The following is a 127,782-nucleotide window of genomic DNA, read 5'->3' as shown; positions in this document are numbered from 1 at the left end:
TTGTAGGCTAGCTCCTCTGAACAAGTCTCCTGACGAGTGAGCACATGTTCTATTTTAGGCGAAATTGCGCCTCATTAGCTCATTGTTATGGAAGTCACAATAATTGTCACTAGAAAACAGCATAAAAATGCAAATACAACTACAGTTGTTATTCTGGCTGCACTGTTTGAAGTAACTGTAAATTAGCCGTAGTTGGCTAGCTAGCAAGCAATGGATAAGACCCTTTGCCAGCCAGAATGACAATAGAACATTTAGAGCGAACGACTGGGTCGAGTCCATAGGTACCGAATAAAAAGACTGAACGACTGGGTCGAGTCCATAGGTACCGAATAAAAAGACTGAACGACTGGGTCGAGTCCATAGGTACCGAATAAAAAGACTGAACGACTGGGTCGAGTCCATAGGTACCGAATAAAAATACTGAACGACTGGGTCGAGTCCATAGGTACCGAATAAAAAGACTGAACGACTGGGTCGCGTCTCTGGCAACCGAACCAATAGAATGAACCTCCAGACGGCTTGGGTAGCAACCCCAGATTTGTGTCGGGACTATATCTTGTGGAAGGATGAAATACTATGAATTAATGAATCAAAATAACGTTTTTAATGAAATATGTCAATCATTATTTGAATATGTTGGTAACCCGTTGTATAAAAGTGATAATGCCCGAGAAGCCGGTGTTTGGAGGATATATAGGCAAGGTTTGCTGGCCCGAGATGAAACAACACCCGTGTCAATATATCCTCCAAACACTGGCTTCTCGGGCATTATCACTTAATTATTCTCCTAGTGACCTATTGCATATTTATAACAACTACGTGTCATGGGTTTTGGTTTATGTACACTGCATTTTCAATTTATATGCACATTTTGTGCTTTATGGGATGCCATGAAATAAAACTAGGTTGCCAATTTAGTGACGAGAGGTCACCTCGCACTGATTTTCCAAGTGTATGTATGTACAATAAACTGAAAAACGATATATGGGGCAAAACATTTCTGTTACTGGAACAGGTAATAAAAATATATAAAATTGGGGCATGGGAGTCCAAGCCCAATAGTCCTAATGCAGACTTGCTACAGACTGACAATGATGTGAAACCAGACTGAGGTCCCTGTGAGAGCAACCAGATCAGTTGAAAGAGATTGTAACACCCATTATGGGAAATGTGGTTGGCTGATCTAATAGGGGATGAATGGACATCTTGGTTTCCTAATTGGAGGCACAATTTTACAAGTTGAAGTCATGTGCATGGAGGCTGAAGTTATTTATGACTGTCCTGGCAGACTAAAACGAGATCAGCCGCTAATAGGAAGTGGATTATGCTCCCATGATGTATAACTGTCCTGTAAGACTGTAACAATGAAAATAGACATTACTTTATTCATATAGCACTTTTCCTTCCAGAGTTAAAAAGAAATATGAAAAGAGGACCTATCTGATCAGGTCTATGTGAGGAAGAATAAGTAGAGAGGAGAAGAAGCGTATTGTTTGCCTGGACACCAATCTCTTACAACAGTAGGGTAAATCCATATGAATTCAATCACTATTTGACATCATCCCTTTTGATTTAAACAAAGCCTTCCATACATGTTTGCCCATGGAAGAAATGGTCAGAAAGTGACTTTTTGGACCTTTTATGCCAAAACAATGGCACTCAGGGATAGGCCCATTCTACAACATATGTGAATATGGAGAAAGAAAATCTGAGTTTACTTGTTTTTAGATTATTGACATTTAAGGTTAAAACAAAATTACAATATTTATATTTTAAAATAATAATTTTTTTTACAAGAAATTATAAAACAGTTTGAAACCCCTGTTTGTAAGCTTTTAAATTATATCCAACACAAACATTTATATTTCCCAGTGATGAAGACATGGATGTCTTATGTATGGAATGGTATGCAAAATAGGTCCACTTTGAGCACCTTTATCTCTTTAATGTTTTGGCATTCAGGTTCCAAAAGTTACTTTCTGAGCGCTTCTACAATTGGCAAATGTGTATGGAAGGTTTTGTTTTTTCTTTGCAACTCTGCCTAGAAAGCTAGTATCCCAGAGTCGCCTCTTCACTGTTTACGTTGAGACTGGTGTTTTGCGGGTACTATTTAATAAAGCTGCCAGTTGAGGACTTGTGAGGCGTCTGTTTCTCAAACTAGACTCTCTAATGTACTTGTCCTCTTGCTCAGTTGTGCACCGGGGCCTCCCACTCCTCTTCATATTCTGGTTAGAGACAGTTTGCACTGTTCTGTGAAGGGAGTAGTACACAGCGTTGTATGAGATCTTCAGTTTCTTGGCAATTTCTCTCATGGAATAGCCTTCATTTCTCAGAACAAGAATAGACTGACGAGTTTCAGAAGAAAGTTCTTTGGTTCTGGCCATTTTGAGCCTGTAATCGAACCCACAAATGCTGATGCTCCAGATTTTATTTTACCTTTATTTAACTAGGCAAGTCAGTTACGAACAAATTCTTATTTTCAATGACGGCCAAGGAACAGTGGGTTTACTGCCTTGTTATTATTTATTCTGCTACCAGCCACTTTCTCCTAATCCCTACCGACATGTACATACTGCATCTACCTCAACTACTCCAGTATCCCTGCACATTGTACATTTGGTACTGGCACCAACCCTGTATACAGCTTACATTCTCTAGTTTTTATCTTCTTCTTCTTCCCCTCTTATTGCTTATTTTTCCTGTTGTTTTTGTTCTAATATTTTGATATTGAATACTACACTGTTGGGAAGGGCTTGCAAGTTAAGCGTTTCACTATACTTGTGCATGTGGCAAATGCAACTTGAAACTTGTTATGCAACCATTCTTTCCACAATTTAGTGTGGAAACACGAGAACGTGTGTGTAAGTATCAGCTAACCACATCATACACTAGCAATCTGTCAGACGATGACACAGTCGATGAGGTGGATACGCAACCATTGGTTGATGCATGCAACGTCTGAGCAGGGGAACGTGATCATTGTCACTGGGTCATGTTTACTTTTGATTCATGTAGCTGACAACAACTTAGAATTCATAGCTGAACAAATTCCATTCAAATGGCAGACTGACCCCAGACATTTTGATGGAGAACCAATCGTTCATGGGAACATTATGACACAGTGAAACATTAATAACCCAATCATAATGCAATTACTTTGAAGGTAATTTAAATGGGCAATCTGCAGTTAATACATCCATTTTGGAACTTATAAATGTAATTATATTTACCCATTGATTCTTGAAGAATATGCACTACATGAGCAAAAGTATGAGTACACCTGCTCGTCGAACATCTCATTCCAAAATCATGGACATCAATATGGAGTTGGTCCCCCTTTTGCTGCTATAACAGCCTCCACTCTTCTGGGAAGGCTTTCCACTAGATGTTGGAACATTTGCTGTGGGGACTTGCTTCTATTCAGCAACAAGAGCATTAGTGAAGTCGGGCACTAAATGTTGGGCTATTAGGCCTGGCTCGCAGTCAGCATTCCAATTCATCCCAAAGGTGTTTGATGGGGTTGCGGTCAGTGCTCTGTGCAGGCCAGTCAAGTTCTTCCACACCGATCTCGACAAACCATTTCTGTAAGGACCTCGCTTTGTGAACAGGGGGCATTGTCATGCTGAAACAGGAAAGGGCTTTCCCCAAGCTGTTGCCACAAAGATGGAAGCACAGAATCGTCTACAATGTCATTGTATGCTGTAGCGTTAAGATTTTCCTTCACTTGAAATAAGGAGCCTAGCCCGAACCATGAAAACAGCCCCAGACATTTATTTCTCCTCCACCAAACTTTTCAGTTGGCTCTGTACATTTGGGCAGGTAGCGCTCTCCTGGCATCCCCCAAACCCAGATTTGTCTGTCAGACTGCCAGATGGTGAAGCGTGATTCGTCACTCTAGAAAACGCGTTTCTAAAGCTCCAGACTCCAATGGCAGCGAGCTTTACACCACTCCAGGTAACGCTTGGCATTGCACATGGTGATCTTAGACTTATGTGCGGCTGGTCGGCCATGGAAACCCATTTCATGACACTCCCGACGAACAGTTCTTGTGCTGACGTTGCTTCCAGAGGCAGTTTGGAACTCAGTAGTGAGTGTTGCAATGAGGACAGGCGATTTTTATGCACTTCAGCACTCAGTCATCCCATTCTGTGAGCTTGTGTGGCCTACCACTTCACAGCTGAGCTGTTGTTGCTCCTAGACATTTCCACTTCACAATAACAGCACTTACAGTTGACCGAGCAGCTCTAGCAGGGCAGAAATTGGATGAACTGACTAGTTGGATAGGTGGAATCCTATAACGGTGCCACATTGAAAGTCACTGAACTCTTCAGTAAGGCCATTCTACTGCCAATGTTTGTCTATGGAGATTGCATGGCTGTGTGCTTGATCTTATACCCCTGTGGCTGAAATAGCCAAAGCCACTAATTTGAAGGGGTGTCCACATTATTTTGTTTATATAGTGTAACTTATAAATGCCTCATGAGCTTAATTCAACTGCCGTACCCCATCAGAACCCAAAACACAAGATTGTATTACTCCAATGTTTGTAAACAAAGTAAATGTAAGCAAACACTAAATAGCCTCTAAACATGGTTAAAACTATCCATTTGATATCAGTCCTTGCATCCATAGGGGTAACATTTCTCCAGCCCCATCCCAAAGCTTTTCCCCAAAACAGGGACTGTCAGTAAGAAAATGTACTGTAGGTTAATAAAGTGCATTACACATTAGAGAAAGTGAGATGGATGTGTTACACTCTGCTAAGTGCTAACACACATCCCATGATATCCCACCAACACACATTGAGACTTTGTGCTCCAATCTCATGACTCCCACTGGACTCTGATCGAGGAGACACCATCTAATGGGAAGCACGCTTCAGAGTGTGTTTATAGATTTAGATTTAGCCAATGGGTGGATAGAATACTGTGCCATCAATATTAGTGACCTTTGGGGCTTCTGTGTAACATTGGAGTAATTCATACTGTTATATCCTCTGCTACAACCAACTTATTGAATGTGTGATTGAACACATGATCATAGTATATTATGGACAGCCTTTGAAATGTTAAAGGAAAAGCTAATATTATCCATCATCTCCAGCGCTACCCAAACATCAACATATGTAAAATTTGTGCACTTCTATGCACTTCTATGATTTTGACCAATTTCGAGAAGGCATTGCCTACTAATTGGTTGATGATGTCTTTGGAAAAATGTAGAAACTTAGAGAAAGATAATGCCTACGCACAATTGGTCAAAATCACACGATGCACACCAGTGTCCTTGGAAACACTTATCTTTTTTTACTACAGAACATAGAAATGCACAATTTTTACATACAGTGGCAAGAAAAAGTATGTGAACCCTTTGGAATTACCTGGATTTCTGCATAAATTGGTCATCAAATTTGATCTGATCTTCATCTAAGTCACAACAATAGACAAACATAGTGTGCTTAAACGAATAACACACACATTATTGTATTTCTCTTGTCTATATTGAATACATAATTTAAACATTCACAGTGTAGGTTGGAAAAGGTATGTGAACTCCTAGGTTAATGACTTCTCCAAAAGCTAATTGGAGTCAGGAGTCAGCTAACCTGGAGTCCAATCAATGAGACGAGATTGGAGATGTTGGTGACAGCTGCCGTCGCCCTATAAAAAACACTCACAAAATTTGAGTTTGCTATTCACAAGAAGCATTGCCTGATGTGGGGCGGCAGGTAGCCTAGTGGTTAGAGCATTGTGCCAGTAACTGAAATGTTGCTGGATTGAATCCCAGAGCTGACAAGGTAAAAAATATGTCGTTCTGCCCCTGAACATTGCAGTTAACCCGCTGTTCCCCGGTAGGCCGTCATTGTAAACAAGAATTTGTTCTTAACTGACTTGCCTTGTTAAATAAATCAAATGAGAACCATGCCTCGAACAAAAGAGATCTCAGAAGACCTAAGATTAAGAATTGTTGACTTGCATAAAGCTGGAAAGGGTTACAAAAGTATCTCTAAAAGACTTGATGTTCATCAGTCCATGGTAAAACAAATGGTCTATAAATGGAGAAAGTTCAGCACTGTTGCTACTCTCACTAAGAGTAGCCGTCCTGCAAAGATGACTGCAAGAGCACAGCGCAGAATCCTCAATGAGGTTAAGAAGAATCCTACAGTGTCAGCTAAAGACTTACAGAAATCTTTGGAATATGCTAATGTTGATGAGTCTACGATATGTAAAACACGAAACAAGAATGGTGCTCATGGGAGGACACCACGGAAGAAGCCACTGCTGTCCAAAAAAACATTCTGCACGTCTGAAGTTCGCAAAAGAGCACCTGGATGTTCCTCAGCGCTTCTGGCAAAATATTCTGTGGACAGATGAAACTAATGTTGAGTTGTTTGGAAGGAACACACAACACTATGTGTGGAGAAAAAAAGGCACAGCACACCAACATCAAAACCTCATCCCAACTGTAAAGTATGGTGGAGGGAGCATCATGGTTTGGGGCTGCTTTGCTGCCTCAGGGCCTGGACAGCTTGCTATCATTGACGGAAAAATGAATTCCCAAGTTTATCAAGAATTTTGCAGGAGAATGTTAGGCTATCTGTCCGCCAATGGAAGCTCAAAAGAAGTTGGGTGATGCAACAGGACAACAACCCAAAACACAGAAGTAAATCAACAACAGAATGGCTCAACAGAAGAAAATACGCCTTCTGGAGTGGCCCAGTCAGAGCCCTGACCTCAACTCGATTGAGATACTGTGGCATGACCTCAAGAGAGCAGTTCACACCAGACATCCCAAGAATATTGCTGAACTGAAACAGTTTTGTAAAGAGGAATGGTCCAACATTCCTCCTGACCGTTGCGCAGGTCTGATCCGCAGCTACAGAAAACATTTTGTTGAGGTTGTTGCTGCCAAAGGAGGGTCAACCAGTTATTAAACAGTGTGTTCAATAAAGACATGAAAACGTATGATTGTTTGTGTTATTAGTTTAAGCAGACTGTGTTTGTCTATTGTTGTGACTTAGATGAAGATCAGATTTAAATGTTATGACCAATTTATGCAGAAATCCAGGTATTTCCAAAGGGTTCACATACTTTTTCTTGCCATTGTATGCTGGGGTGGCGCTGAAGATGATAAATATGAAGTTGAAACATTTAGAAATCTCCCTTTATTAACAAACAATGTTGACTAATGTCCTATTTATTAGAGATGGTCAGCTTGCCTCATGCTTTGCAGTGGTGTACTCATATTCATTGCCAATATTTTTGTCAGACCACTCGTGTCACACATTAACCTGATTACTAGGGACTTTATTAATAATGAGTCCAAAGGGGAGAATAGACTACAATAGGATTTACAGCCTTGGCAACAAGGTCTACAGTCTGTCTGGAACTCAACCACTGAAGTGAGACTCATAGAATGCCATGAAGGATTTCTTTGAACTTAGAATGCCCAATAATTTTCTTGTTTGTTCATCTCATTAGTCTACTTTTAGTTTTTTTTATAGAATTTTCACTTAAGGACTCATGAATGGGGAAATTACAGTTTATTGAAGGAAGTGAAAGGACGCTTCATGGGCCTCTCCTTCCTCATTGGTGATCAGGAGGCAAGTTCTTCTTCTGGTGATGGTGAAGTGGTGTAGGATACTGAACAAAATAAAGTAGATAAATAGATAATAGCAAATATAGATAATACTGATCATGCATAGCACTACCTGTATGTTGTATGTCTCACCCTGGATGGCCTGAAGGTCACCCGGGGGATCCTTATTGGTCTCACCCTGGATGGTCTGAAGAGGAACGAGATCTACTTACCTTTTTGTTGAGACAGATCTTTGGAAGCTTCGTGGAGGAAATTAATATGTGAAAGGAGAGTATTGAGGTGTCCGTTTTAAAAGAGTTGAAAAGACTGGTTGATAAAAAAAACGATTATTGCCAAATCAGTGACAGCAGCAAATGTCAGTAGGACTGAGTTGAAATGATTGATGATTATGACAGTGAAAAAAGGAACTCATCTTGAGCCTCTCCTTCCTCTTTGTGGATTAGGAGGTAAGATGGTCCTCTTGTCTTGGTGTGTTCTCTGGTGTTGGAGTAGTGCAGAATGCTGTGATCAAAGAATGTGGTGTTAGAAAATAGATGATAGCAAATATACGCCTCATGATCATGCACAGCACTAACTGTATGCTTTTGAAAGCAAAGTAAGTAGTCTCCCACTGGGCACAAACTGGTTGAATCAATGTTGTTTCAACGTACTTTGACAACTTATTGTGACGTGTAATCTACGTGGAAAATGCATTGGATTTGAAAGAACGTCCTCAACGTAAACTGTTGTTTTGAGGGTGAAATTTCAACCACAGGATTATGTCATCATGGTAACCAAATTTCAACATAGACAAACCTTGTATAAAATATGTTGAATTTGTAACTTTTAAACAACATCAGGTCTTTGACGGTATATCCACTATCAGAAAAAAAACAATAGGCTGGGCAGCACCTCCTGCAGAATATATCTATCAACAGCTATCCTTAGGTCTCCCATTCAGGGTTTTAATCAAGCCCAGCTTTGCTATTATATTTGTCACTGACTACTATCAATGTGCTATCGTGAGAATGATTGTTGAAAGATCTCCACTTAAAAACGAAATAGATTAACTGTTGCTATCGAAGTCATTCCAAAGGGTAGGTTTAACAGAGCAAATGAAATGTGACTATACTTTATATCATTAATGATGCTGTTTAGGCCTATATATCATTTGCAACGTCATCAACAGCTATGGTTTCAATTCAACCCAGAATTCAACAAAAAATAGACAATACAATAGGCTTAGGGTTTCAAGTTATGGTTGATTTTAAATGTAATGATATTTACTGATATTGAATTGTGTTTGGTTGTCAACGCAACAAAATATCAATGTTTCAAGGAGATGCATCTTCTGATTTGATAGGATTAGAGCTCCCATTCAAATGTTGTGAATGACACACACTGAACAAAAATATAAACGCAACATGTAAAGTGTTGGTCCCATGTTTCATGAGCTCCACTAAAAGATACCAGAAATGTTCCATAATATGCACACAAAGCTTATTTCTCTCAAATATTGTGCACAAATTTGTTTACATACCTGTTAGTGAGCATTTATCCTTTGCGAAGATCATCCATCCACCTGACAGGTGTGCAATATCAAGAAGCTGATTAAACAGCATGATTATTACACAGGTGCACCTTGTCCTTGGGAAAATAAAATGCCACTCTAAAATGTGAAGTTTTGTCACACAACACAATGCAACAGATGTCTAAAGTTTTGAGGGAGCATGCAATTGGCATGCTGACTGCAGGAATGTCCACCAGAGCTGTCGGCAGAGAATTTAATGTTAAATTCTCTATCATAAGCCGCCTCCAACGTCATTTTAAAGAATTTTGCAGTACGTCCAACCGTCCTCAAAACCGCAGACCACATGTAACCATGCCAGCCCAGGACCTCCACATCCTGCTTCTTCACCTGCGGGATCATCTGAGACGAGCCACCCAGACAGTTGATGAAACTGTGGGTTTGCACAACTGAAGACTTTCTGCACAAACTGTTAGAAACCGTCTCAGGGAAGCTCATCTGCATGCTCGTCGTCCTCACCAGGGTCTTGACCTGGCTGCAGTTCGGCGTCGTAACCGACTTCAATGGGCAAATGTTCACCTCCGATGGCCACTGGCACGCTGGAGAAGTGTGGTCTTCACTGATGAATCCCGGTTTCAATTGTACTGGGCAGATGGCAGACATAGTGTATGGAGTCGTCTGGGCGAGCAGTTTGCTGATAATGCCCCATGGTGGCGGTAGGGTTATGGTATAAGGCAGGCATAAGCTACAGACAATGAACACAATTTGTATTTTGTCAATGGCAATTTGAATGCACAGAGATACCGTGACAAGATCCTGAGGCCCATTGTTATGCCATTCATCCACCGCCATCACCTCATGTTTCAGCATGATAATTGACCGTTGTCACGTGTAACCATGCTGTCTAAATGCATATGATGTATTTGTAAAGCAATGAACTTACCATTTTTCCACTAAACACATTTAATAAAGCAAAAATCTATTAATAAAAAATCTGAGCAAAGCAATATTTTGCATACACATGAAGGTACTCATAAGCATTTATTAATGAAAAAACACAAATGTAAAAACATTGTGGATAATGCGCTGTGACTGTCATATACCTGTTTATGACCTGTTTTCAACTCTTGCAAGAATGAGAATGAAATTGACCTTTATTTAACTAGGAAAGTCAGTTAAGAACAAATTCTTATTTACAATGACAACCTACCCCTGCCAAACCCAAGCCCAGACGACGCTGGGCCAATTGTGCGCCACCCTATGGGACTCCCAATCACGGCCGGTTGTGATACAGCCTGGAATCGAACCAGGGTCTGTAGTGACGCCTCTAGCACTGAGATGCAGTGCCTTAGATCGCTGCATCACTCGGGAGCATAACATAGGCTGTCACAGAATCAGTCAAACAAAATGAACTTATAATTTTGACTGACAGGTGGTGAGCGACCATACACTATTGCAATACTCCTCTTCGGAATGGGGCTGATTTCCACCCGGAATGGGGCAGATTTCACATGGTCCATGTCCAATACTCTATCCTTCTCCTCCTGATGAGTACTGGGGAAGGATATCCTGTCTAAGGTGAATGAAGTGAAGTCAATATCGAGTACGATGCCCTTAGCTACTGGCACCTTGACCTCTTCCTTGTTTCCCTGGCCATCATCAGCCCCATGTGTGTCAACAGAACAGTAATGGATCCACAATAGACAATGTACAAAAACATTGGGTTTATACAGATAACTTTCATAAATCTAGGACTTGTTTTCAACTATAACATTTAAAAATGTCAGGAATCCCGCTTCCTGAGTCTGTTTCTGCCTGAGATTACTGTTTTTGTTTGAGTGTTGTCTAAGGTTCCTGAACGCACCTGTCTGGTTGCCAGGCAACGAGGTTAGGCGGGAGATCTATTTATTACCCGCACCTGCATCTCATCAACCTTCTGCACACCTGGTCCTGATCTTCACCTCTTCTTAAACCCTGAGCTGACATCCATTCCCTGCTGGATCGTTAGCAACGAACAGTATGTTGTGCCAGCGTATCAGCCTCATGTTTCCTGAGCTAGTTCTGTTGTTTTGTGCTTGTTACTGGTTACTCACTCCCGTTTACTCTGTCTACAGTCATTCTCCCGGAACATTCAACTCCCTTGCCTGGCCGTCGGTGGATACAGTGACTTCATTGGATCAACCCATTTACTCTCATCAACTCACCTCCGCTGCCGTTCCGTCTCCTGGATTACTCAATATACACATCAAGACTACCAATAAATACTCACCTTCACTTTACTCACCTTGTCCTGGTCTGCTTCTGGGTTCTGTCTTAGAGAATCGTGACAAAAAAGCCACTGAACACACCGTTTGGCACATTTGTTTGTCTGTTGCTCATTAGAAAAACAAGATTTCAGTCTTGGAGGTGTGTTTCCTGACCAATTCCACATTTGGTTGGTGATGTTTGTCCCCCATGACACAAAGCAGACGCGGAAGTCTATTTCACTTCCTCAAAATCCCCAGAACTCAAGAAATCTGTAATGAATTTGGATATTTTTGCTGAGGATGTTTTAGTTGCGCAATTTTACACCATTGGTGGCCCAACGCCCTATTAAGACACTATGTTGGTGTTTCCTTTATTTTGTCAGTTACCTGTAGATAGCCTATTGTAGATTATAGGTTGGTATCCTATCTTATGCTTTTAACTAGACCCAGAAGATTAGAAGAATCTTGCTCTAACTTTCTTTGACAATTTCAATAGTAATTTATCACTGTCTCTTCCATTGCTCCAACATAGGACAGATCTGTCACCGGCAGGACAACAGTTGGGTTTTGGTTTTTCAGTGTCAGTTTCTAGATCTGTCTATCTACAGCCATGCAATCCCCATAGACAAACATTGGCAATAGAATGGCCTTACTGAAGAGCTCAGTGACTTTCAACATGGCACCGTCATAGAAAGCCACCTTTCCAACAAGTCAGTTCCTCAAATTTCTGGCCTGCTAGAGCTGCCCCGGTCAACTGTAAGTGATGTTATTGTGACATAGAAACGACTCGGAGCAGCAACGGCTCAGCCGCGAAGTGGTAGGTCTCACAAGCTCACAGAACGGGACCGCTGAGTGCTGAAGTGTGTAAAAATTGTCTGACCTCGGTTGCAAAGCAACCTACTGAGTTCCAAACTGCCTCTGGAAGCAACGTCAACACAAGAACTGTTCGTCGGGAAATTCATGAAATGGGCTTCCATGACTGACCAGCCGCACACAAGCCTAAGATCACCATGTGCAATGCCAAGCATTGCCTGGAGTGGTGTAAAGCTCGCCGCCATTGGAACCTGGAGCAGTAGAAACGCATTATCTGGACTGGCAGTCCGATGCCAGGAGAACGCTACCTGCCCAAACGCATAGTACCAACTGTAAAGTTTGGTGGAGGAGGAATAATGGTCTGGGGCTGTTTTTCATGGTTCGGGGTTGGCCCCTTAGTTCCAGTGAAGCAAAATCTTAATGCTACAGCATACAATGACATTCTAGACGATTCTGTGCTTCCAACTTTGTGGCAACAGTTTGGGGAAGGCCCTTTCCTGTTTCAGCATGACAATGCCCCATGTACAAAGCGAGGTCCATACAGAAATGGGTTGTCGAGATATGTGTGGAAGAACTTGACTGGCCTGCACAGAACCCTAACCTCAACCCCATCGAACACCTTTGGGATGAATTGGAATGCCGACTGTGAGCCAGGCCTAATCGCCCAACATCAGTGCCCAACCTCACGAATGCTCTTGTGGCTGAATGGAAGCAAGTCCCTGCAACAATGTTCCAACATCTAGTGAAAAGCCTTCCCAGAGGAGTGGAGGATGTTATAACAGCAACGAAGGGACCAACTCCATATTATTGCCCATGATTATGGAATGAGATGTTCAACGATCAGGTGTCCACATATTTTAGGCTCCTTGGGACCATCTCCCTCGATCTTCACAATGTAGTCAGACATTTTCAGAATGAAATAATCTGAAGATAAACAGATATCTTATTTCCACAATTAAATATGAATGCATTTTCAGGTTTTAACAGAAATGTTTTAAAGAACGTAGCCTATAGTCCCAGTCCCACCACACGGTGGCGGACTTATCATTCGGCAACAGACAATTCCCTGGGGCTTCACATCATCAGGGGCCTTGTGAAGTTGGCATCATTTGGTTTAATAATACATGATAATAATACATAGTGTGCGCTATTTAGTGGCTATGACCATCTCTGGTTGTGACAAATGGAGCGGTTTCTGATTTCTTCCCCCAAATGTTGCTCTAGCTTTTGAACTGTTGGGGGACGATTAGCTATTATGACCCCATCCCTGCAAGCTAAGACTCTCAGGAACACGTATCTCCCTATTCCCCTTTACGATGCTCACAAGCTTCACAGGACACATTTGAAGGGACCATGACAAAACGACAATTGAAAAGTGTGCAGATCTTTTTTTTCTCACCGACTTTCCAATACCTTTCTGATGCAATTTACTCACTTTTGAATAGAAAAAAAGATTGTTGCACCTTTTCTATGTTCAACTCATTTGGCATATTTTCTTATTAGCCTTATGAACATAGACATTTGGTTGCTGTTTGTATCTGCGCTAAAATGGTTAAAAATGACCTAAAATGAAAACAATGATCAATTGGTCGATATTGCAAATAAAATATCAGATATAGGTATTATCCCAGAATCAGTCCAGCCCTAACTAAAACCAAATAGAAAGTGTGTAGAAATGATAATGGACTGTACTAGCCTAGATTTTTAAATAACAAGCCTTTTTCTTGCCCAAAAAATAGCTTTTGACAAACAAATCGATCTGGAAAAAAACTGTGCGTTGAAATCCCGAAGTGGCCCTCAAGCCAAAATGATTGCCCACCCCTTTTCTATGAGGTGATGCCAAGACCTACTAGTGAAGGGCATTTCAACTCTCTTCAGTTTGCCTTTTCATTCTGTTTTGTTCACCTAAAAGCTGGCTCCGATAGACATAGACATCGGTGGGGCTCAGACTGGTCTCTGCCTGGGACCTCCAAATCACTAAGTGGGCCCCTGCCACCACTAATATCATGCATTTTCTTTAACATCCTTGTAGGGGTTCATCTTCAAAGTGCCCAGTTAGCAGAACGTTAACAGGGAACAGCAAACAGTTTATCAAAAATCTAGAAAACTCCGGTGGCAACAGTTTGCAAGGGGGCAAAGTTAAAACTGGAGAGCGTTTTCTTTGCCTAGCCTCTGCCAGTCTTTTTACTTGCGAGGGAACACATTGATTGGCAATGCCGCTGGTGAAGTCGCAGGGGCCTTCATAAACTTACCTCATTCATTGATAAGCTAGCATCTGTTACTGTCTGACTTGACCACACGAAGTCTGTGCTGGTGTTCTTTCCTGGCTGAAGTGGCAGACTGACTGAGTCCGTAATGAACTACCGACATCTGAAGTGCTGTCACATATTAGTGGTGGAGAGTCCACTCCAAAAATCCTGGAGTCGTTCACCCTTAGTAACATTCACCTTCAAATGATGTATTTGTTGACCAGATTACATCATATGCGTCATATGTGTAAACTAATGCCACGTTCAAGTGCTAGTCGGAACTAGGAAACTCCGAAATTTCCGACTTGGAAATTGGTTGAACGCGGCACGTGTATAACTACAACCAGTTAGCAAATCTGACATTTCCGAGTTTCCTAGTTCCGACTAGCACTTGAACGCGGCCTAACAAATGCATGATGCAATGAGGGGATGTGCATGACAGCAACAAAGCGGTTGACAAAGGTTTTCTAACTTTGCTAGATGACGCGTTCAAAACAACTGGAACTTGGAAATTTCTGACTTCCAACTTCAGTGTGTTCAAGACGACTGGAAAAATAATTTTGAATGGTCATCCATGTCTTTAACTCCTGAAGATCACTGATGTCATGAATTGTCCTTCTTTATTTCAGAATTCCCAGGTGTCTTGAAAGCACCAAGAAATCTTGTTCATTTTCTTTGTCATGGACCACTTAAAAATGGTTTCCTCTCTCTAGTGGACTTTCTTTAAATAGCAGCTCGTGGCTGCACTTCCTGTGCTTGTGATGGGAGCAGAAGACGAATCCAGAAAGCAGTTTTGTTGTTGTTAGCTATAAGTTCGGAATAACTCTATGTCAGGGAGGGGCAACTGGCGGCCCGCGGGCCGCATACCCTCTTTTGAAGAACCTTGGATCAATTCCCCACGAGGGGTTTCAGCATACTGTTGCGAGTTAGAATAGTAAAATACACAAAGTGCAATTTTGGTTGTGCATCACCAGTTTTTCTCTTATGTCAGTCACTGATAGTCAGTCAATTATCCCATGTCAGCTAACCTTTTTTTTATTGATATGTTAGTTTAGCGGCCAGTTATCTAAATTTGTTATCATGGTGTCACGTCCTGACTAGCAGAGGGAGGTATTGTATCAGCTGTGGTCAGGATGTGGCAGGTTGTTTGTATGTTAAGGGATTGTGTTGGGGATGGGACTCCCAATTGAAGGCAGGTGTGTTGAGTTGCCTTTGATTGGGAGTCCTATATAGTAGGGTGTGTTTTTCTTTGGAATTGTGGGTAGTTGTTTGTGTGCACTGCGTTTGTTTTAGCCTGCCACACTGTTGCCGTTGTGAGTATTGTTTTTTTGGTTTTCCAGTGGATACTTTACTTGTTTTTATCAATAAACATGAGTATCCACATTCCCGCTGTGCCTTGGTCCATTCCTAACGACGGTTGTGACACATGGTCGAATTGGCGAACAGTGATTTTGTTAGTCAGCCTTTCTCAGATATCATATTAAAAACTGCAAACATTTCTCTACACCCTATGGCAAAAAAAGTTGTGTGTGTCAAATGTAGAGGTGCCCATTTTGCTGGGGATCGAAAAAGTCCAGTGCAAGAGGCAGGTTGAGGTGACCAGGGTCAGAGTAGTGCAGAAGGTGTCTTATGCTGAGGCAGTGAAGAAAGTAGAGGAGGATGGGTCAAGGGCGAGGGATCCTGAGAGGATCCCTGTGAGTAGTAAATCTGTGCTAACAGAGAGGGATAGGCCATTCATAGCAATGGTTATTAACTGTACTGCAGAAATGGAATGTAAATCACAGAAAATATATGTTGTGGCAGATGTAAAGAAGTACTTGGGTGTATTAGATTTGACTTCAGGCCGTTGGCACGATGTAGGAGGAGACAGGGTCAAAGTAGTGGAATGGGGTAGTGGGTTTTGAATGTTGGTCGAAAGTGTTTTTATTTGTATCTATTTTTTACGTGTAATGAATTTACAATCCTGTCCAGTTGATGGCGGTAATGCACCTCAGGCCAACCGCCATTTAAAGACCAAAGAAGAATAACAAAAAAATTAAGATGAAGAAGGGACGCAGATAGAGCAACAAGCCAGATATTTCACCGGATGTATAAATGTGAAGCATCTGGTTGGCGTTTCCATTCACTTTCAAATATGGTGATGAGAAGAAGTCCAGTTGCCGGAAGGGGAGAAGATGTAGCGAGATGGATTTTGGCCAACTTTTTGCTCATTTCGAATCGATTAACATTTGATCCAATAATCTAATCCATACAGTTTTCTGTTTCCAAAACTACGATCTGTAACAAACATAGTGGACTAAGTTTTGTAGACTTTACCCTTTGCCAAACTTGTAAAAAAAATATTTAAAAAATGTTGTTTAAAAGGAATGCAAGGGCGACGCGCACTTCACAGGTAAGGCGTTCCCTAACGGAAATATGCAAATAAATGCTTAGCACGCGCCAATAGGATCTCACTAGCTCGTGCTTGGCTCTGCCCACCTCCTTGTTTGTTATGTACATTAGGATTTAATTTGCTCACGTTGGAAACGTCAGGCGATGGTCTATCTTGGGTTAGCGAGTTATACCAATCTTTGATAGATAGGGACGTCCCAAGGATCCCGGATAGCTTGGACCATAATGATACAGCAGTGCACAGCTGATAGATGTTAGCCAGCCAGGCAGTGTAAAAATGTTAACAAGCTAGCTGTCACAAATCCGGGGAAGATACACAATTTTTCTGAGGAGACTGCTTCAAACAAGTAAATGATCCGGCCAACAATGGAGCAGATACACGGCTTGTCGTCGTCTTTTGTATTCTTCCCGAACCATCGTTTTGGCTAAATGTCAATGTCATCTCATACAGCTAGCTAGCTAAATAGCTAACTAAGGCCAGTGAGAGCTTGCTGGTGACTACGGTAAGTTATCACTTGTTGTTTAGGCTGTTTAAAAATATATATATTTAGCTAAGCTAAATGCTCACCTTAATATATTTTCACTGTAGTGTATTTATTTATCTACCTAGTTTGGTTGCTAACTTTAGTGGAAATGTCGATCACTGAACAGTTAGCTAGCTAACGTTAGCTAGCTTTCTAGCGTTTAGAGGATGTAAAAACATGAATGTTTTAACTAGCTAACGTTATCTTTTCCCCTACCTGGCTGTGTCTGTTGGTTATTTATTGATTCATTGGAACCAAGCTTTGTGTCTAACTGACAGCCTGTTAAAATTGTATGTTGATGGTACAATGTAACATTGTTACAAGCTCATTCGTAAATAGTACGGCTGTGACGTGAGATGCATGACATAGTAAACATGCTGTCTAGTTTACTATAGTAAACATGCCATCGATTCCCCACCACATACAGTACCAGTCAAAAGTTTGGACACATACTCATTCAAGGATTTTTATTTATTTTTACTATATTCTACATATGAAATAACACACATGGAATCATGTAGTAAGCAAAAAAGTGTTTAAAACATTTTAGATAATTCAAAGTAGCCACCCTTTCCTTGATGACGGCTTTGCACTTGGCATTCTCTCAACCAGCTTCATGAGGAATGCTTTTCCAACAGTCTTGAAGGAGTTCCCACATATGCTGAGTACTTGCTGGCTGCTCTTCCATCACTCCACGGTCCAACTCATCCCAAACCATCACAATTGGGTTGATTTTGGTGATTGTGGAGGCCAGGTCATCTGATGCAGTACTCCATCACTCTCCTTCTTGGTCAAATACCCCATACACAACCTGGAGATGTGTTTTGGGTCATTGTCTTGTTGAGAAACAAATGATAGTTCCACTAAGAGCAAACCAGATGGGATGGCGTATCGCTGCAGAATGCTGTAGTAGCCATGCTGGTTCACGTAAGTGTGTCTTGAATTCTAAATAAATCAGACGGTGTCGCCAGCAAAGCACCCCCACCATCACACCTCCTCCATGCTTCACAGTGGGAACTACACATGCAGAGATCATCCATTCACCTACTCTGCGTCTCACAAAAACACGGCTGTTGGAACCAAAAATCTCACATTTGGACTCATCAGACCAAAGGACAGATTTCCACCGGTCTAATGTCCATTGGTAATATTTCGTGGCCCAAGCAAGTCTCTTATTGGTGTCCTTGTTTAGTGGTTTCTTTGAAGCAGTTTGACCATGAAGGCCTGATTCATGCGGTCTCCTCTGAACAGTTGATGTTGAGATGTCTGTTACTTGAACTTTGTGAAGCATTTATTTGGGCTGCAATTTCTGTGGTGCAGTTAACTCTATTGAACTTAACCTCTGCAGCAGAGGTACCTGTGGCTTATGTACCTGTGGCTCTTCCTTCCTGTGGCGCTCCTCATGAGAGCCAGCTTCATCATAGTGCTTGATGTTTTTTTACGACTGCACTTAAAATTTTCCGGATTGACTGACATTCATGTCTTAAAGGAATGATGGACTGTCATTTCTCTTTGCATATTTGAGCTGTTCTTGCCATGATATGGACTTGGTCTTTCACCAAATGGGACTATCTTCTATATACCACCCCTACCTTGTCACAACACAACTGATTGGCTCAAACGGATTAAGAAGGAAAGAAACTCCACAAATTAACTTTTAACAAGGCACACCTGTTAATTGAAATGCATTCCAGGTGACTACCTCATGAAGCTGGTTGAGAATGCCAAGAGTGTGCAAAGCTGTCATCATGGCAAAGGGTGAGTACTTTGAAGAATATAAAACATATGTTGATTTGTTTAACACTTTGTTTTGGTTGCTACATGAGTCCATGTATGTAATTTCCTAGTGAAGACACCAAAACTATTCTACAATGTAGAAAATAATCAAAATAAAGCCTTGAATGAGTAGGTGTCAACTTTTGACTGGTACGGTACTTGTCAAAATGGTCTATGATTTAAAGAATGTCCCCGTTAATAGATTAAAATTATCTTTGTTACATGAAGTTATCTATGTCAATTCTGGTTTTGACACTGCAAGAGTTGTTGTAACAATGCTACGTTATAACATTGTCACGCAGTCCAAACAGTTGCCCAACAGTGGGAGGAGAGGTGTGTGTGACTGACTTCTTGACTGCTGGCTCCTCTGGCATTTCACCACCACCAACAGAACCATGACTACATCAGGTTGCTGCCACCTGCCTGGCTCCCTGTGTGACTACTCAGGCAGCGCCGACCTGCCCAAGGTGGTAGAGGAGCCAGATGCTGGCCAGGCCCAGTACGTCGCCAAGGTTACGGCCAAAGACGGTCGCTCACTCTCCACTGTTGTCAAAGCTGTGGGCTCACAGAGGTAAGGTGGTTCCTCGAGAGGGTTCTACTCAGACACATTTCAGTTGAATGCCGTCAGTTGTACAACTGACTAGGTATCCCCTTTTCTGTGAATGTATGGCTTCCTGAGACAGTCCCTTTGCTTCTGACATTAACCTAACATAGCAGGCATAAAATAGTAGCATTTCTTTCTTTCTTGTCCTGACAAGAAAAAAATTAACTGTTGGAGGTTCTCTTCTGCACTGTTGAACCAATCCAGTTAATGTGGAGGAGGAAGTTAAGATGGAGTGTCGCCAAAAGCGGAAGTCACGTCACAGGCTCTCATTCCATTTCCTCGAAATACCGGATGAATTTGGTTGTTACCGACCACGCAGAGGGTGATCTGATATGTACACAATTTCTTCGTTGGAGATTAACAATGGACAAATACACAGTTGAAGTCGGAAGTTTACATGCACCTTAGTCAAATACATTTAAACTCAGTTTTTCACAATTCCTGACATTTAATCCTAGTAATAATTCCCTGTCTTAGGTCAGTTAGGATCACCGCTTTATTTTAAGAATGTGAAATGTCAGAATAATAGTAGAGAGCACGATTTATTTCAGCTTTTATTTCTTTCATCACATTTCCAGTGGGTCAGAAGTTTACATACACTCAATTGGTATTTGGTAGCATTGCCTTTAAATTGTTTACCTTGGGTCAAACGTTTTGGGTAGCCTTCCACAAGCTTCCCACAATAAGTTGGGTGAATTTTGGCCCATTCCTCCTGACAGAGCTGGTGTAACTGAGTCAGGTTTGTAGGCCTCCTTGCTCGCACACACTTTTTCAGTTCTGCACACACATTTTCTATAGGTTTGAGGTCAGGGCTTTGTGATGGCCACTCCAATACCTTGACTTTGTTGTCCTTAAGCCATTTTGCCACAACTTTGGAAGTATGCTTGGAACCATTGTCCATTTGGAAGACCCATTTGCGACCAAGCTTTAACTTCCTGACTGATGTCTTGAGATGTTGCTTCAATATATCCACATAATTTTCCTGCCTCTATTTTGCCATCTATTTTTTGTGTGTTCTCCGGCTTGCAAGCCTCCCCCTTTTTCCTCCAAACATAACGATGGTCATTATGGCCAAACAGTTCTATTTTTGTTTCATCAGACCAGAGGACATTTCTCAAAAGTATGATCTTTGTCTCCATGTGCAGTTGCAAATCGTAGTCTGTTTTTTTTATGGCGGTTTTGGAGCAGTGGCTTCTTCCTTGTTGAGCGGCCTTTCAGGTTATGTCGATATAGGACTCGTTTTTACTGTGGATATAGATACTTTTTACCTGTTTCCTCCAGCAACTTCACAAGGTCCGTTGCTGTTGTTCTGGCATTGATTTGCGCTTCTCGCACAAAAGTACGTTAATCTCTAGGAGTCAGAACGCGTCTCCTTCCTGAGCAGTATGACAGCTGCGTGGTCCCATGGTGTTTATACTTGCGTACTATTGTTTGTACAGATGAATGTTGTACCTTCAGGCGCTTGGGAATTGCTCCCAAGGATGAACCAGATTTGTGGAGGTCTCCAATTTTTTTATCTGAGGTCTTGGCTGATTTTCTTTTGATTTTCCCATGATGTCAAGCAAAGAGGCACTAAGTTTGAAGGTCGGCCTTGAAATACATACACAGGTACACCTCCAATTGACTTAAATTATGTGAATTAGCCTATCAGGGGTTTCTAAAGCCATGACATAATTTTCTGTAATTTTCCAAGCTGTTTAAAGGCACAGTCAACTTAGTGTATGTAAACTTCTGACCCACTGGAATTGTTATACAGTGAATTATAAGTGAAATAATCTGTCTGTAAACAATTGTTGGAAAAATGACTTGTCATGCACAAAGTAGATGTCCTAACCAACTTGCCAAAACTAAAGTTTGTTAACAAGAAATTTGTGGAGTGGTTGAAAAACAAGTTTTAATGACGCCAACCTAAGTGTATGTAAACTTCCGGCTTCAACAAATGTATACACTGCTCAAAAAAATCAAGGGAACACTTAAACAACACATCCTAGAACTGAATGAAAGAAATAATCTTATTAAATACTTTTTTCTTTACATAGTTGAATGTGTTGACAACAAAATCACACAAAAAGAATCAATGGAAATCCAATTTATCAACCCATGGAGGTCTGGATTTGGAGTCACACTCAAAATTAAAGTGGAAAACCACACTACAGGCTGATCCAACTTTGATGTAATGTCCTTAAAACAAGTCAAAATGAGGCTCAGTAGTGTGTGTGGCCTCCACGTGCCTGTATGACCTCCCTACAACGCCTGGGCATGCTCCTGATGAGGTGGCGGATGGTCTCCTGAGGGATCTCCTCCCAGACCTGGAGTAAAGCATCCGCCAACTCCTGGACAGTCTGTGGTGCAACGTGGCGTTGGTGGATGGAGCGAGACACGATGTCCCAGATGTGCTCAATTGGATTCAGGTCTGGGGAACGGGCGGGCCAGTCCATAGCATCAATGCCTTCCTCTTGCAGGAACTGCTGACACACTCCAGCCACATGAGACCTAGCATTGTCTTGCATTAGGAGGAACCCAGGGCCAACCGCACCAACATATGGTCTCACAAGGGGTCTGAGGATCTCATCTCGGTACCTAATGGCAGTCAGGCTACCTCTGGCGAGCACAGATGTAGCCTGTGTGGTCCCCCAAAGAAATGCCACCCCACACCATGACTGACCCACCGCCAAACCGGTCATGCTGGAGGATGTTGCAGGCAGCAGAACATTCTCCACGGCGTCTCCAGACTCTGTCACGTCTGTCACGTGCTCAGTGTGAACCTGCTTTCATCTGTGAAGAGCACAGGGCGCCAGTGGCGAATTTGCCAATCTTGGTGTTCTCTGGCAAATGCCAAACGTCCTGCACGGTGTTGGGCTGTAAGCACAACCCCCACCTGTGGACGTCGGGCCCTCATACCACCCTCATGGAGTCTGTTTCTGACCGTTTGAGCAGACACATGCACATTTGTGGCCTGCTGGAGGTCATTTTGCAGGGCTCTGGCAGTGCTCCTCCTGCTCCTCCTTGGACAAAGGCGGAGGTAGCGGTCCTGCTGCTGGGTTGTTGCCCTCCTACGGCCTCCTCCACGTCTTCTGCTGTACTGGCCTGTCTCCTGGTAGCGCCTCCATGCTCTGGACAGTACGCTGACAGACACACAAACCTTCTTGCCACAGCTCGCATTGATGTGCCATCCTGGATGAGCTGCACTACCTGAGCCACTTGTGTGGGTTGTAGACTCCGTCTCATGCTACCACTAGAGTGAAAGCACCGCCAGCATTCAAAAGTGACCAAAACATCATCCAGGAAGCATAGGAACTGAGAAGTGGTCTGTGGTCCCCACCTGCAGAACCACTCCTTTATTGGGGGTGTCTTGCTAATTGCCTATAATTTCCACCTGTTGTCTATTCCATTTGCACAGCAGCATGTGAAATTTATTGTCAATCAGTGTTGCTTCCTAAGTGGACAGTTTGATTTCACAGAAGTGTGATTGACTTGGAGTTACATTGTGTTGTTTAAGTGTTCCCTTTATTTTTTTGAGCAGTGTATATATCACACACACAAACACACACAGTACCAGTACCAGTCAAAAGTTTGGACACCTACTCATTCTAGGGTTTTTCTTTATTTTTACTATATTCTACATTGTAGAATATTAGTGAAGACATCAAAACAATGAAACAGCACATATGGAATCATGTAGTAACCAAAAAAGTGTTAAACAAATATATTTTAGATTCTTCAAAGTATCCACCTTTTGCCTTCATGACAGCTTTTCACACTCTTGGCATTCTCTCAACCAGCTTCACCTGGAATGCTTTTCCAACAGTCTTGAAGGAGTTCCCACATGCTGAGCACTTGTCCGCTGCTTTTCCTTCACTCTGTGGTTTGGAATGACTTGGACCATCTCAATTGTGTTGAGGTCGGGTGATTGTGGAGGCAAGGTCATCTGATGCAGCACTCAATCACTCGTCTTCTTGGTCAAATAGCCCTTACACAGCCTGGAGGTGTGTTGGGTCATTGTCCTGTTGAAAAACAAATGATAGTCCCACTAAGCTCAAACCAAATGGGATGGTGTATCGCTGCAGAATGCTGTGGTAGCCATGCTGGTTAAGTGTGCCTTGAATTCTAAATAAATCACTGACCGTGTCACCAGCATAACACCCCCACCATCACACCTCTTCCATGCTTCACGATGGAAACCACACATGCGGAGATCATCCGCTAACCTACTCTGCGTCTCCCTAAGGAAAGTTTTCCACCGGTCTAATGTCCGTTGCTCGTGTTTCTTGGCCCAAGCAAGTCTCTTCTTATTGGTGTCCTTTTAGTAGTTGTTTCTTTGCAGTGATTTGACCATGAAGGCCTGATTCACACAGTCTTCTCTGAACAGTTGATGTTTGTGTCTGTTACTTGAACGCTATGAAGTGTTTATTTGGGATGCAATTTCTGAGGCAGTATGAACTTATCATCTGCAGCAGAGGTAACTCTGGGTCTTCCTTTCCTGTGGCGGTCCCCATGAGAGACAGTTTCATCATAGCGCTTGATTGTTTTTGCGACTGCACTTGAAGAATCTTTCAAAGTTCTTCACATTTTCCAGATTGACTGACCTTCATGTCTTAAAGTAATGATGGACTGTCTTTTCTCTTTGCTTATTTGAACTGTTCTTGCCATAATATGGACTTAGCCCTATTTGGTAAAGACCATCTTCTGTATACCACCCCTACCTTGTCATAACACAACTGATTGGCTCGAACACATTAAGAAGGAAAGAAATTCCACAAATTAACTTTTAAAAAGACACACCTGTTAATAGAAATGCATTCCAGGTGTCTACCCCATGAAATTGGTTGAGAGAATTCCATGAGTGTGCAAAGGTGTCATCAAGGCAAAGGGTGGCTACTTTGAATCTCAAATAAACAAATCAAAATATTTTTTATAACACTTTTTTTGGGGTTACTAAATGATTCCATATGTGTTATTTCATAGTTGTCATGTATTCACTCTTATTCTGCAATGTAGTCAAAATAAAGAAAAACCCTTGAATGAGTCAACTTTTGACTGGTTGTATATGGCCTAATTATCAATATACTAAGTCATCTCATATTTAGCATATCTGATAAATGAATTTTGTATATTAAGTAAATGTCTCCAGTTTATATGTACATTATAAACTGGGTGGTTCGAGCCCTGAATGCCATGGCTGTTAGCCAATCAGTATATCAGACCGTATACCATGCGTATGACAAAACATTTATTTTTACTGATCTGATTATGTTGGTAACCAACTTATAATAGCAATAAGGCACCTCGGGGGTTTGTGATATATGGCCAATATACCACAGCTAAGGGCTGTTTCCAGGCACTCTGCGTTGTCGTGTATATTAACAGCCCTTAGCCATGGTATATTGACCATATACCACACCTCCTCGGGCCTTATTGCTTAAGTATATCATGTGTTTTGAAATGAGTGGTTTCTAAGCACAATTTCTCTCCCCTATTTGACCAGTAATGAAGGCATGTGTCGGATCTGCCACGAGGGGGCCAGTGGTGAGACGCTGCTCTCCCCTTGCGACTGCACAGGGACCCTGGGTAAGGTGCACAAGAGCTGCCTGGAGAAGTGGCTGTCGTCCTCCAACACCAGTTACTGTGAGCTCTGCCACACAGAGTTCACTGTTGAACGGCGACCCCAACCCCTCACACAGGTACAACATTGGCACTGTGTGTCTGTGAGTGAGTCCTCAATCACCATAATAATGACGGGGAAAAAGACTGTAATAGTAGTGGACCTTTCCTTGCATCCTCCCAGTGGTTGCGGGACCCGGGGCCTCGCAGTGAGAAGCGCACGCTGCTGTGTGACATGGCCTGCTTCCTGCTCATCACGCCACTGGCGGCCATCTCAGGCTGGCTGTGTCTGAGGGGAGCCCAGGACCATCTGACCCTGAACAGCCGGCTGGAGGCTGTGGGACTCATTGCCCTTACCATTGCCCTCTTCACCATCTACATCCTCTGGACACTGGTAACTAGGCCCCACACACAGACCAGATACACATGACATTTTAGTAATTTATCAGACGCTCCTATCCAGAGTGACTTATAGTTAGTGCATTCATCTTGAGAATGCTAGGCGGGACAACCACATCGCAGGCATAGAATTTATTTTTTTTCCTCAACGTAGAAGCAAGTGCCGGTTAAGTGTTCTTTTATGTTATTTATATATATATATGTTTTTGAGGTGGGGGTGGTAAGGAGGATTATTTAAGATACTTTGAAGAGTTATGGTTTCAGATGTTTTTGGAAGATGGGCAGGGACTCTGTCCTACTTTCAGGGAGCAGCTGGTTCCACCATTGGGGTGCCAGGACAGAGAAGAGCTTGGACTGGGCTGAGCGGGAGCTGCCCTCCCATAGGGGGTGGAAGGGCAAAGAGACCTGAGGTGGCAGAACGGCGTGCTTGGGTTGGGGTGTAGTGTTTGAGAGTAGTCTGAAGGTAGGGACGGGCAGTTTTTCTTGCTGTTCTGTAGGTAAGTACCATGGTCACACATAACACACACACACACCTTATCACACACTTTACACCACCTTTGTTAATTGGCAGCATTTTTTTTTGCAGTATAAATATGTGCTTTACAATAGCTATTAGTACATTTTGTAAGACGAATAAGACATTTTGTGTTTTTGATTTTTTTTCTTGTCTGTGGAGTTCTGTGCCCTTCCCATTTTATATTCAGGAGAGACAAGTAAAGTGCCAACAAAAATATTTTTTTGTCTGCCACAATCTTTTCTCTCTACTCTAGAAAGACTACTGTACTCTGAAACAATACTTACAATAGTTACAAAATCAGCAACTGAAGCGGAACCATTTTGTAGACCAAATGTCATGCAATATGTTTCACGTCGTGATTTGCACAGGGTTGGGGTCAATTCCATTTTAATTCCAGTCAATTCAGGAAGTACACTGAAATTCCAATTATCTTCACTGCTTTTCAATTAGGAAGAATTGGAAGTGGGTTTGCTCTCTGAATTGAAATGGAATTGATACCTGGTTGTAAGGCCTGCAATAGCAACCATATATTCAGAGAATCTGCTCTGTGCAGGTCATATCAAATGTCTAGTTTCATTGACGTCTGTCTCCGTGCCCCTCAGGTATCGTTCCGCTATCACTGTCAGTTATACTCAGAGTGGAGGAGGACCAATCAGAAAGTGCGCCTGCTAATGCCCGACATAAAAGGAGCGCACTCCACCCAACATTCCGTGCCGACGAAGTCAACCAAGAAAATGACTGACGAGACCATCGTATGAGCAACGAGCGACGTGTTCTCGCAAATAAAGTGTTTTATATAACTCGAACTTCTGCGCTTAAGGACCATTCTGGGGGATTCTTTTTCCATATTCATTTTTGAAGCACTTGAGCCCAGATATGAACTGTAACCATTTTGATTTTGGGACATTTTGGACTCGTAGAAGGACGTGTCACTGATGTCATCGCCGGATTATGAACACTGGACTGGAACGTAAGGTCACGGCCAATAGCGGGATACAGCTGATGCAGCATGTTAATACAGTAGATCTGAAACTTACTACCCCCCCTCCTTCACAATGTATTTAGCTTTTTTTGGACAACTGCCATCCAATAGACTGATGAATTTACTCACTCAGAACGACCAAGTCTAAATATGATGTTCTCTGTTTTTAAAATCTTTGGCCTTTGGAAGCTGGTAGAAGTTGGGGGGAGGGGAGAGAGAGAGTGGGCTTTGGTGTCAGTCAATGTATGCAAAAGTATTTGATGTAATTTTAGTCTTCCTGTTGCACTCCTTTGAGTAAGCTGGGTCATTGTGGAATTAAATATAAGGGACTCACCGTACAATGGCTTGCATGTGTAAAATGTAATGTGTGCTGAAACTCTTCGTGCTACTTATACAGGAGTATTAGATCGGTAACGATCTAGCTCCCGCATGGCGCAGGGGTCTAAGGCACTGCATCTCAGTGCAAGAGGTGTCACTACAGTCCCTGGTTCAAATCCAGGCTGTATCGCTTCCGGCTGTGATTGGGAGTCCCATAGGGCGGTGCACAATTGGCCCAGCGTCGCCCAGGTTTGGCCGTCATTGTAAATAAGAATTTCTTCTTAACTGACTTGCCTATTTAAATGTAAAAAAAAAAAAACTACGACAAAAAAAACGTATATATGTAGGAGACCCCCACTCCATACCACCACCTAGTGGATATTTATGGGATTACTCTCCTTGCAGGTCCAGAAGGTACTGAAGGAGTAAAAAGTAAACAGGTACCATGAAAGAGATCCATTCAACTACTTGTATTGTAAAATTTAATTTCATGGCATAATGTAAGTGAACAAGCTATCAAAAACCAAATATATATTACACAAAATGAAGAAAGTCGGCACACACAACACTTTGAGATGACAGAAAGGGAGGGATGGTGATGGTCGTCGTAGGTTACAGGTTCTGGCAGCACTGCAGTTTGTTCCCTTTCTGGTCTGTGGTGGGTGGAACACTTATGTCCACCACATTATTTCCAGGGGACTCGTCATGGGCGGACCGCTCAGCGATCTGCTTCTGCGATACGATGCGATAGATTTCTGCGGAGAGTAGACTAGACTGTTGTGGTGCATCTCAATACTTCAAAGAGGATTTCTTTCCTATTCTCTAGTCTACTTAATCTGCACGTGTCTAAAAAAAGTTGGGAAATGTCAAAGCAATTAGCTTTGCTCTTGTACTGTACCTGTAAGGATGTTTTTGAAAGCTTCCTCTACATTTGTTGAATCCAAGGCTGAAGTTTCAATAAAGGATAGAGTGTTTTTCTCTGCAGGGTTAAAGAAAAGGCAAAGTGAGTCACACATCAAGAAATTGTTCCAGGACAGAATCCTTCTGAACTACACATTGAGGCTCACTCAATATGCTGCTATGTCCCAATACTATATTCTCCTCCCTTCCCTTGTGATGACCACTGATTATAAAAGTTCCAGATAGGTGAAAGCAACTATATGGTGTTGCTCTCATTTCACTTTCACACTATCCATCTCTTCAGTGGTCACTTAGTACCACAAAGTATAAAGAGGAGACTCTTCCAAGATTGTCCCAACAAGCCCTTATACCCCTGAGCCTGGTCCTAGATGCCATGGTCCTACATGCCATGACAATGACCATAGGAGTTAGCAAGACGGCACAACTAGATCTGGGACCAGGCTATGTTTCCTCTGCCAAAAGATGCAAGTACCTGCAAAAGTCCGGGCCTCGTCCGTGGGCACGGCCCTGAGATGGCGCAGGTCGCTCTTGTTGCCTGCCAGCATGATGACGATGTTGTTGTCGGCATGATCCCTCAGTTCCTTCAACCAGCGCTCCACATTTTCATAGGTCAAGTGCTTGGCGATGTCATACACTAGGAGAGCACCCACTGCCCCTCTGTAATAGCTGTAGGAAAGAGACTGCATATCAATCTCAATGCACAAACAGACAATAATGTATGGGTCCCAAGTGAGGCTCCAAGTCAGGCACTGATTGATGATGAGGCTAGTAATCGGCTAGTGCTCAACAAACCCGATCTCGGAGAGCTATAGGGTATGCAGGTTTATGTTCCACACTTCAACCCAGCACTAAAACACTTGATTCAACTAATCAAGGACTTGAGCAGTTGATTTATTTGAATCACCTTTTACCTCTCTGAGACTATGATTTGAGACCACTACATTATACATAAATGGCGCCGGAGAAGAAAGCAGATGTTTTACGTGCCCCCAACGATTGTGTTGTTTTATAATTGTTTATTTGCGTTGTTTGTAACTTATTTTTGTTACTTATTTTGTACATAATGTTGCCGCTACCGTCTCTTATGACTGAAAATAACTTCTGGACATCAGGACTGCGATTACTCACCACGGACTGACAGAATCCTTTTTTTCCTTTAACGAGTCTGACGAGCCTGACACGAACGATATACTGCTTTCTCGGGAACAGGCCCAGACCCATGATTTCCGTTAAGAGGAGGCAGAGAAAAAGGGGCCAGAGGGCGGGCTGCCTTCTGAGAATTTGTAGATGATCCAATAAACCCCCCACTTCCTTCCATTCTGCTAGCAAACATGCAATCTTTGGACAGTAAAATAGATGACCTACGCGGAACATTAAACTACCAGCGGGACATTAAAAACTGTAATATCTTATGCTTCACTGAGTCGTGGCTGAACGACAACACTATCAACATACAGCTGGCTGGTTATACGCTGCACGGGCAGGATAGAACAGCGGCGTCTGGTAAGACAAGGGGTGGTGGGCTATGTGTTTTTGTAAATAACAGCTGGTGCACGATATCTAAGGAAGTCTCAAGCTATTGCTCGCCTGAGGTAGAGTATCTCATGATAAGCTGTAGACCACACTATCTACCTAGAGAGTTTGCATCTGTATTTTTCGTAGCTGTTTACATACCACCACAGACTGAGGCTGGCACTAAGACAGCATTGAATGAGCTGTATTCCGCCATAAGCAAACAAGAAAACACTCACCCAGAGGCGGCACTCCACGTAGCCAGGGACTTTAATGCAAATTTCTATCAGCATGTTAAAGGTGCAACCAGAGGGAAAAAAAACTCTGGACCACCTGTACTCCACACACAGAGACACATACAAAGCTCTCCCTTGCCCTCCATTTGGCAAATCTGACCATAATTCTATCCTCCTGATTCCTGCTTACAAGCAAAAATTAAAGCAGGAAGCACCAGTGACTAGATCCAATAAAGTGGTCAGATGAAGCAGATGCTAAGCTACAGGATTGTTTTGCTAGCACAGACTGGAAAATGTTCCAGGATTCCTCTGATAGCATTGATGAGTACACCACATCAGTCATTGGCTTTATCAATAAGAGCATCGATGACGTCGTCCCCACTGTGACCATGCATACATACCCCAACCAGAAGCCATGGATTACAGGCAACATCCGCACTGAGCTAAAGGCTAGAGCTTTCAAGGAGCGGGACTCTAACCCGAAAGCTTATAAGAAATCCCGCTATGCCCGGCGACGAACCATCCAACAGGCAAAGCCTCAATACAGGACTAAGATTGAATCATACTACACCAGCTCTGACACTTGTTGGATGTGGCAGGGCTTGCAAACCATTACAGATTACAAAGGGAAGCACAGCCGAGAGCTGCCCAGTGACACGAGCCTACCAGACAAGCTAAACTAGTTCTATGATCGCTTCAACGCAAATAACACTGAAACATGCATGAGAGCACCAGCTGTTCCGAAAGACTGTGTGATCACGTTCTCCGCAGCCGATGTAAGACCTTTTAAACAAGTCAGCATTCGCAGGGCCAGATGGATTACCAGGATGTGTACTGTGAGCATGCGCTGACCAACTGGCAAGTGTCTTCACTGACATTTTCAACCTCTCCCTGTCGGAGTGTAATACCAACATGTTTTAAGCAGACCACCATAGTGCCTGTGCCCAAGAACACTAAGGTAGACTGCCTAAATGACTACTGACCTGTAGCACTCATGTCTGTAGCCATGAAATGCTTTGACAGGCTGGTCATGACTCACATCAACACCATTATCCCAGGAACTCTAGACCCACTCCAATTTGCATACCGCCCCAACAGATCCACAGGTGATGCAATCACTATTGCACTCCACACTGCCCTTTCCCACCTGGACAAAAGGAACACCTTTGTGAGAATGCTATTCATTGACTACAACTCTACATAGTGCCCTCAAAGCTCATCAATAAGCTAAGGACCCTGGGACTAAACACCTCCCTCTGCAACTGGATCCTGGACTTCCTGATGGGCCACCCCCGGGTGGTAAGGGTAGGTAACAACACATCCGCCACGCTGGTCCTCAACAAGGGGCCCCTCAGGGGTGCGTGCTCAGTCTCCTCCTGTACTCCCTGTTCACTCACGACTGCACGGCCAGGCACGACTCTAACACCCTCATTAAGTTTGCCGATGACACGACAGTAGTAGGTAGGCCTGATCACCGACAACGACAAGACAGCCTATAGGGAGGAGGTCAGAGACCTGGCCGTGTGGTGCCAGGACAACAACCTCTCCCTCAACGTGATCAAGACAAAGGAGGATCGAGCACGCCCCCATTCTCATCAACGGGGCTGCAGTGGAGCAGGTTGAGAGCCTCAAGTTCCTTGGTGTCCAACAAACTTACATGGTCCAAGCACACCAAGACAGTCGTGAAGAGGGCACGATAAAACCTATTTTCCCTCAGGAGACTGAAAAGATTTGGCATGGGTCCTCAGATCCTCAAAAGGTTCTACAGCTGCACCATCAAGAGCATCCTGACTGGTTGCATCACTGCCTGGTATGGCAACTGCTCGGCCTCCGACCGCAAGGCACTACAGAGGGTAGAGCGAACGGCCCAGTGCATCACTGGGGCCAAGCTTCCTACCATCCAGGACCTCTATACCAGGCGGGGTCAGAAGAAAGCCCTAAAAATTGTCAAAGACTCCAGCCACCCTAGTCATAGACTGTTCTCTCTCGCTACCGCACGGCAATCAGTACCAGAGCGCCAAGTCTAGGTCCAAGAGGCTTCTAAACAGCTTCTACCCCCCCAAGCCATAAGACTCCTAAACACCTAATCAAATGGCTATCCAGACTATTTGCAATGCCCCCCTCTTGTACACCGCTGCTACTTTCTGTTGTTATCATCTATGCATAGTCACTTTAATAACTCTACCTTCATGTACATATTACCTCAACTAACCAGTGCCCCACACATTGACTATGTACCGGTACCCCCCTGTATATAGCCTCGCTATTGTTATTTTGCTGCTGCTCTTTAATTACTTGTTACTTTTATTTCTTATTCTTATCCGTATTTTTTTTAAACTGCATTGTTTGTTAGGGGTTCGTAAGTAAGCATTTCACTGTAAGGTCTACCTACACCTGTTGTATTCGGCACATGTGACAAATAAAAATGTATTTGATTTTGATTACTCTTTTCTGTGATCCTTGCTGACAATCATTTCATTTTCAAGAGGCCTCAACAGGCCGTCTTGAGGGATCCCACACGACTTACGCGGAGGTGATGGCTCTGTAACGTTCCTGTCCAGCCGTGTCCCATATCTGGGCCTTTATCGTCTTCCCATCCACCTGGATGCTGCGGGTGGCAAACTCCACCCCGATGGTGCTCTTACTCTCAAGGTTGAACTCATTCCGTGTGAACCGAGAGAGCAAATTACTCTTTCCGACGCCCGAGTCCCCAATTAACACAACTGTTGATAAAGAAACAGAGAGAGATATGGAGAGACAGATAAAACACACTGGCTGAAATGTATTTAGCCTAACGTCAGATGAGGTAGCCTAGTCAACAGGTATTTCACAGATGTACTAGTATCCAGGATCCTGGGCTAGAACTTGGATGTTTGCATTCTTCACCATATGTAACGCGGCCCACCCACCTACGACCGTGTTACATAATGCAGGTTTTCATTTTTCAATCCTTCACTCCCATTGACAATATTGAATAAGTGGATGGCTGAAATCGACCCATTTTGAAGTGGCATGTGTCTGTATATCTCTGTCAATATTTCTATGCGCTGATGGATCTTTTGGTTAATCGGTTGCCCTTAATTAATCAAGGAGACATAATGGTTGATGCACAGTTGGAGTGATATCCAACATGTTTACAGTGGGACCCCATGATCACTGTTGAGAAGCACTGAGCTCAATGATACAATCAGAGGCTGACAGAAACAGCCTATTATATTTAGCTGAGATGTCAGGAGTAGGCCTGGCAGTCAGAATGGGGCTGTTGAGGTGGAGTCCTTTTTGATTTCTCTCAGTACAGGAAATCAAGGTGAACTTTGGCCGTGTGGCATCACACTGCTGCTGCAGGAAGCTGATAACATGCTCCATCAAACCTGAATTGACAATTGTGGGACACTTTGGTTTCCTGTTTTCAACCGGGTTTCTAAATTATGGCGAGGGAGGAAGAGCAGAACCCTTCATTCTCAGATGTCTAGTCCACAGAGGATACTCTGTGTCACATCATAAATAGACCTCTATATGGGGTGTCAGTGGCAAACTGCTGGGTCATTCGATATCATTTCAGCAAGCCATGTCACCCACCATCTTTGATTGTTCTGAAATTGTTTCTGTAGTTAGAAACAGATAAGATTAGCTTTCCTGAAACATTATTTTGTTGAAATATAATTAGATCTCAGAAATTAAGCTAATTGATTGCACCATCGAACAGGAGAAGCAAGCAACAGCATGAAGCGCAAGCCTCTGCTATGCACTGTACATTCCACAAGCATTGCCTTTTTCACCTCTTAGCTGTGTAACCCAAAACCTAAGTTACATTGTGATTGGACAAAAGCAATGACTGTACAGCCCCTCCCTAGAACTTATATTTTTTTGAGGAATCCCAAAAAATGATCAATAGCCACCCACAGACCCCCCACACCCCATGCTAATCCCACCCCAACAACCAGTGCTTTAAAAAATCTGTTGTGTCATAAATGCTCACATGATAAACTACATGACCAAAAGTATGTGGACACCTGCTTGTCCAACATCTCATTCCAAAATCATGGGCATTAATATGGAGTTGGTCTCCCCTTTGCTGCTATAACAAACATCTATTCTTCTGGGAAGGTTTTCCACTAGATGTTGGAACATTGCTGTGGGGATTTGCTTCCATTCAGCCACGAGCAGTAGTCGGGAACTGATTTAGGGCGATAAGGCCTGGCTCGCAGTCGGTGTTCCAATTCATCCCAAAGGTGTTTGATGGGGTTGAAATCAGGGCTCTGTGCAGGCCAGTCAAGTTCTTCCACATCGATCTCGACAAACCATTTCTGTTTGGACCTCGCTTTATACACGGGGTCATTGTCACGCTGAAACAGGAAAAGACCATCCCAAACTGTTGCCACAAAGTTGGAAGCATAGAATCGTCTAGAATGTCATTGTATGCTGTAGAATTAATATTTCCCTTCACTGGAACTAAGGGACCTAACCCAAACCATGAAAAACAACCCCAGATCATTATTCCTCCTCCACCAAACTTTACAGTTGGCACTATGCATTCATACAGGTTGCATTCTCCTGGCATCCGCCAGATTCGTCCGTCGGACTTCCAGATTCATCACTTCAGATTCATCGCTCCAGAGTCCAATGGCGGCGAGCTTTACACCACTCCAGCCGACGCTTGGCATTGCGTATGGTGATCTTAGGCTTGCGTGTGGCTGCTCGGCCATGGAAACCCATTTCATGAAGTTCCCGACGAACAGTTATTGTGCTGACGTTGCTTCCAGGGGCAGTTTCGAACTCGGTAGTGAGTGTTGCAATCGAGGACAGACGATTTTAACGCCCTACGCACTTCAGCACTCAGTGGTCCCGTTCTGTGAGCTTGTGTGTTCTACCACTTCGCAGCTGAGCCGTTGCTGCTCCTAGACGTTTCCACTTCACAATAACAGCACTTACAGTTGACCGGGGCAGCTCTAGTAGGGCAGAAATTTCACGTCTGAGTTGTTAAGATGCCACCTTTCTATGACGGTGCCACATTGAAAGTCCACTGAGCACTTCAGTAAGAAGACATCTATTGCCAATGTTTGTCTATGGAGATTGCATGGCTGTGTGCTCGATTTTTATACACCTGTTCAGCAACGGGTGTGGCTGAAATAGCCTAATCCACTCATTTGAAGAGGTGTCCACATACTTTTCTATATATAGCGTATGTCAAAACATTTCACTGTCAGCTGAACACAAACATCCACAATTACAGTAGGTCTAGGCCTACATAAATGCAACATTTGCATATGGGCCAACTGGCTCCAATTAACTACAAAAAATGTAACTTCATATAGCTCTTTCAAACATAAAATGGAAAACAGACTTCGTGTCAGTAATCGATTTACAAATAGTAACTCTTTTATGGGTTTATCAAAGTTGATCAAGTCAAAGAGGCAACGCAGATAGGGTGTTGCATCTTACTTACAGATATAACTGCGGGCGTTGTTACAATGTTACAATGACAGCATTTATGTGGCCATAGTAGCAAACGTTTTCCACCAGAGACTGATACAATGTTTCTTTTAAAACCATTCCTCCAAACTATTTGTTATGATTCGTTCAAAAGGCTGATGTCTGATTTGTCTTAAGAATTAAACAATCACATAATTATTGAAGGCGCTATCAACGCGGGGCTGCAGTCATCAACATGTACCTTTGAACAAGAAGTCGTATTCATCGTCTCTGTTCCCCATTCTAGACGAGGCCGCTCCAACGCTTGTTCCGGAAAATAATTAGTAAAATAGTTTGTCTCTGAATTACCTGTAAATGACATAAATTTCAAAGACAACGCGCCAATGCTGCCTGTCAAACAGGCTGACCGCAGGAAGAGCGTCTCCCCGAAATCTGCAGAAGGGGAGGAGTCCCTGTTTCCATGCCTTCCACACGGTGCCGCTGCTGTCTGTGGTACTAATAGGAAACAAAGCACAACTTATGCTTCCTGTGAGCAATTGAAGGTGTGTTGGATGCTCAGTTTGCTTATCACACGTTAACTGCTTCATACATATAGTTCATGTCCTAAATTGGCAGTGGGCCGTTGTGCTGATGGCGGATCCCTGCTACTGCATTTCTACACTGTAGCCTACTTGGTCTGCTTATAAACCTAACCTGTCTGCAAAGCATTGTCTCATACATAAATGATTATTAATATTAGTCAATAAATGTAGGTATACTATGAGCATCTGCAATGTATTTTCATTTTCAGCAGGTCTTCTAACCAAGTACAGGTTGGAAGGCACAGACCGTCAACTAAAGTGTTACAGCTGTCTCATGAACATGAACGAATCTCAATACTTACATCGATTGAAAACAAATACATATTTATGACTTATTAATAATATTAAAGTATAGTCTCTCTCCTCATGAAGCTTATAGTGGCAATCACAATCAAGAGAAAGTCAGGCTGAGAGGTGAGGTATTGCAGACTGCTATTACAATGTCATTACCACATTCTCTGCCATGGTCATTACAACGTACATTGCATATATAGTAAGCGCTGAGCATTATACATAATATCATGCATAAACGCATACAATGCAATGACTGCAATGTTATCCAGGTAAAGGTAGGACAGGTCCACATTTGAAGTGCTATTCTGAATTTCATTATAGCCCCCATGTGACATATGTGACATAAAGCATACAAATTAAAATAGATTTTTAGCATAGAAGTCTATGCCAAAGAGATATCTTGGAACAAACTTCTGTCTAGAAATGTTTCTGTACTGATGCTGGGGAGGCCCTTGACTGCAGAGGCAGACACACCCACTTCCTCAAATGAGTCTCTGCCCATTTGATCCGTCAGAAAGGTCCTTGCTATCCAGCATCCTTGGGACATCCCTACGCCATTGAAGTTCAAATTTAAAAGGGTCAGGGTTTGGTAAGGGTTGATGTTTCTGCTTTCATTTCTTATGATCGACAAAGGAAGACAAAGACGAACTCAATGCATTTTATGCACGCTTCGAACAAAAACAATACAGAGCCGTACATGAGGGCCCCCGCTGACCCAGGAGACTGGGTGAATATCGCTCACGAGGCCGACGTCACATGAGTAAGGTTTTTAATCAGGTCAATACTCATAAGGCTGCGGGGATGAACGGCATTCCAGGGCGCGTTCTCAGAGCATGCGCAGAACAGCTGTCAGGCATATTCACGATCCTTTTCAACCTTTCGTTGTCCCAGTCTGTAATCCCCACGTCTCAAGCTGACCACCACCATCATTCCTGTTCTCAAGAACTCTAACGCTACCTGCCACAATCACTACCGCCCTGTAGCACTCACATCTGTGTGATCATGCTCTCCGTAGCCGATGTAAGACCTTTAAACAAATTAACATTCACAAGGCTGCAGGGCCAGAAGGATTGCCAAGACGCACACTCAGAGCATGTGCTGACCAGCTGGAAAATGTCTTCACTGACATTTTCAACCTCTCCCTCACCCAATCTGTAATACCTACATGTTTCAAGCAGACCACCATAGACCCTGTGCCCAAAAACACCAAGGTAACCTGTCTAAATGACTATCGCCCCGTACTGTAGCACTCACATCTGTAGCCATGGAATGCTTTGAAATGCTGGTCATGGCTCACCTCAAAACCATCCTCCCAGCCACCCTGGATCCACTCCAATTCAAATACTGCCCCAACAGATCCATAGACAACACAATCTCAATTGCACTCCACACTGCCCTCAAACATCTAGATAAGAGAAATACCTATGTGAGAATGCTGTTCATTGACTACAGCTCAGCGTTCAACACCATAGTCCCCTCCAAGCTCATCACCAAGCTTGTGATCCTGGGACTGAACACCTCCCTCTGCAACTGGATCCTGGACTTCCAGATGGGCCGACCCCAGGTGGGGAGGGTAGACAACATCACCTCCGCCACACTGACCCTCAACACACATGCCCCACAGGGGTGTGTGCTATGTCCGCTCCTGTACTCTGTTCACCCATGACTGCGTGGCCACGCACAACTCCAACACCATTTCCAAGTTGCTGACAATGTCAGTAAGACCAAGGAGTGGAGCGGGTTGAGGGCTTCAAGTTCCTTGGTGTTCAAATTACTAAGGACTTAAAATGGCCCACACACATGCAAACAGTCGTGAAGAAGGCGCAACAGCGCCTCTTCCTCCTTAGGAGGTTGAAAAGATTTGGCATGGGCCCTCAAATCCTCTAAAAGTTCTACAGTTGCACCATTGAGAGCATCTTGACTGGCTGTATCACTGCTTGGTATGGCAACTGCACCGCCCTTGATCACATGGTGCTACAGAGGGTGTTGAAGACAGTTGAGGACATTACTGGGGCTGAGCTCCCTGCCATCCAGGACCTGTGTATCAGGTGGTGAGAAAGGAAGGCCTGGAAAATTGTTAGACTTCAGCCTCCCAAGCCAATGCTCTCTCTGCTTCCGCATGGCAAGAGGAGCAACAAGTCTGACACCAACGGGCTCCTGAACAGCTTCTATCCCCAATCCGTAAGGCTGCTAATCATTTTTTTTATGGCTAATCTGCATTGACACTTCTATTTTACTTTTCCACTGACTATGCACACTCACACACACACTCTATACACACTCACAATTAATTTGCTCACACACACATAACACACACACACACATTCATACTGACGTTACATGCACGGACACACACACACTCACATACAATTATCATATATGCTGCTGCTACTCTGTTTATCATACATCTTGATGCCTAGTCACCCTACCCCTATACATATCTACCTCTATCACTCCAGTATTCCTGCACATTGTAAATATGGTATTGGCCCTGACACTGGAACTGACCCTGTATATAGCTTACTTACCTTCTCTTGTTCTTCTTATTTCTATGTCTTGTGTGTTTTCGTTCTACTTGACTTTTAATTGTTTTGTAGTAGTACTGATATTGATTACTGCAATGTTGGGAAAGAGCAAGAAATGTATTTCACAATAAACAATAAAAACTTGAAATGTGAGAGGGAACACCCAGACAGGAACCTTGACCATTTTTTTCCAGTGGTAAACTGGCTGATTAAGAGCACAGATACTTTAGAGAAGATGGGGAACTCCATTGGATTCGTTTTAAGACCTATTGTGTATGTTGCCCATGCGTCTTCAATGGGCCGAGCGGTGCATTTTGGCCGATATTGTGATAAGGAGAGCGCTCCTTCAAGGAGTGAATTGGGCGCAACCTCAAAAACCCAACAGTAGCATGCATTTTCGTCAACAAGAACTACGACATTACAAATATTTTCCAAGATGTGAGATAATTAACTTGTTCTCTGAAATATCGTATAGCTTTGGAATGATGACATTGCGTATTTTCGAGGGAAATAGGCAGGTTTCTCGATTCATACCCCGAGAAGGGATTGCGTGATGATTAGCTTAGCAACTCCGTGACGCGGCATGACAACGTGAACGCGATTGGTCGACAGTCAGTTGTGTGAGTCGTTGAACTTGCTTGCGTTCATTGCCGATGGGATTCCTATATCCTACTTTCTCCCTTGCTCTAATGTCTCTATAGCGGAGGATCGTCCCTAGTTACCACGGCCACAGTCGAAATTATGGCTAAACCTTGCCCATTTCTACAATTTATATTCTTAAAATCTGATGTTAACCCTAACCACACTGCTAACCGTATGCCTAACCCGAATCTTAAACTAAGACCTATTTTTTGTTTTCATAAATGTTTATGATACCACCAATTTTGACTTTGTGGTTTTGGTAACTAGTGAAAACCTCAGCGGAGTTACACGTGGTCACGTCACGTGAGTCATTATTCAAGATCAAGATGGCAGCTTCCGTGTGTCGGTGTTATGAGGTGAGATTATGTACATTCGTTTTCACATTTCTCCATCTGGCTTGCACTGCTGAAGAGTGGATGTTGACGAAATAGTTTTAGGGCTCTATATTTAACGTTTAAGAGGAACTCTCATTTTACGTTATTTCGTGAAAACGTTATATCTTCTGAAGACAGTTATGAATGAATGGGCCAGTCGGTGTTCGTTCGTGAACATATGCTAGCTGGCGAGATAGCTAAACATGTCAAGCATTCTTCATAGCCTATTAATATTGTACATAACTGGTCAGTTCGTCTGCTTGGCGGAAATAATTCGTACATCAAACATGTCTGTAAATAATAGCTCACCATAGCCAGGACAGTTAGAGCATGTTTTGTAATAGCTTTAATGGGGATGCTTTTTTAAATTGAACCTTTATTTAACTAGGCAAGTCATTTAAGAACATATTATTATTTACAATGACGGCCTACTCCGGCCAAACCGAGGTCGGTGGGCCAATTGTGTGCGGCTGTTGTGCCGAAAATCTCCCCCAAGCCTGAACCCCCCCCCCCCCCTTTCTAATTTCCTTAATTTTGTGGGTAGACTTTAAAAAAAATACTAGTCGAATAATTGGAGAGGACGAATTTTGGCAAAGAGAAATATTTATAGACGAATACAAATCAGTAGCGGATTTAGGTACGGGCGGCATCTTGCCCGGGCTGAAGGGGTGGTTCGCCCCATACAAGCTAGAACCGCCACATACACTTGAAACAAATAGCCAAAACGAAAACTGCTGACAAATGTAGGCTAAACTGACAACGTGAAGAGCAGAAATCTCATCTAGTAAGCAAGTCACAGCAATGAAGAACGCGAAGGGGGGGGGGGGATTTTCTGCACACACCGCCCTATGGGACTCTCAGTCACGGCCTGGATTCGAACCAGGGACTGTAGTGATGCCTCTTGGGCTGAGATGCAGTGCCTTAGACCGCTGCGCCACTCGGGAGCCCAATAGGAATGCCTTGTAATAGCTTCAGTAGAAGTGTCTTGTCATAGCTTCAGTAGGAGTGTCTTGTCATAGCTTCAGTAGGAGTGTCTTGTCATAGCTTCAGTAGGAGTGTCTTGTCATAGCTTCAGTAGGAGTGTCTTGTCATAGCTTCAGTAGGAGTGTCTTGTCATAGCGTCAGTAGGAATGTCTTGTCATAGCGTCAGTAGGAATATTTTTTGGAAATCAGACTGGGTCTCAATTTACTGCTGCGAGGTATAATTTTTTTAGGTTCCTAAATTAGTTTTGCAGCCAGCTGTCTAAACTTGCTATGGTTGATTTACCTGGGGGCCCCACTGATTTCGGTAGTCAGTCTCACTCAGACATGATATAAAAAAAACAGCAACATCTTCTCTACACCTCATGGCAAAATGTGTACAAATGCTCGAAATTAACTCTAAAATGTACAAATATTTTCTCTGCTGTCAAGAGCGGGGCCACTAATGTTTTGCTCGCAAGGGGGTGTGTATGGATGTGGGTACGCTGATCCTGGCTCCTCCTGATGAGTTCCGATTTTTTTTGTGGCTCCCACCCCCATCAAAGTTGCCCATCCCTGGCCTATGTTGTTCTTCTCTTTAGCTGGTCGGAAGACGTCTTCTGCTCCTGCCATCCCGTGCTGTCGTCTCCTCATTCAGCAGAGGAGATGCCTACAGGATATGTGGGTCTCCGGCTGTCCCTGTGCAGGTAAAGACCAAAGCATTATCATCATTGACCTTCAAATAATGATCGATCTGGCGGTAGCTAACTAGCGTTAGCTAACACACAAACTCTTAACATGGTATCTGTCATTCACTCATAATTGTGCCCACTTTCTCCCAGGTGCGGTATGCGTCAGAACGACCTAGTCGTAAAGGCTTTTTCGGGGAGTTTGTGGAGAACCTGAGGCAGGAGTTTGGGAAGGACAAGGAGATGAAGGAGAACATCAAGAAGTTCAGAGAGGAGGCCAAGAGGCTAGAGGAGTCAGATGCCCTGCAACAGGCTCGGAGGAAATTTGTAAGCTTACATTTTTATTTTGGAATGTGATGTCCCTTTAAGGCAATTGTACCAACCTTGGTTGTGCAGACATTTCTTCGCCAGCCCATCACTAACCTTCAACTAGTGAAGGTCTTGACAATAAGTTCAAAAGGTTGTGTCAGTGCTGGGCTGAAACAAAAGCCTGCACACGCTGTTGCTGTCCAGGACCGGGGTTGGTGACAACTGGATAAACATTTTTTACCTGTGTTACAAACACATACTTGTGATCAAGGACACTCATCAAGCTCAATTCTTTATTTCCCCCAGAAAACCATTGAGTCTGAAACCGTTAAGACCTCTGAGGTGTTCAAGAAGACCTTTGGGACTCTGTCTGAAACTGTGAAGGAGGTGAGTCATTTTCACACTCTTTGAAATGATTTATAGAAGAAAAGTCATTGACATCAGAAGTTAGTATTAGGCCTAAGTGCAAATATTTCAACTCCTTTATATCTTATCAATGGGGTTTATCTATATTTGTATATTCCTTAATATAATTGCATGAGTTTCTAGTTTGAGTTAAACTTCTTAGTGCCAACCCAGAAATACAATTATAACATACTGTTTATAGTAACGGGCTACACGGGCTAATGTGATTCTCCATTACCCGTTAGTTAGAGGATAGGTACTGTTTTGCTTAGCGCAGATCATATACGACCAACCTTAACTTGCCGATATTATCTTCGTTCTCGATTCGTCCGAACACTATCTCCTAAAATGTCCGTGTCCAGTTGCAGGTGGTTTATTTTATTTTTATTAAAATAAATATTTTTTTGCTCCATGAAGTAACCCAAAAATGTTTACCCCACCATCTTCCCTGTTTCAAATCTTTTCTCATTGCTCGAGACAGGTGAGTGTCTTCATGACATGCGGCACTTTGGGGTGGACCCACCAGTCTCAATCATTGAGAGATGATTTGAAATAGACATTGTTGGATTGCTTTGACGCATTTTCTAAATTCAAAACGAACAACCTGCAACTGGACACAGACATTTTATAAGATGCATGTTTGGCCAAATCGAGAACGAAGATAGTATCGCCAAGTAAAGGTTGGTCGAAAATTCGCGGTGCTACAGTAAAACAGTACTGTCCTGTAATGATTAATGGAGAGTCAAATTAGCCCATTACAAATCTGTAGCTATGTTTTAAAGTAGCTCACCACAACTCTTTCTGAAGTCTTTCTCACATCCATGATAATGCCTCAACTCTAAAGTCATTCTATTGTCTGTGTTTGTCCAGGGCCTTGAGGAGGTGACCCGTACAGACCTGGGGAAGAAAATCAAGGAGGGGGTGAAGGAGGCAGCCAAGACTGCCAGGCACTCGGTTGAGTCTGTGTCCAAGGGGGGAGAGAAGCTGGGAGCGACCAGCGCCTTCAGGGCCATCTCACAGGTCAGAGACTGATATTAAAACAAGCAACCCACCTCTCCATTGAAGGAAATGTGTTAATGCTTTATTCTTTTTAGTTCTTGGTCTGCCTTTAACCCAGCTGCTGCTTAAGTATTGACTTGGTTACATGGTTATTACTGATCATTAAGCACCAGAATGCAGAAGGTGTTACCAGTTGTTTTGGGTAAATACCAGCTGTTGAAGGACATTGAAGCATTAACTCGAGGCTGAAAATGGTGTAAAAAGTCATGGATTCTATGGAATCATTTAACTGATCTCATCTGTTCCCCTCTTTGTGTGTACAGGGGATGGAGTCAGTGAAGAGAGGGATGGATGTGGTGGACGATGGTACCTATAGGGCTCCTTCTCAACTCAGGAAGAGGAGGGAATTCTCCTCCAAGGGACGGGAGAGAGACAACCGAGTGTTTCAGGCCAACGAGTATGTCCCTTGTTCATAGCCATGACATAGTTATAACCAGATACATTTTCCCATTCACTGACAATGCTATGGGTGTCCATTCAGCCATGCTTGAAACTATTAGGAAATACAACCTATTGATGTAACCAATCTGTTTTGATTTCTAGAGAGGACGTGGGTGTTGTGCTGCACAAGGATTCTAAGTGGTACACACAGTGGAAGGACTTTAAAGACAACAACGTGGTTTTCAACAGTAAGATAATGTTATTGTGTTTCATCAGAGATAGTTACATGAGTGATGTAATCATAGGTCACATTTTATGGCTGAGTGCACTTCACTGGCCTGTCAGCAGGTGGCACTATATTCATGGGCAAGGTAATACCTCAATGTCAAGTCTATCAGAAATGGGATTTTTCCTGATCAAGAAACATTTTCTATGACGTATCTTATTCGATGTTCTGTGGATGGTCCCAGAGTCTTGGAAGTCTTTGGGATGTTTTCAGCTCGGTATTTCTTACGTTGCTTCCCCCCTCTCCTCAGGGTTCTTTGAGATGAAAATTAAGTATGACGAGAGTGACAACGCTCTTGCCAGAGCATCTCGAGCCGTGACCGACAGAGTCACCGATCTACTAGGTAAACAACCTCTCCTTTTTTTTTTTTTTCTTCTGTCTGTTGAATAATCCTATCAGTCCGAGGGGTTTAATGGGTGTATTCATTCATTTCTCTGTTATATTGTCTGGTATGTCAATGGCCACAAGGTGACTATCCTCTTTTCTTTCATAAGTTCTGATAGATGGTAGGACTACATAGGTTTCCACTATTTTGCCATTAAATCCTTGTTTATTTGGTTGGCAGGTGGTCTCTTCTCTACCACGGAGATGTCTCAGGTGCTGACGGAGATCTTAAAGGCAGATCCCAGCTTCGACAAGGACTCCTTTCTCAAACAGTGCGAGAAGGACATCATCCCCAATATCCTAGAGGTAAGGGGCCCGAACACTTCCTTTAACACTTTTTAAGCATTTTTGTAGATCAATGTTTTGTTATTTTCAATTGTAATAATACATGAGTACTTTTAGCTACTTTTAACTTTTGAAATGCGTAACACTAGTGCAATCTATAGGCCACTAGAGTTGAATAGATGCTTCAAACATATAGATGCTGCATGCTAAATATCTATGTAAAGTAACTTCATTTACATGCATCCAGAGCGACTTACATTTCATACTTTATTTTCTCTCCATACTAATGTCCTTGAACGCACCTTTGTCCTTCTGTCTTCTGCAGGCTATGATCCGCGGGGAGCTCGAGATGCTGAAAGACTGGTGCTATGAAGCCGTGAGTACTTTCATACAGACAGCATGCTTTCTTTTCCTTTCCCCCTTTCCACTTGTATTGATGTCTGTACAAAAGGGTTTACTTTGTGTTCTTCCGTTTGTCCGAGATATTTTGTGTTCGTTTTTCTTAGCAGGTCACGTACTTTTCGAATGAAAGGAACCTCTTAAAAGTTCTTGTTCCAAATAGCTTTCTTCCTTCAGAGGTGGTCCTGCATGTTTTTTATTTTTTTTAAACGAATTTTACCTTTTTTATTTAACTAGGCAAGTCAGTTAAGAACAAATTCTTATTTTCAATGACAGCCTAGGAACAGTGGGTTAACTGCCTTGTTCAGGGGCAGAAAGACAGATTTTTACCTTGTCAGCTCGGGGATTCCATCTTGCAACCTTTCGGTAAACTAGTCCGAAGCTTTAACTGCTAGGCCACCCTGTGTGGTTGATGTCTTGTGAATGTGTTTTAACCCTCCTCTCTCTCCGTCCTCAGACATACAGTCAGCTAGCCCACCCCATCCAACAGGCCAGGGCCCTGGGTCTAATGTTCCAGTCCAAGGTCCTAGATATAGACAACATAGATGTAAGTACATGACTGTGTCTCTCAGGCCCAACCGGGCAATGTCCTGTACAAGTCACCAACGTTTTGGAAGCATGCTGATTTAGTCATTTTTACAGGTTTAACATAAATAAAAATATATCTCTGTTATATCATTTCTCTTCTCTCTCTCATTTATTCATTCAGTTACTCTTTCATCTCTGTCTCTCAGTTGGCGATGGGGAAGCTCATGGACCAAGGCCCCGTGTTGATCATCACCTTCCAGGCCCAGGTGGTCATGGTGATTCGTAGTCCCAAGGGAGACCTGGTGGAAGGAGATCCGGTGAGTTACCTCCTAAAAGGGTTCTCTCTATCCTGGCAGATTTTGTCCGGGTCACTTTGCCCCTAAACCGTTCTCTCTCCTGCCTTTGATGGTATCTTTTGTTCTACTTCCCTAACCCTGTTTCTAACTGTTTCTTCTATCCCATTTTTCTAACCGTTGCCCTTTTTCCTTGACTGCTGGTGATATGTCTTGTTGCTCTCACCTTTCCTTCTCTCCTAACCCTGTTTTTCCTCTTCCCTCCCCCCAGGAGAAGGTGTTGAGGATGATGTACGTGTGGGCTCTGTGTCGTGACCAGGAGGAGCTCAACCCCGACGCGGCCTGGAGACTACTGGACATGTCTGCCTCCAGCACCGAGCAGGCTCTTTGAGAGATGAGGGACCAGACAAAGGGACGCTCCCGGGACACACACACACACACACGTCCAGGATCTACACACACAAGCCAGTGTACACCGCAACATCACACATATCCAGGAGCCACACTGTATGTCAAGAGGACGTGGCAGCATGTCACTTTCCAGATGCATACTAGAGTGGTGTGTTTGTGGTTAGTCCTTAGGACGCAGATGTGTGTGTGGTCTTGGAAACGAAATAGAGTGTATACGGACACGAAGTGAAAGGACAGTTTGTTTTCAGTTGTGCACCGGGGCCTCCCACTCATCTTTCTATTCTGGTTAGAGCACGTTTGCGTTCTGTGAAGGGAGTAGTACACAGCGTTGTACAAGATCTTCAGTTTCTTGGCAATTTCTTGCATGGAATAGCCTTCATTTCTCAGAACAAGAACAGACTGACGAGTTTCAGAGGGAAGTTCTTTGTTTCTGGCCATTTTGAGCCTGTAATCGAACCCACAAATGCTGATGCTTCAGATACTCAACTAGTCTAAAGAAGGCCAGTTTTATTGCTTCTTTAATCAGAACAGTTTTCAGCTGCGTTAACATAATTGCAAAAGGGTTTTCTAATGATCAATTAGCCTTTTAAAATTATAAACTTGGACTTGTGGTCCTGTGTGGCTCAGTTGGTAGAGCATGGTGTTTGCAACGCCAGGGTTGTGGGTTCGATTCCCACTGGGGACCAGTACGGGAAAAAATGTATGAAATGTATGCACTCACTACTGTAAGTCGCTCTGGATAAGAGCGTCTGCTAAATGACTAAAATGTAAATGATTAGCTAACACAACGTGCCATCGGACCACAGGAGAGATGGTTGCTGATAATGGGCCTCTGTACGCCTATGTAGATATTACATTTAAAAGAAATCTGGCGTTTCTAGTTACAATAGTCATTAACAATGTCTACACTGTATTTCTGATCAATTTGACGTTTTAATGGACAAAACATTTGCTTTTCTTTCAAAAACAAGGACATTTGTTTGAATAGTGATATTTATGCTTTTTACAGAAAGGCAAAAAACTATTAAGATAAATATGATATCTATGTATGTTTAAAGATCCATTGTGTTACGTGTCCAAATATTCATGGCAATTCAGACTAACTGTAAAATATGTCAAACTGCTTCATTGAAAGCTAGGGTGGGACCACAGTCAGACTTGTCGTAAGGCAGCTACTTTTTCAGCTGAACCTCATTGACATTGCACTAATGTTCTCAGTAAGGTTGCAAGATCGAATCCCCGAGCTGACTAGGTAAAAATGTTGTTCTTCCCCTGAACAAGGCAGTTAACCCACTGTTCCTAGGCCGTCATTGAAAATAAGAATTTGTTCTTAACTGACTTGCTAGTTAAATAAAGGTAAAATAAAAATTCAGGGCAGGTGGGGCAGAGCCTGTTGGGCTTGCCTGTTTTGCATATTATTTTGGCATTAATACAGTGAGGGGAAAAAAGTATTTGATCCCCTGCTGATTTTGTACATTTGCCTACTGACAAAGAAATGATCAGTCTATCATTTTAATGGTAGGTTTATTTGAACAGTGAGACAGAATAACAACAACAAAAAATCCAAATAAATGCATGTCAAAAATGTTATAAATTGATTTGCATTTTAATGAGGTAAATAAGTATTTGACCCCCTCTCAATCAGAAAGATTTCTGGCTCCCAGGTGTCTTTTATACAGGTAACAAGCTGAGATTAGGAGCACTCCCTTTAAGAGTGTGCTCCTAATCTCAGCTTGTTACCTGTATAAAAGATACCTGTCCACAGAAGCAATCAATCAGATTCCAAACTCTCCACCATGGCCAAGACCAAAGAGCTCTCCAAGGATGTCAGGGACAAGATTATAGACCTACACAAGGCTGGAATGGGCTACAAGACCATCGCCAAGCAGCTTAGTGAGAAGGTGACAGTTGGTTCGATTATTCGCAAATGGAAGAAACACAAAAGAACTGTCTATCTCCCCCGGCCTGGGACTCCATGCAAGATCTCACCTCGTGGAGTTGCAATGATTATGAGAACGGTGAGGAATCAGCCCAGAACTACACGGGAGGATATTGTCATTGATCTCAAGGCAGCTGGGACCATAGTCACCAAGAAAACAATTGGTAACACACTATGCCGTGAAGGACTGAAATCCTGCAGCGCCCGCAAGGTCCCCCTGCTCAAGAAAGCACATATACATGCCTGTCTGAAGTTTGCCAATGAACATCTGAATGATTCAGAGGACAACTGGGTGAAAGTGTTATGGTCAGAGGAGACCAAAATGGAGCTCTTTGGCATCAACTCAACTCGCCGTGTTTGGAGGAGGAGGAATGCTGCCTATGACCCCAAGAACACCATCCCCACCGTCAAACATGGAGGTGGAAACATTATGCTTTGGGGGTGTTTTTCTGCTAAGGGGACAGGACAACTTCACCGCATCAAAGGGACGATGGACAGGGCCATGTACCGTCAAATCTTGGGTGAGAACCTCCTTCCCTCAGCTAGGGCATTGAAAATGGGTCGTGGATAGGTATTCCAGCATGACAATGGCCCAAAACACACGGCCAACGCAACAAAGGAGTGGTTCAAGAAGAAGTACATTAAGTTCCTGGAGTGGCCTAGCCAGTCTCCAGACCTTAATCCCATAGAAAATCTGTGGAGGGAGCTGAAGGTTCGAGTTGCCAAACGTCAGCCTCGAAACCTTAATTACTTGGAGAAGATCTGCAAAGAGGAGTGGGACAAAATCCCTCCTGAGATGTGTGCAAACCTGGTGGCCAACTACAAGAAACGTCTGACCTCTGTTTGCCAACAAGGGTTTTGCCACCAAGTCATGTTTTGCAGAGGGGTCAAATACTTATTTCCCTCATTTAAATGCAAATCAATTTATAACATTTTTGACGTGTATTTCTGGATTTTTTGTTGTTATTCTGTCTCTCACTGTTCAAATAAACCTACCATTAAAATTATAGACTGATCATTTCTTTGTCAGTGGGCAAACGTACAGAATCAGCAGGGGATCAAATACTTTTTTTCCCTCACTGTACGTGTCACATCAGTTTGCAAACATTGTAAAAATATATAAGGTTAATAAAGCTGCATACACACATGGTCTCTTCTGTTTTCTTGAGTAAGGCAGCTCCAAAATGCAGGTGTTTCAGCCTAGCTCAGTGCTTTCTGTGGTGGAGTGGCAGCCAGCAGAAAATAGGAGCATTGCGCTGTGATTGGCTCAGTGTTCTCTCACTCATGGGGACAGTATGTCATTGGCAAGTTTAAGTCCTTATTAAGGGTAGACATCCAAAATTTCAACCCATTGGGTCCTGCCATAGAGTTATTACAAGGCCCTTCCAAGAAGGCTCAAGGTCGTTGTCCACAGATAACATTACGTCAAATCACGTTATATCTACAGTAGCTTTGATTGGACTGATCATGTCAACATCATTAGCTAGCAGTCATCATCATGAATCAAGTCGACAATCTACTGGCAAATCCTTTTTAATCCTTGTCATATGAAGAGAAATTAAAGATCAAATGAATCGGTGCTCATTGGACAAAGATTACACAAGTTGAAAATCGCAAATTCAACAATGAGTCATTTGGAAGGAATCAGTGGCTAACTGCAAGCATTGCAAAGCAACCACTAACGTTAGCCTGCTATTCAATGGAGTGGTGTTTCTTTTCATCGAGTTCCCACCATAAATCCAGAGAATGCCAGACTTTGATGACAAAGTTAGATGACAAAATGTGTCCACATAATACTCCAGGGAGATAACTATACTGTAGCTAAGAAAGTAATACTATGTGTATGTTGTGTAGTAAGCTGTTAGTAGCCCATGTACCTCATCCTAATAATTCAGTCTATTTTCACCAACGCGGTATTGTTAACACATCGTTCGTGGCCGGTGTGTGCTTGTTTGCAAACTTTTTTTGTACTGCTTCTGTACAGCTACTGATAGTAGTGGTGGCGCTTGGCTTGTACGTGCAAATTAGACACACAACATTCTATAATGTTATTTGACGTGTCAAATTAAAAGCTTATTTAATGCGTCAAATAGTGTTATGTAACTTGTATCTTTTTTGACACGCAAAGACCCAAACGGTGTTCAATGTGCCTCACCCTAATAATTTGGTCTATTTTCACCTCTTCATTTCACCTACTGTTCTAACTTGGTGGTGCACATGTAGCCTATAATCTGTTTAAGATAAATGTAATCATATAATATTGTAAGAGCTTTCATTGTCTGTTTATATGCCCCCTTTATTTATCCTACAGTTCTGACTTGTTGTACAGGGAGTACACTGTAAGAACAGCCCTTGTTCTGAATTATGTTGCTGTACATTTCAAAAGTGCTGAAGAAATAGTTATTGACTACGTCTGTCATCGTTCGCTCATTGTCTTAATCGAAATTACAGATTGCCTCTTATCCGCTTGTCGTCCCCTTATGCCATAGTTTGTACATCTCAATTGTCAGTAGAAACCACATTTGTTTAAGCAAGTCAGCCATATCAGCTATGTTTTTTTAAAAGGCAGTAAATGAGGCTGAATTAACTGTTTCGCAACCAGACAAGGCTCCGCTGAAAGCCAGGTGTAGCAGTGGTAAGGTGTTGGAACTTCTGTAAGGACAGCTTTATGTAGGCCCTAGCAGTTTGTGGGCACCGTTTGTCGCTGTTATAGTGCAATTAATGTATTGTTTAGTGTTGTGTAGTGGCTTTGCTAGCATGCATCCCACTTTTTTTTTTGCCCCACCAAGATTTACATGCTAAAATCGGCACTGATAATAACTACATATAATTGTAATGTAGCACACGTGTGTGTGTCTGTGTAAGCACATTGTTTTTGTTTTTCATCTGTAAAACTGACACACATTGTTTGGATTTGGCCATTAAGGCTGATAAAGTTTTAAACAACACACACATGGCCAATAACAGGGGAGCCTATTCCACTGATGTCTCCTGTGATAAATGGCTCAGGCCATCAGTGCTACTCCTCCGTCTTCCTTTCCCCTCTACTCTTTTCTCTCACTGATCTCTATCTGACGCCTGAGGACACAGGCACGCACACACACACACACACACACACACACACACACGAAATACAAAGTAGATGCATTTCAGTGAATACCCACAAACAAAAAGGTTAAACACTTTAATATGGACTACCGGAGTTGTTCACAGAACTTTACTTTTGAGTAGAGTACACTGATCCTTTTTTATAAACATCTGGACTGTGATCCTTTGTGGCCCTGATCCAGCCTTTAGAACGGCACACTGAACCGTAGCGGAGCTGAAAGGAGATTAAGTGCACCAACAGAAAAGTCAAGAGCAAAGTCCGTGCAGCTAAATGTCTTTCACGCGCTACCAGACTATGACCTCAGTATTAGAAGAGACACACTACTAGGTGCATTCTGTGCTGTGAAGTAGGACATGTAAAAATAGCCCATAGGGAGAACAGATGACAGATTGACAGAATCAATGGGGATGTTTTGGTCTTGGCAAGTGCCTTCCATTGGCTCTCTCACTATGTAGCTGCTGTCCATGGTCCTGATAGGTTCTGTTCATTGTATCCAGATTGATTGATTGGATGCAGTCTTGCCAGAAGATTCCGACCCTACCTTTACGGCTTGTTTCCACTGAGCTGCACTAGGGTCGGAACGCAATCATGGTTGGATAAAGACACCGTGGAGGCGGCACGAGCTATGGGTCGGAAAATGTACCTCAACGCAGGGACGGTATAGGCCACTGTACTCCAAATTTGACCTTTATCCATACTACTCCATCAAGATGATTTGAAATACTGCAGTTTTCACTGAAAAAACATGTTACATGTGCATGTTCTTGAGTCTCAGCTTTTCGTAGATAGCTTTTAATAGTTTGTAGCTTTAATAGTTCTCCCATTTTTGTAAAAATAAAATAAAATGGCCCTTCCCCTTCCGGGCTAGCTCAGCCCGGTCACACAGACTAATGGTTGGTACCAACGGATGAAGAATAAATAGACAAATACAATGTTACAGAAGTCTAGCTCAAACACACAATGTTTAAAAGGGGTTAGAAGTGTCATGGGTTTTATAACCGCGTCTTTATAGAAATTCAATAATGATGAGACAGGAGATAGGAGTCAGTTCAACCATATATCTGAGACATACAAGGTATACAACATTACAACCCCCATGATACTCTGCGGCACAGCTCCAATACACCACATCTCTTCCCCCTCCTACTTAAATTGTCCATATTATTCACCTAGTAACAGTTCTCGACCACTCATGACTGACTGTTGGTTTTGTCGGTGTTGCTTTACTCAACAGTAACTGATCTGTGTGATTTTCCTGATGATGTCTGTAGGCCGTCATTGTAAATAAGAATTTGTTCTTAACTGACTTGTCTAGTTAAATAAAGGTGAAATATATTTTTTTAAATGTCCTCTGCAGTCTGAACAGTGTAGGACACAGGACCAGTCTGAGCAATGACTGCAGCAGGAACCCACTTTGGTCCTTTGAGGTAGTTCCTAGCTTAGGTAGTTTCTCCAGGATTGAAAGCTCTGTCCTTCAAAACGTTTGACTTAACTCTCCTGTTGATGTCTCCTTTGTGTTCTTAGGTTAGCATACTCTGAGTTGTACTTATGTTAGGCCCTGATCTGGCTATGCCATATAGCTGTGGGCTACACTAGTTCATTTAGTAGATAAGGTTTGCTTAGAATTCCGTGGCATTTTTTTATATTATTTTATAGTATGAAGAATATAATTGAACATAGCTGAATAAAAAACAGAAAGGATATTTTCTTCAAACGATTTGAGGGAGTGCGCACATGTGGCTATTCTGTGTTGAGCGGTTAACAAAGAAACAGGTCCTCCTATATGCTTAATTTAGAGTTATTTATGCAACTTTAGTTGTGATAAACGTTGCGATATGTTTAGATTTTTTATACATTGTAAGACTGCATGATACGACTAATGATAAGTTGAAAAAAGTAACATGAAAGGCATGAGCTCTGCTTTGTTTTTTTGCGCAGGCTGTACACACTTCATCAGTCTCTCATTCACAATTTGACAAGCACTTGATAATGCCTCGAATTTCCCAGCGGCATCCCCTGTGTGGCCGTAATGCCCCTAAAAGAATCCATGCCTTTTGCGGCCCAGTGGTCATTGTGTCCTTAGGCTGAATATGATCGTTATAATTCTCTTCTCCTGGCTGCATGCTCCAAAGCACCTCTCACTCACATGGCTCTCTCAGATAGCTCAATTCTTATCAGCCAATGCCCATCACCTGATTGGGTCTCTCACAGGCTACAAGTGAAGACAGATACATGGGTACGCAATTGCGCGTCCTTATCCAATTCCCGAGGCACATATTGGAAGAACTGTCCACATTTACTTTTCGGCAGCCAACAAGATGAGTAGACCTAACGAACAGGAAAAGCACTAGCCTATCAACTTTTGTACTGTGGGGGATAGTATATAGTCATAGGCTGCCAATGTCAATCTACTATTCCCCATAGTACAAAAGCTGACCTATTCTGTGCGAGATATTAAATATTCCAAACAAGGTCTGGGAAAGTTGTGGGATGTGATATATCCCAAATGAATACAACCACTAGCACCCCAAAAAACTTGTTTAAGCAATGAGGCTGACGCACAACAGATCGGAACATTTAGCTTAAAATGTTGCTGGCATGAAGAACATGTATTCGCTTTCCCCTCAATGCTTCGATCCAATCAGATAATACCGGGTCATTTCTGGTGTTTCTCCGCGCTTGTTTTGAAGTGACTGGTGTTCGACTTGTCTGAAATAGAAGATGTGCACTTTGGCTTGACTCCAGCTTGAGCACAGGTAGTGGTAACCTGGAAAGTCTGAATTGCAGTGCAGCTCAGACTTGCAGTACTTGATGCTGTAGGTGTGTGCTAACAACAACAAAGCCCTCGTTGCTAACCTCGGAATAAAGCATCCGTAGTAATGCAGTAACCCCAGGTAAGAACTTTGACTTTTCATTCACGTGCATCTGCAAGTAAGCTTGGCAGAGGTCGATTTTGCTGAACTTTTACCTCCAGCTAAGCCCATGAAAAGATTGTGGATGTGTTGTAGCGGATACTGTTCAGTGGACAACACTGAGACTCCACATATCCTGACTCCACCGTCCTTCTTAAGGACTGGTACGATGGGTGTTGCCCATTCACCCACGTTGACCGGCTCCGTGACTTTGTTCTTTCCTAGAGTGTCCAAGTCATCCTTGACTTTTGGTCTGATAGCATAAGGTACGGGTCGTGCTTTCAGACTTTGGTTTGCTGTCTGGCTTAGTGCCTAGCTTCATTGTAATGTCTTTCATACTACTCAACTCTCCATTAAAGACTCCTCCTTGTTTCTTTAAGATGGCAGGTAGGCTTGTCACCACGTGTTAGTGTGCACACTGATGGCCTGTCCAGTGTGATTTTCTCCAACCACAAACGTCCCAGTAGTGGTAGATAGTCCTCTTTCACGACTTAGAGTGGCAGCTTTTCAGTTTATCCATTTAACTGAACTGTGACATCAGTGACGCCTCTCACGGAAACAGTTTCACCCGTGTAAGTCTTTAACGTGATGTGTGTGCTGGCTGATTTGGAAGGTGTTTCATTGTCTTTTTGTTGACTGTGTCTGACACCAGAGATACAGCTGCCCCTGTATCAATCTCCATACGCACCGGCTGTCCCTCTAGCAAGTGAGAGACATAGTAGCCGTGCGACCCCCCCCCCCCCAGCAACAGTCAGTATATTCAGTGTGACACCGTCGTCTGATGAGTCACTCCCCTCTGTGTTCTCTTGCTTAACAGCGTGAACATGTCTCTTTTTCTTTTGTTGGAATGTCACTTTCTTGTTTTCAGTCTTTGACATTTTCTCTGAGCTGCTTTTGTTTCTGCAGGCTCGCTAGAAGGTTTTACCACAGGCTCAGAAATCCATGTCCTTACAGCAGCATGCACAGAGTCTTCAGAAAGTATTCATACCACTTGACTTATTCCACATTTTGTTGTGTTACAGCCTGAATTCAAAATGGATTAAGTTGACACAGTACACACAATACCCCATAATGACAAAGTGAAAACATATTTTTAGAAATGTTTGCAAATTTATTGAAAATTAAATACTGAAATCTCATTTACATACACAACCGTTCAAAAGTTTGGGGTCACTTAGAAATGTTCTTGTTTTTGAAAGAAAAGCACATTTTTTTCTCCATTAAAATAACATAAAATTGATCAGAAATACAGTGTAGACATTGTTAATGTTGTAAATGACTATTGTAGCTGGAAATGGCTGATTTTTTTAAATGGAATATCTACATAGGTGTACAGAGGTCCATTATCAGCAACCATCACTACTGTGCTCCAATGGCATGTTGTGTTAGCTAATCCAAGTTGATCATTTTAAAAGGCTAATTGATCATTAGAAAACCCTTTTGCAATTATGTTAGCACAGCTGAAAACTGTTGTTCTGATTAAAGAAGCAATAAAACTGACCTTCTTTAGACTAGTTGAGTATCTGGAGCATCAGCATTTGTGGGTTCGATTACATGCTCAAAATGGCCAGAAACAAATAACTTTCTTCTGAAACTCATCAGTCTATTCTTGTTCTGAGAAAGGAAGGCTATTCTATGCGAGAAATTGCCAAGAAACTGAAGATCTTGTACAACGCTGTGTACTACTCCCTTCACAGAACAGCACATTCACTAATTAACAAGCTAGTTACTTATCACATGTTCTTGTCAAAACTATCAACAGAGTAGCTAGCAAGCAACAAGCTATGCCACCTGAGGGAAAATAAATCCAATGTGACCGTTCAGCATAGCCAGGAATAAGATTTGTATCTGATTTCAAACCACTTACGAAGGTGGTTTGAAATATCTGATTCCATGTGTTTGCTGGTGTTCAGAAAAAGAACAGATTCGAATCAGATTTACAAATAAATAAAGGATTTGAGTCACTTCAAATTGCCAATGTGAACAAGGCTTTAGTATCAAGTATTAGTCTTGTCTTGTCATCTTGCCTCAAATTAGGACAATTGCTAGAGGTGGACAATGAGTTCAGAGCTGGTAGCCATTTCTATTTTTGCTAACCAATGACCTCGTCTGGTAATCTGGGGTATTTACAGCTCCATTTAGTGCCAGTCTTTCATAGCTTGTGTCATCACCAGTGTTGTTTTGTGATAATGCAGACAAACAGAAATCCATGAATTCATGACGTGATTATATGGGCACGTAACATATGTAATGACTAGGGTCAGGAGGTTTTCACTGACCATGTGAACTGACCAGGAAAAACTCTGGGCCCTCACTCATTACATTTCAAGTACTATTATCAATTGCTGTACCTTACTTTTATCAGGTAAATTGGTGTACACACAGCAACCTCCAGGAGTGTAATTCCAATATGTCTCCTGCAATTCCACCTCCTAGTGAGTGAGTGACCTACAACAGTCAACAATGGGCCTCTGTGAAGGCATATCCATTGGCCCTTTGTAATTACAGCTTTAGCAATGGAAATGAATGCTGTGTGATCAGTGACAGAAATTATGCTATTGTAATAAGACAAAGAGTTATCACCAAGTTAAAATTGCATGTGAATTGCTTCCAGTTGACGGGAGCCCAATAGGATGATCTGAATAACAGCCACACCTCCCATCTCATTAGGCAAGCAATTAGTGAGGCAGATTGCGCCACAGTGGGTTCTGACAATGTAGTAAACTGGTAGGCACAAAGCTAATGGGACTCTTCATTCCTACCACGGACCGAAGCGTTGACACTGCATGAAATATCACGTGTTGAACCGTAACCTCGGAACATTTTGGATGGTTGACATGCTTAGAAAATAAATATCCCAGTATGTATTCCCCATAAAGAGAGAGAATATTTGCGGTAACTTTACCAGAGTGATGAATAGAGGATAAAGTAGTGGCTCTCAGGGTAGGTCTTTGTATAGGGGTAACTTCTGCCACCAATGTAGCGCCCTCTGCTGTTAATTCCCACGTCAACTCTGAGAGACCATATGCTCCATATGTTTTCATCTTTGAATCTATACTGAACAAAAACATAAATGCAACAATGCCACATTTTCAAAGGTTTTGCTGAGTCACAGTTCATATAAGGAAATCAGTCAATTGAAATAAATGAGGCCCTAATTTATGGATTTTACATGACTGGGCAGGGGTGTAGCCATGGGTGGGCCTGGCTGCCAAGTGGGTGCGCCTATGCCCTCCCAGGCCCACCCATGACTGCACCTACTGGGGAGCCAGGCCCAGGCAATCAGAATGAGTTTTTCCCCACAAAAGGGATTTAATACAGATATAAATACTCTTCAGTTTCATTAGCTGTCCAGGTGGCTGGTCTCAGACAATCCCACAGGTGAAGAAGCCAGATGCGGAGGTCCTTGACTGGCGTGGTTTCACGCCAGTCAAGTAAAACTGCACATTTTAAAGCGGCCTTTTATTGTCCCCAGCACAAGGTGCACCTGTGTAATGATCATGCTTTTTAAATCATCTTTTTGATATGCCACCCTTTTCAGATGGATGGATTATCTTGGCAAAGGAGAAATGCTCACTAACAGGGATGTAAACACATTTGTGCACAAACTGAGAGAAATAAGCTTTTTGTGTGTATGGAAAATTTCTGGGATTTTTTTATTTCAGCTCATGAAACATGGGACCAACACTTTATATTTTTGTTCAGTGTATAAGCCTATAGCAAGCCAAATCATCTTGCCAGCTCACTGTCATAATATTATGAATCAGATGTACTATCCATGTACACGAGCATAAGAAAAGTGATTGTGGCATCTGTGTTACAATAGTGATTACATCTAGTGACAGTCATCTGGCTCCTTATCACACCAGCATAACTATTTTACCGGCCTGTGTGGTTGGCTGGCTGGCAGTAAGTGTGGAGGGTGGGCGGCAGTGTGCACAACTTGTATTTAAGTTCCTTGACTGCTGATCCACTTGAGTACACACAAGGAGTGGCTGACCAAACATAGACCTATACTTCAAGTTGGCTTGGTTTCTTTTGACCTCTTCAAAGTGAAGGTAAGCAAGCTTGACTATGCCAATGAAAGCTCCATGGTGAAGAGTGGACAAACTTTGACGCTCTAGGAGGGCATTTTCAATTTTAACTGATGAAAGTTATCAACAAAGTAAATAGGTTGTGACTGAGTGCCATGTTTGACAAATGAATGTTCTGAAAGACTGTCTTCTCCTATCCTTGTACGAACCATCCTGATCTCATTTTCGGTGTAGCAAAACGGAATGTAAGCTCACAAGATCAGGATGGTTCGTACGATACTAGTTATTTCCCAGATGGAATAGATTTTCAGTATCATTGGAGAAATTCAAATTTAACCTGTGTTGTTTGGAGACAGAGACCTATATGGTCCCTGCTTCTCCAAAATAACATATTTATTAGATCACTAAACTTGTGACCTCACAACAAATTCCTTAGCTTAGAGGTTTCATTTACATGCGTGTTGAAGATTTACATTACATTTAACATTTAAGTCATTTAGCAGACGCTCTTATTCAGAGCGACTTACAAATTGGTGCATTCACCTTATGATATCCAGTGGAACAACCACTTTACAATAGTAAAGACTCAGAGCCTGGTGCCTCTCTAGGTTTTTCTTAGCCACCGTGCTTCTACATCTGCATTGCTTCCTGTTTGGGGTTTTAGGCTGGGTTTCTGTATAGCACTTTGTGACATCTGCTGATGTAAAAAGGATAAAGTTCATGCATGCCTCAGAACAATACAAAAGAACTCCATACAGGCACTAAATAATTTAACTTCTGTGTCACACAGTGGTCAAGTAGCACACTGACATTTCATTTGGCCTTGATTCAAGGATGGACAAAGTGCTATCCTCAAACAAGTTATACTGTAAGCATATAGCCATCAATATTCTCTATGGTCAATTTCAGTCACATTTCAATTACTGGTAGATACACATTTTTCACTTGGTGGTTAGGGAGAGGAATTTAAGCAGAGCACCTTTAAATAATGGAGCCATATAACCATTACCGTTTTTTCTTCTGGTCTTCGTTCCTCAGTAGAGCTTAAAAATTGTGTCATCAAACTTTCGCACACTGAACACACCCCTTTTGTTTAATCGTAAACGCTGTTTTGGCATCAGTGGAATCAAAGGGCACAGCGCAGTTGGATCTTCAATTGATCCCCGAAGGAGTTTTACAAAGAAAAGAGAGGGAAAACTCGCTGTTGGATGGATTAATTGGTGATTCGTCTTTTTATTTGTCAACGCACCCTCTATTACTCCAGCCAAGCTCTGACAGGTAGGTCGTTATAACCGTTCTTGTTGGCACCGTTTTTACCTAAACTATTAGTTCTCAATATAAATAGTATGTTATTTATATAGAATCAACCGTCAACAGGTTAAGATAGGTAATTAATATATATTTTTATATAGGTCAACCAGGTGAAATAGCGTTGCCTATTTGACTTTCCATTAAAATAACAACATGTATTGATCTCGTTAATTGAATTACACTTTTCCCCCACAAATTATTGTTTCTCATGATCACATGATTAACATCCTCACACTGTAGCCTAACTTTTCAGCAATTCTGATGGGTTTTTAATTATTAAAGCCCCCATGTAGTCTTTAATTTTATTTTTAAATCATCACTATGTCTAATAAATCAATGTGTGTGCTTATTTAATGAAAATAACTCCAAAATATATAATTTTAAATCATTTATTTCCCTGGGCCTCCTTTGGCCCTTGAAATGCTCAGTCTGATCATGTGGGCATTAGGAAACAATTGTGAAGATATTTACATACACATCCTTGATTGGCTGATATGATAGTCTGAGCCCACCCCTTACCCAAATGAACACTCATTGGTCTATTACAGAGTCATACAGTTGAAGTCGGAAGTTTACATACACTTAGATTGGAGTCATTAACTTATTTTTCAACCACTCCACAAATTTCTTGTTAACAAACTATAGTTTTGGCAAGTCGGTTAAGACATCTACTTTGTGCATGACACAAGTCATTTTTCCAACAATTGTTTACAGACAGATTATTTCACTTAAATTCACTGTATCACAATTCCAGTGGGTCAGAAGTTTACATACACTAAATTGACTGTGCCTTTAAACTGCTTGGAAAATTCGAGAAAATTATGTCATGGTTTTAGAAGCTTCTGATAGGGTAATTTACATAATTTGAGTCAATTGGAGGTGTACCTGTGGATGTTTTTCAAGGCCTTCCTTCAAACTCAGTGTCTCTTTGCTTGACATCATGAGAAAATAAAAAGAAATCAGCCAAGACCTCAGAAAAAAATTGTAGACCTCCACAAGTCTGGTTCATCCTTGGGAGCAATTTCCAAACGCCTGAAGGTACCACATTCATCTGTACAAACAATAGTACGCAAGTATAAACACCATGGGACCACGCAGCCATCATACCGCTCAGGAAGGAGACACGTTCTGTCTCCTAGAGATGAACGTACTTTGGTGCGAAAAGTGCAAATCAATCCCAGAACAACAACAAAGAACCTTGTGAAGATGCTGGAGGAAACAGGTAAAAAGTATCTATATTCGCAGTAAAAGGAGTCCTATAACGACATAACCTGAAAGGCCGCTCAGCAAGGAAGAAGCCACTGCTCCAAAACCGCCATAAAAAAAACAGACTATGGTTTGCAACTGCACATTGGGACAAAGATCCTACTTTTTGGAGAAATGTCCTCTGGTCTTGTCACACCTGTCTGAAGGATCGGACCAAAATGCAGGGTGTTTGTAGTTCCACATCTTTATTTATTCGTGAAAAGTAATGCAATACACTAAATACTTGAACTAACAAAAACAACAAACCGTGACGCAGTGAGAAAACACACCACTCAAAATATAATCACCCACAAAAACAAGTGGGACAAACATCAGCTTAAATATGACCTCCAATTAGAGACAACGACAACCAGCTGCCGCTAATTGGAGATCATACCAAACAAAACCAACATCCTCGTTATGTTTGGAGTAAAAAGGGGAAGGCTTGCAAGCCAGAGAAAACACAAAAAAATAGATGGCTTCATGAGGCAGGAAAATTATGTGGATATATTGAAGCAATATCTCAAGACATCAGTCAGGAAGTTAAAGCTTGGTCGCAAATGGGTCTTCCAAACAGACAATGACCCCAAGCATACTTCCAAAGTTGTGGCAAAATGGCTTAAGGACAACAAAGTCAAGGTATTGGAGTGGCCATCACAAAGCCCTGACCTCAAACCTATAGGAAATTTGTGGGCAGAACTGAAAAAGCATGTGTGAGCAAGGAGGCTTACAAACCTGACTCAGTTACACCAGCTCTGTCAGGAGGAATGGGCCAAAATTCACCCAACTTATTGTGGGAAGCTTGTGGAAGGCTACCAGAAATGTTTGACCCAAGTTAAACAATTTAAAGGCAATGCTACCAAATACTAATTGAGTGTATGTAAAGTTCTGACCCACTGGGAATGTGATGAAATAAATAAAAGCTGAAATAAATCGTTCTCTCTACTATTATTCTGACATGTCACATTCTTAAAATAAAGTGGTGATCCTAACTGACCTAAGACAGGGAATTATTACTAGGATAAAATGTCAGGAATTGTGAAAAACTGAGTTTAAATGTATTTGGCTAAGGTGTATGTAAACTTCCGACTTCAACTGTATGTATGTATGTATGTATGTATGTATGTATGTATATATATATATATATATAGCGAGAGAGTTCAGCCAGGTTTAAAACAGCTGCCATGTTATTCTAAAAATGTTGGTGATGTAACAATATGAGAGCGCCTCTGACAATTCCCTATGAATTGAACCACAAGCAAAACAGAGCAGCAAATTTAACAGACATTCGGGACAATGTGTATCCAAGTCTGTACTGTGTTATGGTGTTAACAAATTGCATATATGCTTTCACTGGACATCTTCATATGTTTTGACTAACTATCCGAAATAAAGAGCACACGCTTAACACTGGCTGTGGAGGAGAAAGTGGCGATCTCTGAAAATTCAGACAGAAACCGCATTGGCCCAACTCTCTATACAGTACATGGCACTGGTGTCAGTTCACATTGTGACGTCATGATGTGGGCCAAAAGTTCCATCCCACCTGAGCAGGCTGCAATTACAGGATTTTTTTCCTAACAGCTCTTACCTAAAAAGGACATTATCATAATTGTCAGAATTTCAGGGTGTCATTTCGACCTCATAGTGTAGAAATATAAGTTTTAAAAGGCAGACGCTGAATACAAAATTTTTCCCCCACTGTCAATTCAACATCGATCTATTCAATATAATTTCATTGAAATTACGTGGAAACAACAGTCATTTAACCATTGTGTACCCAGTGGGTAAGGATCCGAATGTGTTATTTTACACACACATTCAAGTTTCTATTTTTACTCTATGCTTTACTCACCCTCTTCTGAACCGTTAACCAATTTGATGGACATTGACGTATGATGTGGCCAATGTCTCTGAACTGCGGAGAAAAAAAACTTGGTGGCGATTTCAATGAACATTCCCCCAAAATATACAGTACCAGTCAAAAGTTTGGACACACCTACTCATTCAAGGGTTTTTCTAAATGTTTCTATTTTCTACATTGTAGAATAATAGTGAAGACATCAAAACTATGAAATAACACAAATGGAATGACGAATTGAGGCCGAGGGCAAAAGGGGGGGTGCAACTCAGTATTAGGAAGGTGTTCCTAATGTTTGGTGTACTCAGTGTATAGCTTGCCTAAATAGCTGCATGCAGGCTAACTCCCCTCCTGAACAAAATAACATGACATCGCTAGACTGCCTGTTGTGTCGCGCTTCTGTTTGCTTTGATTACTGTTACAACAGACTAAGAACTACGTTTGTTCGAACAAGCGGCAGCGGAGTCACGGAGTGAGCGAGCGCGGAGCAGCAGCTGAAAGGACTCGGAGGGGGAAGTGCACAGCGGAGGGAAAAGCATGCAGATGATCGTGCGCATGAAAAAAATCCAGAAACGAAAATCCAGAACCACATCCGGTCTGATCATTTTTTGGGGAAAAATCACGATTTAACTGCACTGCCCCTTTAAATCAAAGACGCCTGCAAAACAGACACCTATTCCCTCGGTCGCTCCACGAAATTAGTTAATTTTGGGTAGTGTAAAAAACGTTTGATTTCAACTAATTTTAACATTCTGTGATGAAGAGCACATGTTCAGCTTAATAAAATACATGTTTTCCTATTAGGTAAGTACTTATTAGGTGCCAATTAAAGTAACAGGATTGATGATTTCATCTTAAATCAGCCATAAATCCCCTTGTGACAGGGGGAATGGAAGCTTGTTGTGTATAAAAGGGAGGGACAATTGAATCACTAATCACATGAAATAATTAATAATTGAATCCCTAATCACATTAAATAAATAATAACTGAATCACTAATCACATGTAATAAATAATAATCTTCAGAAATGACTTTGCAAAAGCAACAAAATAACGAGGGCTTTACAATGATGGTGAAAACTTGGAGACATTTTGAGGTTATGCGGATAAAATTCTTCCTAGGAGTCACAAAGAGTGCATGTCAAAAGGCTGAATCTTGGCACATAATTTAATATAACAGGCTTTTACAATTCATTACTGGTGTACAATTTCTACACAAGTACTACACGTATTACCTGCTACGTCAACATTATCGTAAAGATGACACAAAAATGTTATCTGATTAAGAAGCATTCAGAGCATAGTCACACTGTTAGATTGACATCCACGATTCACACATTCAACTCAAATCAATTATATATCATTATGCCACTTATCCCTCTTCACGCCTTCATCCAGCATGGACCTCCTGCCAGATCTGTGGAGGCATGAGTACTGGCTGCCTCCTGGGATCACCTGGAGAGACATGGAGCAGATGCAGGAGTGTCCGCGACCCCGTGACCTGCTGTTCACTTTGCCTCTGGCTCTAGGGTTCATTGTACTCCGTCTAGTATTTGACAGGTAACTTTTGTGGAACTACTGTATGGACCACATCTTGGGTACGATCTTCGTTTGCAACAATACTTTGGCCAGTAATCAACAAGAATGTGTGTCTGAAATATGAATCAGTGACATGTAAAAAGGGGAAGATTCAAATCACACAGTTGAACAATCTGATTGTACAGAAATGTGAAACTGCACCCTTTTACTAAAATCAAGTAAAAGGGTGAAAATATTTGAGTAATGACATCAAGTATTTTTATAGTTGAAGAATAGCATGATTTTTCCACAGTGTGACTGTTCCACAGCACGGGTTTGATTGAATTCTCGATGAAGTCTTGTCATGCAACATCACCCGACAACAAACAGTAGCAGTGAAATGAAATCCGCATAGGTGGAGGCTGTATTGTTGGTTGCCCTGCCCTGTATGCCTGCAGGTGCTTTGGCGGGTGTTGTTGGCGGTAGCGTAGGCCAGTTGGGAATAGTAGAGGGAGCAGGTGTCAGCACTTTGCTGAAAGAGAGAGCAGCAGCAGGTAGAGTGGAGAGAGGGTGGGCTCTGTTGCTACAGCAGCCGTTTCCACCGGTAACCCGACTGATCCCCATTAGCTTTCTCTGGCCTAATGAATGGCTTAAAGAGGTTATTACAGCAAAACAGAGACAAGTTTTAAGTTAACGTTTTATTAGTCATACGTACAGGATACACAATAATAATAAAAGACAAGCACAGATATTCTGTATAGTACAGACACACACACACACACACACACACATCATGTATAGATTATCAAAGAACTATAGAAACACACCTATTGTCATATTGTCATTAGTAATACTAGACCTCTTGCTGTGAAGATCAACATTTGCTCTTATATTTTCCTCACCGCTAGGGTTGTGGCTCCCCCTTTGGGCAGATATGTGGGGTTGAGGAACAGACTACGCATGGCTGTCGCTCCCTCCACAAAGCTTGAGTCATTCTACACCCAACAAAACCGACAACCATCTCAGGTTAGTGTCAGAGACATCAAACTCTGATAATGATATATGCCGGTCTTGATCTCTTACGTCAACATAGCTGCTGGAAGTGTTTGCACTGTGGGAATGGAAGGGTGACGGGGACATGCCTGCTATGATAGTGAAATAGATAATGCACAAGCATCCTGGTCTACGAGTTCCTGGAAAATGTTGATACAGGTGCATAACCACAGAATTAAGTTACTGTGTAACTACATTGGCATAATAACAGATTACAAATAGGTTTGGACATATTGGACGAATAAATAATGACTTTTAGCGAGAGCTGTAGTATATTTACAGCTGTAGTAATGTTCTGTCTATATACCTTCATATTTAGAGTGATATCATCAGTCTAATGGCACAATGTGACAAAACCCAGAGACAAATTGAGACCTGGTTCCGTCACCGCAGAAACCAAGACAGGCCCAGCTACACCAAGAGGTTCTGCGAGGCTTGGTAAGTCCCGTCTTTACTAAGCAAAGGGTTTTTGCCCTTTCATTTAGCTTCATTCACTTGTATGACCAATTTTTTTTATATAATTTAATTTAACCTTCATTTAACCAGTCAGTTGAGAACAAATTCTTGTTTATTTACAATGAAGACCTGGTTATCCGGAAAAGGACTGAAAAATTCAATGATGTTTGATGTCATTCCATTTTCATGTTGCCAATGCAGCTCTAGTTGTAAGACTTTAAGTGGCAATTCCACCACTTTTCAACATCATTTTCATTATCTCCAGCACAATACCAGTGTCTACATATGTGAAAATGGCAAATTTTTACCTTTTGTAGAAAAAAATATTAAAAGTTAAAAAGTTCTACCCGATGACTTTATATATATATATTTTTTAATCACTGTTTAATTACTTTAAATCCTACCCTGTGAGGAACTTTCTTATCTTTTTTAACCACAGATCATAGAAACGCGCTGTTTTCACATACTTTACCAGTCAAAAAGTTTTAAACAAATACATTTTATTTTCGAGATTCTTCAAAGTAGCCACCCTTTGCCATGATGACAGCTTTGCACACTCTTCGCATTCTAAACCAGCTTCATGAGGTAGTTACCTGGAATGCATTTCCATTAACAGGTATGCCTTATTGAAAGTTAATTTGTGGAATTTCTTTCCTTCTTAATGCGTTTGAGCCAATCAGTTGAGTTGTGACATGGTAGGGGTGGTATACAGAAGATAGCCCTATTTGGTAAAGACAATGTCCATATTATGGCAAGAACAGCTCAAATAAGCAAAGAGAAACGACAGTCCATCATTACTTTAAGATATAAATCCGGGAAAATGTCAAGAACTTTGAAAGTTTCTTCAAGTGCAGTCACAAAAACCATCAAGCGTATGATGAAACTGTCTCTCATGAGGACCGCCACAGGAAAGCAAGACCCAGAGTTACCTCTGCTGCGGAGGATAAGTTCATTAGAGTTAACTGCACCTCAGAAATTGCAGCCCAAATAAATGCTTCCCAGAGTTCAAGTAACAGACACATCTAAACATCAACTGTTCAGAGGAGACTGCGTGAATCAGGCCTTTGTGGTCGAATTACTGCAAATAAACCACTACTAAAGGACCAATTAGAAGAAGAGACATGCTTGGGCCAAGAAACATGAGCAAGGGACATTAGACCGGTGGAAATCTGTCCTTTGGTCTGATGAGTCCAAATTTGAGATTTTTGGTACCAACCACCGTGTCTTTGTGAGACGCAGAGTAGGTGAACGGATGATCTCTGCATGTGTGGTTCCCACCGTGAAGCATGGAGGAGGAGGTGTGATGGTGTGGGGGTGCTTTTCTGGTGACACAGTCTGTGATTTATTTAGAATTCAAGGCACACTTAACCAGCATGGCTACCACAGCATTCTGCTGCGATACGACATCCCATCTGGTTTGCGCTTAGTGGGACTATCATTTGTTTTTCAACAGGACAATGACCCAAAACACACCTCCAGGCTGTGTAAGGGCTATTTGACCAAGGAGAGTGATTGAGTGCTGCATCAGATAACCTGGCCTCCACAATCACCCGACCTCAACCCAATTGCGATGGTTTGGGATGAGTTGGACAGCAGAGTGAAGGAAAAGCAGCGGACAAGTGCGCAGCATATGTGTGAACTCCTTCAAGACTGTTGGAAAAGCATTCCCCATGAAGCTGGTTAAGAGAATGCCAAGAGTGTGCAAAGCTGTCATCAAGGCAAAGGGTGGCTACTTGAAGAATCTAAAATCTAAAATATATTTCTATTTGTTTAACACTTTTTTGGTTACTACATGATTCCATATGTGTTATTGCATAGTTTTGATGTCTTCACTATTATTCTACAATGTAGAAAATAGTCAAAATAAAGAAAAACCCTTGAATGAGTAGATGTGTCCAAACATTTGACTGGTACTGTATGTAGACACTGGTTTGGTGTTGGATATGATGAATATGAGGTTGAAAAGTGGCGGAATTTCCCTTTAAATTGTAACTAAAACCTGTGTCATTTTGCAGTTGGAGGTTTTTCTTCTACCTCATAGCGTTCCTAGCTGGACTCGCAACTTTGATCAATGTGGGTATTAGTATGAACCACAACCCTTCAGACCTGCGTTCAAATACATGTGTATTTGATTATGTGTAATTTATATACTTATTTATTTGTATTTGAGTATTTTCAAATCATGTGGCCCGAATCAACTACTTCTGTTGGAAGTTTTTTCAATTACTTTCCAATAAACAGCCGACTATCTGAATTTTTTTTCAAATACTTATTTCCAAATATATTATTTCAATACCAAACAGACCTGGTTCAAATGCATGGGCGTATTTAAATATTTGTGTATTTGAGTATTTTCAAATAACCGCCATTACTTTCCAAGTCTATTTCCAAATACATTCTAATATCAAATCAAATGTTATATATATTTTTTAAATAAAACAAATATATAACTACTTGTGTTTTCAAATACAAAATATCAAAATACTTACTTCCACATGTCTTTGAAAGTAATTGAAATACCCTAAATAGTTTTTGAACCCAGGTCTGTTCAGGTCACATGGGCTTCATCTCCATGAGAAACTTGTTTATTTCGACCTCCTTTCCCTTTAGAAATCCTGGTTTTGGGACCAGAGAGAATGCTGGACAGGATATCCACAACAAGTAAGCTCACATGTTCTGGTTTCCCTTCAATCCATGTCTATACCCTCTTCCTTTATAACCCTATAGCTTTTAACTTAGAGAGCACAAATATGTATATGCCTTCAGAAAGTATTCACACCCCTTGACTTTTCCCACATTTTGTTGTGTTACAAATTTAATTGGCATTTTTTTGTTACTGATCTACACAAAATACTCTAATGTCAAAGTGGAAGAGTCAATACATGTTAGAGTCACCTTTGGCAGCGATTACAGCTGTGAGTCTTTCTGGGTGAGTCTCTAAGAGCTTTCCACACATGGATTGTGCAACATTTGCCCATTCTTTTTTAAATTCTTCAAGCTCTGATAAGTTGGTTGTTGATTAATGCTGGACAGCTATTTTCAAGTCTTGCCATAGATTTTCAAGTCGCTTCAAGTGAAAACGAACTACTGTAGGCCACTCAGGAACATTCAATGTCGTCTTGGTAAGCAACTCCAGTGTATATTTTACCTTGTGTTTTAGGTTATTGTCCGGCTGAAAGGTGAATTTGTCTACCAGTATCTGTTGGAAAGTAGACTGAAACAGGTTTTCCTCTAGGATTTTATCTTAAAAATGTATCTAGTCCTTGCCGATGATAAACATACCCATAACATGATGCAGCCACCACCATGCTTGAAAATATGAAGAGTGGTACTCAGTGATGTGTTGTATTTTCTCCAAACATACATTTTTTGCAGTTTCACTTTAGTGCCTTATTGCATTTTTTGGAATATTTGCATTCTGTACAGGCTTCCTTCTTTTCGCTCTGTCATTTAGGTTAGTATTGTGGAGTAACTACAATGTTGTTGATCCATCCTCAGTTTTCTCCTATCACAGCCATTAAACTCTGTAACTGTTTTAAAGTCACCGGGCCTCATGGTGAAATCCCTGAGCGGTTTCCTTCCTCTCCGCAACTGAGTTAGGAAGGACGCCTGTATCTTTGTAGTGACTTGGTGTATTGATACACCATCCAAAGTGTAATTAATAACCTCACCATGCTCAAAGGGAAATTCAATGTCTGCTTTTTGATTTATACACATCAACCAATAGGTGCCCCTCTTTACGAGGTATTGGGAAACCTCCCTGGTCTTTGTGGTTGAATCTATGTTTGAAATTCACTGCTTGACTGAGGGACCTTACAGTTAATTGTATGTTTGGGGTACAGAGATGAGGTAGTCATTAAAAAATCATGTTAAACACTAGTATTGCACACAGAGTGAGTACATGCAAATTATTATGTGACTTGTTAAAGGGATACTTTGGGATGTTGGCAATGGGGCCCTTTATCTACTTCCCCAAAGTCATATGAACTTGTGGAAACCATTTTTATGTCTCTGTGTCCAGTATGAAGGAAGTTAGAGGTAGTTTTGCGAGTCAATGGTAACTAGCGTTAGCGCAATGACTGGAAGACTGGAAGTCTATGGGTATCTCCTAGCAGCTAGCAGATACCCATAGACTTCCAGTTATTGCGCTAATGCTAGTTAGTAATTGCACTATTTTGTTTTATTTCACCTTTATTTAACCAGGTAGGCTAGTTGAGAACAAGTTCTCATTTACAACTGCGACCTGGCCAAGATAAAGCAAAGCAGTGTGACACAAACAACAACACAGAGTTACACATGGAATAAACAAACATGCAGTCAATAATACAATAGAAAAAGTCAACAACAACAAAAAAGTCACACAGTGTGTGCAAATGAGGTAGGATAAGGGAGGTAAAGGCAATAAATAGGCCATAGTGGCGAAATAATGACAATATAGCAATTAAACACTGGAGTGATAGATGTGCAGAAGATGAGTGTACAAGTAGAGATACTTGTCAGAAGGTGGGTGTAGCTGGTTCATGAAGTCAGGCGCAGGAGAGCAGAATGAGTGAGCAACGTACTTTACTCAAAATCAAGGCACAAGGTAACAATACACTTGACCAACAGTAAACGGTAATCAATTACGCACGGGTGAAAACAGCACCCGTCGAAAACCAGCCATAACATACCGAATGAACATTGAAACAATCACGCACAAAAACATGGGGGAAACAGAGGGTTAAATACATGAACATGTAATTGGGGAATGAAACCAGGTGTGTAGAAAACAAAGACAAAACAAATGGAAAATGAAAGGTGGATCGGCGATGGCTAGAAGACCAGTGACGTCGACCTTCGAACGCCGCCCGAACAAGGAGAGGGACCGACTTCGGCGGAAGTCGTGACAATACTGGGGTGCAAAGGAGCAAAATAAATGAAATAAATAACAGTATGGGGATGAGGTAGTTGGATGGGCCATTTACAGATGGGTTATGTACAGGTGCAGTGATCTGTGAGCTGCTCTGACAGATGGTGCTTAAAGTTAGTGAGGGAGATATGAGTCTCCAGCTTCAGTGATTTTTGCATCATTGGCAGCAGAGAACTGGAAGGAAAGGCGGCCAAACTAGGAATTGGCTTTGGGGGTGACCAGTGAGATATACCTGCTAGAGCACATGCTACGGGTGGGTGCTGCTATGGTGACCAGTGAGCTGAGATAAGGCGGGGCTTTACCTAGCAGAGACAAATAGATGACCTGGAGCCAGTGGGTTTGGAGACAAATATGAAGTGAGGGCCAGCCAACGAGAGCATACAGGTCACAGTGGTGGGTAGTATATGGGGCTTTGGTGACAAAATGGATGGCATTGTGATAGACTGCATCCAATTTGCTGAGTAGAGTGTTGGAGGATATTTTGTAAATGACATCGCCGAAGTCAAGGATTGGTAGGATAGTCAGTTATACGAGGATATGTTTTGCAGCATGAGTGAAGGATGCTTTGTTGCGAAATAGGAAGCCGATTCTAGATTTAATTTTGGATTGGAGATTCTTAATGTGAGTCTGGAAGGAGAGTTTACACTCTAACCAAACACCTAGGTATATGTAGTTGATCACATTAAGGTTCTGATCTAAATCAGAACCGTCCAGAGTGGTGATGCTGGACGGGCGGGCAGGTGTGGGCAGAGATCGGTTGAAGAGCAGTTGGAGACCATGGAAGGAGAGTTGTATGGCATTGAAGCTCGTCTGGAGGTTAGATAACACAGTGTCCATAGAAGGGCCAGAAGTATAGAAAATGGTGTCGCCTGCATAGAGGTGGATCAGAGAATCACCAGCAGCAAGAGCGACATCATTGATGTATACAGAGAAAAGAGTCGGCCTGAGAATTGAACCCTGTGGCACCCCCATAGAGACTGCCAGAGGTCCGGACAACAGGCCCTCCAATTTGACACACTGAACTCTGTCTGAGAAGTAGTTAGTGAACCAGGCGAGGCAGTCATTTGAGAAACCAAGGCTAGCGCTAGTTAGCAACTTCTTTCAAACTTCACGCAGAGACATAAACATGGTATCCACACGTTCATCTGACTCTGGGGAAGTAGATAAAAAAATCCTGAAGTATCAACTTAAGTACATTTTTACTCCTGAACTTATTTAGGCTTGCTATAACAAAGGGGTTGAATATTTATTGATTTCAGACATTTCAGCTTTAAATTTGTTCTTAATTAGAAAGAATGAGAAAAACCATCATTCCACTTTCACGTTATGGGGTATTGTGTGTAGGCCAGTGACCTAAAATCAAAATTCATTCCATTTTAAATTCAGGTTGTAACACAACAAAATATGGAAAAAGTTGTAGGGGTGTGAATACTTTCTGAAGGCACTGTACTTTTCTGTACTGTACTGTTTTTGTCCCTTGAGTGTACACTACATACTGTAGGCTTAACCTTATACCAACAATGATATGACCTACTACTGTTAGATCCTGTCCATACTGTATCTCTGGCAATCAAAAACCAGGTGTTGGTATTTGGTGCATAGTCGTTATTGGACAAAACATCACTGGCCCTACCTAAGTATGAGGATCTACAGTATGGTTCATTATGGTTTGGAATTCCCACTCAGTCATTTCCCCATTCAAAGACATTCCGTTCAAAACACTTAGCTCAAAACAATGGCTCATTGTCATCAGCAAAAATAACATTCTGCACACTTTAACTGTATAATCCCAAGTGTGCTTATTCAACTACTGTATAGACCTTTTCTATTATGGTTCTAAAATCTTGTTTTTTGCAGATGAAAATGTATATTTTCCTTGTTATTCAGCACCGGTACATAGCCAGTGGAAGTGCATATGTTACACCCAATCATAGTCATGCTGTAGGCTAACACTGTTTCCCTATCCTCAAATAATATCAAATACAATTTTATTGGTCACATACACATGGTTAGCAGATGTTAATGAGAGTGCAGCAAAATGCTTGTGCTTCTAGTTCCGACAATGCAGTAATATCTAACAAGTAATCGAACAAATTCACAACAACTACCTTATTCACACACAAATGTAAATGGATGAATAAGAATATGTACATATAAATATATGGATGAGCGATGGCCGTGCAGCATAGGCAAGATGCAGTAGATGGTATAGAATACAGTATATACATATGAGATGAGTAATGTAGGATGTGTAAATCCTCTGCAGCCAATTGAGAGGGCCCACTTCTGGTACTACCAGCTGGAGCTGGGCTTCTACCTCTCCCTGCTTCTCTGTGTCTCTGTGGACGTCAAGAGGAAAGTAAGTCCCTTCATCTGCCTGCTCCTCACTTCCTGCCAGGACCATGATAATAAGCAGTCCCTATTTATCACACGTACTAATAGGGAAGAGCAAGGATCAGGGTGCGACATTATCTGCGCTCCCTCATATTTCATACATGATCAGCTCTACTGGCTGTTCTGCTATTTAAAGATAGTGTACAGTACATGTTACTTGTACTACGGTTAATAATATACTTAAAGACCTGTCAGGTGAATGGATAATCTACTTCAAAGCTCACATTTCTTCCACAGAGAAATAAAGGGTCAACAGGGTCTTTCAATGATTTAATCCCTGGTCTGATTAGTCATTGAAATCACGTTGCACACATACGGTATAGTATTCTAAAGCAAAGCATTTGGTATTCCCCAGACAGGTTTCTTCATTTTTGGATGTACAGTACATAACGTCATACTTTTGACATTAGCTATCACATTACTCTACTTAGCTCTCTCATTTCTAGGATTTCAAGGAGCAGGTGATTCACCACATTGCCACAATCTTCCTGCTTGGTTTCTCCTACTGTTCCAACTATGTACGGATAGGTACTCTGGTGATGCTGCTTCACGACTCCTCTGACTTCCTCCTAGAGGTAAGAGCTGGATCTGCCAATCTCCCCATAAACATCCGTCTGTATATCCTAAGATATTCAAAATCATGTATTTCACTTGGGACTGGTGAAATGCACTGCACCTAAACAGGTTAGAGCTTGTCCGACGTGTTGAGAAAATGTGTCTCTTTATTTCCCCCACTGGTCTCACTATTTTTGTCATTGAGGTTCAATGAGGAACATAATGGTCAAATTAGCATGGCATGTCTTATGACTCACTGGCCCTGTTTATTCCTGGTTCTAATTTGTGTCCTTTGTCCTGATCTTGTCCACATTCTGATTGTGCCCACATAGAACTGAAGTCGAAAGTTTACATACACTTAGGTTGGAATCATTAAAACTTGTTTTTCAACCACTCCACAAATGTCTTGTTAACAAACTATAGTTTTGGCAAGTCGGTTAAGACATCTACTTTGTGCATGACACAAGTAATTTTTACAACAATTGTTTACAGACAGATTATTTCACTTATAATTCACTGTATCACAATTCCAGTGGGTCAGAAGTTTACATACACTAAGTTGACTGTGCCTTTAAACAGCTTGTAAAATTACAGAAAATGATGTCATGGCTTTAGAAGCTTCTGATATGCTAATTAACATAATTTAAGTCAATTGGAGATGTACCTGTGTATGTATTTCAAGGCCTACCTTCAAATTCAGTGCATCTTTGCTTGACATCATGGGAAAATCAAAAGAAATCAGCCAAGACCTCAGAATAAAAAACTGTAGACCTCCACAAGTCTGGTTCATCCTTGGGAGCATTTTCCAAATGCCTGAAGGTACCACATTCATCTGTACAAACAATAGTACACAAGTATAAACACCATGGGACCACGCAGCCGTCATACCGCTCAGGAAGGGGACGCATTCTGTCTCTAGAGATGAACGCCCTTTGGTGCGAAAAGTGCAAATCAATCTCAGAACAACAGCAAAGGCCCTTGTGAAGATGCTGGAGGAAACAGGTACAAAAGTATCTATATTCACAGTAAAACGAGTCCTATATCGACATAACCTGAATGGCCACTCAGCAAGGAAGAAGCCACTGCACAAAACCGCCATAAAAAAGCCAGACTACAGTTTGCAACTGCACATGGGGACAAAGATCAGATTTTTTGGAGAAATGTCCCCTGGTCTGATGAAACAAAAATAGCACTATTTGGCCATAATGACTATCGCTATTAGTGTGGAGGAAAAAGGGGGAGGCTTGCAAGCCGAAGAACACCATCCCAACCGTGAAGCACGGGGGTGGCAGCATCATGTTGTGGGGGTGCTTTGCTGCAGGAGGCACTGGTGCACTTCACAAAATAGATGGCATCATGAGGAAGGAAAATTATGTGGATATATTGAAGCAAAATCTCAAGACATCAGTCAGGAAGTTAAAGCTTGGTCGCAAATGGGTCTTCCAAATGGACAATGACCCTAAACATACTTTCAAAGTTGTGGCAAAATGGCTTAAGGACAACAAAATCAAGGTTTTGGAGTGGCCATCACAAAGCCCTGATGTCAATCCTATAGAAAAGTTGTGTGCAGAACTGAAAAAGCATGTGCGAGCAAGGAGGCCTACAAACCTGACTCAGTTACACCAGCTCTGTCAGGAGGAATGGGCCAAAATTCACCCAACTTATTGTGGGAAGTTTCTGGAAGGCTACCCAAAGCGTTTGACCCAAGTTAAACAATTTAAAGGCAATGCTACCAAATACTAATTGAGTGTATGTAAACTTCTGACCCACTGGGAATGTGATGAAAGAAACAAAAGCTGAAATAAATCATTCTCTCTACTATTATTCTGACATTTCACATTCTTAAAATAAAGTGGTGATCCTAACTGACCTAAGACAGGGAATTTTTACTAGGATTAAATGTCAGGAGTTGTGAAAAACTGAGTTTAAATGTATTTGGCTAAGGTGTATGTAAACTTCTGACTTCAACTGTATTTAGACAGGTGTTGACCATCAGAAGACACATTGTGATCTGATTGTGATCAGATCTTCCTGACCATTCCTGGAGAGAGTCAGACATGCATTGGGTCTGGATATCTTACAAGTGTAGACAGATATGGACAGAGAAACCATTTGAGTCATAATTATTTCGCCCTCTAAAATTATTGACAGGTGGCTCCATTGACTGGTTAAATCAATATGTATCTTACAATAAGTAAATATTATTTTGAAAGAATAGCTGGGAAATAATTTGCATAAAGGAAGGGACCAGGAAATCTGGTCACAATCCAGACACAGTGGACGGATAACGGACACGTTTTAATACCATGTGTAGACACATTTCTGGAAATGTGGGCACAATTAAAGAATGTAGACAAGATCAGAACAAAGGACCCATGTTAGCACCAGGTATAAACGAGGCTTCTTATTCATAGTCAGACATTAGTGTGACCTTGGTTTACCTGCAGTGCCAGGAATGTGAACCAGTCTGTCAATTATCATTCAATACCAATAGAGAGAGAATATAAAGACCAAAAGTGTAATGAATTTTATGCACATTCATACAAACTAGCCTCATCACCTAATTTATTCCAATAGAAACATATTTCAATGTTAGCATTTGTTTGCATTATGGATCCATCTTAGAATATCTTACTGTTTTTACAGTCTGCCAAGATGTTCAACTATGGCACGGGCTGGAGAAAGACATGCGACACGTTGTTTGTCATTTTTGCTGCTGTCTTCCTGGTGACTCGTCTGGTGGTGTTTCCCAGCAAGTAAGACTAACTCAGTGGTGTCTCTTAGTTCTAAATGTTTTTTTTCATGACATTATAATACAATTAACATTATCTGTAATTGTGAATTTATTCGTATTGATAGTGAATGTTACACAACTTTTCATTGGTTACTTAATTGTATCAAATCGACTTTATTGGCCATCTAATACACAACAATGTTTGTTGGAGCAACAATTTAATGAATAAAATGTCTTAGAATATAATGGTTTACAACTGGGATATATTAACTCTAATCATTGCATTACTTGCTTCCTCTTCCCCTCCCTGCCCTGATTTCTAGAATAATCCACACAACCCTTGTGTTGTCCATGGAAGTCTTTGAACCCTTTGCTGGCTACTACTTTTTCAACATTCTTCTGATGGTGCTACAAGCACTTCATGTCTTCTGGGCCGTGTTAATCCTACGTATGGCCAACAAGTTTCTATTCTTGGGCAAGGTGAGTATATGAGGTCACAAAATGTCCAGGAAACAAGTAGTCTATCACATGTTTCATGAGTGTTCATGATGTGTATCTTTTTGTGTCTTCAGCTGGATAAAGATGAACGCAGTGATGAAGAGAGTGAGCTGGAAGAGGAGGAGGACGACAAGGGAGAGGGGGAGGAGAAAGAGGAAGAGGGGGAGTGTTGTTGGGAGAGAAGTAAAGATGCCCTGAACTCCAAACTGAAAATGCTGAGCAAAAGCTTTGTCTTAAAAAACCTGACCAATCACAGAGCTGCTATTGTGAGCAAGATGCGCAAAGCGAGATAGAATTATGAACCTAGACAGGGTGATTGTTTTCTGTCAACAATTAAGTTACATTTTAGACCAGTTCGAATGGAGTACTTTTTCTCCATCTGGCCACTATTTCTCTCCGCATAGTCTACTTGATAGCAATTGGTCTGCCTATTTCAGTCTTTTTAAGACTGGAAAACTCTGTATGAAAGTGTATGAAAGAGACTTGCTTTCACATTTTGGCTACAGATTATTTGTTGAATTAAGAGATTCATGCTTCAGTATACTGAATGTTTGTCACAAAAAGGTTTGATATCTCTGTAGGAATTGTTTTGAGTGCAGTTTTTGTAAATGTAATTGTTTTGTAATTCAACATGTCGTTTTTCAACTATATAATTGTATTTCATGGTCAAGATTTATAATAGTGGGCTTATTGTGATGCTCCAGAGCTTTTGTATAATTTCAGCCAGTAATTTAGAAAGTAGTGCTCGAGAGCCAAAACGGGTCCCCTAAAATTGTGCACAATAGTGTACTACGTCACCCAATTCGTACAATATGTTATGAGTTTGTGAGTGATACATCTCTTCTCTTAACACAAATGGACCCAGAATCCAGCATCTGACCAATGACACAAGACTTTAGTTCTGGGTTAACCGAGGTTAGAGTAGGCTACACTGTTGTAAATGATAGGGCTATACAACATCTGTAATGCAATTGCAGAAAAACAGATTTTACTAGTTTTGCATGGATCAACAAAATACACTTAAAAAATGATAGTATAGTGTGCTAGCCTAGCTAGCCTAGATTCCACGTCCTAAAATGTTGTATCACCGAGTGTGATTGGTGTTCTTTTCGTTTGACCAATGTATGACTTTTTTTTACCAAGACATTGGTAAAAAGTATGATTTTGGAACAATACATGATTTTATTCACTGTAGTTCTGCTATGCTAACGCTTTGAGTTTTCAATATTTAATGATCTTTTGCATTGAATTTACTCAGTTTACCTTTGGGCAGAGGGGTGCAGGTCATTGTGTCATAGCAAATGCTTGGCCTAATAGCGTCCTCTAAATGGTGAATAAACCTTCATCATTTTGGAATGTATAGGCCTACCTTCAGTGACTTTTGTCATTTGGTTGAAACTTTTAATCATGTGAAATGCAATGTATCAATTGTTGCATGACACAGAACTAGAGATAAGTGTGTGTTGTTGGTATGGTCCCACAGACGAGGCCTACTTGTTTTAAAAACCTCTACAGGATCGGTGGGTCCCCCACGGGACGGTTGAGCTAACGTAGGCTAATGTGATTAGCATGAGGTTGTAAGTAACAAGAACATTTCCCAGGACATAGACATATCTGATATTGGCAGAAAGCTTACATTCTTGTGAATCTAACTGCACTGTCCAATTTACAGTAGCTATTACAGTGAAAGAATACCATGCTATTGTTTGAGGAGAGTGCACAGTTATGAACTTGAAAATGTATTAATAAACCAATTAGGCACATTTGGGCAGTCTTGATACAAAATCTTGAACAGAAATGCAATGGTTCGTTGGATCAGTCTAAAACTTTACACATACACTGCTGCCATCTAGTGGCCAAAATCTAAATTGCACCTGGGTTGGCATAATACATTATGGCCTTTCCCTCACATTTCAAATATAATGTATTATCTTTTACCAGATCGAATGTGTTATATTCTCCTACATTCATTTAACATTTCCACAAACTCCAAAGTGTTTCCTTTCAAATGGTATCAAGAATATGCATATCCTTGCTTTAGGTCCTGAGCTACAGACAACTGTTTTTGGTGAACTCATTCGGGGTCTCAACTTACTGTCGAGAGTTAGAATAGTATAATAGAATACGCAAGGTGCAATTTCAAAATTTGGTTGCGCATCATGCATCAGCAGTAACAATTTTTTGGGGCCTCCACCCCCACCAAGGTAGCCAATCTCTGGTTTAGAGGGAGAACGTCTTCAAACTGGGTGCCTATGACTAACCTACCTAACGTGAGTATATTTGGATGAACTGGTAGTATGTACGACTGAAGAAGCACAATTTTACTTTTGACTGAAGAAGCGAAACTTGCGGCACTACCTGAGCTGCCTCGGCTTCCACGGCTCACGGCCAAGCGTCCACCTGCCCTGCCAGGTGACTGAGATGAGTGAGCTCTGGCTCTGTTGTTGGTGAGGTTCAATTTTATAGAAATCGCAAAGGGAGACATTGCAACACCTATGACATCTGCTTGCTGCATTGCTTTCCAAAGACAACATATATAGAAAAAGACAAAGCCCGGGAGGCATTTGAACACTGATTAAGGCAATTATCTTCCAGCATGGCATGATTTGCAACACTGATCTGCCATCCCGATTTGCAATCCTATCATGTCTGGTGGTCAACGCACCAAGAATCCTCCAGACCAGTAGATGGCGGTAACGGTGCATGATGTGTTAGAAGGAAGAAAACGTTCAAGTTCCTGATGTTCTGTTCTCCTGAAGCCAGCAGTGGTGTTTGACGGTGAGTTGTTTAACCAGCAAGCTAAAGCGTCAATATATCCCCTGTTATGAATATATGTTGAGGATCAGCAGTTAAGTGTCTAGATATCTGAAACTGACTGGCTGATAGCTCCTAGGTGTGTGAGAACAGGTGGTTGGCTAGTGGGCTAACATTAGTTGATGGCTAGCTTGCTAACACCCGTGGCCCAGTGTGCCATTTCCAAATTAGCTAAACCCAACAGCCACATTACGAATATTTAAATCATGATAATCATGTTATCTAGGAATAGTTATCAGATGGGTGACTGGTGAAATAAATTACTGTAACGTTATTCAGACAAGTAGTTAACTAAACAGCCCGGACCAAGCTGACAATCATTGCCAGTTTTTGATTAGCTAGCTAACGTGAACTAGTAGATTTATGAAACCAGTAGCCTGCTGATTGTCCCAGACAGACACATGATAAAACTAAGTAGGTATTCTCATTAGAGCATGCATTTTTTTTGTCCAGGACTAGGATTAATATTTTTCTAGGAAACTGGCCTAGCTATGTTTGCGAAACAAGCAACTGTTGTCAATTAATAAATGCAACCCCCGCCTTGTTTCTACTACAGCCATCAAATATGCAGATCTTTGTGAAAACCTTGACGGGTAAAACCATCACCCTAGAGGTGGAACCCAGTGATACTATCGAGAATGTGAAGGCCAAGATTCAAGACAAAGAAGGTAAATCAATCTCAGCAAACGTTGCTTGGCCCAGATCTAGGATCAGTTTACCCCAGGGCTCTCAACCCTGTTCCTGGAGAGCTACTGTCCTGTAGGTTTTCACTCCAACCCTAATCTAGCGCAGCCTTCTCTAATAATTAACTAGTTGATAAAACTGAATCAATTTAGTTACAACTGGGGTTGGAGGGAAAACCAACAGGAGAGAAACAGGGTTGGAGGACCCAGGCTTTCCCTCTCTAAATCCTTCTACCTTAGTTGGACATAAAATCCACATTAGATCTTTGTAGACGGGCAACTACTTCACTTGGGGTACATGTGGATGGTTTCTGCCGAACATACTTATGTTTGCTGTTTACCCTTTCAGGTATTCCTCCTGACCAACAGCGACTCATCTTCGCTGGCAAACAGTTGGAGGATGGCCGCACGTTGTCAGACTACAACATTCAGAAAGGTACTACTTGACAAATCCAATTATCAATAATACTGTTTGTTCAGACCATGACGGACAATTGCTCAGTCTTCAGTGTTTACCCTAATCATGGCATTGAGGCTATCATCTCTTCAGAGTCCATGGGAACATATGGACCTTCTGTCTAAAGGTATGCATGCTGTAATATTCACAAATCACATATTAGCAGGTTTAATGCCTCCTATATCATTGAAATGTTTATATAAATACAATGTCAGTTCAAATGTCCAGCTTTTAGAAACACTTTGTGATTGGCCACTGTTTTCCATGGACTATCTTTTATTTCACATACAATGAAATAAAGAATACTGTGTAATTCTGTTGATGTGTCACCACTTTGCTTTCCAGAGTCCACTCTTCATCTCGTCCTGCGTCTGAGAGGAGGTATCATCGAGCCTTCCCTGAGACAGCTGGCACAGAAATACAACTGTGACAAAATGATCTGCCGCAAGTATGTCTGCTTCCGTTAACTGAAGACAAAATAAAATGTAAACCAAGTTACAGCCATCTACTGATCCGTGTCTGTGTGGAGATTGGGGTCTTATCATTTGATGTTGGTGCTCTCTGCATTTCAGATGCTATGCACGTCTTCACCCCCGTGCAGTCAACTGCCGCAAAAAAAAGTGTGGGCACACCAGCAACCTGCGCCCCAAGAAGAAGCTGAAGTAAACTAGCGTTCTCTTTGATCTTTTGTCAATGTTTTCAATAATAAAATGGAAAAGACTGTCATTCATGCTGCCATAAACCTTGACTTACTATACAGAACAAGGCAAATTCTGATTATTCCATGTCCTTTATTTTTTTTTTTACAATTTCCTTGAACAAGGCTCATTAAAAATGCAACATTTTTCTCCACTTGTGTGCCTTGATTTAAATATATGTGCAATTAAACTTGCAATTAAATCAGGCATTCTTTAACAGTAAATGCACTCACATAAGGCATATAGTATTGTCTCTAAGCTAAACATTAAGCCCCATCTACTGCTATTACTGGTAGATGCTGGAGGGAAATAACCACAGATCAGATGAATTCATTCAAGTGTCAATGATACATTTATCAATTAAATCTCACTACTGGACAATCTGGCTAGAGACAACTGCTCAAATCTGAATTTATACATTGATTTATTGCATGTAATTCTTATCGCCTAAATCATCTACCTAATCTAAGCTTTAATTTAACATTCTATGAACACAGGAGAAGCTGAGTCAAGCTTTCGAAAGCTCTTACTTTGAGAACTCAACTCTCTTTGGTGTCTTTAGTTCTTAGATAGTTGGAACATTCACAGGAATTCAAGATACCCTCATGCTTCATACCTCTTGTTATCACACTACTACCAGCATGCCATGGTACCAATAAAGTTCTAGATCTACATCTCAAACCCGGAGACAGCTGACGTGTCAAACAGTATAGTGAATCATTGTTTCTTTACAGATCGCTCACTTCTTTGACGCATGCGTTTTAGTTTTTTATTGGATACATGAATCGTTAACATGTCAACTCCACTGCGGCAGCATATCTTTCGGCCTCTGACACTTTCACTAACTTTGCTCAGATGTATAAAGAAAGTTAATATTTTGTCAATTAGGCAAATTTATTTTCCTCTTCAATATCAATTATCTTGAGTTGTATTCTAATTGGATGAGGTGATAGCTGTCAACCACATTTTTAAAAAAAATCAATTTTCTGCATTGTGTACTGCTTCTTTCCAAATACATAGTTTGGTTGCACTGAAAGATCTCTCCAGACCATTTTTATATCATCTCAATTAACAGATAATCCATGTTGCTCATTATAACATTACATTCCCAATTTTGTATAAAATCAGTTGATTTCAAAAGTATGAAAACTATATCTACAAGCACCTAATGATCTCCTTATTGTTCTCATTCTTGACAATATTCCTAATCTCACATGAACAGTCTAGCATTTAGATCATTGCCTAGAATGTTAAGACAGCAACATGAATTACAGCACAACATCGGACATAGCAGATACACTGCCTAGGTAACACCACAACCTACGCTTAACAAGCTGTACAGTGATGCTGCTGCTGCTGTAAGGACCCAGAGCAGCCATCTTCCCACAGCAGAAGTGTTGTGCTTTATAGCAAGAGAGGACCAGCTCGTTCTCTTTTCCAAATTCCTCTCTTTGCATTGGCCATCCCTAAGAGACCCATCCTCTTCTCTTTCACACTATTTGTCAATGAGCTTGACCAGGCTCTGCCGAAGGTCATTCAGGTCAAAGATCTTGACGTCCAGGATCTCGATGGCCCTCTGCACTTCACTCTCCGTGCGGTCCCGCTCCTCCAGGGAGGCGGACAGGTTCTGCTCCACATTCTGCACCCGCCGCTCCAGCTCCAGGTTACGCATCTCCATCTCCTGAGAAACCACAGAGCATCCTACTTGCTTGTTGTTCAAATCAAATTGTATTGGTCACATATTTAGCAGATGTTATTGCGGGTGTAGCAAAATGCTTGTGTTCCTAGCTCCAACAGTGCAGTAGTATCTAACAATTCACAACAATAAACAAATCTAAAAGTAAAAGAATAGAATTAAGAAATATATACACTACCGTTCAAAAGTTTGGGGTCACTAAGAAATGTCCTTGTTTTTGAAAGAAAAGCAAATTTCTTGTCCGTTAAAATAACATAACATTTATCAGAAATACAGTGTAGACATTGTTAATGTTGTAACTGACTATTGAAGAAAGTTATTTGTTTTGAACCTGTAATCGAACCCCCAAATGCTGATGCTCCAGATACTCAACTAGTCTAAAGGCCAGTTTTATTGCTTCTTTAATTAGCACAACAGTTTTCAGCTGTGCTAACATAATTGCAAAAGGGCTTTCTAATGATCAATTAGCCTTTTAAAATGATAAACTTGGATTAGCTAACACAACGTACCATTGGAACACAGGAGTGATGGTTGCTGATAAAAGGGCCTCTGTACGCCTATGTAGATATTCCATTAAAGAATCAGCCGTTTCCAGCTACAATAGTCATTTACAACATTAACAATGTCTACAATGTATTTCTGATCAATGTCATGTTATTTTAATGGACAAAAAATGTGCTTTTCTTTCAAAAACAAGGACATTTCTAAATGACCCCAAACTTTTGAACGGTTGTGTAAATATTAGGATGAGCAATGTCAGAGTGGCACTGACTAAAATACAGTAGAATAGAATACAGTATATACATGAAATGAGTAAAGCAGTATGTACACATTATTAAAGTGACTAGTGTTCCATTATTAAACACATAGGGCAGCAGCCTCTAAGGTGCAGGGTTGAGTAACCGGGTGGTAGCTGGCTAGTATTAGCTATTCAACAGTCTGATGGCCTTGAGATAGAAACTGTTTTTCAGTCTCTTGTTCTTGATCATGCAAGGTTTTACCAAATGCGCCTTCTTCAGTGTGCAGGTCTACCTGTAATCTATGTATGGCCTCTTCTCTTTCTTGCTCCATCTCATGGTATTCTTCTTTCTTGTTCTGCAGAATGTGGATTTCCTGGAAAACAAACATGATCATTCACAAGTTAGCCCAAGGACCTTTGCCATCAGCAACACAAAACAAAGGAAGGTACAGGTTCACATTGGCCTTTCTTCCATTTAAAGACCACAACTGATTTGATCTCAATTGCCATCTTTGTGATTCGACTATTTTCTCCATCTATAAAATGATATAAAATCCCATTTAAAAAACATTTAAACCCAGCTAATTTCGGCCTTGGTCTGATCTAGAAACGGCTCCCCCTACCCTCATCCATAAGCATGAGAAGCACAGCCTTACACTTGTTGCCGGAGGGCATATAAATGTACCTACAATACCTCCCTTTTCCCCTGTGTGTATCTTGCCCCCCCTGACCTCATCTTTAGCCTTGAGCAGGGCCTCCAGTTCCTCCAGAGAACGAGTCAACTCGTCTTTGAGCATGTCACTAGGGCCGTGTCCGCCATGTGCCTCCAGATCAGCCACCTGCCAAAAGACGAGAGGTTTCAGTCACGACCAGGGGAAATGATCATAGACTTGAGACTGCAGCTCCTGTCAGATCTCTACAGGGAGCGGGAACGTTATTGTGACATGTGTGACAGGACCCCTGGGTCCAACTTTCTTGTTGGCACTTTATAGATTGCACTCATGAATGGTACTATACTTGAGTCCAGAAAAGAATTATCCCTTGTCTTTACGGCTTGCCCCTGCCATTTAACCTCTGTATTCCCACTGGTGGTCATTCAAATCCTTCAGAATCTTTTCTCTTTATTTGGGTCGTTCCACCTCAAAAAGCACAAGAAAGAGGATTTCGACACCCACCATCTCAGATTGTTCTGTAATGGTTTCTGTTGTTGGATACAGATAAGATTAGCATTACTGCAACATTATTTGGTTGAAATATAAGCTAATTGTATTGCACGCAAATTGGACATTTTAATGTATAGGATTCATATAACATTCAATAAATATAGTATCTAACATCCGATTTGGACCTAACTTTTTTCTAACAATGAGTTCCCCCCCTCCCCCCTGTTTAGAGGAATTAGTCATTGAAGTTGTTTGGTTTGTCCCATCCTACATCCTGATATTTACAGGTTATTGAGAGCAACCCGTGTTTTACCACACTGCAGGTAAAGGAAAATACAAAAACCCTTTCCCCCATCTGTGGATAAAAACGTCCTTGGTTATACAGGAAAAGTAAGGAACCCTGCCATCTTTCAACCTGGATAATTCCCGTAGGATACACCCCTCCAACCCCCTTATCCCTCTTCAACCCAATTAAGTAACAGCAGTGCCCCCTAAAAATACTGTTCATAGACATGCAAAACAGCAGCATCTATTGCTAACCAAACAATAAGTCAGACACACTAAACATATACAACAGTACAAAGCCCCAAATGCAAAAACTGGCAAGCAACAAAGCTATAGTATAGAGTAGGTAACAAAGTAAAAATATCTCATTGGATGATTAAGTCAAAGGCATAACGCCTCCTGCGAGGATCAGATATTGTGGTCTCAATAATACACACAGCATACAACACCCCCATGATCCCCCTTTACCATGGTCAAGGCTGCTGCCTTCATTGCGCAAGCCAAGGACCGAGACACCACCATTATCAGGTAACTGGGAATTGAAACCTCACTGCAGTGTTAACTCAGCCTGTAAAAGAGGAGCTAAACTAAAATGGAGACCTCTAAAAGGTCTCTGCCACTTGGAGAGCCTTGAGAGAGGCTGGATTATTTTTAACTGTGTATGGCGGGGGCGGGGGTGGGGGGGGGGCAGATAGCTGCCAGCTCCCTCTGGTGATTTTTCATTTTTCTCCTAACTAGGGCATTGAAAGTAGGATATCGCTGTCCTACAAACCCCTCTCTCTTTCACCCCCAGGAGACGTGAACCATTTTTCAGCCACCTGGTCGCCCAATTCAGATCAAGAAAGCGAGAGATCTTGGACCACTAGACATGGATGGCTTGCCTTTTTAGAGGACGATTAATGTAAAGACGGGGAGGATCGTAATCGTCTGGGACTATTGATGTATATCCACAGTACAGTGAAACACTGCATGAAGTGGTAAAATAATTGTGGAGATCAATGTTCTCTGGCTAGACATTATAAGCTTGCACATCTGAAACCATTGAAGTGGTCGAATCCAAAGGTTGATGAATCCAAAGGATTTCATCAACAGGCTTGGAGCCAGCAAATTCCCTAGTGACTCAGTACTTAGCAGCCAGCGACCCTGAAAATACCTTATATTGATGACATAGCACTGGAAAAAATTGACAAAGCTTTTACATTTAATGGACCCAGCTAGCAATGATGCATTGGAGAATGTCTCATCATCCACTTGTCTAGTCGTCACAGAATATCCATTAAGAACAGTATTATATGATGTATCAAATTTATCTCAGGGGTGAGAGGTAAAATGGGAATCCATGTGTACTCCAAGCCACAGATGGATGAGATTCTCTGCATTCAGACTAATAATGCCTTAGAGCAGGGGTTTACAAACTGGAGGGGGGGGGTCCACGGAAAAATGTTAAAATAAAACAATTCAGTCCTATTATTTTTCGCTAAATTAAATATTGGTTTTATTATAGCTTACCTGTAGAACATGAGTTGTGTGATATTATCTATATTTCTGTTTCTCCTAATCCTCCGCCATTGACAATCATATTTTTTCTATGCAGTGATTTAATTTAGGATCAGGTTTTGCCTGCTGTTCAGTTGATGGATGCTGTTCTGGTCTGTTGTTGTTGTAAAACCATGTGGGGTTCTTATGAGGACAACGACATTGAATGTTAGCTTCAACTTTTCATACGTAGCGTTACAGTACAATGGTCACTTGCTTGGTTTAAAAACACGATACAATGACCCAACATCTCCAATGGCGAAGGTGAGATTACTGCTACCGCCACATAGACTTTATTAATGGGGCGGCAGGTAGCCTAGTGGTTAGAGCGTTGGACTAGTAACCGAAAGGTTACAAGATTGAATCCCCGAGCTGACAAGGTAAAAATCTGTCGTTCTGCCCCTGAACAAGGCAGTTAACCCACTGTTCCTAGGCCGGCATTGAAAATAAGAACTTGTTCTTAACTGACTTTCCTGGTTAAATAAATGTAAAAATAAAATAAATAAAAAATAGACTTCATTAATGAGCTTGCTTCAGCAACATCAACCAGTATTCAAATCACCATTCATACATCCAATCTATGTCCACATTATTCGGACATATTTTAGAACGTAAATAAATCATTTGAATGCCAATGCATAATGTCATTAGAAAGGTATATAAAATGCATTATTTTTTAAATGGTAATGCATACTTTTTGGGAAGATTTTTGTTGTTGTTGTATTATGCCTATAACAATATTTATAATTGAGGTCTTTGAATATTACAATGAAGTGCTTGAAAAAGTCCTTGAACTTGACATACCAATGTCTGTATGAAGCCTGTATTATTTACTCATTATAGGAATATTATAGCCTATAGGTCTACACATGGAAATATGTGAATATATATATATTACAACAACTAAAAACCTTAGTAGGGAGATGTACTATTTGGGGGTCCTTGATAAGAAAAAGTTTGAGTTGGTTAATTGAATCGGGCAGGACTGAGTTTGGGAAACCCTGCCTTAGAGCTCGTGTCAAACTTCAATGCGGTCTGTGGGTGGTTCAACCTCAGTCTACATTTGAAATGACTAAAACCAAATCGGAACTATGTTGGATCTAGATTTATACAATCTCTTCACTCTTTCCATGTTGCTATCAATCACAGAAATGAAAGCTGGATAGTCAGGGAGCATAGAAAATTCCCCAAACTATGGCTAGAGGAAAGTTTACTAAGGAAATAAACTCAGCAAAAAAAGAAACGTCCCTTTTTCAGGACCCTGTCTTTCAAAGATAATTCGGAAAAATCCAAATAACTTCACAGATCGTCATTGTAAAGGGTTTAAACACTGTTTCCCATGCTTGTTCAATGAACCATAAACAATTAATGAACATGCACCTGTGGAACGGTCAAGACACTAACAGCTTAAAGACGGTAAGCAATTAAGGTCACAGTTAAACTTAGGACACTAAAATAGGCCTTTCTACTGACAGGGTCCCTGCTCATCTGCGTGAACGTGCCTTAGGCATGCTGCAAGGAGGTATGAGAACTGCAGATGTGGCCAGGGCAATAAATTGCAATGTCTGTACTGTGAGACGCCTAAGACAGCGCTACAGGACGGACAGCTGATCGTCCTCGCAGTGGCAGACCACGTGTAACAACACTTACACAGGATTGGTACATCCGAACATCACATTTGCGGGACAGGTACAGGTTGGCAACAACTGCCCGAGTTACACCAGGAACGCACAATCCCTCCTTCAGTGCTCAGACTGTCCGCAATAGGCTGAGAGAGGCTGGACTGAGGGCTTGTAGGCCTGTTGTAGTAAGGCAGGTCCTCACCAGACATCACCGGCAACAATATCGCCTATGGGCACAAACCCACCGCCGCTGGACCAGACAGGACTGGCAAAAAGTGCTCTTCACTGATGAGTCGCGGTTTTGTCTCACCGGGGGTGATGGTCGGATTCGCGTTTATCGTCGAAGGAATGAGAGTTACACCGAGGCCTGTACTCTGGAGAGGGATCGATTTGGATGTGGAGGGTCTGTCATGGTCTGGGGCGGTGTGTCACAGCATCATCAGACTGAGCTTGTTGTCATTGCAGGCTATCTCAACTCTGTGCGCTACAGGAAAGACATCCCCCTCCCTCATGTGGTACCCTTCCTGCAGGCTCATCCTGACATGTCTCTCCAGCATGACAATGCCACCAGCCATACTGCTAGTTTTGTGCGTGATTGCATTTACATTTACGTCATTTAGCAGACGCTCTTATCCAGAGCGACTTACAAATTGGTGCATTCACCTTATGATATCCAGTGGAACAACCACTTTACAATAGTACATCTATATCTTTTTTGGGGGGGGTAGAAGGATTACTTTATCCTATCCCAGGTATTCCTTAAAAGAGGTGGGGTTTCAGGTGTCTCCGGAAGGTGGTGATTGACTCCACTGTCCTGGCGTCATGAGGGAGCTTGTTCCACCATTGGGGTGCCAGAGCAGCGAACAGTTTCGACTGGGCTGAGCGGGAACTGTGCTTCCGCAGAGGTAGGGAGGCGAGCAGGCCAGAGGTGGATGAACGCAGTGCCCTTCTTTGGGTGTAGGGACTGATCAGAGCCTGAAGGTACGGAGGTGCCGTTCCCCTCACAGCTCCGTAGGCAAGCACCATGGTCTTGTAGCGGATGCGAGCTTCAACTGGAAGCCAGTGGAGTGAGCGGAGGAGCGGGGTGACGTGCGAGAACTTGGGAAGGTTGAACACCAGACGGGCTGCGGCGTTCTGGATGAGTTGTAAGGGTTTAATGGCACAGGCAGGGAGCCCCGCCAGCAGCGAGTTGCAGTAATCCAGACGGGAGATGACAAGTGCCTGGATTAGGACCTGCGCCGCTTCCTGTGTAAGGCAGGGTCGTACTCTGCGAATGTTGTAGAGCATGAACCTACAGGATCGGGTCACCGCCTTGATGTTAGCTGAGAACGACAGGGTGTTGTCCAGGGTCACGCCAAGGCTCTTAGCACTCTGGGAGGAGGACACAATGGAGTTGTCAACCGTGATGGCGAGATCATGGAACGGGCAGTCCTTCCCCGGGAGGAAGAGCAGCTCCGTCTTGCCGAGGTTCAGCTTGAGGTGGTGATCCGTCATCCACACTGATATGTCTGCAAGACAGGAATGTCAGTGTTCTGCCATGGCCAGCGAAGAGCCCGGATCTCAATCCAATTGAGCACGTCTGGGACCTGTTGGATTGGAGGGTGAGGACTAGGGCCATTCCCCCCAGAAATGTCCGGGAACTTACAGGTGAGTTGGTGGAAGAGTAGGGTAACATCTCACAGCAAGAACTAGCAAATCTGGTGCAGTCCATGAGGAGGAGATGCACTGCAGTACTTAATGCAGCTGGTGGCCACACCAGATACTCACTGTTACTTTTGATTTTGACCCCCCCCCCTTTGTTCAGGGACACATTATTCAATTTCTGTTAGTCACATGTCTGTGGAACTTGTTCAGTTTATGTCTCAGTTGTTGAATCTTGTTATGTTCATACAAATATTTACACATGTTAAGTTTGCTGAAAATAAACGCAGTTGACAGTGAGGACGTTTCTTTTTTTGCTGAGTTTATAACACAAATTTCAGTGCAGTCCTCCGGACCTCAGTGAAGAACAAATGTGGCCCGCAGGCAAAATTAGTTTGACACCCCTGCCTTAGAAACATAAGTGGGATAGTGAGAACATGCAAAGAGCATGTTTAACATACTGCAAGGGGTGCCCCGTAATCCAAACCAACCAACACACCTTGATTAAAGCTTCAGGGAAAAGGTCTGCAGCCTCTTAAGGCCAGTGTTGTCAAAAGATGATAAAGTGAGCTATCAACAGACGTGTCCTTTCCCTTTCCTCCAAAGACTTTCATAAAACGAAAACCCATTGTCTGAAAAACGATGACCCAATCAAAACTTACATGACCTCCCCGGCAGAGAAAGGGCATGTCGGAGACTTTCAAACGCTGTCATTATCAGCGGCGGTGACTCATCACCTGTTCATGTTTGAGTAAGGCTTTGCTGCTACACTGGTCCACCGCCTTCTGTCTCGACTCTGTATGCAGCATTTTACAGCACCGGCGTTGATAATTAGATGTGACCTTAACTATCAAAATGTGACCTCAAGGTCACAGCATGGAGATAATTATGGTGTGAGCGAACGTGAGGTGAGGTATTAAGCACATGAAAATAACTTCAAATCTTCATCATGGTCATGTATTTAATTGTACTTTACATTCTACAACCGGAAATGTAACATATCTTTACATTCGACAAATGTATTTTTCACAATTCTGTTTTCTTGAACGGTTGCATGTACTTGCATAATTACATTGAACTTTAACATTTACCCATGATTCCACTGAGATTAGGTCCACTCAGCATTTGTGGGAACGGATATGGGTAAATCCATTTGAATTTAATCTCTTTTTGACAACCTCACTTTCGATTTGAACGAAAACTTCCATACATATTTGCCCATTGTTAGTTTTCATATTTGCATATGTTGTAGTTTAGACCCTATTTTACTTATTTTATCTGAGGTTTTTGTGTTTTGCCTGCCATCAGACACAACATGATCTTGATTACAGGGTGGGTGTCATGTTTGGCTGACAAAAGTTCAAATGGTACCACGAAGATGGTTGGAGGTCCAGACATCAGAATGTTCAATGTTGACTTGAATGGGAATATCTGGGAATATAGATAGATTACACATGACCATTTAAATTGACATTCGATGGTGGGTGGCCATTGTGGTAGTAATTAGAAGTTACAATTTCAATCAATCAAATGTACATTTAAATGGTGTACCAGATAAATTGCAGTGGTCTGAAGGGATAGGTCCATTCTATGCATCCTATTTCTATGATTGAAATGCACCCATCATGTATTCAAGAGCATGTTGTGTCTCAACCGATGGCAGGCACAACACAAAAAACACAAATTATGTAAAATAGGGTCTAATCTACAACATATTTTAATATGAAGTTTATGCATTTTTAGATAATTGATGTTAAAAGGTTAAAAAAAAGACATAATATAGATATATTTTTTTAAATTAAGAAACTATAAATTGTTTGACCAACATGTTTAGAAGCTTTTAAATTATATCAAACTCAACCGTTTATCTTTTCAAGTGATGAACACATGATATGGTGGGTTATGCAAAATGGGTCAACTTTGAGCACCTTGATCTCCTTAATGTTTTGGCATTCAGGTCCAAAAAGTAACTTTCTGACCACTTCTTCCATGGGCAAACGTGTATGGAACGTTTTGTTTGAATCAAAAGGGATGCTGTCAAAAAGTGATTGGATTTACCCATCTGACATGGCGTCCATAGTTCTAGATCAAAGAAAGTAAAGCAATCTGGTGGATCTTTCATCGTGACAACACTCACCTGGTCTCGTAGCCTCTCGGTCTCCTCCTGGTAGGCAACTAGCTGCTTCTTCCACTGCTCCACGTTATTGTTGGCTTCATGTAGCGCCGCCACCAGCTTAGAGTTACTGTCCTGCAGGGTGAAGAGCTCTGCCTCCAGGTTCATCTCGCAGATAGACCTGGAAGACATCGTCCGAGACCTCAGACAAACATCCTCTGCCCTCTCAGGAGTGGAACAGATTTGAGGGGACATTCACTACATGGTGGAGAAGGGCTTAATGATAACGCTCGGTAACTAAGAGTGTCCGTACTTTACCAACTCTTGGGTAAAATTTGTGAAATTGGTCCATTAAATATGTTCCTGCTCCATGATCCTGTGCCCTTAGATGCCATGTAATTTTACCATTAGAAAGCTAGAGATGATCCAATCGTTAGAACTCACCATAGCAACCATAAAAGTTGCCTTGTGTAGTGATAATGTACAACAGTGTAATGGGCAACAGGGACAAAAGCAGAGTGAGTAGAAAGGGCGACTGAATAGCAGGGTAATATGCAACCTTCTCTCTCTCTCTCTCTCTCTTTGTGTGAGTCAGCACATTAGCTTTGCCACACTCCCCCTTGCTCTTGTCTGGACCATGTGTCCCATAAGCAGCTCTATTCAATGGGGAAAGCGTAATCAAAACAGGCCATCAGAACTTAAGCAATGACTGGAAAATCCTCTTTACCAAAGCTCTGTTTTCGTGTGTGAACCTTTGAGATCCAGACCAATTATCTTACCTTCTAAAATGGAACAGTCGGGTTTGAGACCAAGAACATTTCCACAAAACATTCGGTGTACTTTCAGACAATGAAACAAACCCTGGCTTGAGTGAAACGTTGAGGACAAGAGTGTGTAAAAGTGGGTTACCCTTCAGAAAGCATCTTTTTAATGCGCTCCTTCTCAGAAGACAGTGTGATGTCTGCGCTTTGGCTTCGGAACATCTTGTCCTCAGGACCGTTCACACACATCACCGGCGGCGACTGGAGCTCATCACTGAGGTCCTAACACACAACACAACATAAACAATACACTTCAAACCAATACCAAAGTCCTGAGGGGTACAGTGTCTGCTGGTTCTCTTTCAGTCGGTCAACTCAGTACAACACATCTATGGGGAGTTTGCACGTGCTAGCACCCTTTACTGAAAAACGTTGGAATCACGCCTGACAAGGCCAATAAACACCGTGCCTCACCGGTAGCTCCGCGTTCCACAGGTGATAAACCCAAGGCACGGATTCATTCCTTCAATTCTTCCTCTCTTCACCACGAGATGAGCAGAACATTTTCACGCACTCTTTAAAATAAACATGGGAACGCAAAATCTATCAGACTTTGCTCCAACTTAACTATTCCACTTAAGGAGGGCATGATCATCCTTCTGGATGTTGTGTGTTAAAGCTTTGGAACTGTTTTTTTGAGTTTCGTACTGATTCTGTTAGTTATTCTTCTGCCCGTTTAGCCTGGCTAACTACGATGGCTAACGCAACCAAAGCAACGAAGGCTATACTGACGTTTTGTTGTCTGGTATGTCTCGGCGCGGTGCATGCTCCGACTGCCCCCACTCGGGTCAGCTTGTGTGCGAGAAGAAAGGACGGCGTCAGTAACAGTGGCTTGCCCACGGCTGACACTGTTCCCCTAGTCCATGGTGCATGCAGGTTCCCTTGGCAAACATGTGGAATTCTTATGGCTTCCTCTCACCTCAGCTGGGTCTGAGTTACGGGACCCGAGGATGAATTGGGGCTTTGGTCGTATCAATTGTCTTGTCTGCCTGGGCTGAGGCATGTGCCCCAGCTAAACCCGGTTGCTGTGTGCTCCGTTACCCGCTAAGGGAGGCAACTTGAAGGAACGGGACGGTGGGCACTCCCTGCCGCCTGTGTCTGCCATCAGACACTGTTTACCTCTCGATCTAGACTTGGTTATTCTAAATGGACCGCGCTGCAATCGGAGAGATTCCCGACACCGAAGGAAGATATCACACATTTTTCTTTGGTTAGCTCTGTGCTGGCAGTGGGCTTGGCAAGTGCTAGCCCACGGGGATAATGGAAGGTAGCTGGCTACTGGCTTAGCAAGACTGAGAAGTAGTCGCATGGCTGATGTAGGCTTGCATACGGTACTGTGACAACAGTTTGGCCATTGGTGGAGTTCCTGTACCCATAAAAGGGTGGGCTTCAGGTGGGGCTATACAGTATCACGGCGCTCTCTGTCCACAAGTGGGCACCCTTCCCCCATGGGTGGCTTATTACTGGGATTCATTGCTAATTCCTCCCTGTAGCTCACCGGTTCTTAGTGACAGTGAGGTGCTTAGTGATACAGGTTATGGTCTCGGTAGGCGATTGGCAGTCATGCTATTATCCAACATTACTGAGCTGTCGGTCTCCTGCTCAACACGTTTAGTTCCTGGGAATTAGATTCAAATTGGAATCGCCCTGTCTGTTATCACATATGGGGTCTGTTTTTCAGCGCTCTATCTCTTTTCAAGCTGGGATATAAGGTGCAGTGTCACCGGTAGCTATGACTGGTGGGCCTGATAACCTCCACGATCATTTTTTCTTCTGGGTCTATTTTTAATGTGTGCAGCCCCCACGCACCTAATCAAATCAAAGTTTATTTGTCACGTGCGCCGAATACAACAGGTGTAGACCTTACAGTGAAATACTTACTTACAGGCTCTAACCAATAGTGCGAAAAAAAGGTGTGTGTGTGTGTGTGTGTAGGTAAGTAAAGTAATAAAACAACAGTAAAAAGACATTTGAAAATAAGAGTAGCAAGGCTATATACAGACACCAGTTAGTCAGGCTTATTGAGGTAGTATGTACATGTGGGTATGGTTAAAGTGACTATGCATATATGATGAACAGAGAGTAGCAGTAGAGTAAAAAGAGGGGTTGGCGGGTGGTGGGACACAATGCAGATAGCCCGATCAGCCAATGTGCGGGAGCACTGGTTGGTTGGGACAATTGAGGTAGTATGTACATGAATGTATGGTTAAAGTGACTATGTATATAAGATAAACAGAGAGTAGCGGGGGGGGGGGAGGGCACACAATGCATATAGTCCGGAGTCTGTTCAGGAGTCTTATGGCTTAGGGGGTAAAAACTGTTGAGAAGCCTTTTTGTCCTAGACTTGGCACTCCGGTACCGCTTGCCATGTGGTAGTAGAGAGAACAGTCTATGACTGGGGTGGCTGGGGTCTTTGACAATTTTCAGGGCCTTCCTCTGACACCGCCTGGTGTAGAGGTCCTGGATGGCAGGCAGCTTTGCCCCAGTGATGTACTGGGCCGTACGCACATATACCCTCTGAAGTGCCTTGCGGTCGGAGGCCGAGCAATTGCCGTACCAGGCAGTGATGCAACTGGTCAGGATGCTCTTGATGTTGCAGCTGTAGAACCTTTTCAGGATCTCAGGACCCATGCCAAATCTTTTTAGTTTTCTGAGGGGGAATAGGCTTTGTCGTGCCCTCTTCACGACTGTCTTGGTGTGTTTGGACCATTCTAGTTCGTTGGTGATGTGGACACCAAGGAATTTGAAGCTCAACCTGCTCCACTACAGCCCCGTTGATGAGAATGGGGACGTGCTCGTTCCGCCTTTTCCTGTAGCCCACAATCCTTTCCTTAGTCTTGGCTACGTTGAGGGATAGGTTGTTATTCTGGCACCACCCGGCCAGGTCTCTGACCTCCTCCCCATAGGCTGTCTCGTCGTTGTCGGTGATCTGGCCTACCACTGTTGTGTCGTCAGCAAACTTAATGATGGTGTTGGAGTTGTGCCTGGCCATGCAGTCGTGGGAGAACAGGGATTACAGGAGGGGACTGAGCACGCACCCCTGAGGAGCTCCGGTGTTGAAGATCAGCGTGGCAGATGTGTTGCTACCTACCCTCACCACCTGGGGGCGGCCCGTTAGGAAGTCCAGGATCCAGTTGCAGAGGGAGGTGTTTAGTCCCAGGTTCCTTAGCTTAGTGATGAGCTATGAGGGTACTATGGTGTTGAACGCTGAACTGTAGTCAATGAATAGCATTCTCACATAGGTGTTCCTTTTGTCCAGGTGGGAAAGGGCAGTGTGGAGTGCAATAGAGATTGCATCATCTGTGGATCTGTTTGGGCGGTATGCAAATTGGAGTGGGTCTAGGGTTTCTGGGATAATGGTGTTGATGTGAGCAATTACCAGCCTTTCAAAGCACTTCATGGCTACGGATGTGAGCGCTACGGGTCTGTTGTCATTTAGGCAGGTTGCCTTTGTGTTCTTGGTCACAGGGACTATGGTGGTCTGCTTGAAGCATGTTGGTATTACAGACTCAATCAGGGACATGTTGAAAATGTCAGTGAAGACACCTGCCAGTTGGTCAGCACATGCCCGGAGCACACGTCCTGGTAATCCATCTGGCCCCGCAGCCTTGTGAATGTTGACCTGTTTAAAGGTCTTACTCACGTCGGCTACGGAGAGCGTGATCACACAGTCGTCCGGAACAGCTGATGCTCTCATGCATGCCTCAGTGTTGCTTGCCTCGAAGCGAGCATAGAAGTGATTTAGCTCATCTGGTAGGCTCGTGTCACTGGGCAGCTTGCGGCTGTGCTTCCCTTTGTAGTCTGTAATAGTTTGCGAGCCCTGCCACATCCGACGAGCGTCGGATCCGGTGTAGTATGATTCAATCTTAGCCCTGTATTGACGCTTTGCCTGTTTGATGGTTTGTCGCAGGGCATAGCAGGATTTCTTGTAAGCTTCCGGGTTAGAGTCCCGCACCTTGAAAGCGGCAGCTCTACCCTTTAGCTCAGTGCGAATGTTGCCTGTAATCCATGGCTTCTGGTTGGGGTAAGTACGTACAGTCACTGTGGGGACGACGTTCTCAATGCACTTATTGATAAAGCCAGTGACTGATGTGGTGTATTCCTCAATGTCATCGGAAGAATCCCGGAACATGTTCTAGTCTGTGATAGCAAAACAGTCCTGTAGTTTAGCATCTGCTTCATCTGACCATTTTTTTATAGACCGAGTCACTGGTGCTTCCTGCTTTAATTTTTGCTTGTAAGCAGGAATCAGGAGGATAGTGTTGTGGTCGGATTTACCAAATGGAGGGCGAGGGAGAGCTTTGTACGCGTCTCTGTGTGCGATGATAGGGGAGGTGGCACGGGCTGGGGTCCCCCCTTGCCCCCCTCCCCAGATGTTTGCTGTGACAACGGCCAATCAGGGTTCGTCACTGGTAGGCTAAGCCCCGGAACCCAGAGTGGACTGGGCTTCAGGCAAACGTCAGCACTTAAACACATTGTTTCTACCCAAAGTTCCACGGTGTCAAGAGTGTCGTGTCCTCCACATGGGAGCAGAATTAAAAGAGTACCTTCCCCCCTAGTCAGATACACAGTTGTTGAGAATGGTGAAAATTAAAAAAGACAAGAAAAAATAACCATATTCCCACAGTCCACACTTTATGGGAGACGTGCTGTCTGTGTCGACCAGTAGCTCGCATGTGCAGTGTTACCCTGGAATATGCAAACAGTGACATTGGGGTACAGGCTACAATTAGTAGTGCATCCCACACGTTGTTGTCAGAGTGGTTCCTACATCCTATTTTAGACCTGTGTGCCCTAAACAAGCACCTCAGAGTCTACAAATTCAGAATGCTCAGGAACAGCTGGTTATTAGTCAGTGCGCCCAGGCGATTGGTTCACCTCCATCAACCTGAATGACGCATACTTTCATATGGCCATATCACACGAAGTTCCTTGAGGTTCCATTTCGAGGCTGTAGCGTGCGAGTTTCTGGTCCTCACTTCCGTGCGTTCCCTCTCGCCTCACACTTTCACCAAATTTGTGAAAGCAGGTTTGGCACCTATGTGGTGCCTGGGGCTGATGGTAGCAGAGTCGAGGTAGCAGGTGCTGTTACACACATCCATGCTGGTTTCCCATGTTCAGTCTCATAATGAATCAAGAGAAGAGCTGTTTATCTCCATCTCGCATTCCATTTCTGGGTCTCGAGTTAGACTCAGTTGAGAATCGTGCGTTCTTGTCCACGCAAAGGGAGGACGGATTCCGATTTTGCTTGGCCCAATTTCAGCTAGGTCACACACAGTGCCTGTGCCTATTATGGATGACGGCTTCTATGATAGCCGTGGTTCTCCCCGGGCTGTTGCTGATGCAACCTCTCCGGTGGTAGGTGATAGATACCCGCTTGGACGCATCGCGCCACCTAAACCGGTCACTCCGGGTGTCCTCATCATGCCTATGGCTCAGAGTAGGGACCCACGGCTGTTGTTGCTGGGGACCTCCGTGGGTCCAGTTTTATCCCGCAAGTTGATAAAGACAGACGCATCTCCTCGAGGGCGGGGTGCGCTGTGCGAGGGCAGTTCAATTCTGGGGTTGTGGACAGTGTTGCAAAACTCGGTGCACATCATTTACCTGGAGCTTTTGACAGTGTAGATAGAGTACTCAAGTGCTTTCTCCAATTGTTGGCAGGCCGGCATATGCTGGTGAGGACCGACAGCGGGACAGCGGTCACATACATCAACAGACAGGTCAGGGGTGCGGTCTCGCACCTTCTTATCCTTGGCTTGCTCCCTACTGCTGTGGAGCGCAGCGCACTTTCCCTCGCTCCGGGTGATGCATCTCCCCGGGCAGGGCTGACAGATCTTTCTGCATCGTGAGAAAACGCACATTGTTGGCTGTTTTTCTCAATAAGGGTCCGTGAATGCTCCATTGGGAACGGATGCTCTTGCGCACCAGTGGCCTCGGAACCTCCTTTACGCATTTCCCCCGTGGAACTGATTCAGCCCACGATAGGGAGGGTGCGTAGTTGATCCTTACGGCTCCCGTTGGCCCAAAAGACCTTGGTTCGCGGAGATCATTCGCCTTTAGGCGAGGACCCGTGGCAACTACTGGTGCGCAGCGACCTGTTGTCCCAGGAGCAGGGACAGTTCTGGCACCTGTGGCAGGTGATTTTGAATCTGTGGGCTTGCCGCCTGAAAGATCCAATCTGATGTCAAGGGGTTTACCTCTGAACGTTATGCACCCACAAACTCCCCATAGCTGTGTTGTACCTCCTTTCCCTCATTCAGGGAACAGTATTTAGTCACTGTATGTTTTTGTTTATTTTTCAACTTTCTTTCTAGCTGAGGCTACATATATAATGTCCTGACTTTACCATCCTTGATGGAAAGTATGATTATTATATCAATGTAGTCTAGCGTTATTTAGCAAAATATTCCCTACCCATCATGGTTTATACGTCATCCTTTCAGTTACATTGCTCATATCTTAACTTCCTGTTACATTATAGGTTTGCCATGGGAAGTGAATTACATCTACCCCCTTTTTTCCTCTGAGAGTCCACACTGTGGATCTTCCCAGGCTCTGTAGCCCTCTGTCACAACAGGAGTGTCGGAGAGGCTGAGGTCACCAGAGGATATTACCAGCTAACAACAAACGTTCCCACAGCTTTAGATAAAGTTCCCTTAAACGAGAAGTTCTTTTTTTACAACCAAATCTACATTTTTGTAAATGGTATGGTATAGAAGGTACCAGACACCTTTTTTGTGATTTCACTTGTTTTTGAGAAACTTACCCCAAACAGCAAATCACTTCCTCATCCTTGTTGTGTAGTATGGGGGCCCTGAAAATTAACCTCAACAAAGGATCCAAAAACACTAAAATACGTCATTTTAGAAACGGCAAAGCTCTCAGTATATAGTGATGCAGGTCATTCCGAACCCTATCTGCAAGTTATATTCCATTTTGTTGCGACTCGAGCGATACCTCTGTCCATTTGACATGTAGCTGGCAAAAATAACGGAAACACTTGAGTAAATGAGGGATACAAAGTATATTGAAAGCATGGGGTGCTTCCACACAAGAAGTTCCAGACGTAAAATCTACGCCAAGGCGCATTGAACCTGTTCTGTAGACTCTTGGTGGCCCAATCCTATTAAGACTCTTTATGTTGGTGTTTCCTTTATTTTGGCAGTTACCTATAGCAGCAGGCTAGATGAGAATGGGACAGCTGGATAGGTGGAAACGGCTCGAGTCGCAAAAAAAAGGAATATAACGCTGCAGAAAATGGAATGACAATTTCATGTGTACAATATCTAAAGACCTGGATCACAACACTGAGTGCTCTGACATTTCTAAAAGGATGTATGGGTCTTTTTGGAGCCTTTGTTCATGTTTTTTCAGGGCCCCCATACTGCACAACGAGGATGAGGAAGTGATTTCCGGTTTGGGGTAAGTTTCTCAAAAACAAGTGAAATCACAAAAAAGGTGTCTAGACCCTTCTATAATATCCCATTTACATGGAAAATTTAGATTTGGTTGTTAAAAAGAAAACTTCTCCTTTAAGTCTCATTAGGTTATTACCTAACGTTTTCATAGGAATGTTTCAGTGATGTGCAAGGACTGTGTCTGAGACCATTCCCTTAAAGGCCCAGTGCAGTCCAAAACGTGATTTTCCTGTGTTTTATATACATGTCCACACTATGAGGTTGAAATAATACTGAAATTGTGAAAATGATAATGCCCATTTAGTGTAACAGCAGTTTGAAAAGACTTCCTGAAATTTTTGCCTGTTTTGGTGGGATGGAGTTTTGGTCTGCCTGGCGAGGTCACCATTATTCCACAATGTAGAAAATAGTACAAATAAAGAAAAACCCTTGAATGAGTAGGTGTATCCAAACTTTTAACTGGTACTGTATATACACTGCTCAAAAAAATAAAGGGAACACTTAAACAACACAATGCAACTCCAAGTCAATCACACTTCTGTGAAATCAAACTGTCCACTTAGGAAGCAACACTGATTGACAATAAATTTCACATGCTGTTGTGCAAATGGAATAGACAACAGGTGGAAATTATAGGCAATTAGCAAGACACCCCCAATAAAGGAGTGGTTCTGCAGGTGGTGACCACAGACCACTTCTCAGTTCCTATGCTTCCTGGCTGATGTTTTGGTCACTTTTGAATGCTGGCGGTGCTTTCACTCTAGTGGTAGCATGAGACGGAGTCTACAACCCACACAAGTGGCTCAGGTAGTGCAGCTCATCCAGGATGGCACATCAATGCGAGCTGTGGCAAGAAGGTTTGCTGTGTCTGTCAGCGTAGTGTCCAGAGCATGGAGGCGCTACCAGGAGACAGGCCAGTACATCAGGAGACGTGGAGGAGGCCGTAGGAGTGCAACAACCCAGCAGCGGGACCGCTACCTCCGCCTTTGTGCAAGGAGGAGCAGGAGGAGCACTGCCAGAGCCCTGCAAAATGACCTCCAGCAGGCCACAAATGTGCATGTGTCTGCTCAAACGGTCAGAAACAGACTCCATGAGGGTGGTATGAGGGCCCAACGTCCACAGGTGGGGGTTGTGCTTATAGCCCAACACCGTGCAGGACGTTTGGCATTTACCAGAGAACACCAAGATTGCCAAATTCGCCACTGGCGCCCTGTGCTCTTCACAGATGAAAGCAGGTTCACACCGAGTACATGTGACAGACGTGACAGAGTCTGGAGACACCGTGGAGAACGTTCTGCTGCCTGCAACATCCTCCAGCATGACCGGTTTGGCGGTGGGTCAGTCATGGTGTGGGGTGGCATTTCTTTGGGGGGCTGCACAGCCCTCCATGTGCTCGCCAGAGGTAGCCTGACTGCCATTAGGTAGCGAGATGAGATCCTCAGACCCCTTGTGAGACCATATGCTGGTGCGGTTGGCCCTGGGTTCCTCCTAATGCAAAACAATGCTAGACCTCATGTGGCTGGAGTGTGTCAGCAGTTCGTGCAAGAGGAAGGCATTGATGCTATGGACTGGCCCGCCCGTTCCCCAGACCTGAATCCAATTGAGCACATCTGGGACATCATGTCTCGCTCCATCCACCAACGCCACGTTGCACCACAGACTGTCCAGGAGTTGGCAGATATCGCTCAGGAGACCATCTGCCACCTCATCAGGAGCATGCCCAGGCGTTGTAGGGAGGTCATACAGGCACGTGGAGGCCACACACACTACTGAGCCTCATTTTTACTTGTTTTAAGGACATTACATCAAAGTTGGATCAGCCTGTAGTGTGGTTTTCCACTCATTTTGAGTGTGACTCCAAATCCAGACCTCCATGGGTTGATAAATTGGATTTCCATTGATTATTTTTGTGTGATTTTGTTGTCAGCACATTCAACTATGTAAAGAAACAAGTATTTAATAAGATTATTTCATTCATTCAGATCTAGGATGTGTTATTTTAGTGTTCCCTTTATTTTTTTGACCAGTGTATATATTCACACTATGAAGTTCAAAATAATGTGAAATTGTGAAAAGTATGATACTGCCCTTTTAGTGTAAGAGCTGTTTCAAAAGACTGCCTGAAATTTCAGCCGGTTTTGGTGGGATGGAGTTTTGGCCTGCCTTGTGACATCCCGGTTGGTTCCCAACCGCTCTGCCAATAACAGGTCGTTTTCAGTTTTCCCCTCCCCACTCAGATCACTCTTAGACACTTTAAGCAAAATTCCTGCTTGAGAAATTGCCCTTTGCTAAGAAGCTTTGCTTTAATGTCAAACAGAACTTACCCAGAATGTGGTTACGATGTTCTCAGAAAATTCAATATTAAATGTGATAGACATGTTTCATGGAACGTTGCAAGAATATTAATGTGCCTTGTTTTCTGAGGGTTAGGAGAATATTCTATCAACGTCACACCTAAACGTACACAGTATTAATGTTCTAGACATGTTTCATGGAAACATTGTGTCCAATAACGTTTAAAAGATCAGGTGTTCTGTCATGATCCCCTGGAGGTTTTTGTCTAGTTCCAAGCTTGTTCCGGGGACGTCCCTAAAGACGTTTTTAGGACTTTGCCTGATGTTCCCAAATACCCCCCACCCCCCCACCCCTTGTTACTGTTGCCAAGACAAACAAGGCCCTGATTGGTGAACCACTAATCTATGTATTGTCCTTGATCACTATGATAAAAAATACATATATTCTTGAGTGTACTTTTAACAGAGCTGAGATTTACTTCAAAGTGCAAAGTGTAGCAAATCAGGTGAAATCAGTAATTAGCTAGGTTTCTATCCAATTAGTAACAGATTTCCATGCAAATATTCAAAAATCGACATAAAGAAAACATTTGCATTTTCCCACCAGTGGTGCGTTTCCACCAAACTGACTTGTTGCAGATAAAGAAGTGTGTGATGACGTAATGCACATAAAAAGGTACTTTTTTACTTTAGTTTTCACCTACCGAATAAAAATGTAAAGTTCAATGTGTTTCCATCACATTTTCACCGCTACTGATAGTTTTGTCAGATAAACTGTTGCGTTAACGGTAAATGTGCCCACTCTGGTCTGGACACGTGCGCTCTAGCCAACAGCTTGCAGATACAAGATTAGCTAAGATTAGCCTGATAAGATTAGCCTATTAAGATTAGCCTATTAAGATTAGCCTATTAAGATTAGCCTGATAAGATTAGCCTGATAAGATTAGCCTATTATGGATAAGAGCAAGATCATTTTTATTTGTCAAACTTCAGCCAAGCGTCGATGATCATGTCACCAGAATAAGACCCTCGATATTTATTGGAAAGCAGCATCAAGCTCATAACTGTGTACTTTCACCACCCTGTGAAGTTCAACATAATTTATTTCATCTGCAGCCTAATAAACGGCATGTGTTCCTGAATCGTAGTGGGAGGACCACACAACATATCGCGTGACTCCACGTTTACAACATGATGGTTAAACCATGTCGATCGAACAAATTGTCTATCGACAATTATGAAATTGTACTGACATTTTCTGTTTCCATCAGCCCGGTCATGACTTTTTTCATGCGTCAGTTAATTGATCCACATGACATGGTTGATGGAAGCCTGGTTACAGACATGGTAGCGTAGCTGGATGATCGGAATCCTTTACTTTTGACATTTTTATTTCACCTTTATTTAACCAGGTAGGCTAGTTGAGAACATGTTCACATTTGCAACTGCGACCTGGCCAAGATGAAGCAAAGCAGTTCGACACATACAACAGAGTTACACATGGAATAAACAAACATACAATCAATAATACAGTAGACAAATCAATAAACAGAATGTGCAAGGTAGAGGTAGAATAAGAGAGGTAAGGCAATAAATGGGCCATGGTGGCAAAGTAATTACAATATAGCAATTAAACACTGGAATGGTAGGGTGTGCAGAAGATGACTGTGCAATTAGAGATACTGGGGTGCAAAGGAATGCTGTGAATCAAGAGGTTGTGGGGACATAATAATGACTGTAATAATCATTGTATACATTCACAATGTAATAATGAAAAGAACAGTGTGGGTTCCCCTAACCTTGCCAACAGACAAATAGCGTCCAATGGATCAGTGGTTCACCAATCAGGCCCTTGATGGGCTCGGCCTCAGTAACAAGGGGTGCTGTGTAATGAAACATTTTTATTTCAAAAATGTAGAACATATCGTTGGGACCATCAGGCGAAAAATGTCTTAAGGGACGTCCCCGGAAATAGCCAGGAACTAGACAAAAACCTCCAGGGGATCATCACAGAATGTCCTATGTTTTTTTAAACGTTCTTGGACACAGGAATGTCATTGCAATCTTCCAATGAATCGTGTATAGAACACACACACACACACACACACACACACACACACACACACTAATATATATATATAGTACAAGTCAAAAGTTTGAACATACCTACTCATTCAAGGGCTTTTCTTTATTTTTACTATTTTCTACATTGTAGAATAATAGTGAAGACATCAAAACTATGAAATAACACAATAATAGAGTAACCAAAAAAAGTGTTAAACAAATCAAAATATATTTTTGACTTTAGATTCTTCAAAGTAGCCATCCTTTGCCTTGATGGCAGCTTTGCCCACTCTTGGCATTCTCTCAACAAGCTTCACCTAGAATGCATTTCCAACAGTCTTGTAGGAGTTCCCACATATGCTGAGCACTTTTTTGCTGCTTTTCCTTCACTCTGCGGTCCAACTCATCCTAAACCATCTCAATTGGGTTGAGGTCGGGTGATTGTGGAGGCCAGATCATCTGATGTAGAACTCCACCACTCTCCTTCTTGGTCAAATAGCCCTTACACAGCCTGGAGGTGTGTTGGGTCATTGTCCTGTTCAAAAACAAATAATAGTCCCACTAAGCCCAAACCAGATGGGATGGCGTATTGCTGCAGAATGCTGTGGTAGCCACGCTGGTTAAGTGTGCCTTGAATTCTAAATAAATCACAGACAGTGTCACCAGCAAATCATCCCCACATCATCAAATCTCCTCCTCCATGCTTCATGGTGGGAACCACACATGCGTAGATCATCCGTTCGCCTACTCTGCGTCTCACAAAGACACGGCGGTTGGAACCAAAAATCTCAAATTTGGACTCATCAGACCAAAGGACAGATTCCCACCGGTTTAATGTCCCTTGCTCGTGTTTCTTGGCCCAAGCAAATCTCTTCTTCTTATTGGTGTCCATTAGTTGTGGTTTCTTTGCAGCAATTCAACCATGAAGGCCTGATTCACGTAGTCTCCTCTGAACAGTCGATGTTGAGATGTGTCTATTACTTGAACTCTGTGAAGCATTTATTTAGGCTACAATTTCTGAGGCTTGTAAACTCTAATGAACTTATCCTCTGCAGCAGAGGTAACTTTGGGTCTTCCTTTCCTGTGGCGGTCCTCATGAGAGCCAGCTTCATCATAGTGCTTGATGGTTTTTGCGACTGCACTTGAAGAAACTTCCTAAGTTCTTGATATTTTCCGAATTGACTGACCTTCATGTCTTAAAGTAATGATGGACTGTCATTTTTCTTTGCTTATTTGAGCTGTTCTTGCCATAATATGGACTTTGTCTTTTACCAAATAGGGCTATCTTCTGTATACCACCCCTACCTTGTCACAACACAACTGATTGGCTCAAACACATTAAGAATGAAAGAAATGTACAAATTAACTTTTAACAAGGCACACCTGTTAATTGAAATGCATTCCAAGTGACTACCTCATGAAGCTGGTTGAGAGAATGCCAAGAGTTTGCAAAGCTGTCATCAAGGCAAAGGATGGCTACTACATGGCTACTACATGATTCCACATGTGTTATTTCATAGTTTTGAAAACCCTTGAATGAGTAGGTGTGTCCAAACTTTTGACTGGAAATGTATTTAAACTCAGCAAAAAAAGAAACGTCCTCTCACTGTCAAATGGGTTTATTTTCAGCAAACTTGTGTAAATATTTGTATGAACATAAGATTCAACAACTGAGACATAAACTGAACAAGTTCCACAGACATGTGACTAACAGAAATTGAATATTGTGTCCCTGAACAAAGGGGGGGTCAAAATCAAAAGTAACAGTCAGTATCTAGTGAGGCCACCAGCTGCATTAAGTACTGCAGTGCATCTCCTCCTCCTTTCCTCCTCATTCTCCTCAGTTCTTGCTGTGAGATGTTATCCCACTCTTCCACCAAGGCACCTGCAAGTTCCCGGACATTTCTGGGGGGAAATGGCCCTAGCCCTCACCCTCCGATCCAACAGGTCCCAGACGTGCTCAATGGGATTGAGATCCGGGCTCTTCGCTGGCCATGGCAGAACACGGACATTCCTGTCTTACAGGAAATCACGCACAGAACGAGGAGTATGGCTGGTGGCATTGTCATGCTGGAGGGCCACGTCAGGATGAGCCTGCTAGAAGGGTACCACATGAGGGAGGAGGATGTCTTCCCTGTAACGCACAGCGTGGAGATTGCCTGCAATGACAACCAGCTCAGTCCGATGATGCTGTGACACACCGCCCAAGACCATGACGGACCCTCCATCTCCAAATTGATCCCGCTCCAGAGTACAGGCCTCGGTGTAACGATCATTCCTTCGACGATAAACACGAATCCGACCATCACCCCTGGTGAGACAAAACTGCGACTCGTCAGTGAAGAGCACTTTTTCCCAGTCCTGTCTGGTCCAGCGACGGTGGGTTTGTGCCCACCCGTTGTTGCCGGTGATGTCTGGTGATGACCTGCCTTACAACAGGCCTACAAGCCCTCAGTCCAGCCTCTCTCAGCCTATTGCGGACAGTCTGAGCACTGATGGAGGGATTGTGCGTTCCTGGTTTAACTCGGGCAGTTGTTGCCATCCTGTACCTGTCCCGCAGGTGTGATGTTCGGATGTACCAATCCTGTGCAGGTGTTGTTACATGTGGTCTGCCACTGCGAGGACAATCAGCTGTCCGTCCTGTCTCCCTGTAGCGCTGTCTTAGGCGTGTCACAGTATGAACATTGCAATTTATTGCCCTGGCCACATCTGCAGTCCTCATGCCTCCTTGCAGCATGCCTTAGGCACATTCACGAAAACCACAATTACTTTTTGTAATTTTAGGGCACAATGAATTTTTTTCACAAATAATCCCATTTTTTGAAAACATTCAAAATACATATACAGCTAAAAACAACAATGCGTTGTCAAAACAAGTTTACATTGAGGTTAAAGATAGTGTGCTTTAGTAATTTGCCAGATTTTGCTTACCGTTATTTTAGACAAAATCAAGACATCAAATATTCTTATGCTTTTTGTATAAGAACTATTAAATTACAGCTCAATTTTAGCAAATTTTGAATTTGAGCAAATCCTGCGATTAATTAACTTGATTAAATGTTCCAATCATTTAAACAGTCCTACTTATACTGAACAAAAATATAAATGCAACATGTAAAGTGTTAGTCCCATGATTCATGAGCTGAAATTAAAGATCCCAGAAAGTTCCATACAAACAAAAAGCTTAAATTCTCTCTCAAAAAATGTCATCCCTGTTTGTGAGTATTTCTCCTTTGCCAAGATAATCCATCCATCTGACAGGTGTGGCATATCAAGAAACTAATTAAAACAGGTGCACCTTGTGCTGGGGACAATAAAAGGCCACTAAAATGTGACGTTTTGTTACACAACACAATGCCACAGATGTCTCAAGTTGAGGGAGTGTGCAATTGGCATGTTGACTGCATGAATGTCCACCAGAGCAGTTGCCAGAGAATTGAATGTTCCTTTCTCTAGCATAAGCCACCTCCAACATTGTTTTAGATAATTTGGCAGCACGTCAACTGCAGACCACTTGTAGCCACACCAGCCCAGGACCTCCACATCCGGCTTCTTTACCTGTGGGATTGTCTGAGACTAGCCACCCGGACAGCTGATGAAACAGGAGTATTTCTGTCTATAATAAAACCCTTTTGTGGGGCAAAATTTATTCTGATTGACTGGGCCTTGCTCCCCAGTGGGTGAGCCTTGCACCCAAAGTGGGTGGGCCTGTGCAAAGTCATGTGAAATCCATAGATTAGGGCCTAATGAACTTATTTCAATTGACTGATTTCCTTATATGAACTGTAACCCAGTAAAATCACTGCATGTTGCGTTTATATTTTTGGCAACATGGCAACCATGTTCTGTGTTTGTTTCATGTGACATTGATGGAATGTTCTCCTAACCCTCAGAAAACTGGACCCATTAATTTTCTTCCAACCTTGCCATGAAACATGTCTAGAACAATAATATATTATATTCTGAGAACATAGCAACCATGTTCTGTGTGTTTGGTGTGATGTTGATGGAATATTCTCCTAACCCTCAGAAAACTGGACGCGAATGTTTTTGCAACATTAATATTGTATATTTGTATATTTGACATTAAGGGAATGCTCTCCTAACTCTAAAACATGCTAAATATATTCTCTTTTGCTAACATTTTTTCAAACGTCACAGGAACGTTCTCTCTCCCTACAATTGTTAGCTGGGTTAAAAGGAGATCAATTTCAGCAGCAAGAACAGTTTGAGGAGTGACTATTATCCTATAATGTTCATCAAACTCTGAGCATCTCAACCTCGTGAAGATAAAGACACAAGATTTTGTTTGATTTACTGTCTTGTCATAGCACAATGGTACCCAAACTGGCCCTTCTTAGACGTGAATGGTGAAGGTTGGAAATCAAACACACATGAGACCTACCTGTGAGAACTGGAGAAAAGCCATCCGATAGCAAGAGAATAAAGAACACAGCAATATCAATTCAACATACTGTATATCAGGGCATCTCATACTGTATATCAGGGGTTCCCATGAAGGTACTGCAGTGGGTCCGCAGCCAGATCTCAAAAGATACAAAAATACAGTGCCTTCAAAAAGTATTCATACCCTTTGACTTATTCAGCATTTTCAAAGTAGCCACCCTTTGCCTTGATGACAGATTTGCACACTCTTAGCATTCTCTCAACTAGGTTCATAAGGTATTCACCTGGAATGCATTTCAATGAACAGGTGTGCCTTGTTAAAAGTTCATTTGTGGAATTTCTTTCCTTCTTAATGTGTTTGAGCCAATGTGTTGTGACAAGGTAGGGGTGGTATACAGAAGATAGCCCTATTTGGTAAAAGACCAAGTCCATATTATGGCAAGAACAGCTCAAACTGCTGTGTATTTGTGAGACGCAGAGTATGTGAACAGATGACCTCCGCATGTGTGGTTTCCACCATGAAGCATGGAGGAGGTGTGATGGTGCTTTGCTGGTGACACTGTCTGTGATTTATTTAGAATTCAAGGCACACTTAACCAGCATGGCTACCACAGCATTCTGCAGCGATACGCCATCCTATCTGGTTTGCACTTAGTGGGATTATCATTTGTTTTCAACAGGACAATGACCCAACACACCTCCAGGATGACCTGGCTTCCACAATCACCCGACCTCAACCCAATTGAGATGGTTTAGGATGAGTTGGACCGCAGAGAGTAGGAAAAGCAGCCAAAAAGTGGTCAGCATATGTGGGAACTCCTACAAGACTGTTGAAAAAGCATTCCTCATGAAACTGGTTGAGAGAATGCCAAGTGTGTAAAACTGTCATCAAGGCAAAGGGTGGGTACTTTGAAGAATATAAAATATATTTTGATTTGTTTTCAAATATATTTTGATCACTTTTTTTGTTTTTGGTTACTACATGATTCCATGTGTGTTATTTCATGGTGTTCATGTCTTCATTATTATTCTACAATGTAGAAAATAGTAAAAATAAAGAAAAATCCTGGAATGAGTAGGTGTGTCCAAACTTTTGACTGGTAATGTGTGTGTGTGTGTGTGTATATGATAGATATATATATATATATATATATATATATATATATATATATATATATATATATATATATATATATATATATATATATATATATATATATATATATATATATATATATATACACACACATTACCACATTACATTTCTCAACTCAATATTTATTGTACTCCCCCCAAAATGTTAAATTTTTTGATAAATGCACTGTAATTTAAAGCTGGAATCCTTCATGGTAAAACTGACACATCCGTTTTTCGATATTACAACAACAAAGAAGTTACTCCCCTTGGACATCATTGCACGTGCGATAGGAGAGCACAATATGTAGTGCAATGTTTTTTTTTACCATGTTTCACGACGCTCCTCAGCTCTGCAACAAAAACAATAACGGTGGTGAGGCAGCCGGTGGAGCAGCTAGTGGCGCTGTTTCCCCCTACTGCGGATTCCATCTTTAAGCTTTAAAACGGTAAAGTTCTCTCTGACACATGGAAACATTTGTAGAATTGCAGGATATTAGCTTTAAAGCTGCAACAACTAAAAAAAACTGCCGCACGACAAAAGATATAGAATAACAGGAAATGTGCTTGAAAACTGCAAAAATGTTCTCTCCGATGCCAAGAGGCGGTACTTTAAAATGTTCCTCCCCGAGACTTGGTTCGTCCGGCCATGCACTGCTGAAGTCATAGTAAAACTCCTTGTATGTCATTTTATATCTCACTCAAGTTTGTAAGTCGCTCTGGATAAGAGCGTCCGCTAAATGACTTAAATGTAAATGTAAGTTGTGTTCCGATTACAAAAGGGTCCCCTGATGGATTTGCTACCACAAAAAGGGGTCCCAGGCCCTGCTGTATATTACACATTTTGTTAACATGTGACCACCATAAGCAAAATAGCCTATTGATCAATGCAATTAAATCATTTCAGAGGCTTCTGCGGTGAGCAGACATAAGCAGCCAGGCAGAGCACTGGGCTGCATGGGATAATTTTACCATCGCCCTAGATTTCCTCTCACTTTCCTCAGAGACAAGTGACCCAGCTCATCCTTCTTACGCCTTCCTTCCCATGCTTTTTCTCTTTCGCAGCCTGCAGGAGATAGCAGTACCTCAATGTGTACGGCAGGAGTTCCACAGACACTCAAAAGTTCCTCCTCAGAGGCTTTTCTCTTAAAAGCATTCTGTCTGAGCTCACCTGTGGGGCAGCAATGCTGAGGGCTGTGTTGGCCAACTCCATCTTATCCTGGGACTTTTCGCGTGCAAGACGGGCAGCCTCTTTCACCTCCTTAAACCGCTCAGAAAACTGAGGACGGACAAAAGCGAAATGCATTTAGTTTGACATTGCAGTAAACGTTGGATAATGTACCTAAAATGATCATCGTACTAGATAAATGAGTTGTCCATAATTCAACAACTGAATTATTCTGGGACGCCAGATCCTGATGTAGAGTGAAGTTAGAAGATCTTCACCTGATGCAGCTGCTGCTCTGTAGCGAAGCCCAGGCCGTAGACGGTGTTGGCCCTGCTGTCCGCCCATTGGCCAAACTTCTGCGAGGTCCTGGTGAACGTCATGCTGGGTGTAATGGTGCAGTTGATAATGGCCTGGGGATAGAGGGAGGAGGACATCATTGCTTACTGCAGTAGTAGTTCCTCACCTGATGAACATCAAACGCTATCATGCACACCACATTATTGTTCATGTTTGTGCCAAAGTGAGGACTTGTTCTCTCGGACTTTGAATAAAGAGAAGTGAAACATCTGGGATCATAACGGAAGCATCCGTTTGCCTTTTCATAATATCCAAATGGATCGTTTCAAATCCATTGTACAAACAGATGGTTATACACATCTTCTCTGTAAACAGTTATCTCCTTTGGATATGTCTTTTGAGCTTATTCTGATAACATGACATGCCCATCTTTTAGATTGGACTGTGGGTGCATGGCTTGCATTATTTTCAGGGCGTAACAAACAAATGGCATTTGACTGGCCAACCCTTTCAACAGATTAACAAACATTGCGTCAGGCAGCGCGGAGAAGTGGCTACAGCCCCTCCATTTGGTTTCACGTCACGAGGAAAACACATTAAGCAGACCCATTTATAAACTTCTGCATCAGCTGCAGAATTACTATAATATGACTGACTTAAAACCCCAGAATCAGAGGGCAAGGGAAGCTTAAAGAAGAGGAGCTTTTTAAAGAAACGATTACAAGAGTCAGGGGCAACATGTTTCACATGACATGGTACAAAAGATTACCACGTTGCAAGACAACAGATGGGTGGAATTAGGTTGCTGACCACAGGGTCTGCTGGGAGTGGGGATTGTGGGTCAGACCAGAGGTGTTAAGAGGAGATCAGATAAATTACAGGGCGGCATTGGGGAATCTAAATTCAAAACTTGTGAGGAATCTGTGCCTTGATCTTGTGAGCGCTTTTGGTGACATTGAGTTTCTGTTCACATTCCAGTTCTTATTGACTGAACAATGGCTAAATTGTTTTTAAATTAATAAAAGCCTACAACCACTGATTTTATGTTTAACATCGTGAACAACCAAGGTCTTTGGAGATGGAAGGATAAATAAGAGTTCAGGCAAAAGTAAGAGTAAACACAATCTTAAACAGGCTAATGCTGATCTGCTACACATACCAGACCCATCTTCATCTACTCTCTTTATCAAACTGTAAATTGCTTTTTTGGCTAGAAGCAAATGATTGTGAACTGAAAGCACCTCTGGAGACCATATTTTCAACCATCCCACAATGTCCTAAAAACATCTCTCGAAAAGGATGTTTCCCTAAATCAGAGCTTTCGACAAGACCACACGTTCACATACTCTAACTGTGGTCTGCATTCATGTTCCAGAGAGTCACTGTACAGGACAGCACAGCTGCCTGGCTCACCTTGGTACCGCCCACGCTGATGATGCGGTACACATTCCTGTTGCCGTCGTAAAAGAAGGAGACGGTGACGGCATGCTTACTGGCGGGGATCCAGTTCCTCTTGGTGTTCGGGTCGATCTGGAACACATGGGCCCTGGCGCTGAAGATCGGTTGCTCCCTGGGGCAAGGAGGAGACATGGAGCTAAGCATGTGAAGACAAATTCTGGCCAATAATTTTATATTCTTTAACATGGCCCAGCAAATTAGAGTATGTGAAGACTAATGAAAAGACAACTTGACCAAGGTTCACACATTTTTCTAAATAATTATTTTCTTCTCAGTTTAACACAGTTCACTAAACAAATTGACAACTCATGTTTCCGGACAACCCTCATATTCTAATCAAGACCTACTGTTCATTTTCTGATGAATAAGAAATGTCTGCATTTTCTTTGTGCTTTCGCAGAGGAAAAACAACCTCCAATTCCTCCCATAATGGAGCATAGCTCCCAAACTTGACTGGCTGCCATAATGCTACAGATGTTGGCATCACCTTTGGCAGCTCTCTATGTCCTATCCTCATTTGCCAGTGGTTGTGGTTGGCACAAGACCGTTGACTAAAAAGCTCAGAACCTTTGCACAAGTCTCCTCCCAACCCCTGCTCCTGCCAGTGTGACCATGCTAGGTATCCTAGAAACGAGGTAAATATTTCAAAGCAGCAATGCCACTGGTGTTCAAGTTTGGTTTGGCAACTGTGTCACGGAAAATGTAAACCAAACCAAATCTGAATGACAGCAGTGGAAAGATCGTACACAGAGGGGGAGTTAAAGTGCAGTTACTGTGCAATGCAATTAGACAAAGTGGAGAGGCTGCGCCTCATCTATAGCCTGGGAAGACAACTAATCTCTGCAAGAGTAGCCTAAGTATCTTTTCTTTTTCAATAAGTTGTTGTTGTTGGTATAGTCTGGCTTGGGCAATTCTAGTTAAGAGTTGTCCCTCTACCAAGTAGCCTACTAAATCATTGCTGTTTGAACTGCTGCATGCTCAGTACTTGTGGCTGTGAAGGGTTGAAACATTGACTTGAATGGGTTTCAGGTCAATTTGAGAAGTAGCTTTGTGATAATTGGTGGGTGTATCTTTCTTTATCTCTGCTAGGTAATCGTCAATCAATGCTGAGCGGTGTGTCTCAGCCCGTTGTCCTTCAGTCCCCACACTTTTTGACCTTGACGGAAACATAGATTACCTCAGAGAACACTGCTACTTCGTCATCTGACTATGTGTTCTCTCATAGTCCAAGAGTATCTGGTCGTGGCAGTGGTGGCAAAGGGATACTCATTTCTCCTAAGTGGAGATTTTTTTTATTTCCCTCCTCTCTCACCTGTCCATCTCCTCATTTGAAATCCATGCTGCCACTGTCACTTGTCCACCCAAGCTGTTGTTATCTATCACCGACAGGAGGGGTGTACTACAAAGCAGGATCAATAAATTAGCCTGCGAACTTCCATAAAATATTTAAAACTAGATTTTTTGAGAAAGATAAGCTAGAAATGGGCATGGTCCAATTGACTCAACACCAAAAACACATACGTTTAGATTTCCTAATGAACCAGAAAATCAATAGTTATTTAGAGTTGTTTATCAAAGTTATCTGGTTAACTCATTGAATCTTCTTTGTGCAGTCGTGGCCAAAAGTTGAGAATGACACAAATATTAATTTTCACAAAGTCTGCTGCCTCAGTTTGTATGACGGCAATTTGCATATACTCCAGAATGTTATGAAGAGTGATCAGATGAATTGCAATTAATTGCGAAGTCCCTCTTTGTCATGCAAATTAACTGAATCCCCCCCAAAAATGTCCACTGTATTTCAGCCCTGCCACAAAAGGACCAGCTGACATCACGTCAGTGATTCTCTCGTAACACAGGTGTGAGTGTTGACGAGGACAAGGCTGGACTCTGTCATGCTGATTGAGTTCGAATAACAGACTGGAAGCTTCAAAAGGAGGGTGGCGCTTGGAATCATTGTTCTTCCTCTGTCAACCATAGTTACCTGCAAGGAAACACGTGCCGTCATCATTGCTTTGCAGAAAAAGGGCTTTACAGGCAAGGATATTGCTGCCAGTAAGATTGCACCTAAAATCAACCATTTATTGGATCATCAAGAACTTCAAGGAGTGCGGTTCAATTGTTGTGAAGAAGGCTTCAGGGCGCCCAAGAAAGTCCAGCAAGTGCCAGGACCGTCTCCTAAAGTTGATTCAGCTGCGGGATCGAGGCACCACCAGTACAGAGCTTGCTCAGGAATGGCAGCAGGCAGGTGTGAGTGCATCTGCATGCACAGTGAGGCGAAGACTTTTGGAGTATGGCCTGGTGTCAAGAAGGGCAGCAAAGAAGCCAATTCCAAGAAAAACATCAGGGACAGACTGATATTCTGCAAAAGGTACAGGGATTGGACTGCTGAGGACTGGGGTAAAGTCATTTTCTCTGATGAATCCCCTTTCCGATTGTTTGGGGCATCCGGAAAAAAGCATGTCCGGAGAAGACAAGGTGAGCGCTTTCATCAGTCCTGTGTCATGCCAACAGTAAAGCATCCTGAGACCATTCATGTGTGGGGTTGCTTCTCAGCCAAGGGAGTGGGCTCACTCACAATTTTGCCTAAGAACACAGCCATGAATAAAGAATGGTACCAACACATCCTCCGAGAGCAACTTCTCCCAACCATCCAGGAACAGTTTGGTGACGAACAATGCCTTTTCCAGCATGATGGAGCACCTTGACATTTTTTATTTTTATTTCACCTTTATTTAACCAGGTAGGCAATTTGAGAACAAGTTCTCATTTACAATTGCGACCTGGCCAAGATAAAGCAAAGCAGTTCGACAACATACAAAAACACAGAGTTACACATGGAGTAAAACAACATACAATCAATGATACAGTAGAAAAATAAGACTATATACAATGACATAAGGCAAAAGTGATAACTAAGTGGCTCGGGGAACAAAACATTGACATTTTGGGTCCATGGCCAGGAAACTCCCCAGACCTTAATCCCATTGAGAACTTGTGGTCAATCCTTAAGAGGCAGGTGGACAAACAAAAACCCACAAATTCTGACAAACTCCAAGCATTGATTATACAAGAATGGGCTGCCATCAGTCAGGATGTGGCCCAGAAGTTAATTGACAGCATGCCAGGGCAGATTTCAGAGGTCTTGAAAAAGAAGGGTCAACCATGCAAATATTGACTCTTTGCATCAACTTCATGTAATTGTCAATAAAAGCCTTTGACACTATTCCATAGTAACATCTGACAAAAAATATCTAAAGACACTGAAGCAGCAAACTTTGTGGAAATTAATATTTGTGTCATTCTCAAAACTTTTGGCCACGACTGTAGTATACCCCTCTGGTGCCCTTGAAGAGTTCCTCAATGTGTTTGACACCTTGATAAACTAATTTCCTGACGATGGCTCACCACTCATTGTACTGGGCGACTTCAACCTCCTGACCTCAATTTCTTTCCACCTCTTTCTTTCCACAACTTTACTCTTTAGACCTCACCCATTCCCAGTCCCCTACCACTCACAAGGCAGGCAAGGCACTTCACCTCATTTACTAGAGGCTGTTCGCCTACTAATCTCCTTGCAACCCCCCTCACACCATCCTCCAACCATACCTATTTAGTCCACCTAGCCCACTCAGCCTTCCCAGATGGGCATGCGCCATCACATTCTTCGCCCTCTCTCTCCCACCACTCTCTTCTCATCTAAATCATTTTCTTTCCTGTTTCCCAATTCTGTCTCTTTGACCGTACTCTCCTCCCCTTCAGAATCCTATGACTCTCACTATCCCCTTTCCTCCAGGCGGACTCGGCCCTCCCCTCCTGCTGCAGTGACTCACTGTGAGCTCACAGAACAGAGGAGGAAAACTAATTTCCGGAGGACCTATCATTCTTCCACTCCCTCCACTCTACCTTCTCTTCCTCTGTATGCAATGCTAAAGCTGCTTTCTATCACTATAAATTTCAAGTTTCTGCCTCCAATCCTTTTCCACCTTCTTCTCCATCCTTAATCCTCCACCAGCTCCCCCTCTGCGAATGACTTTGTCAACCACTTTGAAAGAAAGGTTGACGACATCCACTCCTCATTCACTCAGCCTACTGAATCCACTGGTCCCAATTACACAGAACTACCCTATGCCTTGACCTCTTTCTAACCTCTCTCTCCAGATGAAATCCTGTTACCAGTGATGTTCAGCCACCCAACAACCTTGACCCCATCCCCTCCTCCAGACCATCTCTGGAGACCTCCCATTCTTCACTTCCCTCCTCCCTGACCATTGGCTCAAGACGGCCAGACTCGCTTCCCTCCTCAAGAAACCAACACTCAACCCCTCTGACTACAGACCAGTATCCCTTCTTTCTATGCTTTCCAAAACACTTGAGCGTGCTGTCTTTGACCAACTCTCTTGTTATCTCTCTCAGAACGACCCTCTTGACCCTAACCAGTCAAGTTTTAAGACGGCTCACTAAACTGAGACCACTCTCCTCTGTGTTACGGAGGCTCTCCGCTCTGCCAAAGCTGACTCTCTCTCCTCTATTCTCATCCTCCTAGATCTACCCGCTGCCATCAACACTGAACCATCACATCCTCTCCACCATCTCAAGGCTAGACGTCTCAGGCTCTGTACACTCCTGGATTGCATTCTACCTGGCAGGTCGCACCTACCAGGTGACGTGGAGAGGATCTGTGTCTGCACCCCATGCTCTCACTATTGGTGTCCCCCAGGGCTTGTTTCTAGGCCCTCTCCTCTTTTCTCTATATACCAAATCACTCGGCTTGGTGTACACCTCACTTTGCCATACCCACAGTTTAGCTGAACTGACACCACTGTGTTCATCCTTCCCAAGTTATCCCATGTCACTCCGCTCCTCTGCACACTCCACTGGCTTCCATTCTAAGCTTGCATCTACTTCAAGACCCTGGTCCATAACTTCAGGCTATGCTCAAACCCTACACCCCAACCCGAGCACTCCGTTCTGCTACCTCAGGTCTCTTGGCCCTCCTACTCCTACAGGGGTCAGCTCCCACTCAGCCCAGCCAAAACTCCTCTCTGTCCTGGCACCCCAATGGTGGAAGAAGCTTATCCAGAGCGACTTATCCCTGCCCATCTTCCAAAAATGTCTGAAACGCTACCTCTTCAAACAAAGAGTATCTTAAATAAAACATCTCACTAACAAAAAAACCTGCACTTGTTTTTTCCTACTAGTGTTGAATTTGAGGAAAAATGTACTTATGACTGTGATATGTGGTTGTCTCACCTTGTCACGTCTTCTCCCGCTCCGGCGCTCGACGTCACCGGTTTACTAACCACCGGTTCTGGCAACCCATCATTACGCACACCTGCGTCCCATCATTAGGCACACCTGGACTTTATCAATACCCTGATAACTCCCTCTTTATTTAACCCTGAGTTGACATCAGTCCTTAGGTGTTATTGGTTCTCTCTCACGTTCAGTACGCTTCCCATGTTTGTTCTTTGTATCTGTTCAGTATTAAACTCACCTTCTGCCCCTCTACAGAATAACACCTCACAATATGGAAGCCGCAGAAGATTCAACGCTCTTCCAGATGGTTAACGAACAAGGTCATCTACTCCATCAACACCATGACCAGCTGGCAAAACTGGGTACGTTCTCTACCACCTCGACACCGTCAGCGAGGTTCTCTATACCCCTATCAGATGGCCTCTTACCACGGGTTGTTACAGTGAGCCAGCCCCCTATCCTACCCATTCTTCCGCCCAGGTCAATGATGCCCGACTGTCCCTTCCAGAGAAATATGACGGTACTCCATCGAAATGCCATGGCTTCCTACTCCAGTGCTCCCTCTATTTCGCCTATCAGACGAGAACTCCCACCACCGAAAGGTCCAAGGTTGCCATGGTAATTTCCCTGCTGACCAGATGGGCGTTGAAGTGGGCTATGGCTGTCTGGGAGAGAGGAAGAGCTGGGTTCCTATGAGAGGTTCATGGCTCTCTTCAGGGCGATCTTCGACCATCCTCCAGAGGGCAGAGAGGGAGGTGAGTGACTTTTCCAGCACCGGCAGAGGGCATGGTGCCTTTATGGTGCCTACTTCACTGGCTGGCTATCCCTCAAGTGTTGTCTCTACAGCTCTAGTGGACTCCGGTGCCGCTGGGAACTTCATCGACCAGGGCCTCGCCTCCTCCCTGAACTTCATACCTGCTCCTGCTATCTGCCCTACAGAACGCATCTATGTCCCCACGGGGGTGAGAGATCGGCTGTTGACCTACGCACATACATCCCTCACCACTGGACACCCAGGTATCAGCCGCAACATCATCCATTCCCTCTCCGAGAAGTACTGGTGGCCACCTTGGCGCACGACTTCATCCACTATGTCAACTCATGTGCCATATGTACCCAATCCAAATCTCCCCAGCACACTCCAGCAGGGAAACTACTTCCCCATCCAGTGCCTCAGCGGCCTTGGTCACATCTGTCCATAGACTTTGTTACTGATCTTCCTCTGATGGTTTCGCCACTGTTATGGTTGTTGTGGACGGATTCTCCAAATTATCCCGTTTTATCCTTCTCTCTGGTCTTCCTAACGATCTCCAGGTCACTGAGAGCCTTCATGGAGAAGCTGGGGGTCACGGTCAACCTCACATCTGGGGTACCGGCCTCAGTCCAATGGGCAGGTGGAGAGGACCAACCAGGAGCTGGGGAGGTTCTTTAGGAGTCACTGTCAGGACCGGCAGGGGGAGTGGGCCCGGTTCCTTCCCTGGGCGGAGTACGCCTAGAACTCACTTCGTCCCTCCTTCACAGGGCTCTCCACCAGGAACCTCCCGCTGCGCCTGCCCTACCGGAAGTTGAGACCCCGGTTTGTGGGGCCTTTCAAAGTCCTCCGGAGGGTCAATGAGATAATATACCGATTACAGCTCCCCACTGACTACTGGATCTCACCATCTTTTCATGTTTCCCTCCTCAAGCCAGTAGTTCCAGGTACCCTGGCTGATGCTGTCCCCCACAACACCCTTCCGCCACCCCTGAAGATCGAGGGAAGCCCCGCCTATCCAATCAGAACCCTCCTGGACTCCCGACGTTGTGGGGGTCGGTTACAGTACCTGGTGGACTGGGAGGGGTACGGTCCAGAGGAGCGGTGTTGGGTTCTGGTGGACGGCATTCTAGTTCCCAACTTCATCCGAGACTTCCACCCTCGCCGTCTGGACCAGCCCGCTCCTCGCCCTTGGGGCCGTCCCCCTGGCCGGTGTTGTCCTGAGACGGGCGTCGGGGGAGGGTACTGTCACGTCTTCTCCCACTCCGGCGCTTGACGTCGCCAGTTTACTAAACACCGGTCCTGGCAACCCATCATTACGCACACCTGTCAACCATCATTAGGCACACCTCCACTTTATCAATACCCTGATTACTCCCCCTTTATTTAACCCTCAGTTGTCAGGCTCTCTCTCATGTTCAGTATGCTTCCCATGTTTGTTCTTTTGTATTTGTTCAGTATTAAACTCACCTTCTGCACCTGCTTTCTGACTCCCAGCGTATACGTTACACACCTAGCCATTTTAAGATGAATGCACTAAGTCGCTCTGGATAAGAGCGTCTGCTTAACGACTAATGTAAAATGTGAGCAGACGAGTATAGGCTATAAAAAAAACTTTCATTTAAAAAGCCATTGGATTACATACGCAATAAGGTCAAAAGGATTATACCTTGACACGTAGCTACAGATTGATAGTTTGCCTTTTTCACCCTCATCATATTCATTTCAAAGCTGTACAAACTATGCAGGACATACACTCCACTGCAGTTAGAGGGTTGATGGTTTAAAGTACCCATTAAATCTCGTACTGACATGTACAACATGATAGGGATTTAAGTGTCTGATTTAATGTGTATCGGATGAGTACTAGCGTGCATTATTACAACAACATATGGTAGTGACGATCCTGTCCTTTTCGTTGGCTGATGATTGCTATAAGTAAAATAAATCTAGCACAAATATCAACTAGATCATTTATGGACGACTTAAGACATGGCAAATACCAGGTCACTGTGCACACTAAACTGTATTCAAATTAACTCTAGTCTGACCTCTTCGTGATGAAGGTAAGCAGACACAGGATCAGATTTAAGTTAATGGGTGTTGAATCTTTGCTCTAATTCTATGTGCCAGGATCTCTAAATCTCATGATTTCTGGTGTAAATTAGAGTAGGCCTAACATTCTAACCTCAAGAATCCCAAGTATACAAAAACAATTAGCTTACAATGACAACTATTGGTTGCTAGCCAGCGTTATTACTTTCCACGTCAAGACTTTTCTTCACATCAACCCTACTGCTAATAACAACTACCACCATCAAAGCAGACACACAGACTCTCTCTCCCCCTCTCTAACACACACACACACCCCGATGGGCTTGTGGGCCATGTTTGGCAAGCTCCCTGATAAAAACCCTGAGCTGTAATTCTCTGTCTCATCACACAGTAATCCCACTCTTGTCAGCTGATCTCATGCTTAATAACCAGCTTCTATAAGGCTGGCAGTCACCCCAGGCTCAGACAGACACTGATCAGAGGGTTGGCCAGGCAGGGGACGGGAGCAGTGCCGTGGAACAGAGTCAGAGAGAAACGGCAATCTCACTTTGAGACGTGGAAAATCAATGACTACCACGTTGGCACCGAAGCTTCCCAATTATTAGTACACATATGATGCAATTGATTGACATTCTGGGTTAGATCGTTATTGTCATGGAGCGTTTGGTGCCGAAATTAGGGAAGGTTTGTTAGCCCAACTTTGACCAGGCATGAGAAATGATCCTCTATGGGGACTGAGCTACACCCACCATCCATCTGATTGGTCTTTTAGTCAGTTGGGTTTTTCCTTCAAGACTCTACTATCATAGGGAGCAACTTTACTGGCTCCTGGCTCCACAGGGATCACCCCAATGCGATGAGATCACCCTGCAGAGCCTGAGCCACCAGGACGCCAGGGAGCTTCCACACACATTCCTCCAGTGCCAAGGAGGTGTAGCGCTACGAGAGACCTGAGGGCTTGCATCAGGCACAGCGCAACCCAGATGTTTCAGTGTTTAAGACGACTGTCTCTCTGTTGGAGCTAAATGGATAACGGATCTCTTTCCAGGATCCACTATTCATCCTTCATGTTAAACAGATGGACATGGCTTAGTGGCATGTGCGTACATATGCTGTGTGTACATATGCTGCACAGACACACACACAGTATGCGCACAGTCGCGCGCACACACACATACAGTCACAATTTCGGGGGGGTGCTCACATTTATATTTTAATAGTTATAGGGGGCCCTAATTTGAACTCTGCACACGGTTTGAAAATATTGATTGGTTTCATTAGATATGCTCCAGCTGTTAAATAGGTGAGCTGAATTCCACCAGGATAGAGATAGGGACAAGAATCCGATTTCAGATAATGAAAAACAAGATTCTGGTGATGGAAATTCCACAACAACGCTTTTCTATATCTATTATGATTAACAACTACTTTAATTCATGTCCTCTTTTTGTAGAACGGTACCACTCACACTATCAGTTCTAACGGTTTCTTGGCATAATATTACAGTTGATTCTTCTACACGCTGTAAACAGAACAATTTACATGGACGCTTATGTAGAGGAGATTCTGGGGCATACTGTGCTGGGCGAGTACTTCTCTCCCTGAATAAGTACAGCAATAATAGCCCAACAGTGGCCTTAGAGCAATTACATTAATGTACTGCTCAAATAAGGTAGTGCTGGTCTCTGCAGTACCACTAACATAATATGAGATAAACAGATAAACAGCACAAACACGAACTGGTTCAATTTGTAAATCAAGTGTGAAACCACTTATTATCAATATAACATCAATAAAACAATGAATCTAGTGTGATATTCTCAGATGCAAATCAACATCACTCCAAAACTCGGAAATGTAATTCCAGAGCCATTTGACCTACTTGCTTAATGATCAAAAGATCCATGCACTGCTAGACTACTACTCCAGAAGACAAGAGAAGACTCTCTCTTGTCCTGTTGAAGCAGAGGTCCCGTAAGAGTCATAGGCATGCCAAGGTCATTACGACAATACTTTTACTGACAACTGTTGGGATGGATCTCTTTGGACTTTGTGGTCATTACGCCACCACCGACACAGACAGCAGGGGCTATTGAGTAGGTGTTCAGGAGAGGTTTTATCACCACTGTATAAAACATAAGTCCAAAATAACAGACACTTACCTTTCTCGATGGTGTGGATACATCTTATTAAGCAGGAGAGGTGTTCTTTCTATGGAAGAAGGAAATTAACACACACTGATTCATGTTACAAAATGTTTCGGGTGGAAACGTGATCTTGAAGTGTGCACATCAGGATTATGTTTTCAACAACAAAAAATATTTTGACATTAACAGACAACTGGACTAGATAATAATGACCGGGGGAAAAAAGTGAACGGTGCGGTCTACGTATCAATAGCCTTTCAATTGATAGATCGAGGTATGTGTACACCAATATTAAAACGAATTTTCCCGACTATTGAAATATGGTCCTGGCTGCAGCATAGCCTAAACTTTTCTCTCATAGCAAATTTAGCAGCGTCCAATGCAATAAGTCATTGAGAGTTGAATAGTTACTCGAAACACCCACCTCATGTCGTTGTAAAATATGAATGAGATGTATTGATCCAGGTCTAATATGGGCTCCTTTATGTTTTAGAATAGTGGCGCTGAAATCCTTCCTCTCCTGTGTCCGGATACGGATGCTTCCCAATTTACTACCGGAATTTCACTGCAAAGGGCAAGACTTGACTGTAAATAGGCTACGGTGGACATTAGCTGTCAATACAATTCTATGCGCTCTGTCCCATCACTTGAAAAGGCTTACCACAACGTTGGACATCGATGCCATCACTAAACTGGAGCAACGTGTATCAGTTGCCACAGTCAGGGCGGTCAATCATGTGTATATTTCTCAGATTTTCTTCTCTTTGGCTGTACTTCAGTAACCTTGTTGTAACGCAGTGCCCCGCGAAGCTCTGCTTCTAGGCTATACTCCTCTTGACCGCTCAATGTGAGTCCCAAGCATGCAGTGTTATGCACTGGTAGGCTGCAAAGTATCGCTACTTTTTTATTGGTTACATTTCTTATCCCGTCAAGAACCTCCCGCGGTGCAGCGCTTCATGGTAACGATTTCCTACAGTTGTGTTCACAACCAGTCTATATACCACCACCTGCTGGTTACAGTTTGTTGGTGGGTCAAATTCCATTTCATTTCACAGTGACAAAACTCGTGCTGTAAACTACTGCATTGTTGACCATTAGCAAATAAATATGGCCTACTTAACACTAATTTCGGCTATACAGTATTTCATTTTCACATAGCTCACATTAAAACAAATTCCTTAACCCTTGTGTGGTGTTGGGGACTGGGACCCATTTTCAAAGTTGACTAAAATAAAAATTATACAATTCATTATTTTTTCAACCTGAGACTCATTGGCCTTGGCTCATTTTCTGTAAAATAACACATTTTTATTGAGTGCACACTGTGTACCCTACACATTTATATTACATATGTGGTATTCGGGTCCACTGGACCCAAGGGTAATAAAAGTGTGGAAAAGTGTGTGTGTAGGTGAAAACAAGTAAAAACAAAACAAAAAGGTTTGCTGTGTGCCTTCACTTTGTCTTCCTCCTCCCTGGACCTGCTGTTTCAACATAGCACCAAGAACCTGTCTGTCTCCCTGCCTGTCTCCCGCTTTTCTCGCACTCTTTACCCTTGGTAGTGGGTAATGTCTTGCAGGATCCTGCACAATGTTATTACAATACCTTATTTCAATAAAACATTTTTGACAACATATCGAAATAATGTATTTTCCCACACTCTACCCCAGCCAGGTGCAAATTGGGGGAGGGACACAAATAAATAGCTTTGCATGTGTGGCTCCTTACCACAATCAATCAGTATGGCAAAAATAATCTCTGCTCAGAGGGCCTTAGAAATATTTTTTGCAGAGAGAGAAGCTGGTGTGGAAGGAGCATCCTTCCTCTTTGGAAGATGAAAAATCTTCCGAATATGAGGATCATGTCTCTGTCAATTCGGAGTCTGACAGTGAGTTGGAAGGAGAGGACTTACCCTCAGCCTGCCCAGGACCAGCCCGTCAGCAACCAGATCATCAGCAGCCTGAAGGAGGAGAAATATAGATGTAAAAAAAAATGTGAAATTGAATGGTCTTCTTGCTCAAGGAATGAGCCACCCCGCATGGCTGCCAATGTGATAAGGATGCAACCAGGACCGACGCGGATGGAGGTTACTCATATGCAGGTTTTAGTCTTCTTTTGAACTGTTCATCCCAGACCCCATCCAGAAAATCATTCTGGATTACACTAATTTGGAGGGAAGGCGTGTTATTTTGGGGAGAGATGGACCAAAATCATTTACATGCATACTTTAGGGTTCTTATCCTTGTTGGTGTTTTCAGATCCAATGCGGAATCCACAAAATCCCTGTGGGATGCAGAAACTGGAAGATAAGTTTTCCATGCAACGTCTCTGGAAAACTTCCACGTTATTTCCAGGATTATCCGCTTCGATAACCGAGACACCAGACCAGCTCATATAACGCGCTCATTTGTCATCTGGATGATGTTGAACCAAGATTGGGACAGAGGGAAGCTCCAGAGGAGACGGCTTTCTTGAGGAGCTGGGCAAGGCATTGGTACGACCTAAAATCCAAGGACCCCAGGAGGATTGATGAGGAGGATGCTGGTGCCCCATCCGCCCGACCCACAGAACCAACAACTCCAATACCGGAAGTAAGTGTGTGATGTTTCGTGTGTGTGTCTGACTCTCCTACCTTGGTCTACTGTAACTACAGTTGAAGTCGTAAGTTTACATACATCTTAGCCAAATATACTGCTCAAAAAAATAAAGGGAACACTTAAACAACACATCCTAGATCTGAATGAAAGAAATAATCTCATTAAATACTTTTTTCTTTACATAGTTGAATGTGCTGACAACAAAATCACACAAAAATAATCTATGGAAATCCAATTTATCAACCAATGGAGGTCTGGATTTGGAGTCACACTCAAAATGAAAGTGGAAAACCACACTACAGGCTGATCAAACTTTGATGTAATGTCCTTAAAACAAGTCAAAATGAGGCTCAGTAGTGTGTGTGGCCTCCACGTGCCTGTATGACCTCCCTACAACGCCTGGGCATGCTCCTGATGAGATGGCAGATGGTCTCCTGAGGGATCTCTTCCCAGACCTGGACTAAAGCATCCGCCAACTCCTGGACAGTCTGTGGTGCAACGTGGCATTGGTGGATGGAGCGAGATATGATGTCCCAGATGTGCTCAATTGGATTCAGGTCTGGGGAACGGGCGGGCCAGTCCATAGCATCAATGCCTTCCTCTTGCAGGAACTGCTGACACACTCCAGCCACATGAGGTCTAGCATTGTCTTGCATTAGGAGGAACCCAGGGCCAACCGCACCAGCATATGGTCTCACAAGGGGTCTGAGGATCTCATCTCGGTACCTAATGGCAGTCAGGCTACCTCTGGCGAGCACATGGAGGGCTGTGCGGCCCCCCAAAGAAATGCCACCCCACACCATGACTGACCCACCGCCAAACCGGTCATGCTGGAGGATGTTGCAGGCAGCAGAACGTTCTCCACGGCATCTCCAGACTCTGTCACGTCTGTCACGTGCTCAGTGTGAACCTGCTTTCATCTGTGAAGAGCACAGGGCGCCAGTGGCGAATTTGCCATTCTTGGTGTTCTCTGGCAAATGCCAAACGTCCTGCACGGTGTTGGGCTGTAAGCACAACCCCCACCTGTGGACGATGGGCCCTCATACCACCCTCATGGAGTCTGTTTCTGACTGTTTGAGCAGACACATGCACATTTGTGGCCTGCTGGAGGTCATTTTGTAGGGCTCTGGCAGTGCTTCTCCTGCTCCTCCTTGCACAAAGGCGGAGGTAGCGGTCCTGCTGCTGGGTTGTTGCCCTCCTACGGCCTCCTCCACGTCTCCTGATGTACTGGCCTGTCTCCTGGTAGCGCCTCCATGCTCTGGACACTACGCTGACAGACACAGCAAACCTTCTTGCCACAGCTCGCATTGATGTGCCATCCAGGATGAGCTGCACTACCTGAGCCACTTGTGTGGGTTGTAGACTCCGTCTCATGCTACCACTAGAGTGAAAGCACTGCCAGCATTCAAAAGTGACCAAAACATCAGCCAGGAAGCATAGGAACTGAGAAGTGGTCTGTGGTCACCACCTGCAGAACCACTCCTTTATTGGGGGTGTCTTGCTA

General features: G+C 42.8%; 6 protein-coding genes across 13 annotated transcripts; 4 read left to right on the top strand and 2 right to left on the bottom strand.

Moving 5' to 3' along the window:
- The first annotated feature begins 16,917 nt into the window (after positions 1-16,917).
- On the top strand, positions 16,918-27,546 carry LOC115156756 (E3 ubiquitin-protein ligase MARCH2). Of its 5 annotated transcripts, XM_029704416.1 has the most exons (6): positions 16,918-17,308; positions 19,408-19,676; positions 25,195-25,390; positions 25,495-25,704; positions 26,015-26,172; positions 26,829-26,941. In XM_029704416.1, exons 2-5 carry the CDS (start codon positions 19,501-19,503, stop codon positions 26,150-26,152), a joined length of 720 nt encoding a protein of 239 aa, XP_029560276.1. In that variant the 5' UTR covers positions 16,918-17,308; positions 19,408-19,500; the 3' UTR covers positions 26,153-26,172; positions 26,829-26,941. The 5 variants fall into 5 exon arrangements, with proteins under 5 accessions (XP_029560276.1, XP_029560275.1, XP_029560274.1 ...); XM_029704415.1 differs by having other exon boundaries at positions 26,015-26,941; XM_029704414.1 differs by lacking the exon at positions 26,015-26,172 and having other exon boundaries at positions 16,921-17,308; positions 19,497-19,676; positions 26,829-27,546.
- A 445-nt stretch (positions 27,547-27,991) lies between these two features.
- LOC115156755 (ras-related protein Rab-11B-like) lies at positions 27,992-36,059 on the bottom strand. The gene is made up of 5 exons (XM_029704411.1): positions 35,870-36,059; positions 32,723-32,918; positions 28,920-29,113; positions 28,425-28,505; positions 27,992-28,281 (listed from the first exon to the last, which is right to left on the bottom strand). Exons 1-5 carry the CDS (start codon positions 35,907-35,909, stop codon positions 28,139-28,141), a joined length of 654 nt encoding a protein of 217 aa, XP_029560271.1. The 5' UTR covers positions 35,910-36,059; the 3' UTR covers positions 27,992-28,138.
- A 3,722-nt stretch (positions 36,060-39,781) lies between these two features.
- On the top strand, positions 39,782-46,664 carry LOC115156754 (mitochondrial import inner membrane translocase subunit TIM44-like). The gene is made up of 13 exons (XM_029704410.1): positions 39,782-40,026; positions 41,607-41,711; positions 41,847-42,020; positions 42,309-42,389; positions 43,278-43,427; positions 43,730-43,863; positions 44,010-44,095; positions 44,384-44,476; positions 44,699-44,823; positions 45,128-45,178; positions 45,659-45,748; positions 45,936-46,046; positions 46,294-46,664. Exons 1-13 carry the CDS (start codon positions 39,997-39,999, stop codon positions 46,411-46,413), a joined length of 1,350 nt encoding a protein of 449 aa, XP_029560270.1. The 5' UTR covers positions 39,782-39,996; the 3' UTR covers positions 46,414-46,664.
- Positions 46,665-58,385: 11,721 nt separating this feature from the next.
- LOC115156753 (ceramide synthase 2) lies at positions 58,386-78,321 on the top strand. Of its 3 annotated transcripts, none has more exons than XM_029704406.1 (11): positions 58,386-58,451; positions 64,243-64,404; positions 65,271-65,388; positions 65,735-65,853; positions 67,887-67,944; positions 68,482-68,532; positions 73,047-73,139; positions 73,621-73,749; positions 76,376-76,485; positions 76,787-76,943; positions 77,036-78,321. In XM_029704406.1, exons 2-11 carry the CDS (start codon positions 64,244-64,246, stop codon positions 77,252-77,254), a joined length of 1,215 nt encoding a protein of 404 aa, XP_029560266.1. In that variant the 5' UTR covers positions 58,386-58,451; position 64,243; the 3' UTR covers positions 77,255-78,321. The 3 variants fall into 3 exon arrangements, with proteins under 3 accessions (XP_029560266.1, XP_029560269.1, XP_029560267.1); XM_029704407.1 differs by lacking the exon at positions 58,386-58,451 and adding an exon at positions 59,358-59,705; XM_029704409.1 differs by lacking the exon at positions 73,047-73,139.
- A 1,318-nt stretch (positions 78,322-79,639) lies between these two features.
- LOC115156752 (ubiquitin-60S ribosomal protein L40) lies at positions 79,640-81,767 on the top strand. The gene is made up of 5 exons (XM_029704405.1): positions 79,640-79,739; positions 80,332-80,443; positions 80,808-80,894; positions 81,261-81,363; positions 81,488-81,767. Exons 2-5 carry the CDS (start codon positions 80,341-80,343, stop codon positions 81,579-81,581), a joined length of 387 nt encoding a protein of 128 aa, XP_029560265.1. The 5' UTR covers positions 79,640-79,739; positions 80,332-80,340; the 3' UTR covers positions 81,582-81,767.
- Positions 81,768-82,356: 589 nt separating this feature from the next.
- Positions 82,357-124,660, bottom strand: LOC115156751 (homer protein homolog 3). Of its 2 annotated transcripts, XM_029704403.1 has the most exons (12): positions 124,343-124,659; positions 124,106-124,246; positions 123,697-123,745; positions 113,425-113,581; positions 111,993-112,124; positions 111,718-111,825; positions 109,411-109,419; positions 93,318-93,451; positions 92,433-92,589; positions 84,780-84,887; positions 84,342-84,422; positions 82,357-83,294 (listed from the first exon to the last, which is right to left on the bottom strand). In XM_029704403.1, exons 3-12 carry the CDS (start codon positions 123,717-123,719, stop codon positions 83,109-83,111), a joined length of 1,095 nt encoding a protein of 364 aa, XP_029560263.1. In that variant the 5' UTR covers positions 123,720-123,745; positions 124,106-124,246; positions 124,343-124,659; the 3' UTR covers positions 82,357-83,108. The 2 variants fall into 2 exon arrangements, with proteins under 2 accessions (XP_029560263.1, XP_029560264.1); XM_029704404.1 differs by lacking the exon at positions 109,411-109,419 and having other exon boundaries at positions 124,343-124,660.
- Between the last annotated feature and the right edge of the window lie 3,122 nt (positions 124,661-127,782).

The sequence above is a fragment of the Salmo trutta genome, chromosome 21 (assembly GCF_901001165.1).
Source record: "Salmo trutta chromosome 21, fSalTru1.1, whole genome shotgun sequence".
Taxonomy (NCBI): domain Eukaryota; kingdom Metazoa; phylum Chordata; class Actinopteri; order Salmoniformes; family Salmonidae; genus Salmo; species Salmo trutta.
Note: the sequence above shows the minus strand (reverse complement) of the source record. Positions and strands in the feature narration are given on the sequence as shown.

What these genes read in the sequence shown, in the direction of transcription:
- LOC115156754 (XM_029704410.1), top strand. Translation starts at nt 39,997, where the DNA reads ATGGCAGCTTCCGTGTGTCGGTGTTATGAG. An exon ending in CCGTGTGTCGGTGTTATGAG is followed by an intron (nt 40,027 to 41,606) that starts GTGAGATTATGT and finishes TCTTCTCTTTAG; the next exon opens with CTGGTCGGAAGACGTCTTCT. An exon ending in CAACAACGTGGTTTTCAACA is followed by an intron (nt 44,096 to 44,383) that starts GTAAGATAATGT and finishes CCCTCTCCTCAG; the next exon opens with GGTTCTTTGAGATGAAAATT.
- LOC115156753 (XM_029704406.1), top strand. Translation starts at nt 64,244, where the DNA reads ATGGACCTCCTGCCAGATCTGTGGAGGCATGAGTACTGGCTGCCTCCT. An exon ending in AAAACCGACAACCATCTCAG is followed by an intron (nt 65,389 to 65,734) that starts GTTAGTGTCAGA and finishes CTTCATATTTAG; the next exon opens with AGTGATATCATCAGTCTAAT. An exon ending in AGTTTCTATTCTTGGGCAAG is followed by an intron (nt 76,944 to 77,035) that starts GTGAGTATATGA and finishes TTGTGTCTTCAG; the next exon opens with CTGGATAAAGATGAACGCAG.
- LOC115156755 (XM_029704411.1), bottom strand. Translation starts at nt 35,909, where the DNA reads ATGGGGAACAGAGACGATGAATACGACTTCTTGTTCAAAG. An exon ending in CGAGGCCCGGACTTTTGCAG is followed by an intron (nt 28,506 to 28,919) that starts GTACTTGCATCT and finishes TTAACCCTGCAG; the next exon opens with AGAAAAACACTCTATCCTTT. An exon ending in TTTCAAAAACATCCTTACAG is followed by an intron (nt 28,282 to 28,424) that starts GTACAGTACAAG and finishes TACTCTCCGCAG; the next exon opens with AAATCTATCGCATCGTATCG.
- LOC115156751 (XM_029704403.1), bottom strand. Translation starts at nt 123,719, where the DNA reads ATGTATCCACACCATCGAGAAAG. An exon ending in TGCTCAAGGCTAAAGATGAG is followed by an intron (nt 84,423 to 84,779) that starts GTCAGGGGGGGC and finishes TTTGTTTTCCAG; the next exon opens with GAAATCCACATTCTGCAGAA. An exon ending in AGGCCATACATAGATTACAG is followed by an intron (nt 83,295 to 84,341) that starts GTAGACCTGCAC and finishes GTGGTTTCTCAG; the next exon opens with GAGATGGAGATGCGTAACCT.
- LOC115156756 (XM_029704414.1), top strand. Translation starts at nt 19,501, where the DNA reads ATGACTACATCAGGTTGCTGCCACCTGCCTGGCTCCCTGTGTGACTAC. An exon ending in AAAGCTGTGGGCTCACAGAG is followed by an intron (nt 19,677 to 25,194) that starts GTAAGGTGGTTC and finishes CTATTTGACCAG; the next exon opens with TAATGAAGGCATGTGTCGGA. An exon ending in TCTACATCCTCTGGACACTG is followed by an intron (nt 25,705 to 26,828) that starts GTAACTAGGCCC and finishes CGTGCCCCTCAG; the next exon opens with GTATCGTTCCGCTATCACTG.
- LOC115156752 (XM_029704405.1), top strand. Translation starts at nt 80,341, where the DNA reads ATGCAGATCTTTGTGAAAACCTTGACGGGTAAAACCATCACCCTAGAG. An exon ending in CAAGATTCAAGACAAAGAAG is followed by an intron (nt 80,444 to 80,807) that starts GTAAATCAATCT and finishes TTACCCTTTCAG; the next exon opens with GTATTCCTCCTGACCAACAG. An exon ending in GACAAAATGATCTGCCGCAA is followed by an intron (nt 81,364 to 81,487) that starts GTATGTCTGCTT and finishes TCTGCATTTCAG; the next exon opens with ATGCTATGCACGTCTTCACC.